This window comes from Aedes aegypti, chromosome 1 (assembly GCF_002204515.2).
Source record: "Aedes aegypti strain LVP_AGWG chromosome 1, AaegL5.0 Primary Assembly, whole genome shotgun sequence".
In the NCBI taxonomy this organism is placed as follows: Eukaryota; Metazoa; Arthropoda; class Insecta; order Diptera; family Culicidae; genus Aedes; species Aedes aegypti.
The window spans coordinates 15,858,739-15,980,059 of NC_035107.1; the positions used below are offsets into that span (position 1 = coordinate 15,858,739).

Genomic DNA, 121,321 nt, shown 5'->3' on the forward strand with positions numbered 1-121,321 from the left:
AGCACTTCCTATCGATTGTGAAAGGTGCTCGACCATCTCCATATCTATTCTCGAAGATATCATCCCCTGCACCATTCGATTGTTAAATGTCTCAAGGATACTCCTACGTTCGCATTGTTTTGCAGTAAATAAACTGCTACGCCTGGTTCTGCTCGTGATCATAAACACTTCAACATTGTGAGAATGCGTCATCACAACGTTGCATCAGTCAACACTTTGGTTTCTGTTGTATTGATGATTGAATCCAGCGTGTTCACTAGTACTCAATTCATACATATTACTGGAATTTGAGTTCTTCGAATCACACAACTCCTCTAGTTCAACCTGATCAGCATAAACACTATCTTCATATGTTACACGATACCCAGAGATATTCCAATGGAATCTTGTGTGGACCTCCAACGAGCCTATAGTAGAGGTTGCACCTATCGTCGATGGATGATTGGAACTCATACCGTCCGAAACGTTTGTTGATATTGGAATCCGCTGCGAAATTTCATCTACGATTAAGTCTACATCTAACTTGCTTTCATCCTTCAAGCTCTCCTCATCACTTTTGTTCTCCAGATTGGATATTTTATCGAACAGCTGTCTATGTTTTATTGTGATCACTAGCAGCTTCCAATCCCATTTCTTATCACATTCCTTATCTAATTGATGGACTTGAACCAGTTCATGATTCCGAAACGGTGCATCGGACGCACTACACTTTGGGCGCGATTGTCTCCGTTTGAAAGATCTAGAACGAGAGCGACTTGTTGATTTCGAGCCATAAGTATTTCATGAACGATCGGTAGTACTGCTACTGCTACTACGACTCTGATTCCTAACGAATTGTTCACCTGTTAACCAGTGATGCATGATTAACACTGTTTGAAATATAACCGAGCTCGACATCTGATAACCTTTGCTATTTTCATTTCCGAATATTACTTTGTTTACGAATGGTTTTGTCGATATGAAAACCACAATATAAATATTGTTATCGAATCCTCTCTTCAACGGCATTGTTTTGCTTTCGGAGAGCACTAGTTCAATCACAATCCCATCAGAGCTTATAGAGCACATTCGCCGATATCCGTACGAGACTGTTTGTTTTCCGAACGTACGCGTACTGGGTAGCACTCGCGAAAACGAGAGGACAATAGAAATCCAATTGAACGTTACTGATTCTGGAGCATCCGACAACGAAGGTGGCGGAGCTGGGTCTGGAACATCTGGTGCCACGAATGTTGGAGGGACGCATGATAACGTATCATCGCCGGAGTCAACTTTAACTCTCTTTGCTCGACTATCGTTTTCTTCAATTGGAATCAATTCGGGATACCATTTACGAACATCATTCGGCTTGGAAGAATATCTCGGAAAAGGTTCATCTTTCGAACGAGTATGATCCATCTGTTCATACGATGGTGATACTAGAGGTACGAAGCAAATTACTTTCGGAACCGTTTTGGGAAACGCACAAATTATCTGCTGCTGAGTCCAGTTCAGTTGCGATCGATCAATTATTGAATTTTGTTGCAACGACACATTTACTTGGTTCGGCAGTTCGTCAACCTCTATTTTGCCAGTAACCCTGAGGCATTTATTACTACCAGTTGGTGGTCCATCTCTTATGGTTTCACTAGATTTACTGTGTAGCAACTGCAACACTGCCGCTTCATTAATAGCGCACTTGTTAAGTTTGGTCCGATTTCGTCGTTGGACCAATTGCTCTTCGAGCAATCTATACTTTTCTTGCACAGCACTCTTCTCCTGTGCTATTGCCCTCATCTCCGCTTCATTTTCACGCTTTTGGATTGCGCGCTCTTCCTCGATTTGTCTTAATCGGAGAGCAATACGGGTAGAGCTATTATTCGATGCTGCAATACTCAGTGGTTTGCACTTTTCGGAAATATAGTGGAGATCGTCGTTCGAGTCGAGGCGCGAATACATAACGCTGTCTCTCGCTCGTATGTTCTGCGACTCCTGGAATTTGTCCTTCGATACCCAATCCATCATAGTCGATAAATCTTTTAGTGTTACGGGAGCAAAGAGGTGCCTCGGACCAAATTCTAATAAGCAGCTCGCAAACTCATCGTTTCAGGTGCGAAAAAGCTAAAAGCTGTAAATATTCATTTTATTAGGTTTTCCTGGTTACAATTCCAACTATTAACTTACATTTATCGGTATTCGGCATGTGAGCAATGTTAACTTAGTTTTAGCCTCTATGCTCTCCCCTTTTACAATCTGTGATATAATTATAGGTTAGGTTTAGTTCAAGTAGATTTAAGAAACAACTTACTGTGATACAATTAGTTTAGATTAAGTTCAATTTGTTCCAACTTTTCGACATTAACTTCAAATGCAAATATACTATAGATTTAAGTAGTAATTAATTATGTAGTTCTGATACGTGCGTGCCTAACGCACATTGCACGTTATTCTTCCACAAACAACAACTTGCATGTCTGTTTAACGTTTTCATTGACACTTGGCAATAGATATGGTGACAGCTCGGAGTCAACCGATTGAAGTGACACAACTGACCAGTGCTGGCAGCAACACAATCAATTATGAAACCATGATAAAACCTAAAATTTCAATAAAGTCCTAACTATGACGGGAATTGACACTTTTGCAAGAGTCATTCAAAGCTCAAACTGAAACGATTCAAGCCTAATGCCACAAGAGGAAGCTGCTTAAACTCCTGGGTGAAATTATAAGACGAATACATCAAAATTTAGGCTGTAGATACATAGAATTCTTGAAAAGCTTTAATTTTTTGTAGCAGTCCGCAAAATTGCAACCTGAAACTTCATGAACAACACTTCCAGAAAATTGTAGAAGCGATGGGATTTTAATGAAGACTAATAACTTTAGGGTCCCGTTCGGATTTCCAAGATTCCGACGAGGGAACTGCATAACTGTGAATGAAGCTTGCAGATTACAGAAACCTTTGAGATTTTAGACAAAAACAAATTTCTGTGAACTATCTCACTAATTAATTCAAAACATCTTGATAAATTCAAGAATGGGGTTCTAAAATGTTTAATGAAATCATGTTTTTATTCAATAACACGAAAGAACATGTTACTGCAACAACTTTAGCCATTTTTTCTCGCTCAAATAACGGATATATCATATCTAAACTTCACTTTAAAAATTGGGTCAATAAATGAACCTTGACACTTTTGATCATGTTTGACGTTCGTTTAATCGACAAAAACACCACAGGGATTTTAGTTTTAACACTGGGGTTGTTTCCATCTGACATTTCGAAAGGACACGGGAAACAAAATATACCCAAAATTTGAGTTTAAGCAAAAGAGTGTGATAAAATTTAAAGATATATGAAAAAATGTTTTTTGGACTTAAACCAACGGAAAACATGAAAAAAAATGAGTAAACATGTATTTTTGGCCTAAACTTAAGCGTTTATCACTAAAATTGGAACAGAGCTTTAGGACCCTATTCGCTGAAAACTTAACGATGTTAAACGATATTTGAGAATGTGATGATAAAAAAGGCGAAAATTGTTGAAGAAACTTCAAATTTGTTAGAGAAAACCCTAATTGCCCAGCTCGTAAATATGAGCTTCCTATAGAATCCCATAAAACTTAAAACAACTTTGGCTAAAATTCTCAAATTCTGACAAAGTTTATAATTTGTGCAAAAGATTCGATTGAGACAATATAAAATATAGTAAAAATTAAAGGATTTGGATAGAAAACATGAAAATTTCACTGAACTCCGTAAAGGTTGGATTAAGAGGAAAATAACCATCTACGTTTGACAAATTTTCAAAACCAGTTTTTTTGCTCAAATTCGAATCAATCTTCATGAAAATCTATCATAGCATTGCATTTGCTGTCTATAATTCAATGATGGATTCATGCGGATTTCTATGAATTTCAACAAACTAGTTTTTAGTTTTTTCATGATTGCTGATGATTGAATGATGGATTCATGAACCTTAAAGATTTTGATCGAAAATTCTGGCAGAAAATATGGTGTTGTATTTTCAGCCGGTTTGTTCTCTTCGTCATAGATGGTTTTCTAAAAGCTAATGGGCTCAAACAAATAGCCGAAAATACGTAAGCTCCCCTATATAATTACGTTTGAAATTTTTGTATTTCAGCAATTGGGTACTAAAGGCCTGTCCCGATTTTAGAACCAAACGCTTAAGTTTAGACCAGAAACAGATGTTTACTGAATTTTTAAATGTTTTTCGATGGTTTTACTTCAAAATACATGTTTTTACTATATTTTAGATTTTGCCCAAAAAACATTTATTCGGGTTTAAAGATTTTGTCACAATTTTAGTACCAAACGCTTATGTTTAGGAAACAAACAAATGTTTACTCAATTTTAAAATATTTTTCTTTGGTTCAAGTTCAGAATTTTTTTTTCGGTTTTTGAGGTTTTATTCTCATCCCTTGGTTCAAACTCAAGTTTTGGGTATATTCTGTTTTCCGTATCCCTTCCGAAATGTCAGATAGGAACAAACCCAGTGCTAAAAAGATAAGCCCCTGTCGCGTTTTTGTCGACAAAGTCAGAGTCGATGAATGAAGAATTGCGCGAAGAGTGAAACCAAATCTACCTATCGAACTGTCAAACCGTCTACCTATCGAGCAGACCAGTAAAACAGAAGACAAAAACGAACATTCATTCAAAGAAGTCTCTTCACGTAACTCTCTGTATATAGACTCTGGACAAAGTGTACTTCAAACATGATCAAAAGTATCAAAAGTATATTCGGACCCATTTAAAAAAATAATGGTCTAATATAATATAGTCGTTATTTGAGCTAAAAAAAAATAGCCAAGAGCATGTCGTGTTATTTAATAAAATCAAGATTTTATCAAAAGTTTTAGAACCCTATTGTAGAAGCGATAAGATTCCAACGATGGCTAAGAGCTTTAGGATCCCGATCTAATTTCCAAGTTTCTGACGAAGGAACTTTATTAATGCAAATTGCAAATAAAGCTTGCAGGTCACAACGAAACTTCGATATTTTCGACAAAAAACTGTCTGTAAAATATCTCACTATTTCAAGACATCTTAAGGAATTCAAGAATCGTCTCAAAACTTCACGATTTTAAATGATATTTGACCAAAAAGGCGTAGAATCATATATATAAAATCCCAGAGTTGTCTGTCTGTCAGTAACGCTTTGAAATGTTTCATCGAAAAGTTTCATTGAGCGCTACAATAGTAATTTAAGAGCACTACAAGTCAATTTGAATACTAGAGCATTACAACTGCTTATTTAGAGCACTACAATGGTTATATGATAGAATATTCTCAAACTTTCATCATTGTCGTTTTCGTCTTAATGAACTTGGTAGATAATCAAAACCTAAATAACACAAATGCAACTAAATTGTAATTTGGTCGGATTTAATTCGGGTTGTGGTTGGATATATGATTCATAACGATGTTTGCCCATTCCAACCTAGGTTCAAAGACGAATTCTACATAAGCAAAGGCCAGATTATGAGATGAATGTGCAACAAATATTCGAGTTGTTTTATTTACAGTAAAACCTACACTGCCCATAACTGAATTTTTGTGACATTCGACAAAAGTAGGCATTGTGTAGCAAGTAAAGTGTGCTTTTTATGGCAGTATGCGAGAAAACTAAAATTTCTTAAAATTATTGATAACTCAAAAGTGCTTATTTAGGGCTGAAGTTTTGTACAACTCACGGTGAATGGTCAGAAAACATTTCTGATACAAATTTCATTGCTACTTCATTACGAGGCTCATGTATAAGCTCAATGTGACTGTTATGCGATTAAAATTGCCAATGTAGCAAAACAACTAGGTATTTTTTCTGATTTTTTTAGAACAATCTCACAGATTGCAGTTAGTTGATCGAAAGTATTTATCTTTTGGTACTCTCCACGGTATTAACAAGAAATTGTCAAAAATGTCGAATGTGAAAAATATCCAGTTATGAGCTGAACATGAGTCGATGTTCCATAGCTCTATATCGACTCATAGAATCATACTAAAACCAAAATGTTATGGCTACAATGACTGTCCCTTACAACAGGTTTCCAATCATTCCTGTACCATGTATTGATATTTGAGGCGATGGTAATTCCTCCCTAATGGTCCCCTCCTTACTGTGATTTTGAAATATGACAATATATTACTGCAATATTCGAGAATTATCGATAGGAGTATTTTTTAATTCCTAGAATTTTCTGGAGCTTTTGAAATATTTCACAACAGGAGAAACACTACAACAGGATTTAAAGCTATAATTATTTTAGATTAGAACATTACAACAGCATTTAGACCACGTGGTCGATTGAGTATGGTCAGAGCATAAATTTAGGCGATTTTGAGATCATTAGTATCATGCACACAGATTGCTGTGTGCGTTTGAAATGCAAATATCAAATGCGGGAACACCAAATGCGGGAAGATTTTTCACAAGGAAGGCGATGTCATAGATAGATTTTAATTGCTAGGTTGGCGGTGATTTTTATCACGGTTGCCAAGAGTCCTTTGATTAGTTTGTGTTACCGCATTTGGAACGCATTTGAACAAGATTTGCACGTCAAATGCAAACAGCAATACATAACGTTTCGCTATACAATTTCGTTGGAACGTGGCTAGCCACGTTGGGTAAGCTAGTTTTTGAAGAAATTTCAAGATTTCCAGAGAAATCCTAAATTGCGCGTATAAATATGAGATTTGCATAGAATCCCGTAAAACTCAAAAACAATTTCGACTAAAACTCTTAAATTTTGGCAAAGGTTATAAATTGAGGAAAAGATTCGGTTGACACAATGTAGATTTTAGTAGAAATCGAAGAATTTCGACATAAAGTTTGAAAATTTCACTGGACTCCGTAAAGGTTGGACTGGGCTCCGCAAGAATTCAAGATTTTCATCGCAAATTTTGGCAGAAAATATTCCTCTAGTAATAGGGTCCTAAAGCCCTGTCCCAATTTCAGTATCAAATGCATAAGTTTAGACCAGAAACACATGTCATTGGTTTGAGTCCAAAAACAAATTTGTTTCCGGTTTTGAACAATGCTCTATCATGTTTTTGGATAAAAATAAGATTTCATCAACATTTTTACGACCCTATTATCGTGGAAAACTCTAACTTTATACAGATATAACGAAGACCCGTTTAAGCCTTCTATGATCGAATATCAACAATCTGTCTGACAAATCGGAATTCCGACTACAGATACATCGAGATTTTGTTCGCAAGATTTCCGGTCAGTTAGTTTCGTTCCATGAATCGGAGAAGAAAATTGTGGCCGGCAATGACAGTTGTCAATCCTTTTCACGTCGTACTTCCGATTGGAGAGCTGTGCTCCTTTCCAAATATATCTCTATCGTCTAAGTCCAAAAGACGTGCAGATTACCCAATGAATTTAAAGTTTTAGCAGAAAATAGCTAAAGACGTATAGTTGCTCTACTCAGAGAAATATCAGTAAGAAATCACATAATTTGTGAAAAAATCCAAACAAATTATTCATAAATTTGTTCTATTAAAGGCGCTTTGTCAAATGTACAAATATTGTGCTTGGTACGATTGAATCATCAGGTAAACATCAGCTTCAACTCATACAGAGTCTCTGTATCATTCCTAGCTAAATATTTGTCATCGTGTACTGATAGAGCTATAGTAATTCGAAGACTGGACTTACACCGCCATGCCTGCCGACAACCCTTCCGTCGACGATCGCCACAAAAGCAGAGCCTACTATGTTTATAACTACAAATTTTAATCTCCCCATCACGCAAAACGACGACGTGATCGCGACGAGGCCGTTATTGTTGCGGCATTTGCCACTCGAGGGGCTGTGTGCGTGTGATAGTTCCTAACGCCTTTACATATAGCGCACGTCGTCGTCGTCGGCCAATGGCATCGTTGTGTTAGTGAGCTCACCGCAGCAAGCGGTGATAATATAGCACAGCTGCAGCGCAGAAGCCCCATCTTCTTCCGCGCGCCTACTTGGACTGCATGCATACGTGCCACCCCGAATGAGGGTACAGTCAATTTTTCAATAACATTACGCCATCGCGAAGCTTCGGCAAAAAAAAAAACTATGATTTCGAAATGACCAAATTTTGGCGATCGAAATAATGCGTCGTGATGAAATGTATCCATTTTCCAGTAATACAACGCAATTATGCTGCAAACAATTGATTTTCAGATACTTAAGGGAAATTTCCATGAATGGAAATGTTATGACCTCAAAAGCATATTGCGCTTCATGAAAAGGTGAGATCGATTCCACAAAAATCTAAAAATAGAACATATTTTTCAAAACTTTAAGTAAACATCAATGATTCCATATTTCAAGTAAACACTTGATAAAAGTTCTATTAATAGAAAAACGAAAATCGTAATACGTAATTGAACGATGACTCAATACGCTTGTCATCTGAAATATTTGTAGAAAAACTCGGCAATTCGTGATAATTTCTCCATCTTTTGGGAAATTGCGCATCAGAAATTTGTACCCAAAGTCGATGAAGATTGCTGAAATCTAATCATAATAACATTTTTCCTCACCATCTTCTGCGCTTTTTTTCTTGTTCGCATCCAGAAAACGAAAACAACAAAACCGCTCTTCCATTATCCGATTCGGTACGTGCACATGGGCACACACTCACAGAAACGAGAGAAGTTAAGGTGTACTTACTTGGCTACCGTTCGAGGCCAGCGCTAGAGCTTCGGCTCCGGTTCGACACCGCCGTCGCCGCCGCCACCTGAGAGACTCTGAGGGGCTGATGGCTGCTGCTCTGTTGGAAGATGAGCCTCATTCACAACAGATCCGGTCTTGTTCGGTCGGTCGGTCGGTCGACATCGGACAGCGTATTACGTGCCAGCTGCGAGCATTACAAACACACGCGAGCTTCCATCGCACTACACAATCACCGAATGGCGATCTTTTTGTTGTTCTGTACTTTTTATATAGGCTTCGGTATATACGCAATAAGAAAAACGGAGCGAACGAGCTCACCAGCACGAATACGCACACGCACACTTCGATCGGCACGAGGTCGCGTGCAGAAAAAAGCATATGCTCACGCACACATCGAAGAGCGCGAGGGAATGGGATTGCTTCCTGGTATGAATGCGCCAAGTGGGGTCGTGGCAATGATGACACCACTACCGACGCGCGACGGAAAACTGACGATGCTGCGACAAAGGGAAAGCAAAACAGGGCTTGTTTTGGATGATTGTGAAATACAAGTTCTGAATTTTGTATGAATTTTACATTTTAAACGTTTGTAAACCGATTGTTTCATCATTTGACAGGGATTTTTATGTCGCATTCAGTTTCGTCCTTGATTTTCGTTGACAATATCAACGAATCAAAAACTAACTTCATCTCAAACCTAAGTCCAAGTTCATGACAAAAACTGCGCAATTCAACTGCAACAGAAAACTTCCAGAAGTTTCCATAGCTCCGAGGCACAACGATTGAACGATAAAATGTCAGTCTCGGAAAAACTATTTCTCAGTTTTTTTCATTCCACCCAACAGGTTATCGATTTGCCTTCCGTTGCACCAACAACAGCTGATGATCGGCGGTGGTTGTGGTGTGCGCAGTGAAAGGAAAACAACAACAAAACCACAAAAACCAAACAGTATGAGTATGAGGATTGCATTTATGGTTCGGGTAAATGGTATATACGGCGGGCGTCTTTGTGGTTGATTGAGCGATTTGATGGTGATCACTGTGTCTTGGGCCTTTGAAAATCGATGGATGACTTCCATTTGCCTAACATTTGAAGATTATTCAAATATTTAGTGCGAAAGTCTATAACTAGACTTTGTCCATAGTTTTTTTTCATTTAGATGCACTCAAAAGACGACCGTATTCAGTATGCAGACTTCCGAACATTTCCAAAAATGTTACGCTTGCACGCAATGTTGTATGATACTGTAACGCTACTTTTTTAGAGCTGCATCTGCTTGTTTATAGTCAACAAGTTGGTATTCCCAGGCGGTTTTGGCACAAAAAAAGTACTGGAAATTCTCAGCAGCTAATATGTCGCTTGAATGTCTCGGCTTGAGGATAGATGCTCTCCGATATTTAAAACAAATGTCATAAAATGAGCTCACCATTTCTCAATCTACACGGAGACGAAATTCAACTCAATTTTGGGTTGTTTCAACGCAATTCCGTAGTTGAGCCCAATAACTCAATTTTGGCTAAATTTCCAAAGTCCCTACTAGGTAGTTTGGCTTTAATTCCATTAGAAAAATATACTCAATTTTGGGTTGATTTAACGCAAAATTGAGTTCTTTCGACCCAAACATAAGAAAAGTTGCATTTACCCAAATTTGGCTTATTGGGCCAAAGTACCCCCATTGGGTAGATGCAGCTCTCTCTATTTTTGACAACATTCGTGTGGGAGAAAGAGAAAACCGAGAGATTTTGGGTTGAAACTATAATCGATATACTTAATTTTGTGTAAAGTAAACTCAAAAATTAGGTAAAAATATTTCTCCGTGTATATTCCTATTTTTTCAATGGTATTCGATTCAAAAAAATTTTCAAGGCTTAGAATAGATTTCATAACTATTTTCAAAACTTGCTTTCTTCTGATATGCGGCCGCTTTACCCTAATAAAGAGAGCGTGAGTTCGATAGAACCATGCAGACTTCCTGTCTAATAGTTTTAGTTTTATTAAGGTTTTATAGCGCCAAGGGTTATCGTGTCGAAAAGTTGATCACGAAGTTGACAGTTCCAACAGATAATCGAAGTGTTTGAACCTTGTTGCTCGAAGGTCAAGTTATTAGAACAAATCGTCGCATTGAAGTCGCCCATGTAGATCTTGATATCGCTTTTTGCAATTTTATCCACTTAAAATTTGAAGAAATTCCAGTGTACATTCGGGGAAATTCCCCGAAAAGATTTTCCCATGAAAATTTTTAAAATTTTTCCGTAGGAACTTTTTTGGAGAATTTTTCGTGGTAATTCTTAATAATTTCCGTGGGACTCCTGGACAATTGACCTATAAATTCCCCGAGGAAATCCTAAGGAATTTTTTGTGTCAATTCTGCGAAATTTTCCTTGAAAATTCTGAGATTTTCAATTCCTGTGGATATTCTGGATTCTAATGCACATTCCAGTGAACTTTCTTCTGGGGATTTTACTGTCAAAATTCTGGGAAATTTCCACGTAAAGTTCCGTGGAAGTACTTGGAAATCTCCTGTGAAAATTCTGCGAAGCTTTCCGTTTAAATTCAGGAGAATTTCCTATAGAAATTCTTGGGAATTCCTCTTGGAAATTCTGGGGAATTTCCCATAAAACTCCAGGGTACCTTCCCGTGAAAATTTTGTGAAATTTCACGTGGTAGTTCTAGGGAACCTCGCGAGAAAATTTTGGGAAATTTTCCTAGGAAAATCCAATGAATTTCCCGAGGAAAATCTGAAGAATTTTCACTTGGAAGTTTCCCGAGGAAATCCTGGGGAACTTACAGAGGAAATTCTGGAGGATTTCCGTACAAAATCTGGGGAATTTGGCGTGGAAGTTGTGGGGAATTTCGCGTGGAAGGTCTGGGGAATTTCCCGAGGAACTTCTGTGGAATTTTCAGAGGAAATTGTAAAGAATTTACAGTGGAAATTCGGGGAATCCTGTGGGAATTCTAGGGATTTTCGCGTGGTAATTCTGGGGATTTTTCCGTGAAAATTCTGACGAATTTCTCGTGGGAATTCTGGGGAATTTCCCGTCGAAATTCTGGGTAATATCCCGTGGAAATTGTGAGAAATATTCCATGGAAATTCTGGAAAATTGTAGAGAGTTCCCCGTGACAATTCTGAGGATTTTCCGTGAAAATTCAGGGGAATTTCCCGATGAAATTCAGGGAAATTCAACATCTAAATTTGAGGGAACTTCCCGTGGAAGTTCTGGGGAATTTTCCGAGGAAATTTTGGGGACTTTTCTTTTCATGACAATTTCCCGTGAAAATTCTGGGGGATTTTGCGTTGAAGTTCTGAGGAATTTCCCGAGGAAATTATGGAAAATTTCCTAAGGAAAATCTGAATAATTTTCCGAAGAGATTTTCCAGAGGAATTCCTGGGGAACTTCCAGAGCAAATTCTGTTGAATTTCTCGAGGAAATTTAGAGGACTTTCCCGAAGAAATTCAAGGGAATTATCCGAGGAAATTCAAGGACATTTCAAGAGAAAATTCTGGGGAATTTCCCGGGGAATTTTCGGGGAATTTTCGGGGAATTTTCAGGGAAAGAATTCAGGGGAGTTTCTCGAATAAATTAAGCAGAATTTTCTGTGAAAATTCTAGGGCATTTCAGGTGGAAGCTCAGCGTAAGTTCTGGGGAAATTTCCTATGAAAATTTAAAGAATTTCCCGAGGAAAATCTGAAACGAGGAAAATATAAAGGATTTCCTGAGGAAAGTCTGAAGAATTTCCGGAGAAAAATCTGAAGGGTTTCCCGTGGAAAATCTGAAGGATTTCCCAAGGAAAATCTGAAGGATTTCCCGAGGAAAATCTGAAGGATTACCCGAGGAAAATCTGAAGAATTTTCAGAAGGAATTCTGAGGAATTTCCCAAAGAAAATCTAGAGAATTTCCCGTGGAAATTTCCCGAGGAAATTCTTGAAAATTTCCAGAGGGAATTCTGGAAAATTTCCCGAGGAAATTCAGAAAAATTTCTCGAGGGAATTCTGAAGAATTTCTCGAGGGAATTCTGAATTATTTCCCAAGGAAATTCTGGAGAATTTCGCGAGGGAATTCTGAAAAATTTCCCGAGGGAAATCTGAATCATTTCCCACGGGAATTCTGGAGAATTTCGCGAGGGAATTCTGGAGAATTCCCCGAGGAAATTCTGGAGAATTTCCCGAGGGAATTCTGGAGAACTTTCCGAGGACATTCTGAAGAATTTCCCGAGGAAAATCTGAAAGATTTCCCGAGGAAAATCTGAAGGATTTGTCGAGGCAAATCAGAAGAATTTCCAGAGCAAAATCTGAAGAATTTCCCGAAGAAAATCTGAACAAATTCCCGAGGAAAACCTGAACAATTTCCGTGGAAATTTCCAGAGGGAATTCTGGAGAACTTTCCGAGAGAATTCTGGAGAACTTTCTGAGGAAATTCTGGAGAATTTTCCGAGGGAATTCTGGAGAATTTCCCGAGGAAATTCTGGAGAATTTCCCTAGGGAATTCTGGATAATTTTGCGAGGGAATTCTGAAAAATTTTCCGAGGACATTCTGAAGAATTTCCCGAGGAAAATCTGAAATATTTCCCGAGGAAAATCTGAAGGATTTGCCGAGGCAAATCAGAAGGATTTCCCGAGGAAAATCTGAAGAATTTCCCGAAGAAATCTGAACCAATTCCCGAGGAAAATCTGAATAATTTCCGTGGAAATTTTCCGAGCAAATCCTGGAAAATTTCCAGAGGGAGTTCTGGAGAATTTTCCGATGGAATTCTGGAGAATTTCTCGAGGAAATTCTGGAGAATTTCCAAAGGGAATTCTGGAGAATTTCCAGAGTGAATTCTGGAGAACTTTTTGAGGAAATTCTGGAGAATTTTCCGAGGGAATTGAAAGATTCCCCGAGGAAAATCTGAAGGATTTGCCGAGGCAAATCAGAAGGATTTCTCGAAGAAAATCTGAAGAATTTCCCGAAGAAAATCTGAAGAATTTCCCGAAGAAAATCTGAACCAATTCCCGAGGAAAATCTGAATAATTTCCGTAGACATTTCCCGAGGAAATCCTGGAAAATTTCCAGAGGGAATTCTGGAGAACTTTCCGAGGGAATTCTGGAGAACTTTCTGAGGGAGTTCTGGAGAATTTTCCGAGGGAATTCTGGAGAATTTCCCGAGGGAATTCTGGAGAATTTCCCTAGGAAATTCTGAAAAATTTTCCGAGGACATTCTGAAGAATTTCCCGAGGAAAATCTGAAAGATTTCCCGAGGAAAATCTGCAACGAGGGAAATCTGAAGGATTTGCCGAGGCAAATCAGAATTTCCCGAGGAAATTCTGAAGAATTTCCCGAAGAAAATCTAAACAAATTCCCGAGGAAATTCTGAAGAATTTCCAAAGGGAATTCTGGAGAATTTCCCGAGGGAATTCTGGAGAATTTCCCTAGGGAATTCTGAAAAATTTTCCGAGGACATTCTGAAGAATTTCCCGAGGAAAATCTGAAAGATTTCCCGAGGAAAATCTGCAACGAGGGAAATCTGAAGGATTTTCCGAGGCAAATCAGAATTTCCCGAGGAAAATCTGAAGAATTTCCCGAAGAAAATCTAAACAAATTCCCGAGGAAATTCTGAAGAATTTCCCAAGGGAATTTTGGAGAATTTCCCGAGGAAATTCTTGAGAATTTCCCGATGAAATTCTTGGGAATTTCCCGAGGATATTCTGACGAATTTCCCGTGAAAATTTTAGAGCATTTCCCGTGTGGAAATTATGAGGAATTTCCTGTGGAAATTCTGTGGATTTTGTCGTATTAATTATGACGATTTTACCGGGGAAATTCCAAGGGTTTTCCCGTTTAAATTCGAGTCATTTTCTTGTAAAAAATCTAGGTATTTTTCCATGCAAATTCTGGCAATTTTTCCGGGAAAATTGTGATGAATTTCCCGTAGATATTCTGGAAAATTTCCCGTGATATTCAAGGGAATTTTTCCGTGGAAATTCTGGGTAATATCCGGTTGAAATTCTGGAAAATATTCCGTGCAGGTTCTGGGGAATTTTTCTTGGAAATTGTGAAGAATTTCCCGTGGAAATTTTGAGGATTTCTCATGGAGAATTCTGGGGAATTCCCCATGGAAAGTGTCGGGAATTTTACGTGGAAGTTCTGGGAAATTTTACATGGAAATTCTGGGGAACGTCCTGAGGAAATTCTGGGTAATATTCCGTGGAAATTCTGGCGAAATTCCCTAGAAATTCTGGGTACATTCTTGTGTACATTCTGGGCTATTTCCCTTAAAATTCTGAGGAATATGCCGTCGAAATTCTGAGGAATTTCTCGTGGAAAGTTTGGGGTATATTCCGTCGAAATTATGGAAAATTTCCTGTGGAACCTGTAGTAAAAAATCCCATTGGAATTCTGGAAAATGTCCCGTTGGAATTTTGGGAAAATTTACTGGAAATTGTGAATAATTGGTCTTGGCAATTCAGGGAAATATCTTGTTAAAATTTTGAGGAAGTTTCCTTAGAAATCCTTAGGGATTTCCCGTGTATGTTCTAGGAAATTTTATGTGAATTTTTATGGAATAGTTCTGTGAGTTTTATATGAATTTTTTTTTCGGGAGCCTCTAGAAAATTCCCGAAGGAAATTTAGGAAAATTTCCCCAGCATTTTTTTATGAATTTTGCGAAAAGATGCAAGAGAATGAACAGAAGAAGTAAGTTTCCAGAGAAAACTGTGGGAAATTACTCAATGAAATTATAAAAACAAATCCCAACGAAATCATGTAAAAATTCCACCGAAAGAGAATGTTCCAATGAAATGTGAAAAATTTCTCGATCAAATCAGGAAAAATGGTTTTCTGTTCTCTGAGTAATTTTCTGTGAAAAATTTCAGAAAATCAGCAACTCTCTTTTCTTCACTACCTGGGTATATATTACAGTTTCCTTCTCTTACCTCTATCTTTCAATATGTTTACCTCCAGACACCTCCGCTGCAGGGTGTGTGATGTACCTGATCTCCAACAGGAAATTCTTTCTGTCGAAATTCTGGAGTTTTTTGCTTTGAAACTTTTGTGGCATCTTCCAGAAAATTTTGGGAAATTGTCCATGTTCTCTGAGGAGTTACCAGTTAGAAATTTTGGGGACGTTTCAGTTGTTTTTTTCTGGAAATTTTTAGGACTTCTGGTAATTTATTTGTACAAAACTATAAATCCTGAACCATAGGATTTGTAGGAGAAGCTTTGCATGATCTTCCCAAAACATGCAAAGCTGCTGAAGAATTTCCCGAGGAAAGATTCACCGAGGATTTCTTTTTTTTAGAATTTTGCAAGAAGATAAAAGAGATTTTACCGAAAAACAAGATGAGATTGATCGGAATGCATAACCCTCCTCGTGAAAAGTTCGAATCAACATTTTTCGTTAACATGTTTTTGATGCATGAAAGGTGTTTCTCTGTCTTATATTTATGTGCTTATAAAAAATAAGGTTTTTTCAAAGATTAGGCATATTTTTTCAACTTTTAGAAGCAATGTTTAGCATAATTATGAATGGCACTATCGATGATTCATGCCTCTCACATAAGTTCTGCAAATGGTATGAGCTGAAAATGGTTTTGTATCCATAAATATGTTCAATTCAGGAAAGTTAACAAATTACTATAAGGAATGAGGAATTTCCTCAGGAAATTGCCTATTTCCAGGCGTATTTTGCGGTTCAAGGTGTTTATAATTTTAAAGTAAATGTATAAAAAGTAAATGACTTGAAAGTATTTGGTCTTTATTTCGGATTCAGGGGCCATGATTTTAGTAAGTAACGGTATGTTCAACAATACCGGGCTTTGTTTACAAGGGTGATCAATGTTACCCCAAGCCAGCTAAGCCAAAAAATCCTCCAAACATTATTTTAAACTATCATCAAACAAAATACACTATATAGTCACGAGCCTGATCAATGTTACCCCGAATTACGGTACCAACGAACTTTTCGAAAAATTCTAAAAGAAATACTTATGAAGTTATGGGAAAACACCAAGAATATTTCGAGAAATATCCAGAGAATTTCTCGTGCAAACATAGGAGAATTGTTCGATGAAATTCTGCAAAATTTCTCGAAGTTCATAAAGTTGTTCGAGTTTAGTCGAGGATGAATTACCAACTAGTGAGCTCGTTTCATGCCTATGATAACTAATTTTTTATCATGGCAACATTACGTTAATGTCATTTTCAAACAAACTATGAATGATTCGTCATTACAAGAGTCGACTTCTGTTGCATATAAATTTAATATACACATAGTTCGTCATTACGAATGTCGACGTTCTCTTATCTTCTACCAATATCTTTCCACCAGAGAAAAAAATGTAAAACTAGTTTTAAGTAAGAGTCGTGTTTCTCCTCCTTATCCATAGATCGCATCTCCGACTAAAGGTGACTCCCAGATCTTTTTCCTCGATAGCTAATCAACACCCATCCCGTGGTGATCGTGGAGATGCAGAGGTATTCTCGTTCTCTATAAGCAACAATCACTACACACTAACAATCCTCCCCCATCCCAACTGACTGTGAGGACATGGCCTCTTTGCTTAGACGATCCACTGGACTGTAAATATAGATTGAAAGTGGAAGTTTTGGTGTTTCAATAGTAAGTCCGAACAAGTCAGGTAGGAAACTAGAGAATGGTGTGTGGCACAGACGAATGGATCACGAGTTCAATAAAAAAGAAGTGAAAATGTTAATCGTATAACATACGGCAGACTTCAGTTGAATGGACTGGTCACATAGTGCGAATGTAGGAAGAAATATCAGCAGGGTACCAGAAGAAGTTCAGCGACTTGTGGAAGGCAACAACGCTGGCTATACGCAGTGAAAAAGGATCTAAACTTTCTGGACAACTGTCCAAGACTGACGAAGTTGTAGCTCTGGAGCTCTATAATAGCCTGACAATGGCGTGATGCTACACTCCAGCCATCAAGGTAGGACCCATTCACAAATTTCATAACGCTGAGGGGGGGGGGGGGGGGGGGGGGGGTGTCCTGGTCGTGTTACAATATTTTCCGTTTCATGATCTTCGCTATAGCATCGATCAACCAACCCAGAATTAAATCTTTACCGGCATGTTCTCAGATTTTCCATTAAAAGAAGAACAAAATTTAGCATTAAAGATACAAATATACTTCAATAAGACTATCATTCACTGGGTACTGGTTCAAGACAATCGTTTAACATTTTCCAAAAGGAAACTTTTCTGTGATCCCGCGCTTTGGCATGTTTCATACAAACAATTGAACGCATCTTAATACTATAATTTAAGTGATTCCTTCAAGACCTCTTCTTTTTTTTAAGAATACAAGCACTTCCGTAGAGCACCAAAAAGAAAAACCATACTTACCACTTCCCATCGATCCTCGGTGACACTTCGCGATGTCTCCGTTACTAATTAACTACCCACTTGTATGTATTCTGTGCTGCGGTGAAGACGACGACAATGATTGCGGTGATGGAGGAGGTGGTGAACTCTGTTGCACGAGTGCCGAGACGGGATTTAAGACATGGCATAATTCATCAAGAATTTCTACACGGGAAGAGAGGAAGCAGAAGGAAACCGAAACTCATGTAAAAACGTATGCGATGATTTATCACCCATATATTTAATATAAAACTCTGGGCGCTGATGAAATATGGGATCAATTCGCGCGGAAAAGTGCATCTCACTTACCTTCACCGGGGGAAGCGAATTGGTGATGGTCAGTCCGATGCTTCGAAGGCCCACAATCGGCGGGAAATCGGTCGTGTACAGTCGCTGAAGACCGTGGGTCGTCAGAATTACGGGAACGTTGTGCCGGAGACGTTCCTGTTCGTATTTGACTAGTTGTGCGAGGTTGTTGAGGCCGAGGCCACTGTAGTTGGCGTCCGCCAGGACATCCGTCAGACACTGGACGTCTCCGAAGCCGAGGTTGACGCCTTGCCCGGCGAGGGGATGTACGCGATGGGCGGCGTCACTGCAGAAGAAGGTGATTCAGAACTTGGAAATCAAACGAAGAAAGTTTGAACTTACCCGATCAAGCAAACGCCGTGTCCAACGTAGGTGCTGGTGTGACCCAATCCGAGGGGGAATGCGGCGCGAGACTTTTCAACCACGGCTTCCACCAGTGGTGGCTGTTCCAAGCGTTGGCCCGTGGTGGAAGTGATGAACGAATTTACATTCTTTAGAACTTCTTCGATGACGTTGTTCCTTGGATAGGATTTGGTCTGAAAACAGATCATTGAATGAATTCTTGTCCCTAAGCACATTTTTACCAGGTGTTTAAACTCACCAAAGCTTCATTGAGTGCTGCCACGAACGAGTGATCATCCAGATGTAGCAATCGCTTTGCTTCCGAAATGCTAGTGGACCAGACCAAAGAACTCATTTCGTCATTAAGAGGCAACAAGGCTACTGGTCCCGTCGGAAGGAATCGTTGCCAGGCCGTGACGTTGTTGGCAGCTGCGCCGCCTAGCTTCAGGGTTGCCACCACTCCCATCTGGTCGTAGGCCAGTGTGAAGTTGTCCACTCCCATCGTTCGCCGGACCAGGGAATTGTATCCATCGGCACCGACCTGTAAGAGGTAAGGAGTGGAAACGAAGCACAATTGTAATCATTAGCACATTCTTGACAACAACAGAACTAGTTTAGAGCGTTTCACAAGCTTTTAAAACGATTCGAACCTAACAATGCATTTCTATAGATTAATCTTTGTTAGATCATGAATACAACCAAATATAGCGGAAATTTGAAGAAACTTCAATGGTGATGTGAAGAATTTTCCGAGGTAATGGCGGAGAACTAAACGATAGAACTAAATTTCAACACATAAATTCCAAAGAAATTCGGAAAAAATAACAGAAAATTTTCAAAAGAAATGCCGTCACACACCGTTTTCATGCACGTCGCCAAAGCGGTATTCAGGATAATGATCGCACGATAGTTTTCACATTCCAGTTTGTCGATCTTTTTGAAGATGGGGCATACGACCCCTTGCTTCCACTCCTCCGAAAGCTGTTCTATTTCCCAGATTCTGACAATCAGCTGGTGCATACAGGCGGCCAACCTCTCCGGGCCCATTTTGATGAATTCAGTTTCAATACCATTCTTAGTTTAAAGAGGGGCCCAGATAGCCGTAGCGATAAACGCGCAGCTATTCAGCATGACCATGCTGAGGGTTCGAATACCACTGGTCGAGGATCTTTTCGTAAAGGAAATTTTCTCGATTCCCAGGGCACAAAGTATCATCGTACCTGCCACACGATATACACATGCAAAAATGGTCAATCGACAAAGAAAGCTCTCAGTTAATAACTGTGGAAGTGCTCATAAGAACACTAATCTGAGAAGCAGGCTTTGTCCCAGTTGGGACGTAACGCCAGAAAGAAGACGAACCATTCTTATCTGTTGATGGCATCCTTAACTTCTCTCAATGTAGGAACAGGTTGGTTTCCTTCATCCGCCGTACTGACGTAGCCACTTCCTCCGCTGTCTTGACCCTATGCGTCTGTGATTTCCGTGCCATTCAGGTGTTTGTCGTAGTGCTGCTTCCACCATTCAATCACCTCACGTCCGGCCGTCAAGATGCTAGCGCCACACAGCTTTTTCGGAATGTGTCAAGCTTCTCGTAGAACTTTTGCGTTTCTTGTAAACGATGCAGCTGCTCCATTTTTTCACAGTCCTTCTGGTAGCCTTATCAGATAGGATTTCAACCACTAGATGGCGCTAATGAGGATGCAAATATGTTCTACGCTTATGGGATATCGTCATTTTGGGGGTGTTGTTGAATATATCGTATGCGTTTAGATATAACACAGTACTGTCTTCGGTGAAGTTTCAGTACTCAGTACAATCTACCTTCAATAGTTGAGGATTATCCTCTTAGTTGAGAACTTGACCAGTAGGGACGCTTTTTTTTCACTATGAACCTTGAAAGATGAATGTAACGTTTGTAACATATGATATCTCTAGATCTTAATGAATCAGAATGTCGATGTCTTCGGCAAAGTTGTTCAGTGACTCAAGGGCTGACATGCGGTGGTTTTTCAGATACGGAATTTTGCCACCAGGCTGCGTTGATGAGCATGAAGCTCTTGTTTAGCAGATATTTCAGAAGCCTGATCACTTAGAAAAATGGCGTATTCGGCAAAGTTGTTCAGGAGCCCGGATGCTATCTGCATTTGAGCCATGAGAGCCAAAATTCTGAATCAACTAGGTCGAACGATGATAGCCCTCGACCTACTGAATAATTTTCCCGAAGACGTCATCTTTCTTAGTTGTCAGGATCCTGGAAAAAGCTGACCAAGATCATAATTTGTTGTTCTAAGGTAATTATTGACGATCATAATCAGCTATTGGTTTGTTGGAGATAAGAGATAAAAGATCAAAAATAATGTCAAAAATTAATATGGAGAAGTATCGATCAATATCGTGTTAAGATATTATAAGAACAAAACAATATCTGGCAAGTTTATTGATTTAACAACAAATCAATATAAAAATATGATCTGACAGTTGGCGAAGAATAAAAATAATCAAAAAGTCGGCAACCAGGATCGAACCCTCGACCTTCAGATATATAACACAGAGATGCAAACCATTCGGCTATGCCTATCAGATAGAAGATCAAGGAAATAAGAGCATCATTTTCTTCGTTTTTTGAAACTAATTTTGCTTCTAGAGGTTGTTCTGACGTCACACTGTTCAGTCCGCCATTTTGCAGTTGAATGTGTTGAATGTCAAAGAACTAATTTTGATCTCGTTTACGTGTGTTTAGATGTTGAGCTATAGCGCTAAGATTTATAAAATTATCGAACATCTTTTCAGTATCAAATTGAGATATGCGATCGTAATCGTCTCGATATGTGATTTTGATTTTTCCGTCTGCCCGGGAAAAGTTTAATGCTCACTATTTGTCATTTGTCGATTTCACCACATTATTTAGGGCTATACTCTCAACAAAAACTGTTCTTAAGAAGATTCTTCAGGATTACACTTTGATTTAGTGTGAATTGATAGATTTGTTGCAAAATGCTAGCATACAAAGTACATCAACGTGGACAGTCCGAAGATTAAAAAAATGATTTTCGTGGAAATTCTGGAAGTATCTTTCATGAAAAAGTTGGACTGTATCATGAGAAATTTCTAAACAATGACAATTCCAAACAATGCTCGAGGTGATTCTTAACAATTTGTTATTAAGAACATCAAAAATCCGGAGAACATCTAAGGGGAATCAAGAATTTTCAGATGAAATTGCAGAAAATTTCCCTGAAAAGTTCTGGAAGAGTGTCACAGAAATTTTTAAGGATTTGCCGAGAATATCCCGGACAAATTCTTGATAATTATCCACGGAAATTTTGTACATATAATTTCCAGTGAAAATTCTGGACATCTGGACAAGCTCTACGGAATTTCTGGATAACTTCTCATGAATTTTTTTTAGTCAATTATGTGTTTTCATTCATTTTTTGAGAAATTTCCCTGAGAAAAATACGGCGAATTTTCCTGGAATATTCTAAAAAAAAAACTTTTTAAAGAAATTCCAAGCAAATCCTGAAGAATTTTCCGGGGGAAAAGTTATGATTTTTCCGTGAAAACTCTGGTGGATTTCCCGAGGAAATTCTGTAACACCGCGCAAAATTTTTTTTAACAGTTGCCCGAAGAAACTGGGGAATTTCCCAAGGAAGCTCAGGAGAATTTACCGATGAAATGTCTGTATAATTTTCCAAGTAAATAAAAAAAAAATTGTGAGGCAAATTTTGGAAAATTCTATAGATTTTTCCGAAGAATTTAGAAAAATCTCCCGAAGAAATGCCAGATAACTTTAAATGAAAATCAGTGGAATTTCATAAGGAAATGCCTGAGGTTTTTTAAAGAAAATACGAATAAATTTCCCAAGGAAGTTCTAAAAAAATTTCCGTGGAAATCCGGAGAAAATTGTTTCGTAAAAAATCCGGAGAATTTACAGCAGAAATTCTGAAGGATTTCCTGAAAAAAAACTACGAAGTTTTCCGAGGAAATTATACAAAATTTATTGAAAATATTCTGGAGAATCCCATGGAAAGTTTAAAGAAAAACAAACCATAATTTTCCAAAGAAAATACTGAAAATTTTCCAATCCTTATGTAAATTTTAATGAATTTCCAGGAAATTCCGACAAGATTCCACGAAAAAAAATCCCAAAAAAAAAACAAGAGAATTTTTCGAGAACATTCTGAACTATTTTCTGAGAGAGTTTTTAACTATTTCCTGAGAAAATTTTCGAGAGTTTCACTATGAAGTTAGTCATGAGGAAATTTTTCAATGGAATTTGGAAAAATTGCTGAGGAAATTGAAACAGATTTTCCATGGAAATTTTGATAAATTTCCGAAATCAAATTCAGTGGAATTTCCCGGCGAAATTAGGAGAAATTTCATAAAGAAGTAAGAATGATTTTCCGATAAACTTCCAAAAAAATTAACGACAAAATTCTTGAAATTTTTCCGGGAAATTTCTATAAATTTCCGAAGAAATTGAAATTATTTTAAGAATAAAAATCTCCATGAATTTACCAGGAAGTTTCTTTTGCATTCTCCTATGAATTGGACAATTTCCTAAGAAGATTTTTCAAGGAAGCGGTGTTCAATTTTCTCAGAGTGTTTCGTGGAATTTTACGAAGAAGTATCAATAATTTTAATGCGAAATTGTTCAAAATTTCCTATAAAATTATTCGGATTACGCCCAAAAAAAACCCCGTAATTACTTTAAGAAGATGCCAAGAATTTTTCTGGAAGACTCTCCAGAATAGCCAATATTAGTTTTCTTCAATTCCGCAGGTGAATGACCAGAACTTTTTTTTTTTAAGTTTATCCTAAAATGTTTAATCCAACTAAAAGTTTTTCAATTTTTTTTAAATGTTCCCTGTAAATTTAAACAAATTTATTTGTAAGCTTCCAGACGTATTCTGCGAAAATTTCTACACTTTCTAGAAGAAATTTTTATGAGATATTCATGATAATTTCTTAAACATTCCACTGGAAATATTATCCAAGCAAATTTCGTGGGATTTTTTTCTATATTAATTCCAAATAACTTTGCGTGGAAATTCCAAACAATTCTCCGTGGAAATTACCGAGAATTTTCCATGGAAATATGTACCAAAGAATTTGATGCATAAATTTTAGATTTTGGTGACTTTTCCGAGAAAATTATGTAAAATTACGCGAGGAAATTCTGAAAAATTATCCGAGGAAACTCTGGAAAATTTTCCGATGAAACTCTGAAGAGTTTGCAAGAAAAAATCCCGAGAATTTTCCAATTAAATGCCAGAGAACTTATCGAGGAAATGTCAAGAGAATTTTTCGTTGAAATTCCAGAGATTTTTCCATGGAAATTCCATTTATTTATTTATTCATTTTTTTTAGTAAAAGATTGTCCTGAAATTGAAAAAAATAAAGTTTCCTATCTGTATAAAATCCAAAGAACTTTCCGTGGAAATTTCGGTGGAAATTTCCGAGAATTACAGTTAATTTTTCGTGGAAATTCCATAGAAATTTTCCGAGGAGTTTCAAATGAGTTTTCCGTGGGAATATCAAAAACTTTCCGTTTAAATTCCGCAGAACTTTCCGTGAAAATTACCGATAATATGGCACTATGTACTAGAGAACTTAGCGTAGAAATTTAAAATAAGGTTTTCGTGGTTTAACGTGGAAATTTCAGAGAAGTTTTCGTGAAAATTTCAGAGATGTTTTCACGAGCACTTCAGAAAATTTTCCACGAAAACTACAGAGAATTTTCTGCGGAAATTCCACCAAATTTTACAGGAAAATTCGGGTGACTTTCCCGAGTAGGCTATAGCGCGAGCATATACTTAATAATTTCCCGAGAAAACTATGAGAAATTTCCAAGAAAAATTTCAGAGAATTTTGCAATTAAATACTAGAAAACTTCTAGAGGAAATGTTTCTTAAAAATTAAGTTTAAAATGCCTGAGATTTTTTAAAGAAAATACGAAGAAATTGCTCAAGGAAGTTCTAAAGAATTTTCCTTGGAGATCCGGAGAAAATCCTTTCGTAAAAAAAACCGGAGAGTTTACAGCAGAAATTCTGAAGGATTTCCTAAAGATAATACACGAAGTTTTCCGAGGAAATTGTACAAAATTTATTGAAAACTAGTGGTCCCGGCAAACTTTGTCTTGCCATCAAGTAGGCTGTTGGAAAATGTCAATGGAACCTCTCATACAAAATGACATATTAGTACTCTCCCGTTTAACCAAATTTTCCGAAAACTTTCCCAAACTTTTTCGTCACACGTCACACGTCGGAACCCGAAACAACCGTGGAAGAATTATGTAAATCGGTTGTCCCGTTCTCAAGCCATTTTGTGACATACAAACACCACTCCATTTTTATTTATATAGATAGATATTCTGGAGAATCCCATGGAAAATCTGTTTTCATACAATTTTCCAAAGAAAATTCAGAAAATTTTCCTTTTCTCATGTAAATTTTAATGAATTTCCAGTAAATTCCGCCATGATTCTATAAAAAACAATCCCAAAAAATATCGAGAGAATTTTTCGAACATTTTGAACTATTTCCCGAGAGAATTTTTAACTATTTCCAGAGACAATTTTTGAGAGTTTCACCACAAAATTACGAAATTTTTTCTAAAGAATACCGGACAGTTTTGTGAATGTCCTAAGGAAATTTTTTAATGTCATTTCTAATTAGTTCCACAAAGAAATTCAGTTTTTTTTTGTAGAAAATTAAAATTAAAAATTTGGATATATTACCAAGGAAGTTTAAAGGAATTTTCAGAGGAAATTTTGATAAACTTCTCAACGAAATTCAGTGAAATTTCCCGGCGAAATCAGGAGGAATTTCCCAAAGAAGTTCGAAGAATTTTCTGAGGAACTTCCAAAGAGCTTAACGACAAAATTCTTGAAAATTTTCCGAGAGACTTTCTTGAAATTTCCAAAGAAATTTCCGGTCTATTTGAGACTAAAAATCTCCATGAAATTTCCTATGACATTTTTTTTTTTAAGGAAGTGACGAATTTCGTGGAATTGCATGAAGAAATATCAATAACTTCAATGCGAAATTTTTCGTAATTTCTCATTAAATTCTCCTGATTTTGCCAAAAAATACCCCGTAATTACTTTGAGAATTGAGAACTTCTTTTCCCAGAAAACTCTCCAGAATATCAAAGTTTAGTTTTCTTTATTTCCGCTTTTTTTTCAAGCTCATCCTGAATTTCCGCTGGAGATTTCTTAGAATGTCTATTGCAAATTCTTAATAACTCTACAATGAAAATTAACCAGAACTTCTATATATATTCCGCGGAAATACACTTTTTAGGCGAAATTTTTATTTATATTTATGATAATTTCTTTAAACATTCCACTTGAAATATTTTCCAAGAAAATTTCGTGTGATTTATTTTTATACTGATTACAAAGAACTTTCCGTGGAAATTCCAAACTATTGTTCCCGGGAATTTTTCATGGAAATATGTACCATAGAATTTAACGTACAAATTTTAGATACTTTTCCGTTTTCCGCAATCACGTGGAAATTTCACAGCATTTTCCATATAATTTTCCGGGTGATTTTTCGAGAAAATTATGGGAAATTGCGTGATGAAATTCTGAACAATTTTCCGAGGAAACTCTGAAGAATTTCCCTAGGAAACTCTGGAAAATTTCCAAGAAAAAATTCAGAGAATTTCCCAATAAAATGCCAGAGAACTTCTCGAGGAAATGTCAGAGAAATTCACGTTGAAATTCCAGAGATTGTGATGAAATTTCCAAGAACATTCCGTGGGATTTTTATCTGTATGAATTCAAAAGAACTTTCTTGGAAATTCCAGAGAATCGAACGTCGAAATTCCGAATAATTTTCCAAGGAAATTCCAGAAAATTTTTTTTGGATGTTTCACATAATTTTCCGGGAAAATTCAGGTGAATGAAATTCTTGTGATTTTCCCGAGGAAACTATGGAAAACTTTCAAGAAAAATTACAGAAAATTTCGCAATAAAATACAAGATATCATCTCGAGGAAACATCAGAGAATTTGTCGTTGAAATTCCAGAGAGTTACCATGACAATTCTATATTTCTTTATTCTAAAAAAATCTGTTGAAATTTCTAGGAAAATTTCATGGGATTTCTTTTTGTATGAGTTCCAAAGAATTTCCACGTGAATTCCTGTAAATTATCCGGGGAAATTCCCGAAATTTTCCTTGAAAATATATACCAGAGAATTTAACGTGGAAATTTCGGATATTTTCCGTGGATATTCTGGAAAAAAAAATTCGTGGAAATTTCACAGAATTTTCCTTAAAATTCCATAGAACTTTCCGGGAAAATCATGGCAAATTTCACAAGGGAATTCTTGTGATTTTTCGGGAAAGTTATGGTAAATTACGCGAGGAAATTCTGAACAAGCCTGGGGATTTTTTTTTGGAAGCTGTGAAAAATTTCCAAGAAAAATTCCTTGAGGAAACATTAGAGAATTTCTCGTTGAAATTTCAAAGATTTTCCCATGGATTTTTTTTTTTCTAAATATTCGGTTGAATTTCCAAGAAAATACCGTGGGATTTCTTCCTGTATAAATTCCAAGCAACTTTCAGTGGAAATTCCAGAAAATTATGTACCAGATAATTTAACGTAAAAATTTCGTACAATTTTCCCGTGGAAATTCCAGAGAAATTTTCGTAAAAATTCTACAGAATCTTCCGGGAAAGTTCTGGTGAATTTTTCAAGGAAATTCAGATGACTTTCCCGAGAAAATTATGAAAAATCGCGCGCTGAAATTCTGGTGACTTTTCCGAGAAAATTATGAAAAATTGCGCAAGGAAGTTGTGAACAATTTCCCGAAACAATTTTGTAGAATTTTCCAAAGAAACCTCATGAGAATTTGCAAGAAATATCTCGTGGAAATTTCAGAGAATTTCTCGTTGAAATTCCTGAAAATTAAAAAAAAAACTGCTGTAATTTACCAGAAAATTACGTGGGATTTCAATATAATTTCCAAAGAACTTTCCGTGGAAATTCCAGATAGTTCTGCGTGGAAATTTCTAGAATTCTTCTTGGAAATATGTACCAGAGAATTTAACGTGAAAATTCCAAAGAAATTTTCGTGGAAAATTCACAACATTTTCTGTGTAAATTCCACAGTTTTTCGGGAAAATTCTGGTGAATTTTCCAAGTCAATTCTAGTGACTGTCACAAAAAAAAATCCCGCGAACAACTGAACAATTTTTCGAGGAAACTCTGGTAAATATCCAAGAAGAATTCCAGAGAATTTCGCATTGAAAAACCAGAGAACTCCTCGAGGAAATATCAGAAAATTTCTCGTTGAAATTCCATAAAAGTTCTATTTTTTTTTTCTAAAAAATGTTGTTGAAATTTTCAAGAAAGTTTCGTAGGATTTCTAGTAAAAGTTTTGCTATGTGTAGTTACCCAAAGAAGTTTTGCAAAGCATTCCGGAATTCAAAGATTTTGTAAAAAATCTGGAGATTTTTTACCAGAGTTTATGGACCATTTCCCCTGTATATGTGGGTGAACTTGTCGGGGAAGCTCTGAGGGAGGACTTCAACGGGATTCCTGCAGATATTCCTTTCAAGGATTCCCTCCAGATAACTTTCCAAGCTTATCCATGAAGGCTTGTTGATTTTTTTTTTTCCAGGATTCCTTGCGGAACCGTTTTTGGATTCCTTCTTGAATCCTATAAAAAAATCTTTCTAATATCTTTTTCAGGATTCTTTCAGTAATCTATTTCAGGGTTCTTCAAGGAATCTTTTTTAGTATTCATCATGGAAACCTTTTCAGGTTTCCTGCTGCAATCTATTTCAGCACTTTTTTCGGAATTAATAATAATTTTAATATTCCTCTTTGTGGGGCCCAGATAGCCGTAGCGGTAAACGCGCAGCTATTCAGCAAGACCAAGCTGAGGGTCGTGAGTTCGAATCCCACCGGTCGAGGATCTTTTCGGGTTGGAAATTTTCTCGACTTCCCAGGGCATAGAGTATCTTCGTACCTGCCACACGATACACGAATGCAAAAATGGTCATTGGCACAGTAAGCTCTCAGTTAATAACTGTGGAAGTGCTCATAAGAACACTAAGCTGAGAAGCAGGCTCTGTCCCAATGGGGACGTAATGCCAGAAAAAAGAAGAAGACAATTCCAAACAATGCTCGAGGTGATTCTTAACAATTTGTTATTAAGTACATCCAAAATCCGGAGAACATCTAAGGGGAAGCAAGAATTTTCAGATGAAATTGCAGAAAATTTCCCTGAAAAGTTCTGAAAGAGTGTCACAGAAATTTTTAAGAATTTCCCAAGGAATTTACCGATGAAACTATGTAATTCTGTATAATTTTCCAAGTAAATTAAAAAAAAATTGTGAGGCAAATTTTGGAAAATTCTATAGATTTTGCCGAAGAATTTAGAAAAATCTCCCGAAGAAATGCCAGATAACTTTAAATGAAAATCAGTGGAATTTCCTAAGGAAATGCCTGAGGATTTTTAAAGAAAATACGAATAAATTTCCCAAGGAAGTTCTAAAAAATTTGCCGTGGAAATCCGGAGAAAATTCTTTCGTAAAAAATCCGGAAAGTTTACAGCAGAAATTCTGAAGGATTTCCTGAAGAAAATCCACGAAGTTTTCCGAGGAAATTGTACAAAATTTATTGAAAATATTCTGGAGAATCCCATGGAAAGTTTAAAGAAAAACAAACCATGATTTTCCAAAGAAAATACTGAAAATTTTCCATTCCTTATGTAAACTTTAATGAATTTCCAGGAAATTCCGACAAGATTCCACAAAAAAAAAATCAAAAAAAAAACAAGAGAATTTTTTGAGAACATTCTGAACTATGAAGTTACGGAATATTCTTTAGTGGATACTTGAGAGTTTTATTGGATGTCCTGAGGAAATTTTTCAATGGAATTTGGAAAAATTGCTGAGGAAATTGAAACAGATTTTCCGAGGTAATTTTGATAAATTTCCCAATCAAATTCAGTGGAATTTCCCGGCGAAATTAGGAGGAATTTCATAAAGAAGTAAGAATGATTTTCCGAGAAACTTCCAAAAAATTTAACGACAAAATTCTTGAAATTTTTCCGGGAAATTTCTATTAATTTCCGAAGAAATTGAAATCATTTTAAGAATAAAAATCTCCATGAAATTACCAGGAAGTTTCTTTTGTATTCTCCTATGAATTGGACAATTTTTTAAGAAGATTTTTTCAAGGAAGCGGTGTTCAATTTTCTCAGAGCGTTTCGTGGAATTTTACGAAGAAGTATCAATAATATTAATGCGAAATTGTTCAAAATTTCTTTTAAAATTATTCGGATTTCGCCCAAAAATACCCCGTAATTACTTTAAGAAGATGCCAAGATTTTTTCCGGAAGACTCTCCAGAATAGCCAAGATTAGTTTTCTTCAATTCCGCAGGTGAATGACCAGAACTTTTTTTTAAGTTTATCCTAAAATGTTTAATCCAACTAAAAGTTTTTCAATTTTTTTAAAATGTTACCTGTAAATTTAACCAAATTTATTTGTAAGCTTCAAGACGTATTCTGCGAAAATTTCTACACTTTCTAGAAGAAATTTTTATGAGATATTCATGATAATTTCTTACACATTCCACTGGAAATATTATCCAAGCAAATTTCGTGGGATTTTTTTTCTATATTAATTCCAAATAACTTTGCGTGGAAATTCCCGAGAATTTTCCATGGAAATATGTACCAAAGAATTTGATGCATAAATTTTAGATTTTGGTAACTTTTCCGAGCAAATTATGTAAAATTACGCGAGGAAATTCTGAAAAATTATCCGAGGAAACTCTGGAAAAATTTCCGATGAAACTCTGAAGAATTTGCAAGAAAAAATCCCGAGAATTTTCCAATTAAATGTCAGAGAACTTATCGAGGAAATGTCAAGAAAATTTTTCGTTGAAATTCCAGAGATTTTTCCATGGAAATTCCATTTATTTATTTATTAATTTTTTTTAGTAAAAGATTGTCCTGAAATTGAAAAAAAATAAAGTTTCCTATCTGTATAAACTCCAAAGAACTTTCCGTGGAAATTCCAGGGAATTGTTGGTGGAAATTTCCGAGAATTACAGATAATTTTTCGTGGAAATTCCATAGAAATTTTCCGAGGAATTTCCAATGAGTTTTCCGTGGGAATATCAAAAACTTTCCGTTTAAATTCCGCAGAACTTTCCGTGAAAATTACCGATAATATGGCACTATGTACTAGAGAACTTAGCGTAGAAATTTAAAATAAGGTTTTCGTGGTTTAACGTGGAAATTTCAGAGAAGTTTTCGTGAAAATTTCAGAGATGTTTTCACGAGCACTTCAGAAAATTTTCCACGAAAACTACACAGAATTTCCTGCATACACTTTATAATTTTCCGAGAAAACTCAGGGAAATTTCCAAGAAAAATTTCAGAGAATTTTGCAATTAAATACTAGAGAACTTCTAGAGGAAATGTTTCTTAAAAATTAAATTTCCAAGAAAATTCCGTAGGATTTCTTTTTCTATAAACTCCAAAGGACTTGCCGTGGAAATGTCTGAGAATTGTCCGTGTAAATTCCCGAGAATTTTCCTTGGAAATATTTCCCAGAGAATTTAACGTGGGAATTTCGGATGATTTTCCTTAGAAAAATTCCAGAGAAGAAATTTCGTGGTAATTTCACAATTCTGATGACTTTACCGAGGAAATTATGGAAAATTGCGCGAAGAAACTCTGAAAAATTTTCAAGAAAAAATCCAGAGTATTTCGCAATGTAATACCAGAGAATTACTAGAGGAAATGCCAGAGAATTTGTCGTTTAAATACCAGTTTTCCTTTTGTCAAAAAATCTGTTGAAATCAAAATAACAAGAAAACTTCGATTTTTTCCCTGGAAACTTCAGAATCGTGGACATTTTACAGATTTTTTCGGGAAAACAGAATTTCCTTGGAAAATTCTAAACCCTCTTTCCCGTAAAAATAAGGAAAATTACGTGAGGTAGTTCAGAAGAAATTCGCAAGGAAACTCTGGAGAATTTCCCGAGTTAACTATGGAAAATTCCCAAGAAATTTGGCAATGAAATACCAGAGAACTTCTCGAGAAAATATCAGAGAATTTTCCAGAGAAAATCCTATTTTTTTTCTTAAAATTTCTGTTCGAATTCCACTGAATTTCTTTCTGTATAAATTCCAAAAAAACTTTCATTGGAAATTCCAGAGAAATTTCCTTAGAAATATGTACTAGAAAATTTAACGTGGAAATTTCGGATAATTTCCAGAAAAAAACTCGTGAAATTTTCAGAGAATTTTTCGTATAAATTCTACAGAATTTTCCGGAAAAAAACATGATGAACTTTCAAAGGAAGTTATGGTGAATTTCCCGAAAAAAATATGGAAAATTGGGCGAGGAAGCTATGTTTTAACGTTTCAACAAGAAATTCAATGATATTTCCTTGAGAAGTTCTCTTGTATTTCATGGTGAAATACTTTGGAATTTTTCTTTTTTGCGAAATTCTCGGGAAATTTTCAGACGAAACTCTGAAGAATTTCCCAAGAAAACCCTGGAAAATTTCCAACAAAAAATCCAGAGAATTTCGGTATGAAATACCAGAGGTCTTCTCAAGAAAAAAAATTGCAGAGAGTTTTGCATGGAAATTCTATTTTTTTTTTTTGTAGAAATTTTTGTTGAAATTTCCAAAAAAAATTCGTGGGCTTACTTTCTGTATGAATGGAAATATGTACCAGAGAATTCAACGTGGAAATTTTTAATAATTTTCCGCTGAAATTCCATAGAATTTTCAAAGAAATACAGGAAAATTTTCTAATGAAACTCTGGAATATTTCCAAGAAAAATTCCAGAAAATTTTGCAATAAAATACGGGAGAACTTCTGAAAGAAATATCATAGAATCTCTCGTAGTTTCCATTAAAATTTATATCTTTTATCTAAAAAATTCTGTTGAAATCTCCAAGAAAATTCTGTGGGATTTCTTTCTGCATGAATTCCAAAGAGCTTTCCGTGGATATTACAGAGAATTGTTCGGGGAAATTCCCGAGAATTTTCCTTGGAAATATGTACCGGAAAATATTTTCGTAGAAATTTCAGATAATTTTCCGTGAAAATTCCAGATAAATTTTCATGGAAATTTCACAGAACTTTGCATGGAAATTACACCGAGTTTTCGGGAAAACTCTGGTGAATTTTTCAAGTGATTTTCCCGAGAAAATTATGCAAAATTGCGCGAGGAAATTGTTAACAATTTCCTCGCGAAAACCCTGGAGAAATTCCCGACCAAACTCTCGAACGTTTCCAATAAAAGTTCCAGAGAATTTCGCAGGGAAATACCAGAGAACATCTCGAGGAAACATCAGAGAATTTATTTTTTTACCAAAAATAATCTGTTTGAATTTACAAGAAAATTTCGTGGGATTTATTCAAGAAGTTTTACGTAGTTGAAGTTACCCAATAAATTATCGTGACGCATTCCAGAATTCAGTGAAATATCGTGAGACTTTAACGATTTATTGACGAATTTTCTGAAAAAATCTTGTGATTTTTGTGAATTTTCCATTGAATTTCGGAAAAAAAAATTGTAAAAATTCTGGAGAATTTCTGGCGAATTTTTACTGACGTGTTTGGACCATTTCCCCTGAATATGTTAGTGAATTTGCCGTAGAAGTTTTGGTGGGGAGACTTCAACAGGATTCTTGCAGAAATCCTTTTAAAGATTCCCTCCAGATTACTTTACCGTCTTTTCAATGATGGGTCGTGGAATCCCTTTCGGATTCCTTTTAAGGAGTCATCCTAATTCTTTCAGGAATATTTTTAAGAATTCATCATGGAACGTTTTTCAGGTTTCCTGCTGGAATCTATTTCAGCACACCTCCATTATTCATTGTTCTCTTATCTTACGATTTCTTATCAAAATGTTGAATAAATTTCAACAAAAAGGTGGTCTAGAAAGGGTTTCATTTCCAGACCACCTTTTTGTTGAATTTTTTTCAACATTTTGATAAGAAATCGTTCATATTTTTTCTACAGAATAACTCTCCAGAAAAATCTTTAAAAAAAAATCACCGGTTTTTCCTCGAGAAAGTTTCGATATATTTTCCAGACAAGAAATTTGACAATTTCCGTTGGTAAACCCCCAGCATCCACCAAAGACTTCCCAGAATGCTTTGGAAATCTTCTGTGTTTTCCAATATAATTCATCCAGAACATCCACGGTAACCTTTCCAAAATTTGTGACGAATTTTCCAAAGAAATACTGGAGAATTACTTGAGAAAATTTTTGGAGGATTTTCCGTGAAAATTCCAGGGAGAATTTCGCCCAGGAAATTCTGGAACTCTATTTTCAACAGCACTCCGGAAGTTCTCCTGTAAGAATTTCGTCTGAACATTGAGGAAAGTATGCTGAGGTCATTAAAGAGATTTATTTCTGGAAATTGTAAAAATATTCAAACTGAATTCTTGAAAGTCTTTGGCGAAGTCTGTAGAACTTGCTAAGATTTTTTTTTTTGCAACTTTCTATAATATAATCATGTAGAATATTCTGGGAAAATTTTGTACTGTTTCCAATGCAAATTCTATGGAATACCCTGAGCAAATTCTGTACATTTTCTCGGAGAAATTCTGTGTAAATTCTGGAGATTTTTCGAGTAAATCCTGGAAAACTTAGCAAATCTAAAAAAAAAGTTCAACACTATTTTGTTAAATCCATCAAATTTGTACCACATATGGCTTGGGCATCCCTGGAAAGCTCGCGAGCAATAACGAAAACATTTGCTCAGTAGTGCCATTCAGCGTCATCAAGTAAGTAACTATATCGAGAAAACTAGTCCCAGATCAAACGCAATTCTAAGCTGCATCATAAGTACCTATCTTGCGTTTCGGACATCTATTATTTGGAATTTCAGACTCTCCACATCTATGTATCGAAGGAACCTTTGACAAAGGGAGCGATCAAGTAAGTAGAAATCAGTACAAACACGATTGAAGGGATCATCGAGGTAGCCATGAAATCAAATTCTTACTGTATAGTACTACCGTCCTACGCCTACTTGTCTCATGTTCTATGATAATTAGTATATTCATAATACAGTTATGCATGGACTGCCCTTCCAATAGACATAATATTGTTGTATCTCCATATCGAGATAAAGAATTACGCTGTGTGAAGAGTACATTGTACTCATCGACAAGGCGAGAAAGTTACTACAGTCAGCTACGCCTATAGATAGTCTAAGAAGCAGAGATATATTGATTTAGTGACTAGTCAAGTCGGCGTTCCAGATTTCGTAAGCAGATAAAAATCATGAGCCAAAAATGATGCTCGAGATGCTACAACTGAGAGCGCTACCTTCTTCCGATACCGATACCGAAACGCTGTTACCAATCGCACAGGTAAGCAACGCACACCATGCGTCTCCATCGACCCGAACTGGCAAACAAATTCGCGTGTTCCAAATCCCAAAAACAAATTATTCCTCTCTCCCATAATTGGCTCAAATTTTCTGGCGCCGTGAGAATCCATGCTCAGCAGGTAAGTGCCGACTCCGGGCTCCGCTCCGTCGCGGTTTTCCACACGCAAATTGTGCGAGCACGGATCAGTTTCCGAGCAAATTTCCACCGATCAACATCTCGAGCGCGATCGAGTTTTCCGCGAGGCGAATCTCTTTTTTTTCTAGTGAAGTGGAGAACCGAAGCAATAACCATAAACCAATTAACACCATTATCGTCCGGGGGAATTTCCCAAGCCGTGTCTCTTCCAGGGAGTGTTGTGTAGGTCCGCGATTGGTTAGTCGGGCAATTCAGAAGTGTCTGTTTGTGATCTCCAGCTGTTGGGATCACGTGACCCCCCTTTTTCGTAGTCCTTCTTCCCGCTTTGGCGGTTGAGGACAAGTGATCGTACGACGCATTCATCGAAGTGGTTCCGAATCCTATTGGGACAAGGGTGTGGCAGGTGTAGCATATTCCAGTCGTTGTTAGTCATCCTCCGAATTTGGTGCGTCGTCTAGAAGATCGCCTTCTTCTATTGCGGCGTCGTTGGTCGATCCAAGTGTGCCCTGAAGTGTGAGGAACGGTCTCTCTTGATCAGAGTAGGCGACGCGAGGAAGTGCTCATTGTTGTTTGTTTGAATTATTGAGAATAATGTTCTAATTTTCACCGCCGCGGTTCAATGGCGAGATGTGAGAATATCCAGTACACACGATCGTTGGTGGGTGGTTTGGTTACAGGTTAGCAGGCTGGCGTCGCCACGGTGATGTGCAGGTGTTGACGCACTAAAGAAGCGTCGAATCTCGAGTGGCCTACTGCTGCGAGGACATGAGCGGGATGGGCGAGCACACCGAAAGTGTGACCATGCGAAGAACGTAGAGAAGGAATTTCGGCGAACATGGGTTGCATCAGCGTTCGGAACATCGCCATCCGTCATCATCGCCGGGTTGCGGCATCGGAGCTGAAACGATACTTGGAGAGGCTGCGAAGGATTAGATCAGATCAAATACTGATCCACTGTGTATTGGCGTAGTTAGGATTGTTTTCTTGGAATGGGCTTGTGTGAAACCAGCGCGTTAAGAAAACAGTTATACAGAGGAATTTCTGACTAGATTTATTGTGTTAATTTAATTAGAAATGTTCAATGTATAGCGGTGAGCATCGCAGCAACACTTGTTAGTGATTTTTTTACCGGATAAATGGGAAAAAAATATAGGAGGAGCTATGTATGGCACAACTTCTATAGATTTTCATAGTTCTAAATTGGAGTCTTAAAGGAATCATAAAGTAGACTATCGGAAGATTTACTTGGTACATTTTTTGACTTAATCAATTCTTAAACTGTTCATTCAACACATAAGACGTTCAATGCCACGGAACATTTCTGAAGGGGCTTGTAGGATTCTGGAGCGGGGGCCTGACCCCCTGTTACTACGCCAATGTACTTGAATTGAATATGGCACTTCTAACAAAGTAACAACCCCAGAACCAGTCTAACATCGGAGCTGTTTCGCACAGTCCCCAGTTATGCTTTTCGTTTCCAGACACACGCTGAGCTGCAGTTAACCAGTCGCCCATATGACCATGCACGAAGTGCGAATGTTGTTTTTGGCGAAAATTCCTTGCATGCGCGTCTTCCAATTAGCAGAACCGCGGCCAACTTGGATTGCCGCACTTGTGCGGTTACACGGTTTCGTTGCTTCTTGTGTTTATAAATTCACGAACGGCAGCGCCTACTTTCTAGCTCTAGCTCTGCTGTGAAGGGATCGTGAGAAGATGATAGACGCTGATGAAAGCAAACAAAAACCGACGATCGTCAAATGCGTGGGAGGACGAATGAAAGCAGGGGGAAACACGCGTCCCATCATTCTAATGACTGACCGATTTAAGCGATTTAAGATGTTATAATGATCTTGATCGTGTTGTTCAGCTTTGTATCATAAACATCAAACACCGGATGTGGGGATTTTTTTTTTGGTGCTTGAGTTTTCGAGGAACCGCGCCGCCGACTACTGCAGTCGACAAGAAGCCAACTCAGGGGATTGACATGACATGAAGGTCACACGTTACAATGGCACTGGACTAGGAGTGACTTGGAAGACACGGTGTGAAATTTAGCAGATGCCGCAGTTGGAGCTCTTGATTCAGAATATCTGCTTGAAAAATGCGAAAGTAGTGCAGTTTTTGAACAAAATTTTTGTATGTGGAGCTGCCTGATCGTAGATTTTATAATCTACAATCCACAGATTTTACCTGTTTTTTTTTTTCAGGATTGCTCTAAGACTCCATTCTAAAATAGGGTCCTAAAGCCTTGTCCCAATTTTAGTGCCAAACGCTTAAGTTTAGGCCAAAAACACATGTTTACTCAATTTTTTAATGTTTTTCGTTGGTTTAAGTCTAAAAAACATTTTTTCATGTTATTTTAGATTTTGTCACACCCCTTGGCTTAAACTCAAAATTTGGGTGTATTTTGTTTTCCGTGTCCCTTCCGAAATGTCAGTTAGGAACAACCCCAGTGTTAAAACTAAAACCCCTATGGTCTTTTTGTCGACTAAGCGAACGTCAAACATGATCAAAAGTGTCAAGGTTCATTTATGGACCCAATTTTTAAATTAAAGTTTAAACATGATATAGCCGTTATTTGAACGGGAAAAATTGCTAAAGTAGTTACAGTAACATGCTCTTTCGTGTTGGTAAATAAAAACAAGATTCCATTAAAAATTTTAGGACCCAATTGATCCAGACAACTTTTCTATTATTCCTTTTTGAATCGTTTCCAGTATTGCGAATGACATCTTTGCAAGGATCGCTTTTAGAATTCTTTCAGGACTACACATAAAATCTTATTTCAAATTCGTTCAAATAATCTATTGGAATCCTTTCAAGGATTGTTCTCGAACTCTGTTCCAAGATTGTGCCTAGGGTATCATATTAGCTAATCAATGGTATTCTTTCTAAGCTTGCCTCAGAATTCTTTCAAGGATTACCTCAGGACCCAGTTCCAAAATTGTTCGTGCAATTCTGTCCAAGATTCATACAGGAATGCTTCCATGGATTACTTCTGAAATCCTTTGCTGGATTAAGCCTGAAATCTTGTCCAGGATTGCTGTGGAATCCTTTACAAGATTGCTTCTAGAATCCTTTCAAGGAATGCTTCAGGACTCAATTCAAAGATTATTGCTGTAATTCCGCCCAGGATTGCTTCTGAAATCTTGACCTGGATTGCTCATGGTGTTCTTTCCAGGATTGTTCTTAGAATCCTCTCAAAGGCTGCTCCTAAAATCCTTTCAAAGAATGCTTCAGAGCTCTGTTCGGAGATTGTTCATGTAATCCTGTCGAGGATTCCTTCTGGGGTCGTTATGGAATCTTTTCCTGGATTGCACCTGAAATATTTTCCACGATTGCTCCTGGAATCCTTTCCAGGATTGATCCTGGAATCCTTTTCAGGATTGTTCGTGAATCCTTTCCAAGATTGCTCTTGGAATTCTGTTAGGACTGCTCCTGGAAGTCTTTCCACGATTGCTCCTGGAATCCTCTACAAGATTGTTTCTGGAATGCTTTACGGGATTGCTACTTAAATTCTTTCAAGGAAGGCTTTAGGACTCAATTCCAAGATCGTTGCTGTAATCCCGCACAGGATTGCTTCTGAAAACTTGTCCTGGATTGCTCATGGAATTCTTTCCAGGATTGCTTATAGAATTCTTTCTACGATTACTACTGGAATCCTCTCAAAGATTGCTCCTAAAAACCTTTCGAGGATTACTTCAAAACTCTGTTCCAAGATTGTTCATGTAAGCCTGTCTAGGATTCCTTATGGGATCTTTCCTGGATTCGTCATGAAACCTTTTCCTGAATGCACCGGACATATTTTTCACGATTTCTCCTGAGATCCTTCCTAAGATGGCTCCTGGAAATATTTTCCAAGAATGTTCCTAGAATCTTCTTCAGGCTTGCTCTTGGTGTTCTTTCCAGGACTACTCCTGGAATTCTTTCCAGATTGCTACTAGAATACTGGAATATACCAAAATTGCTACTGGAACACTTTTCCAGTATTGCTACTGGAATACTTTCCAGTATTGCTACTGGAATACTTTCCAGTATTGCTACTGGAATAGAACATTGCTCCTGGAATCTGTAGTGTCCGGAAGGAGGAACCGGCACATTCAAAACTAATGGCTCAATCAGCCGAATTGCAACAGGAGCAATTCCATCGCAACTTCATCGCTCGAAACACTTTACAAGACTGACGTGTCATTCGCCTTTTCCCGTTTGCTTAGGTTTTCATTGTTACTGGAACTATATGCCCTTCTGCTTATTTGATATCTTCTATAGTACCCCTCTCAATCCCTACATTCTCCTCCTTATCTACTCTTATAATTGTAAGATTGCTTCATCTATTATCTTTCAATGAAGAAATAAATTCATATTATCTTTCATTCATTTCATGTTGTCCTTGAGTTCTTTCATATTAAAGATAACATACATATATTCCCAAAAATGTGATAAAATTTTGTAACTACGACTTCATCATCATCACTTTTCATTCCTCACTCTTCATTCCTCATTTATCATTCCTCACTCTTCATTTCTTACTCATCACTCTTTATTCTTCACTCCAAACTCACCATTCCTAATTCCTCACTCCTAACTGCTTAGTCCTCATTTCTCTCTCCTCACTTCTTAATCCTCATTCATCATTTCTTACTACTAAGGAGTGATATTTTTCACACTTCATTCATTCGTCACTTCTCACCACTCATATCTCAATTCTAATTCTTCACTCCTCAATTCTTACTCCTCATTTCTCATTGCTCAATCCTCACTTTTCACTTCTCAATCCTTATTCCTCACACACAGGAGTGATATTTTTCACACTTTATTCATTCGTCACTTCTCACCCCTCCTATCTCAATTCTAATTCTTCACTTCTCAATTTTTATTCCTCATTTCTCATTCCTCAATCCTCACTTTTCACTTCTCACTCCTTATTCCTCAATTCTCGCGTCTCATTCCTTTGCTTGACTACTCATTCCCTATTCCTCACTCTTCATTTCACACTTCTCACTATTCACATCTGAGTCCTAATTCTTCATTCCTCACTCCTCTTTCCTTATTCCTTACAAATCATTCATCATTCCTCATCCCTTCCTCTTCTTTTCGCTTTTCTGATTTTCTCATTCCTCACTCTTCACTTCTCATTCCTCACTCCTCATCCCTCAATCCTCATTCTTCACTTCTCACTCCTCATTCCTCACTCCTCATTCCTCGTTCCTCATTCCTCACTCCTCATAACTCATTCCTTACCCATCATTCCTTATTGCTAACTCCTCACTCCTTATACCTCATTCGTTATCCCTCATTCCTCACTTCTCACTCTTCACATATGATTCCTGATTCTTCATTCCTCACACCACATTACTCACTCCTCATTCCTCATTCCTCACTCGTCACTCCTTATTCCTCACTTCTCACTTTTCACACCTCACCCCTCATTCCTCACTCATCATTCCTTACTCCTCATTTCTCACATCTCTCTCTTCAAACTTCATTCCTCAAACCTCATTCCTCAATCCTCATTCCGCATTCCTCAATCCTCACTCCTAATTCTCTATCTCACATTTCTCAATCCTTATTTCTTACTCCTCATTCACTTCTTATTGTTCATTCTTACTCCTCATTTCTCATGTCTCATTCCTTACTCCTTAATCCTAATATCTAATTCCTCACGTTTCACTCCTCATTCTTCATTCCTCATTTCTCATTCCTCATCTCTAACTCCTCATTATGTACTTCTCATTCCTCAATCCTCACTCCCAACTCTTCATACCTCACTCCTCGTTCCTCATTCCTCACGCTTCATTCATTATTTTTTATTCATCACTCATCACTGTTCACACCTCACTCCTCATTCTTCATTACTCACACCTCATTTCTCATTCCTCACTTCTCATTCCTCATGCTTTACTACTTATTCCTCGCTCTTCATTCCTCCACATTCTTCGTTTCTCGCTCTTCACACTCACTCCTCAATCCTCAATCTTCACTGCTTATTCCTCATTCCTCACTCTTCACAATTCACTCCTCATTCCTTATTTCTCATTCCTCACTCCTCATTCATAACTTGTCACTCTCATTCCTTATTCATCACTCCTCAATCCTTTTTCTTCACCCTCGGCTTATTTCTCACTCTTCACATCTCACTTCTCATTCCTTATTCCTCACTCATTTCTTATTCCTCATTCTTCACGCCTCACTCATCATTCCTCACTTTTTACTCCTTATTGCTCATTCCTCACTCTTTATTCCTAACTCCTCATTCATTACACCTCATTCCTCTCGGAGAATTGATTTACCATTTCAGGGGAATTCATTTACTTTCTCAGAGGAATTACTTTACCCTCTCAGGGGAATCACTTTACCCTCTCGGGGGAATTACTTTACCCTCTCGGGGGAATTGATTTACCCTCTCGGGGGAATTGATTTATCCTCTCAGGGGAATTACTTTACCCTCTCGGAGGAATTACTTTACCCTCCCGGGGGAATTGATTTACCCTCTCGGAGGAATTGCTTTATCCTCTCGGGGGAATTACTTTACCCTTTCGGAGGAATTGCTTTATCCTCTCGGGGGAATTACTTTACCCTCTCGGGGGAATTGCTTTACCCTCTCAGGGAAATTACTTTACCCTCTTGGAGAAATTGCTTTACCCTCTCAGGGGAATTGATTTACCCTTTCAGATGAGTTTATGCATTGTCTTGATGTATTTGACCTTATAACAAATTATTAAGCATAACAAAATAAAGTCGGGCTTATTTGAAGGATTCGCGCGATATAACTTTCCAATTGTGTTCCAACTTAATTATTTACATTACACTGAATAATACCGGGTCATTCATAAATATAAAATAACATTATTTCTTATCCAACATTTAAATTCATTACAAGCAACAAGAAAAACAAATATTAAAAACACATGAATCGCGACCTCTGAATTTCATCAAAGCAATCCAGCATATAAATCAACAAAATAAATTACCACCAAAATATGACGTCACTATTGTGCTTATTCTGCTTGCAATGCTAACACATATGACTCCAATATCAACCTCTACGGAATAATTCATCGTCTTGGTTTACATCAAACGGCAATGCCAAACAAAACTGAAAACATTCAAAGTTTGTACCACTTTTGTACCAGTAAATTTAAGGCCGTGACTTTGAATATTTGGGAGCGCACAATATATTTATCAACTGTGCCATTGTAGTGTCCGGAAGGAGGAACCGGCACATTCAAAACTAATGACTCAATCAGCCGAATTGCAACAGGAGCAATTCCATCGCAACTTCATCGCTCGAAACAATTTACAAGACTGACGTGTCATTCGCCTTTTCCCGTTTGCTTAGGTTTTCATTGTTACTGGAACTATATGCCCTTCTGCTTATTTGATATCTTCTATAGTACCCCTCTCAATCTCTACAGAATCCTTTACGAGATTGCTACTAGAATCCTTCCAAGAAATGCTTCAGGACTCAATTCCAAGATTATTGCTGTAATTCTGAAATCTTGTCCTGGATTGCTTATGGAATTCTTTCCAGGGTTGCTCCCGGAATCCTGTAAAATGTTGCTCCTAAAATCCTTTCAAGGGTTGCTTCAGAACTCTGTTACAAGATTGTTCATGTTATCCTGTCCAGGATTCTTTCTGGGATCTTTGCTGGGTTCGTTATGGAATCTTTTCCTGGATTGCACCTGCAATATTTTCCACGATTGCTCCTGGAATCCTTTACGAGATTGCTATTGAAATCTTTTCATGTAATGATTCAAGACTCAATTCCAAGACTATTGCTGTAATTCTGAAATCCTGTCCAGGATTGCTCATGGAATTCTTTCTAAGGTTGCTCCCGGAATCCTGTCAAATGTAGCTCCTAAAATCCTTTCAAGGATTACTTCAAAACTCTGTTCCAAGATTGTATATGTCATCCTGTCCAGGATTCTTTCTGGGATCTTCCCTGGGTTCGTTACGGAACCTTTTTCCTGGAATGCACCAGAAATATTTTTCACGATTGCCCCTGGAATCCTTTTCAAGATGGCTTCTGGAATCTTTTCAAGAATTGTTCTCGAACTCTGTTCCAAGATTTTTCCTAGCATACCAGATTATCTGATGGAATCCTTTCTAAGCTTGCACCTAGAATTCTTTCAAGGATTGCCTCAGGACCCAGTTCCAAAATTGTTCGTGTAATCCTGTCCAAGTTTCATTTAGGAATTATTCCCTAATTTTCTTCTAAAACCCTTTCCTGGATTGAGCCTGAAATCTTTTCCAGAATTGCTTTTGAAATTCTTTCCAGGATTGATCCTGGATTACTCATGGAATCCTTTCCAGGATTGCTCTTGGACTCCTTTCCAGAATTGCTCCTAGAATTCTTTCCAGGATTGTTCCTGAATCTTTTTCAGGATTGCTCATGGTACCCTTTAAGAGATTGCTCCTGGAATCCTTTCCATTCCATTCCAGGATTACTCCTGGAATCCTTTTTAGGATTGCTGCTGGAATCCTTTCCACGATTGCTCCTGGAATATTTTCCAGAATTGATTCAGGAATCCTTTCCAGGATTGTTCCTGGAATCCTTTCCAGGATTGTTCCTGGAATCCTTTACAAGATTGCTACTAAAATCCTTTCAAGGCTTCAGGACTCTGTTTCAAGATTGTTCATTTAATCCTATCCAGGATTCCTTCTGGGATCTTTCCTGGGTTCGTTATGGAACATTTTCGTGGATCGCACCTTGAATATATTTCACGATTTCTCCTGTAATCCTTTCCAAGATTGCTCCTGGAATCCTTTCCAAGATTGCTTCTGTAATCCTTTCCAGGATTGTTCCTCAATGCTCTACAGGATTTCTCCTGGAATACTTTCCAGCATTGATATTGGAATCCTTTCCAGGATTGTTCCTGAGTCCTTACCAGGATTACTTCTGGCATCCTTTCCAACATACCTCTTGGAATCCATTACAAGTAATTCCCCATTAGCAATATCCCTCGGTAAATCTATTAGATTTTACCTGGGGAAATCCTTCAGACTTACTCTCGGGAAATTCTCCAGCAGGGAACTCTTCTATTTTTTTCCATTTGGGGAAACTTCTTGATTTTTAATTCATGACATCTTTCAAACTCCCCTAAACATTCAAGGAGTTGTTCAAAATTTTTACAAAATGAATTTCCAAAATTTCCATGACAAATTTTACCAAATTTCTACGGAAATTTATCCTAAATTTCAAGACTATTTGTCTAAATTTCCATTGGTGTTTTTATAACTTGCTGCGAGATTTTTTTCCAATTTTTGAAGTGAAAATTTTACTAATTTTTCAAACGTATTTTTTTCAATTTCTAATTGCTGTTCACCTGAATTTCTACTGGAAATTTTTCTATGTTTTGCAGACAAATTTTCTTAAATATTCCTGAATTTCCAAAAGATATGTTTCTGAATTTTCAAGAAATATTTTTCCTTGGAAGCTTAGGAGAACTATAGCAAACATAGAAAAAAAAAAACTTTGGAAATGTTTCTGTGTGAATTTTCTTCTTTTTCTTATACCTTTAGAAAAGTTTCCAGAGGATATTTAAGCACCATTTTTTCACAAGGTCTCAAAAAACTGTAGTTTAAGAATCTGTGTAGTTATTGATGATTGCTCATCTGGATCACCTACACGTAAATAACTCAGAATGTTTACCTTGTTCGGATATTTGCTCTTCGAAATAATACATTGATGAGAGCCTGTTGTGAAAAAATGAAGTAATTTAGCGAAGCCGTTTTTGAGTACTGAGCATTTATGTTTCTGGATCCAAGCTGGTCAAATAAACATCGTGAGAACTTCAAAAAACGTCACATCGTAATTTTCAGAATTCTCTAGGAATACGAGTTGTATGATCACGAAATTCTCTACAAAGAGCTCTATTTGAAATTACACTTCTCGCGTTCAGTATCATAAGGGCGTAACTGCAGTGATCGATTTCTCTTCATCGATTTTCTCTTTAGCTTATTGCATGACCAGACGACTGTTTTTGACTGCTATTTTTAACTCAGCAGAAAGTACTCATCATCCTTCATCGTACTGCATCGTAAAATGTTTCGAAAAGCGATCGAATTTTCTGTAATAACGCAAAGAGAAAATCGACGAAGAGAAATCGATCATTGCAGATACGCCTGTATGATACTCAACGCGAGATTTCTTTTCAACTGTGTACTGCGAACAAAGATATTCCGATTTTTTAAATAATTTCTGGCAATAAATTTCCCACGTAACGAGATAGGCGATTCCTTTACTTTTCTGGTGCATAGTATGAAATCATGTCCAGGATTTACTCTTCCAGGATTTTTCTGAAATCTTTTTTCCTTTTAGAATTTTTTCAAGGGTTTCTAGAAAAATTACCCTGGAAACTCTTTCAAAAAGTCGTCTGATTGTTTATCCGAAAAATGCTGCAGCTACTTTTTTTTATTTTTAGGAATTCTTCAGACATTCCTTAGGGGAGGCTCATCGAGTTTCTTGAGGGATTTTTCTAGGATTTTTGCCGCTTATTTTCGTAACGAATTGGAAAAGAGTTCAGGTATCCTCCGGAAATTAATCCATTTTTTCAGGAATTTCTAAACATATTACAAGAATTTCTTAACGGATTTTTGTTGGAGCTGCTGTATAAATCGGGGGTTAAATTCCTTGCGCAGTCTCAGAACATTTTTTAGCAATTCACTGAGGCATCCCCTGAGAAGCAGGCTCTGTCCCCAGTTTGGGATGTAATGCTAGAAAGAAGAATAATTTTCCTATACTTCCCTGAATTTCCATGATATTAGGAAAAAAATATTTGAAATCACACGAGAAATTTTCCTAATTTTCCAATGGATTTTTTTTACAAAATGTCTTTATGATGATTTCTGCGGGCAATTCTACACAATATGCACGGAAAACTCTCTAGATTTATCACAGCAGATCCTCTAATAATTCAATTTTGGATTCATCATAATTGTCCCATTTTTTTCCCCTAATTTCACGGGAATTATTTCACTATTTTCTCTTGAGAAAAACAAAATTTCGTAATTTTCTTCAAACAGGTCTCCGCAGGACATTTTCACAAATTTTCTCAGGAAGTTTTCATAAAAATTCTCCATAAAATTTCAAAATTTCGTCAGAAAATTTTCCTAAATATTCCTCAGGATTGTTTTTCCCTAATTTCATCATAAGATTTTTTTCACAGTAATTTTTCTAGGTTTTCACAGGAAATTATCCTTAATAATCAATCCTTAAAATTCTTCTTTATTTTTACAGAAATTTTTTTTAAAATTCCACGAATTACAACGAAAATTTTCATAACATTTTTATTCAACTTCAAAGGTAAATTTTCCTAAAGAATTTCTCGAGACATTTCTTGGTGAACTTTTCCAGGAATTCTTGCCGAGATTTCTCCAAAATCTTAGCCAGTGTATGTATCTTCCACAGACTTCCTTACGTTTTCATAGATGATTTTATTTAAGAAGTATCCTGCAGGATTTTTAAGAATATCTCCTGGACTGAAAACGCAATAAAAGAATTTCTGAAGGAGAGAAAGAAATTCTTATGGCAATCTTGGAAGAACTGTTAGATGAATCTACAGAGCAAATTCTGGAGGGATCGGTGGAAAAGTCCCTTGATGTTTTCCTGATAGAATAACTAGAATATTTCAGGAGCTCATTCTATGAAACTATTCTTGAAAAATCTGTAGAGGAGTCACGTAGAAATCTCTAGTGCCAAGGATTTATGGAGGACTACTTCAATAATACTAGTAGAATTACTCAGAGATTTTTCCAAAATTTTTTTATGGAGTTCTTCTAGAACTTGTCCAAGAGTCCACGCAGCAATTCATCTTATGACAGTTGTTGAAAATTTTTATAGAAAAAATAAAATTTATTCTATATAGGGTGTAGAGCTACTTGGGCACTTCCATGATTCTCTTTGACATGTGGGGTTTTGCTGGGCCAAATTGTCTGAAACTTTGCAAAAAGAAGCACCTCAGCGCGATGCATAGTGTGGTCGGTCAAATATGAGCTCAGTTGCTTTCAAAAAAACACACTGCCGAAGAGGATCAAAAGTGCCAAGAAAAGAATCCGGCTCTACCAAGTCTACCTAAAATTATTCTACAAAATTTCGACCAGATGCTTCGCGAGTTCAGCTTATAACATCTGCAGGAATTACTTCAAAAATGTTGTCAGAAATTCATCTAAGAACTAAGTATCTAAGAATATCTTCCAGAAATTTTCATACAAGTTTCCTGGAAGTTCATTTACAATAAAACCAGGAGGAATCTTTCGAAAAACAGCGTAGAGAAAGGAAGAACCACTAAAGATGTTCTTTGAGAATTCTTCGGATAACGAAAAATTCGCGCGAGAGGGATTGGAAAATAACCATATGGAGTGCCGGTACCAATGGTTGTAATGTACCAGTAGATTGGACTATGGAATAAAACAAACATTTTTCGATAAAAACGACATGTGCTATTTTTGGTGGATAGATAGTCTCTAGTTTAGTCCATTTGCCAAACTTCAGCTTTTTATCTTATCAAAAAGTCATATAAATAATTAAGTTTATGCAAAAAATTTGCTCCCTTGCACCAATAGTGGCCGTCGTGTTCCAGTAGTGAATCAACGGATGGAAGCAGTTTTTAAAATGGATGTATAAAAATGAAGAAAAGCCCTAGAGATGATCTTTATGCTTCATTCGAAAGATATTAATCGCTGTTCCGAGGGAAAAATTTTAAACCTATGTAAAAAATTACCATTTTGTTTAAAATTCCTGGTATCATTCCCGAACGTCTACTACTGGAGCACTAGCGCAACTACTGGAACACGTGTACCAATAGTGGCTCAAGCGATTTTATATTAAAAAATTAGTTTTATCACTCTTTTTATATTTTTCCCATATAGTAGAGGTTGAAATCTTTCTGTTGACGCCAAAAGATCTCGGTTAAGGCTTTTCGTTATTTTGTTATGATTTTTTATAGCTTAGGTAGTCCACTAATGGCACCGGCACCCTAACCAAACTGGTATGATTTTTTCAAAGGAGCTCCATATTATCTGACATTGTATAGCCTGCATTTTATTGTTCAGACAAATTGACGTAAAACAAAATGGTTACCCACGAAATTTTATATGGAGAATGTCGGTGCCCCAAGAAACATCGGAATATCTTCAAAACCAGATGACCAATGATCAATTTTGACTCAGATTCTAAAACTAGAAAAGTTTTTTGATAACTTATTAAAAAAAGTGCAAAATTATCGAGAAACATGAAAGTTATAGCGATTTGATTTTTTTTTTTTGTGGTAAAAAAATAAAGCTACCGGTAGAGAGGTTAATGGAAGCATTCCTCTACAAATCTTTTGAGAATCTGACTTTTTCTCATTCCTCACTAATTCGTCATATGATTCTGTCACTTTCGAATTTTGTCGCTATCGGATTCCTCCCACAATCTTTTCCAGAATGTTTCCTGTAATCCTTTTGCAATTCTCTTCAGGATTCATCGTTCTTCTTCATGATTCTGCCAGGAATCTGGTTTAGGATTCAGAATCTGAATCAGGATAGCGCTCGGAGTTGTCCTGAGGATTTGCATAGTATCATTTCGCCAATCGACACTACAGATTCACTTTTACAAAGAATGTGGATCGAGCGTGTGGATTATTTTCAGTGCATGCAATGTACGGGACCGACGAGTAGAATTCATATGTGAAAAAAGTTAATTTACAAATATTCGTTAAACATTACTTCGACCGTGTGCTAGAATTAGGGCGAATGTAACATGAGCGATTTCTCTTCATCGATCGTCTCTTCTGTGAATGAAGGTGAGATCAAGATGCGGGTTTGTTGGTGTGTTTCCATATCAGGATGCAAGATTGCTTCGCTGATCAGCGTCCCAAAATGAAGAAAACTGCTAAAAAATTTGCAATTTGGTACTTACGCCCTTATTGTAGCACACGCTTGACTTTTCTGAAGAAACTGTCAGCGATTTGGCGTTTACTCTAATACCAGGTACCCACTGCGGGCGCTTGGTTTCGCAAAAACAAAGGAACATGTCTTAAAACATGTCCCACGAATGGCTGGAAAGCGAGTCCTTGGCAGGATGGGCAAACTGGTTCTTCTAGCGATGGATGGATAACGCAATTGTAAAACGTGTTGAAATCCTGTGTGACAGACTTTGCGATCGAACCAAAGTCAATCGTGAACAGAAATAATGGGTTTACACGCTACTTTGTATTTGAATTTCGCCAATCGACACTACAGATTCACTTTTCCAAAGAATGTGGATCGAGCGTGTGGATTATTTTCAGTGCATGTAATGTACGGGACCGACGAGTAGAATTCATATGTGAAAAAAGTTAATTTACAAATATTCGTTAAAAATTGCTTAGACCGTGTGCTAGAATTAGGGCGAATGTAAAATGAGCGATTTCTCTTCATCGATTGTCTCTTCTGCAGAAGGATGGCGTCCTATTTTTTCACTATGGAATTTGACAGTTTGAGCTGTGCCTCCTTATCGGGAGCATAATTTATACTCCAGAGTCAAATTCCACTCACACACCTATACTTTCGGATGTTTATCTTTTCCTACGAGAGAAAAGAGTACAAAACGCACGAAGCACAGCGAAATCTGCTAAAGTTGTTGATGGTAATGAGCTGCAGAAAAGCAAATGTTTCTTCGGAAAATCAAACCATACATAACAGACAAACAAAAGGAAGTGTGAATCGATTTCTTCAGAATGAAACACAAGTAATGCGTTGAATTTGTGTGCCGTGGTTCATTTCCCCACATTCGCACCAGCTACTTTGTTGATGTGCACATTCGTATGGGTGAGCTCTGCTATCGTTTGATAAGAGGCAACAGAAAAAGATACTCTTAGCAATCCCTTGCTCTTCTGTGAATGAAGGTGACATCAAGATGCGGGTTTGTTGGTGTGTTTCCATATCAGGATGCAAGATTGCTTCGCTGATCAGCGTCCCAAAATGAAGAAAACTGCTAAAAAACTTGCAATTTGGTACTCACGCCCTTATTGTAGCACACGCTTGACTTTTCTGAAGAAATTGTCAGCGATTTGCCAGCATTCTTCCTTCTAATCTCTTAAAAAGTCCTTCTGAATTCGTATCTGGATTCATGGTGAAACACTTTTTTGATTGCTACAATAATTTTACATACGATTCCTAAATTAGCTCCAAAATTTGTCCTGAACTCCGATCCAGAACTTGTCCTAGAATCCCATAAAATTTTACTCCTGACATCTGCTCTGGTATTTATCGTAAAATACGTTATAGGGTTTCTACTGTACTTTTTTCTCGGAATCCTGTCAAGGGTTGTTAGTGAAATCCTTTTCAGAATCGCTGCTGAAATCGTCTCCAATAATACCACTGCATCTTGTCCAGGATTGCTCCTGGAATCCTTTATAGAATCGCTACTAAAAATCCTTCCTAGGATTGCTGTTGGCATACTTTCCATGATTACTAATAATATCCATACCAGGATTGCTGGAATGTTTTCCATGATTGCTACTGGAAACGTAAGCTCTCCATTGGTTCCAAAAGCTTTTCCAGGATATCATCGGAAATCCTTTTCATGATTTCTCCTGAAATTGTTTCCAGTATTTCTCTTGCAGTCATTTCCCCAATTCCCTCTGAAATAGTACATCTCCCGAAATGTTTTACAGAATTAACCCTGTCATGAAATCCTTCCAAGGATTTCCCCTGACATCCGTTCCAGGATTTCGCCATGAAATCCTTTCCAGTAGCTCTCCAGAAATTCTTTACCAGGAATGAAAGGATCCCCTCGAATCTGCTCAGGAACTTCCCCTGAAATCCTTTCCAGGTTTCCCATAACATTCATTCCAGGATTTCTCCTGAAATTACTTTCAGAATTTCATTGTTCCCTTGGATTTTCTTGAAATTCCTTGATTCTTTTCTGGAATTCTTTCCAGGATTCTAACGGAAATTTTGAAAAATATGTTTACATTTTTTTAAATGCAGTATGTGGGATGTTTAAATTTATATGTAGGATATTTTTCTTAATATAAAAGAGGACTCTATATATAAAATTTCGTAAAATTTGTGTAGAATTTTTCAAGTAAATCCTGATTTGATTAGTTTTTTGGGGTATGCTATTGAGAATTTACAGGAAATTCTGGAAAATTTACAATCCGGGATTTTTATTCTCCAGGATTTCTCTTGACATCCGTTCCACGATTTTTCCTGAAATCCGTCCCTCTTAAAATCCTTCCCAAGATTTACTCTGAAATCCTATCCAGGAATTAACTAAGTATTCTGTTCCGCTCAAGTAAAGTGAAGAAATTTGTTGACCAAATGGATCAAGAAATTTTCTACAGAGAGTTTAGGTCCCCATTACTATGAAATCTTGTCCAGGATTATTCTTCCTTGAATACCTTCCAGGATTTTCTCCTGTAATTACTTTCAGAGTTTCCCTGAGGGTTTCTAAACTTCTCTGGAAACTCTTACGGAAAGTCTTCCAAGCGTTTATTCAAAAAATGTTTTTTTAGAATTTTTCAGAAATTTCTTTGGAGCCTCCTTGAGTTTCTTGAGGAATTCTTCTAGGATTTAGATATCCTTGCGGGATGACATCCATATTTTTTTCAACAGTTTTCATACATATTACAAGAATTCCCTAATGGATTTTTGCTGGAGGTACTGGAAAAATTGGCTGATAAATTAGTAACCCTTGAGAAGCAGGTTCTGTCCCAGTTTGGGACGTAAGGCCAGAAAAAAAGAAGAAGAGTTTTTATATATTTCCATGGTATTAAGAAAAATTTCCACAAATTTTCCAAGGGAAATTTTTACAAAAAAAATTCATGATTTCTGCGGGCAATTCTACACAATATACACGGAAAACTCTCCAATTTGCTCACGGCAGATCCTCTAGAAGAATTCAATTCAATTTCAATTTTATTCATAATAACTGTCACAATTTTTATTCTTACTTTCACAATTTTCTCAGGAGGAAAAAAAAATCAAACAGAAAATTTATCTACGTTTCTTCAGAAAATTATCGTAATTATCTTCAGAACATTTTCATTAGTCTTAGCAGGATATTTCCATGAATTTTCTCAGGAAATTTTCAAAAAAATTTCAAGAAAATTTCAAAGTTTCGTCAGGAAATTTTACTAAATATACCTAAATATAAGATTTTTTTTTTTCAAAATTCATCAGAAGATTTTTTTTTAATTTTTTTCAATTACAACGACGGTTTTCGTAAAATTTAACCAAATTTCCAAAATACATCTCGAGAAATTTATTGGTAAACTTTTCCCGGAATTCTTCCACTGTGTCTTTCAGGGGAAATTCGACTGAATTCACAAAGAAAATTGAACGGTATTTCCAGGGAAAAATTCGACTGAATTTCTAGGGGAAATTCGACTTAATTCCCAGGGGAAATTTGACTGAAATTCCATGGGAAATTAAACTTAATTCCCACGGGAAATTCGACTGAATTCCAGGGGAATTCCGACTGAATATCCGAGGATAATTCGTCTGAATTTCGGAGGAAAATTTGTCTGAATTATGAGAAAAATTCGTCCGAATTTCCGAGGCAAATTCGTCTGAATTTCCGTTGGAAATTTTTCTGAATTTGCGAGGGAAATTCTTTTGAATTTCAGAGAGAAATTCGTCTGAATTTCCAAGGGAAATTCGTTTGAATTACCAAGTAAAATTCGTCTGAATTTACAGAGGGAAACTCGTCTGAATTGCCAAGGGAATCTTTGGCTAAATTTTTAGCAAAAAAACGACTAAATTTCCAGGGGAAATTCGACTGAATTTCCAGGAGAAGTTCGACTGAATTTGAAGGGGAAATTCGACTGAATTTCCAGGGGAAATTCGACTGAGTTTCCAAGGAAAGTTCGACTGAATTCCCAGGGAAAACTTGACTTAATTTGTAGGGAAAATTCACTGAATTTCCAGGGATAATTCGATTGAGTTTCTAGGAGAAATTCGACTGAATTTCCAGAGGACATTCGACTGAGTTTCCAAGGGAAGTTCGACTGAATTCCCAGCAGAAATTTGACTGAAATTCCAAGCAAGATTCGACTAAATTTCCCGGGGAAATTCGACACAATTTCCGAGGATAATTCGTCTGAATTTCTGATGAAAGTTCGTCTGAATTTCAGAGGAAAATTCGTCTGAATTTCGAATGAAAAATCGTGTGAATTTTCGAGGAAAATTGTAACTAAATTTATAGAGAGATTTTGAGAATTCTAAAAACATCGACTAGGGTCTGCATTGTGAGCTCAGCTGATAATATCTGTCAAGAACTTCCGAAAACTTCCATTCAGAAGTGTTTTCCAAAATATCTTCCAGATATTTTCATACGACTTTCTAGTCTAGTTCCTCGATGTTTTTTTTTTCACAACAAAAGCAAGAGGAATTCTTTGAGGATTCCGTAAGAACAATTCTAATTGGAAAACACTATTCTTCTTCTTCTTTCTGGCGTTATTGCCCAAATGGGACAGAGTTTTCAGTTTTCCCATGTTTACTTTTACAGCTATCTCATGGGACCATTATTTGTGAATTGACCATATTCGCATGTGGCAATTACGAAGCTACAAGCTTGTTGAGGCATAGTCGAGAAAATTTCCAAGCCAAAAAGATTCTCAACTGGCGGGATTCGAACCCACGACCCTCAGCATGGTCTTACAGGTATCAATAGGCATGTAATATTAGAAGGGAAAAAATATGCAAAAGAAATTCTTAACAGTTAAAGTTGAGTTAAATTGGGAAAGGACCCCACAAAAGGCTAAAGATAGTGTTGTACATTATCAACTTAAAATGTAATTATACAGTAATACTAGTTCTATATACACTATTTATTTCCATAAATTGCAACTTGAACATGGTTACTTGGACAGTAGATGATTCCTTGGATGGTACTGAAAATTCGAGACGGGTATCTAATTGTAAGCCAAATGTGACTCAAAGAGGATTTTGGAATCAACTCAATTATATCTGAAAAGTAAATCGATGAAGTGTACTAGTTGGAATCCCGGGAAAAATCTGTAAATATTTTGAAAATCGAACATCGTATGATTCATTCCAAACGTAAATTCCCAATAAACATCTGCGTAACGGTAATTCGAAACCTTCGAACAAGGCCGCCCGATGACGGAATTTCAACTACAAATGCCAATCTTCGATTATTGAAAAAACCTGAAATGTCCGTAATTGATACTGATTGTTTGTTTACGCCAAAACATCAGACTGCCGATCGTCGTCATCATCATCATCATTTTCCTATGAGGCGCTCTTTCCACTTTGTGTAACTGATACCACTCCACTTCGAATCTCATCAGCTATCTCTCTCTCAGACCGAAATCGAATCTATAAATATTTTCCGACAGAAAACATACTTCCCGAATATGTAAGTATGCCACCCGCACGACGAAGATCAACAACCAGGATCGAGTGCATCGATGCCTGAGTAGGGTGGTACAAATTAAAAAAAAAAGTACGAAAAGTCCAACTCCCATGTCTTTCTAACAATCTTTATGATGAAAATAGAATTCTGACAAATTTTCAGCCATTTCAGTAGGAATTTCTAAACTCGATGGTACTCTTAAGTAAATACAACCATATAATCTCCAAGTCTAAACCTATTCTTCTAACTTAAAGAAGTAAGTTGCTGAAGAGAGTAAAAAGATAGATACACGGATAAGAGAAGAGATATTCTTAAAATTTAATACTATTTTTAAATGTCATAATCTGTCCATGTTCACATAGTGGACGTTAATGCCATTGTTCAATCATATCTCCCTTACTCGATATTCTGTATCTTGATAATAATTGATGATAATCTGGCTTACTTTGATCCCTCTGTAAGTCTGTACCATTCTAACTCGATGCTATATGCTTTAGTTTCCCATGCAAGTTGACTTTTCTAACTCGATATTTTTTACCTCTCTAACTCGATGTGAAAAGTTTCAATTAACCTTCAAATGAAAATTAATTTCATGAATGTGAATACAGTCAACTCTCCATAGGTCGATATTGAAGGAACCATCGAGTTAGGGAGGTATCGAGTCATAGAACACAAACCAGTGCAAATGTTATCTACGGGACCATCGAGGTAGCCATGAGATTTATAAGATTTATAATCCATTTTTGCAGACTGTTCAAGAAGCGTCACATTGGTAAATGTGTGAGTTCTGCGTGAAATCTATAACATCGAACATTCCATCACATTGAAAACGCAGATTCTTTTTTTCACCATACAGATTGTATCGAACATATGGGAGATGGGATTTTCAAACTTTTATTAGGTTATTCGGACCACCCTAAGTCCTGAGGAGAAGACATCACTGAGAAAAGAATCGCGCCGAGAAGAGCCAACCAACCAGACCTGCATGTAGCAGATATGTCAGCGATCAACGTTTTTCACTTTCCGCTCCATATGTTGTTGCTTGACCTATGCATGGAGTCGGATGCGATCGCGATGGGAACCTTGAACCTCTGTGCAAAACTCAATAGCGATCAAGCTCAACACAATTCATCAGTCGGATGGGATCGCAAGGATCAACCAGAGTATCCAAGAAGACAAAACCGCGTGAAACGTCATCGGTGGAAATATTTTGCCTATTTGTAGAGGCGCCAGAAAAGCGTTCCACATGCCCAGTGGTGTCTCATTACAGCTCGTATAGAATCATGTGCGGATCTAATTGATTTTAGGAGATCATGGACGGCGTTGAAGTGCTAACCAAGTGCATTTTACCATAACGACCGTTGACAGGTAGGAGGTAGATTGGCCCTAGTACTATGCTGTGAACGATGATACCGCATGGGCAGTAGTAAATTGGGACGCAACCTTCATGGACATACTATATTAATCGAGAGGATTGGAATGACTCGAACAGAGTCATTGTGGACCAAAAGATGTTGTCGCTCAATGTGACTGAATTTCTATGGTATTCGACGAGCGAACTTTGAAACATGTATGTTAACTTTTTTAGACAGTGACTACAGACAAGCCACAAAAAATTATCAGAGATTTAATCTCCTCGTTTATAAAGTATACCCCTAAGACATCACGATACTAATTTAGGTCTATTCACAGACTACACTTGGAAGAATTCAGTGATTTCTTACTGTGCGTCAACCTCCTGGTCATCATGCTCATTAGTAAGGGTAATCAGAATCGTGGCCTTCTGTAATTATGTACTTTATGCTGTTCAGTTGTTCAACAGAGTACTGCTTCTACCTTTTATCCATCCATCATTGTTTATCACTGCACATTCGACTCGCGACACGACTGGGAGATGCATAAATCTTCTTATAGTTTCGCGTTTCTCCGATTGTTCAAGGTGGCGCAATTTCTCTCGATGGCTTAGCCATTTCTGCTTCTATTTTTCGTTTTGTACTCCATATAAGATCTATAGTACTTTGAGGACGGTTCCACGTATCCACGGGGATCTCGGTTGCTTTGATTATCCATCTTTGATTATGATCGCCAAAGAGATCGTCTCATCCGTTAACGCTTCTGCTACATTGTGATACTTTAGTCGCGCTAGGGCATTCCGAAGCGTGCGTCGGTACCGAGCATTGTTAATGAAGAATAGTTTTGGGCGCAGTTGTAGGGGAAGGGGTGGTAAATGAACACCTTAAGGAAACCATCTTGTTTCTGATAGAAAAACCAGGAATTTGTATAGTTCTATCGCACAGCATCAAAAATAGGGATATAATCTATAGCAGCAACATAGATTCAGACTAAAATGTTAAATTTTGACATATTTTCATCGCTATCAAAAAGCGATGCATATGTTCATTTTACCTGCACTATGCGGGTAAAATGAACAGCGGTTGGTGGTAAAATGAACACCACGCAAAACACGTAAGCAAAACAAATATTTCTGAAAATTTTCATTGCTCCACCGAAAATACATAGATTAACGATTTTAACCCATTCAAAAAGAATTCAAAACTTATCAGATTTGACATCATATCATAACGATATTCACCTCACTCAAGTCTTCCGAGCTTGAAGTTACGTCAGTTCTAATTTTCAAACGTGATTTTCTAAAATCGTTTTCGTTGATATTTTTACTTCAATTGACCTCCGTATCAACTCGAACACTCAGATTTATGCTCTAAATCGTCCATGTGTGGTAAAAAATCATCGACATTTGTCTTTTCTCGGTGAAAGGAACAGTGTTCATTTTACCACCCCTGTTCATTTTACCACCACTTTCCCTATGTGGTTTACGCCTTGTTCAGACTATGGACCTATCCATGAGTTCATTATCTGACGTTTTAGCGGTGTCGTGTTATTTATGTGACCATAGAAACCAGTGAATTCGGCACCGCTCAAACGTCAAATTAGTGAACTCGTGCATGGATCAATAGAGCTTAGTGACATTTGAACACACGTAGACTAACATACGCTCGTCATACACAGTTTGTTTTTGTTTTCCTCAAAGAAACTTGCACACACTTTCCAGACTCATCAAAATGCATATGGAAATATTACCCAATTTGAAAAATTTACACCCGGTTTCTGGGTGTTTTTCTAGACTGAGTGCATATTGTTTTCCTCTAAGGTTCACAACTACATCTACACTAGGGCACCCATACCATTGGGCGTGATAACCACTATGGACCAATGCACGAGTTCATTAATTTGACGTTTGAGCGGTGCCGAATTCACTCGTTGCCATGGTCACGTAAATAACACGGCACCGCTCAAACGTCAAATAGTGAACTCGTGCATCGATCCATTGTTCAATCTGGATACTTCGATGATGTAAGTCCATGCACGAGTTCACTATTTGATGTTTGAGCGGTGCCGTGTTATTTACGTGACCATGGCAACGAATGAATTCGGCACCGCTCAAACGTCAAATAAGTGAACTCGTGCATTGGTCCATTATGCGATAGCTTTTTTCTGTTCATCATTTCTCTTATTGCTCCTTTATTTGTTTATTTAACGCCTGTTTCATCGGTATTTAACTTGTTTACCAGCATTTCAAAGGAATTATTTATTATATCCTGGTGTTTTTGCAAAACGTGATTATAACACGACAGTATCAGTTTTTTTTTAAGATGCAATATCACCTATGAATATACGCCGCTTGTTACTAATGGAGCAGCCCCCTGATAATCCGCGACCAAGAAAACACTTGAATAACCAGTTCTGCGAGACTCAAAAAAAAAATCATCCGGATTGCTAAGATTTTTGACAGGGGTTGTTAAGAGTTGCTCTAGAATATGCAAACATTTAAGTGATATCCTTTTAGGAATTCTAGGGAGATTATTAAAAATTACTGAATACAAAACATGGAAAAATACCCAATCGAATTTTTAAACCTTCAGAATAATCCTCATAAAAATTGGTGGAACCCTCACAGTAATCTCAAGAGTAATACTAGGAGGAATATCAGAAGGAATTCCTAATTCCCAATAAATTCTTGGAGTTGTCCTTGGCAGAAATCCAGAAGCATTTTTCACAAAAAATCCAAGACGATGTTATGGAGGAATCCCCATAACACTACGGAACACGGTTTTGTCTCAAGCACCAAAATACCGCTATTTACTTTATTAAGGATTGCTGAATCCATTGTCATTTTCAGAAATATCATAGCACGTCTAGTTTTTGAGATATTAGCTGTTGAAAATGCTAAATTTGACTATTCCATCCAACTTGCATGCAAGTTTGCCAGCTTGTATGGCAATTTAATTGCCTAATTTGCCTCAGAACTCAAACTTTATGTGTATAACAATACTTATAAAGAAAGTTCATACTACTTACGATGCTCAAAAGTTATTTTCTATTGGTTTTAAAAAGTATTGTATTTTGTCATATAAGAGAAACGAAGAATTTTGTATGGAGGCTGCAAGCATGTTGAAAACATCGATTATATCTAAATTTAACCGTACAATTTCAACCAAATTATATCTGTAATGAAAGTTAAAGTCCTATTTTGCATGCTTGGTGGATTAGATCCCAATTTTTTTTTTGATAAATCATTGTTTAATTTTTATATAAACATCAATAAAACCAGTGTTTTATGCAACTTTGGCGACCTGTAGCTAAAAATTGTGACGTGCTGGAACATTTCTGAGTACGGCATCCGATTCAGCAGCCCTAAATCTACTAGAGACACATAATTTGATTCTTGAGACACGCAAAAATGTCATTTTTGTTACGTTGTGTAATGATCCGGGAGAACTTCCAGAAGAATTTCCTAAAGAAAGTCCCAATGAAATTTCCATAGATATTACAGTAGAAAGACCTGGTAAAACCTACGAAGGAATCGGTGGAAGAATGTTCCTCGGGAATTACTGAAACATTACCCAGGATACACCACGGATTCTCCATAGATATTTCCGAAAAAAAATCAAGAGAATACTTGCTGGTGCAATCCGTGCAACATTATTTATTCCTTTATTTGGTTCTACATCAGGCCTGCCCAACGTACGGCCCGCGGGCCGCATTAGGGTGGGGCTTATTTTCAAAAATCTTCCGTAGTCAGAATTTACACAGTGGAAAATGATCATCGATCCCAAAATAACATCCTATGAAAAATTGAGAATTTTTGGTGAAGGTTTAGAGGTGGCGCAAAGGGCGTATGTGCAGTTTTCCCATTTTAGTGAACTCTGAAAAATTTTGGTGTGCTTTTCAGCTTGTTTTGGTGATTTTAAGACCCTTAAGGGCAAAAAATCACCTCAAAATTGCGATATCTCCACTCCTTTAGATGATATTTGACGAAATATATATTATGCATGCGATTTTTGGCCCTTGAATAGGTTACAATGACTGATTACTATGAACCCGAATAAGAATAGCTGGGTAGGATTCCTATGCTTGTTAAATGGAACAAAGAGCAAAGAAGAATGATAGAAAGAACAAAGAACACAGAAGAATGTAAGGTGGGGTGGGTTAAAAAGGTGGGAGGGTGTAACTGATGATATTATATTAGAATCAACTACGGAGCCGTGAAAATATCTTGGTTAAATGTATGAGATGTGATTATATGCAAGTTTAACACTCATTTAGTATTTTAGAATGTCCGTTTGATATAACTCCAGCAATTGCTTTTATAATCTGAAAGAAATTACAGAGGGGCCCAAATCCATACAGGCTCAAAATCCGTACACTTCATACAAATAGAAGGAGTTTTATATGAAGTGGAAGGGTTTAGATTCTTTTCTTAGGTGTTTTGATTTTGATCCCACACGATATATCCTTATTAGGTGAATCCATAAACGATTTTTGCTTACCAGCAATAACACTTCTTGTTAGAATTTCCACAGGAATTTCTGGATTATGATGCCATTTCAGCAATTAATTGCGTTTGGGCTTCCAATACTTCACTTTCGCCACAACACCTTCAATATAACTTCGAACAAACGAAAATGCAGATGACGTTCAATACATCGTTCTACACCTGTATTTGAAATCGATGTATATAAACAACAGCAGAAGGAAAAAGAAATCGGTAGTCAAAATTCAAATTAGTGCACGAGCTTCTATAGGGTGCAAGAGATAAAGCACTTCAAGTTGAAAACCTCTCAAATAAAACCAAAATTAAGTCGTCACAGTTCTGAAACATATTTTTGAGGACAGAGCTACATGAAAGAATTTTCACAGGTACATACATTAGTTATGAATTTAATAGATACTGCGTGAGGCTGAATTTCCAGGATGTAAATTTTGGAACGGTCCCTTTCGATAAATTGCTATCATCATTCAGAAAAAAACAACCAAACGATTATTGAACTAAACTAAACTTCGCATGAAATTAAGGATATTTTAGCCGGTACTGCAATTTTACCATAAAGAGTAATCCAAAATCGTATACATGGGTCGAAACCTAAAGATGGTTAAAAAACTGGTGCTCTTCCCCTACTTGAAGAAAAATTGCTCGAAATATTTCTGGAGTAGGTAATATTAAATAGAAGTCAAGGGGTCGAACCTGGTGTAGTGGTTAGAACACACACCTCTCACGCTGAGGATCTGGGATCGAATCCCATCCCCGAGATAGTCACTAAAAATTTCAGTGGCGACATCCTTCGGAAGGGTAGTAAACCCGTTGGTCTCGAGATGAACTACACACCAAAAAAATCTTAGATTTACACGTAACGTTATTTTAGTTTCAATCATGTAAAGCCATCTCTCATGTATTATTCAATGATAAAACCTATAAACACATCTATTATATACAACATTGTTACCAAATTCCTTAATATTGAACGCGAAACGCCTTCTCTCAAAGAATGTTGCTTGCAAAACGGCTCGATTTACATGATTTTCCCGCTGAAAATTCAATCATAAATAATGCACATGGAATGACACGCCGTCGATCCATCCATGTGCATTATTTTTGGCAGAATATTCAACGTGGAATCATGTAAACTGAGCGATCTTGTTTTCAATTTCACTTTCAAGATGCAAGAAATCATGCAACATTGGTGAATGTTGGATGCAAGATCATGAAATGTTTCAGTTTCACTCAAGTTTGCAAGCATTCCTGAATGCAATGAGGCAGTTTACATTATTTATCGTTTAATGTCAAATGATAATTCGATTCACATGGCAATCATGAAAGTTTACGTGACATGTAAATTTAAGATTTTTTTGCTGTGTAGCCCACAGCTAAAGAGCTAAAAATCTCGTTAATAAAGATTGAAAAAACAAATGAAGTCAATAAATATAATCATCGTTTTCTAGATTCCTCAGTTACGCTCAAGACATCACTAGTTTCACCCTCCCACCTGTTTAACCCACCCCACCTAACATTCTTCTGTGTTCTTTGTTCTTTCTATCATTCTTCTTTGCTCTTTGTTCCATTTTTGCTTATTCTGGTTCATAGTAATCAGTCAGCGTAACCTATGCAAGGGCCAAAAATCGCATGCATAATATATATTTCGTCAAATATCATCTAAAGGAGTGGAGATATCGCAATTTTGAGGTGATTTTTTTGCCCTTAAGGGTCTTAAAATCACCAAAACAAGCTGAAAAGCATACTAAAATTTTTCAGAGTTCACTAAAATGGGAAAACTGCACTTACGCCCTTTGCGCCACCTCTAAACCTTCACCAACAATTATCATTTTTTCACAGGATGTTATTTTGGGACCGATGATCATTTTCCAATTTGTAAATCCTGACTACGGATGATTTTTGGAAATAAGCCCCACCCTAGGGCCGCATCCGGCCCGCCAGTTCATTTTGTGCGGCCCGCGAGGAGCTTGAAGACCTTTCTCATATCTGGCCCTTTTGCTGCTTTAGAAACTTCATGTTTGAACATTCCAAGGTTAATTATTAAAAGATAAAATTATTATATTTTGAGCTATTTTATTTTGAAGAGTAATATTTTTTTATCTTTCAATATTTGTTTGATTTCTTGTATAATTGATAATATTCCATTAAAAAAATGCTTAATTTTATACAGATCTCGCCAATAACTTTCTTCTCTATCAAGTGGACAACATTTGTATCGGGTTCGGAAAGCACAATGAATTTATATCAAGTTCGTACAAATGTTGTTAGCAACAAGATAAAGGCCAGACACAACCTCACGGAATTGTGCATTCCTGAGCATGAATATTATACACGAGAAAGATTATCACAAACATTAACTTATTAACTCAAGAGCGGTCGCGCTTTCAACCATTGCCGACACCACCTCAGGGTGCGTGTACTCAGTACACGCATGCGACCGATCTTGGGTTAAATTTAATACAGGAATCTCAAAGAAATTTCAACAAATTAGACAGGATTCTCACAAAATGTTGAACAAGATTGTCACTAAATCATATTAGGATTCACAGACTGCTAGCCATGACTATTGCCAAATCCGGTAATTCTGCGGAAGGTCCTTACACAATCGTTAATGAATTTCTTACAGAATAGTGAGTAGCACAGACTTCTCCAGATTACAACACAGGTTTATTTAATAAATTAAGAATTGGGTTCTGACAAAATTGACGGACAATTTTCATAGATTCCTACGCTGGAATAATGCAAATTTGGTACATGATTCTAACAGAACTTTGAACAGGATTTTTAAACAGTACCGTAAGGCTGATACAAATATTAAATTTCTTTTATGTCCGAGACCACTTGGAAGGTACGAGGGGGGGGGGGATAAAAATAAATAGGGAACAAACAAATAAAAATGAAAAAAAAGTTATTTTTTCGAATTTTTTATTTTTAATGATAGTTGTTAAATTGTTTTTAATCGTCCTCTGGATCATTTTTTTACTTGTTTTTTACTTGTAAATTGAAAAAACCTAACTGATGTCAAAAAAATGATGAATCTTTTTTTTTCTCCCCTTCAAAATTTTCGGATTTTCGAAGGGGGGGTGACATAAAAGAAAATTAATATTTGTATCAGCCTAATTTCGGGTGAAATTGATCATTTTTCACGATTTGTCTAGTATGTTTTCTATAATGTTAACAATGCCAAACAACTAAATGCAGGAAAACAAGTACGAAGGTGAATCTCATTGACTCATGTACCGATATTTTCTAACATATGTCATTTTAGTGTTAACAAATACCTCTAAAATAAAAAATCAGAGGATCTCATTTCGGGGTGAAATTGCTCACTTGTCAATGCCATTATTGTTAGTTTCCAAAACAACTCTATATGAGCTCCCTGAGTCCGAATATGCTTGTAAAATTCTTAACAATGCAATATTTATATAAATAATGAATAGTTAAATTTCAAAAATTACGCGGAAAACGCCTAAATGTATGCAATTTCCTAAGGAATTCAATGATATCTAACAGAAATTCAGTTATTTAAACCATATGAGCTAATTAGTACAAGTTTTGGTGATGAAATCTGGTTTGGGGATATATCTCAAGCATCCTCACAAACTTTCAGGTTTATACCATTTTCAAATCCTTGCTTATAAATAGAAGTTCATAGGTGTTTGTCAATACTGTACCGTGCATGATTTTGAAATTTTACGTTATTTTCATACTAATAAACATTCTTTAACGCAAAAAACTTCACAACACACAATTCGACAATAGTTACGACAAGCAACGTTCATTTACTGCAGCTTACATTGATATTTGTGCTCCATTACGAATAAATAAAATCGTGTGATACGATGATCAATTTCACCCTTCTGATCTGTTACACCCGATTTTACGGTACTAGATGAGATTCCAACAGAAATTTCTGAGAAAATTTTTATGAAATCGTGGACCTTTTGAGAGGTTTGAGGCTGAATTTAAAAATAAATCTTGTTCTTGTTCTTGTTCATGCACGGCTTTTGCAGAATCTTCGGTAAGATTATTACAGAAGCAAATATCAGTTTCGATGCTCCCCATAAGAAATTTGTTTAACTTTTATATTTATATTAAAAAAAAATGAAATTGCAGCATAAAGAAAAGTTTGGCCCGCCGCACAATATTATTTCTGAGATTTGGCCCGCGATTCAAAAAGGTTGGGCAGGCCTGTTCTACATCAATCAACTGGGAGGGAATCCTGGGTTCAGAGAATGATTCCAAATAGAATCCTGAGAAAAGTTCCAAATGGAATCCTGAGACGGATTATACTAAAGGCACTCTAAGAAGGATTCTACAGGCATCCTGAGTAGGAATCCAAACGGTATCCTGAGAAGGGTTCTCAAAAACATAATAAAAAAGAATCTTGGGAAAGATTCTAAAAAGTATTCTAAGAAGGATTCCAAAAAGCATCCAGAGGATGGGAATCCTGAAAAGGATTGCAAAGGGAATCCGGAAACAGATTCCAAAGACGAAATTCAAAAAAACATTCTGAGAAGGATGCCAAAGATAATCTTGAGAGAGAGAGAGAGAGAGAGAGAGAGAGAGAGAGAGAGAGAGAGAGAGAGAGAGAGAGAGAGAGAGAGAGAGAGAGAGAGTTTTTAAAGCAAATCCTGAATCCTGAGAATGATTCCAAAGGGAGCCCGAGACAGATTCTACAAAAGGCATTCTAAGATAAGGAAATCAAACGGCATCCTGAGGATTCTAAAAAAGAATGCTGAGAAGGATTCTAAAAAGAATCCTGATAAGGATTCGTAAAAAATCATTAGAACGATTCTAAAACGAATCTAAAAGAAATCCAAAAAAGCATCCTCAGAAGAAATCCAAAAAAGCATCCTGAGAAGGATTGCAAAGGGAATCTTGAGAAAGATTCCAAAGACGTCCTGAGAAGGAATCCAAAAACCATCCTGAGAAGGATGACAAAGAGAATTCAGAGAATGATTTCAAAGGGAGTCCCGAGGCGGATTCTACTAAAGGCATTCTAGAAAGGAATTCAAACGGCATCCTGAGAAGGATTAAAAAAAAATAATGGAAAAGAATACTGAGAAGGATTCAAAAAAAAAACAATCCAGAGAAGGATTGGAATCCTGAGAAGGGTTGGAATCCTGAGAAGGATTGCAAAGGGAATCCGAAGAAACATTCCAAAGATATTCTGAGAAGCAATCCAAGAATTATTCTGAGAAGGATGCCCAAGAAAATCCTGAGAGAGATTAAAAATGGGAGAATGATTCCAAATAGAATCCAGAGAATGGTTTCAAATGCAACCCAGAGAATAATTCCAAAGGGAGTCGTAAGAATGATTCCGAGGGGAATCCTGAGACCGATTTTAATAAAGGTATTCTAAGAAAGATTCTGAAGGCATCCTGAGAAGGAATCCGAACAACATCTTTAAAAGGATTTTAGTAAAAAAGAATCCTGAGATTATAAATAGAATCCTGAAAATGATTCCAGAGAAGGAATCCAAGAAGCTTCCAGAAAAGGATTGGCATCCTGAGAAGAATTGCAAAGGGAATCCGGAGAAAGATTCCAAAGAGATCCTGAGAAGGAATTCAAAAACCATCCTGAGAAGGATGTCAAAGAGGATCCTGAGAGAAAGAGGTTTTAAAGAGAATCCAGAGTCCTGAGAATGATTTCAAAGAGAATCCAGAGAATGATTCCAGAGGGAATCTGTATTCTACTAAAGGCATTTCAAAAAGGATTCCGAAGGCATCCTGACAAATAACTCAAACGGCATCCTGAGAAGGGTTCTTAAAAGAATCCTGAAAAAAAATCTAAAATGAATCCTGAGAAGGATTCTAAAAAGAAACCTGAGAAGGATACCTTGATAAGGAAGCAAAGGGAATCCTGAAAAAGATTTCAAAGACAGCCTGAGAAGGAATCCAAATACCATCTTGAGAAATGGTTAGAACACACGCCTCTCACGCCGAGGACCTGGGATCGAATCCCATCCCCAAGATAGTCACTAAAAAATTTAGTGACGACTTCCTTCGGAAGGGAAGTAAAGCCGTTGGTCCCGAGATGAACTAGCCCAGGGCTAAAAATCTCGTTAATAAAGATAGATTGATTGATTGATCTTGAGAAGGATGCCAAAGAGAACCTGAGAGAAATTTTAAAACGAATCTTGAGTCCTAAGAATGACATCTTAAGAAGGATCCTTTAAAAAATCCTGAGAGAGATTCTAAAGAGAACCCTAAGAAGGATTCTAAAAGTATCATGAGAAAAGTTCCAAAGACATCCTCAGAAGGAATCCAAAAAGCTTCCAGAGAAGGATTGTAAAAGGAATCCTGAGAAGTAACCCAAAAAGCATCCTGAGAAGGATTCTGAATGGAAACCTTAGAAGGATTCTGAACGGAATCCTGAGGATGATTCCAAGCGGAGCCCAGAGATAGACTGCAAAGGGAATCCTAATAAACAATCAAAAAAGAATCCCTGAAAAATCATGGAGTAATTCCGAGAAGAGTTTGGAATGAATCCTGAGAAGGATACCAGAAAAAATCTTGAGTATTATTATCCCGAAGCAACTCTCAAAGCTCAAATCTTAAGTAACTTTCAGATGGAGATATAAGCAGGATTTCAGGACGATACCGGAGAAGAAATTTGGAGAAAGGTGCCGGGAAGAATCTTGAGAAGGAATCGAGAATGGAAAGCGGAGCAACTATCAGGAATGCAAAAGTAATTCTTAGAAAGATTCAGAAGGAACACTGTATACCAAAAGGATTACAAGCAAAATCTAGAGAAATTCCAGAAGGCATCCTGAGAATGATTCCAAAAGGGATATAGAGAAGAATTTCAGAAGAAATGCTGAAAAGGGTTAACAAAGAAATCCTTAAAAGTGTTCCTAAAGTAAGTCTTGAGAAGGAGTTCTGAATAATATTGAGATGAAACCTTTAGAAAGATTCAGGGGAAATTTCTAAGAAATCCTGTAAAGCATTCCGGAACGAATCATTACAAAATTACCAAAGCAAGCCTGAGAGCGTAGATATAAGAGTTAATTTATAATACATATTTGCTTCTCGAAGCGACAACAACAAAATCCTGAAAGGATTTGTAGAAATTCGAAAGCTTTGAATACAATTCTATAAACATGGATAGATGCTAATAAATTTTAATTAATGCTCGAAAGATTTTGGCAATTTTCAGAACAAACGCATGGAATAAGAACTAATTGTGTATGAAATTTATCAAATTGAGTCTGAAATGTCGTAGTTTTGTATTGACATACGATTATTTTCGTCTGATTTAGCCAATATTCGTGAACTTCTATCAAAATGCAGTGAATTTCAGTTGAAATTCGGAAAATTGTCACTGAAAGTCAGTCAACTTCGTCGTGAAGTTCGACTGAATTTCAGTGGAGCTCAAAAAAAAATTCAGAGCCCTTTATCTCAAATCCAGTACAGTAGTAACTTCACTGAAATTACATCGGACAATCCACGAAAATATATGAAAACTGATAATTTCATTTTAAAATATACATAATAATAATAATAATATAAATTCGTCCCCTTAATGCTACAACTAGATAACTCGAAAATCAAAATTTTGAGATGTGCAACTTTGAAAGTATGACCGTTTAACAAGGTGATGGCTAATCGCAGTGATTATGATTTAAAAATAATCTTTAACTTGTGTATTTTGAATCACACGCTTAAGACCCGTGGATATTTTGCAGATCTAATTAAGAAAAATGTTTTGACATATTGAAGTCAAAAGTTTCAAATTTCGAGTTATCTAGTTGTAGCATCAAGGGGACGAATTGGCCCACTGTTCTCTAGTGCACAAGTGTTTTCCGGCTCACATAGAAATTGACTTTCTATGTTTAATTACCGGTATAAAAATAAGATGCATTAGATACCGCTTTGTAGATTTTCGCGTGTGTAAGAGTGAGAAACAGTGAAAATAAACGACTTTTCCTCATACAAAAATCTGGTGTGACGGTAAATAAAAGATATAAAACGATTAAAGAACACGGCCATCATGCATGATGATAGTGACAGCAAGAATATGCTTGGATGGTAAGTTGCATGCAACATTTTGTCAAAACTTGGATGATATGACATCTGTGAAACTTGCATCACATCAGTGCTGCAAGTTTCGCTGGAAAATTGTAAGCTTAAAATACAAGTAAAAAAAATGTTATTTTTTAAAAAACAGTAAACCATAAAATATATTAAACTTATTATTCATTTATTTATTTATTAACATTATTGTTTTATTTAACTTGACATTGTTTTTTTATTTTTTTATTTTTTTTGTGGATAATGAACGTCTTGATTAGTTTTAAAAGTTGTGTCACAGGTGACATGGTTGGTCACAATTTCTCAAGAGTATTACGTCATAAAGGTTGCCTAAGACACACAACAATAAAACATTTTCTGTGACATAAATAATCACAAATATGAAGTTCATCAAATTCCTGCAGGTGAACCTCCATCATGCAAAAGGTGCATCTTCTGTTTTGAGTCGGAGGTTCAGAAAGGAGGGATTGGACGTGGCACTAATACAAGAGCCATGGTATAATAAAGGAAAAATACTTGGAATTGAAACCAATAAGTGTAACTTATTTTATGATGGTAATCAGAGGTCACCCAGAACTGCTGTACTCATTAATAACACTTTGAAATGCTACCCTTTAACTGAATTTATACAACGTGACATTGTTGCGGTCATGGTTGAGGTACCGACCACTAGAGGAATTACAGAGGTTGTAATAGCCTCAGCTTATTTCCCTGGTGACGCTTTAGAGGTTCCTCCTCCTGAGATCGTTTCATTCGTCAATCATTGCAGAAAAATCAATAAGTCGTTCATTATTGTCTGTGATGCTAATGCACATCATACCGTATGGGGTAGTACGGATATTAATAGCCATGGTGAATGTCTTCTGGACTACCTGTGTTCTAGTAACATAGATATATGTAATAAGGGTAATGAACCTACCTTTTCAAATGCAATCAGACAGGAGGTTTTGGATTTGACATTGTGTAATGCTGCAATTTATGATAAAATTTCAAACGGGCACGTGTCAGAAGAAACTTCCCTGTCCGATCATAAAGGATGAAAACATTGATTCTATTCAAAAACTAGAGTCGTTTTCTCAAGAAGTAAAGGGGAAAATTATTCATTCGTTTCATACTAATTGTCCTATGAAGCAACCTTCTTCTAGTAGAGAGTGTTTTGGAAAGCCCAAGCAAGACGCTTCGTTTTCGGGACACCGGGAGTTCGGTTCGTGGGTTTTGCTGGGCAGTATTTTGGAAAGCCCAAGCAAAACGCTCCGTTTTCGGGACGCCGGGAGTTCGGTTTTCGGTTCGCGTGTTGTGTTGGGCAGTGTTTTGGAAAGCCCAAGCAAGACGCTTCGTTTTCGGAACGTCGGAAGTTCGGTTTTCGGTTCGTGGGTTTTGCTGGGCAGTGTTTTGGAAAGCCCAAACAAGACGCTCCGTTTTCGGGACGCCGGGAGCTTGGTTTTCGTTACGCGGGTTTTGCTGGGAAGTGTTTTGGAAAGCCCAAGCAAGACGCTTTGTTTTCGGGACGCCGGGAGTTTGGTTTTCGGTTCGCGTATTTTGGAAAGCCCAAGCAAGACGGTTCGTTTTCGAGGCGCCGAGAAGTTTTACTGTTCGCGCTGTGTGAGTGCGAAAAGATATTCGTGTTCAGTCGAGAATGGATTACCAACTGGTGAGCTCGTTTCATGCTTATGATAACACATTTTTTCATGCAAACGTTACTTTTTTGTAATATTCAATCAAACTTTGTATGGTTCGTCACTACAAGTCTCGGCATTATTCCTGTTTCATATAATTTGATGTATACGCATAAATATTTCTCTTTTCGCCATTAATAAAATCTTCGTTTGAATGGTTCGACATTACAGATGTTGACGTTTATTTCAAATCTTCTAAAAAAACTTTTTGAGACAAAACTAAAAACTAGCTTTAAGTATATACCGTATTTTTTCTCCTTATCCATGGATCGCATCACCGGCCAAAGGTGACTCCCAGATCTTTTCCTTCTCTACTAATAAACACCCTTCCCGTGGTGATTGTGGAGATGCAGAGGTATTCTCGGTCTCTAGAAGCAACAATCATTACACCGTAACTCCTTCCCTATCCCAACTGACTGTAAGGACTTGGCCGGCGCCGTTATTGATCAATAATATTAGATCTGCTAAAATTGCACTCCGAGAGTAAGCGGAAACTCCCATCCTTTACTCATTTGGATCGCAGTGCAATTATTACCAGTTCCGATCAATCACGGAGTAGCAACCATTGACATGTACAGTCAGTCTATGCTATGCTATGCTATGCTATGCTATGAAGCAACCTTCTTCTAGTAGAGACGTGCCTTGGTGGAACACTAAACTTGAAAGGTTACGAAAACTCTCTCGTAAACTTTTTAATAAAGCGAAACAAACTTCAGACTGGGCTCAATACAGGAGAGCTTTGACTGAATACAACAGGGAAATAAGAAAATCTAAGAGAAGATCTTGGATTCAAACATGTGAAAATATAAGTGCTACTCCTGTAGTCGCAAGACTACAGAAAGCGCTGGCCAAAGATCACACGTTCAAGCTAGGGTCGTTGAAACGAGAGGACGGAGTTTCTACGAAAACTCCGGATGAAACCTTAAATTTGATTATGAAAACTCATTTTCCTGGGTCAATTTCTTGTGTGGATTCAAACAGCTCTGAACCAATCGAGTATGAAAGGTGTTCTGTCGAAGCTTTGTCATCTGATAGAACAGTAATCTCTGAACCAGATCTTGCAGACGAAATATTTACAAATGCAAGAGTGAAACACGCTATAAAATCTTTTCAACCTTACAAATCTGCATGAGTGGACGGAATATTCCCAGCACTGATTCAAAACGGAGAATCAGTGCTGATTTCGCCTCTAATTGAGATGTTTAAGGCGAGCTTAAGATTAAACTATGTTCCATCTGATTGGAGAGCAGTGAAGGTTATCTTTATTCCTAAAATAGGAAAACGAGATAAAATGCATCCAAAGTCATATAGACCTATTAGTCTCTCATCAATTTTGTTAAAGACTATGGAAAAAGTGTTGTATGTCTACATCAATTCAACATACATGCTCAAGTGTCCATTATCTGACTCGCAGTTTGCTTATCAATCTGGTAAGTCAACAGTTACGGCACTTCATACATTGGCAGTGCCGTAGCGTGCGGTTGGTTAGGTTGGCAGCCGCCAAGGGCGCCAGGCCTCAGGGGGCGCCAAAAAGCGTGACGCACCTTAGAATTTTTTGAAGATATTTAGTAAGGGCGTTTCTGGAGTCACAGTATCTAGAAAAACAATCATAGACATACACAAATAGCAATAAAGGGCTAATGTTGCGTCACAAACACTGTTCCATTATTCCTCTTTTATAAATAATTAGCTCTTTTCATAAACATAGTAGATTTAAATGATTTCAATAAAATATTTTGGAAGCATCTCAAAAGTGATTCGTCCATAGAAAATTCCTGAGATACGGACTCCTAACAACTCCTAATAATAACCAATATCAAAAAATAATACTAGGTGGGTTTTATACAGAATTTTAAGCAGGATTATTTGGTATTAGTTAATGGTGTTCTCACAGAATCTCAAGCCAGGTTTGCATAGGTAGAATCTTAAACAAAAAATTGATTCAATTATGAGCAAAACTATCATAGAATCCCGAAAAGGATTAGGGTCGATGTACCAATAGCCGCATAGCTAAGAACAAATATTCGTATAAAATCGAAAAATAACGCTAGCGTCATTATTTTTACATCATCTGAAAGCTTTTTATCTTAGTTTAGTGGAAGCAATATGAAAACTCATACATTTGTATTTATTATCGCTTGTGCCACTATAGGACTATTTCTAACTTCTGTTCCTATAGTAGCACTAGCATCACGGCGTTGGCAAAATACTAGTCAAAACCGTATTTTTACAAAGCTTTTATATTTTTCCTACAAAGTGTGGATCAAAAGCTTTCGATTGGTGTAAGAATAGTTCTTAATTCATCAATAATTTCGTATAATAAAAAAATAGTTTCTCTCAGTAGTGCTACTATAGGAACAATAGGTTAACTATAGGCGCAAGGGAGCTCAAATTTTAAGCAAAACTTATTAATTCGATCATTTTTTGAACAAAAACAAGCTGTGTATCAATGATACTTAGTTAAATAGCTCCTGACCTTCATGTCAAAAAATATTTTGAAAAGATTTATAGCAAAACGGCCGTAAAAAAACCACTAGAGCGACTATAGGGGACTGTCCACTAAGGGAACACCGACCCTATCAGATAATTATATAACATTGAAATAAGAACATGAGTGAAGAATGGGGAGTGGGCCATTTGGCACTATTATGCCAAATGATCGTCATGCCAACTGTCTTTTATGCCAAATGTCCTTCATGCCGAATGGCGTTATGCCAAATGACCTTTTGCTAAATGGCTTTATGCCAAATGCCCAGACTCGTGGAAAACAATGGAATTGGGTAGTTTTGTAATACCAGATTTTTGTTTCTCCTAAAGACTGCTCCGATATGACTGGTAAATGTTTGAATACGCACAGAACTTTTCGTGACATCCATTTCAATAATTCTCTTTTGCTATTTTTAGTTAAATTTTGGTAAGATTTCCTTAAACTTTCTTCTGAGGGGAAGTAAGGACTCGGGACCAACGCCGAGATGAACAAGCCCATGGCTAAGACTCTCGTTAATAAAGATAAAACAAACTTTGAACTACTACATAAAAAATCATAGTAGCACAGTTGATGAAAAATCTTTTAAATTATTCTCGTATGATGTTTGTATGATAGCAAAAATGTTCGACAAATTCTTGATTATTAAAGCACTTGATCAAGCACTATTATACTACATGATCAAGCACTAATATATTCAACAATTCACTCTCGTTTTTAAGTGATTTTTAAGACTAATAAATAGCATTACCAAACCTTATTGAACGTTTCTTTTGAAATATTGGACAAATTTATTTAAAAACTTATGGAGAAATAAATTTATAAACAATGTCCTTTTCAGTACCGTCATTTCGGGTGAAATTGATCACTTTTCACGGTTTCTCTAGTCTGCTTTCTATAATGTTGACAATGACAACCAACTGAATGCAGGAAAACAAGTATGAAGGTGAGCCTCATTGACTCAAGTATCGAAATTTTCTAACAAATGTAATTTTAGTGCTAAAAAATATGTCTAAAATAAAAAATCGGGAGATCTCATTTCGGGGTGAAATTGATCGCTTATCAATACCATTATTGTTAGTTCTCAAAACAACTTTACTTAATAAATTGAAGCTTCCTGAATCCGAATATGCTTGCCAAATTCTTAACAATACAATATTTATAGAAATAATGAATGTTTAAATTTCAAGAATAACGCAGACAACGCCTAAATGTATGCAATTTCCTAAGGAATTTCCTGATATATACCAGAAACTCAATTATTTCAACCAAATCAACGAATTGGTACGAGGTTTGGTTATGAAATCTAGTTTGGGGATATATCTTAAGTATCCTCACAAACTTTCAGGATTATACTATGTCCAAATCCTTGTCTAGAACTAGAAGCTTGTTGATGTTTGTCAATACTGCACCGTACAAGATTTTGAAATTTTACATTATTTTAATAGAAATGATCATTTCTAACGCAAAAAAACTTCACAACACACAATTTGGACATACTTACGACAAACAACGTTCATTCACTGCAGGTTACATTGATATTTGTGCTCCAATAGGAAGAAATAAAATCGAGTGACACAGTGATCAATTTCACCCGAATTTACGGTACTATGCATTTTATCGAAACTTTAATATAGGCACCTAAATGACAAGGCGCCAACTTCTGAGCAGTGAATCCAGTAGTTTCTTTCGTGTCTGGTCATATAAACAATAATTTAAGTAAAAGTTCTTCAAACATCTTCAAAAACCTCTGGATATCTAGACAATTTAAAAGAGATATGACAAATTTAGTATGACTTTTTGCACAAGCTTTACCAAAGTAAGCTAATGTTTAAGCATTATATGAGCTTTATCTTGTTATTTTTAAAGAATTTTAATAAACAATATTTTCAGGAAACGCTCTAAAATTTGAAAAAAAAAATCTTCAGAATTCGCTGAAATTTTACGTAAACCTTCTAAAATAAGCTTCTTGTTTCAAGGAATTAAAATGTCTAAAGCGATGGAGCCTGTTCACAGTTAAAAAAAAAACGACTTTGAATCTTATAAGCAGAAGCAATAATTTAATACACTAGGGTACCGATGCATGATCAAAATCGGTATCATTCAACCAGCCCAGTGGCCGAACCTGATTGAGGGGCGCGCTTTTGTGAGTTTAATGGTGACAAACTGTTTTCTCTAAAAGGTATAAATAGCGGTATCTTTTACTAAAAAGGCTCTATGCAAATGGTAAAGAATGATAATTGTATAAAAAACGACTACTTCATTATGTCTCGATAGTAATGAAATAGATCGACATGCACTAAACAAAGGACACGGGTATACCACAAAAGGTCACAGAAAACTGGTCGCAGTGGTTCATCCCGAACAGAAACAGAAACCTGCGAAAAAAAAAAGAACTTTGAACAAAGGGCGGTCAAATCGGGGTTCGCCAAGGGCGCCATGAGGCCACGCTACGGCTCTGTACATTGGTAACAAAAGTGGAAAAAACTCTTTCAGTGAAAGAAATAGCACTTTGCTCATTCTTGGACATTCAAGGAGCCTTCGACAACGCTTCCTATTCTTCAATGACTCGTGCAATGAAGAAAAGGAATTTCAACAAGAATATCATTAACTGGATCAATAATATGCTTGCAAAAAGAGAAATCACTTCCGAGCTGGGAAGTTCGTCTATAACAGTAAGGGCTACAAAAGGTTGTCCACAAGGAGGAGTCCTCTTAGCCGTGTAGTTCCGGCGTCCAGAATAGAACTACGGACAACCCGTTCCGGTGGTAAGAGTCCATCAAACGGGGTAACCCCAATTCAAGGTGTGATGCGAAAAACCGTGCTGAGGAATGAATGGTCGAAGGGGTGAAAAAGATGTTCGGCCATTAACGGAGCCTGTGGGGCACCTGGGCACCCCTCACAGTATTTTGTCCCTTACCACGTTAATGCAGGGCTCTGGCGTGGTGGACCTCTTTTTCCGTGCTACTCGTGGGATTCAAAAATGAGTACAATATCTAATCAAAACAATAGTAGTAGTGCAGGTAGTAGCAGTAGTAGGGAAGCGAACCCCTTCGCAAGAAGTGGGCTAGCTAGATCTCCGTTGAGGAGAGTAGAAGCAGGAGGAGGCAGCAGTGCACGTAGTGCCAGTGCTGGAACCCATATTTCATCCCCGGCTAACGCATCGGGTGAAGTTATGGATGGAGCGTGGTTGATGAGGGCCATCCAGTCTTCAAAATTGCCTTTGCATTTCGTTGCTTTGATTCATAAATCAAGGAGAAAGAGAATGTTCGATCCTTATTTTCCAATCCAACAAGGCTTTGATTTGCTCCAATTATTTCGGAAGAAATACTGCATCATTTTTCTGAATCATTTGTGGCTCCTTGGACTTAGCGCACTACACTGCAGAAGGGTAACAAACCTTGTTGGTAGGCTTAGCAACCAACAATGTTTTCTTTTCATTGCAAGGTCATAAAGTGCGTGTCAGTAGCTATCTTGTGTGAACAAAGGGATTCACCTGAAGCTGTTGTTTAGTATCAATTAATTTGCTGATTTGCAAAAGTCTTAAGAAGGTGTTAATGTAATCTTTTTTTATTATAGCCACAATCAGATTCAAATCTCTTTCTCGAAGAAAATTATGCGATGCTTCATCATACATATATGCATTCTTACTACATTGGCGTCATTTACGAACAAGAGCATCAACTCTGTAGTGCTGTTGGCGGTATGATTATCGTTACAAATCTGCATGTGATTTATGGAATGGACCCTGATCTTCGGCACATTGTAATTCAACATTAACAATATGTTATCGCATGATTAATGACAATAAAAATGTCTTTGTATTGCCTGGGAGAGTTCTACCATAACGAAAAAAGAAGTTTTAACATGCTACACACGCCTCTATTCTAACATTATTTGCATTGGTTTGGCATTCAGTCTTATAAAATCAGAAAAAAAACAGCGATTTACTATTTTGCGGCGTTTCGGCGCAATGTAATTTTTCTAATTTCATAAGACTGAGTGCCAAACCAAAGCAATTAAAATTATTGATAGTCTTAAAATTAAGTTCCATTCTTACTCTAAATTAAACAAGCAAATTGAAATTATTCCTATTTAAGTCCATTGTATCCGTTAAGCAAATTCTGTTACGCCCGGATGGTTAGGTCTTACCTGCAACGTTTTTAAACATATAAATTGTCTCTTGTCAATAGGAAATATGTTTCTGAGTTATGTGATAATAAGCTAATACTGCTGTACCAGCAGAATACTGGCGAAATAAATGACCTCAACTAACGAGAATATGACTGACCTTTTACACTAAACTGGTTTTTCGTAGAAATAGCTAATTTTTAAACGAATGATATTACTCACATATACCTATTATAAGCTTACACCCATGGTAAGTACATTTAACTACAACACTTTTATTTATTTACGATACTGTTTACATAGCCCTTAAGATAGGTTTTTCGAAAGGTGAACCTAGAAGTTCCAAATAGAAGCTCGTTGAAAACCGCTATTTTGCAAGGGGTTGTTTTTATGCTTACCAAGGCTGGCAATCCGCGGTCTAGAGTATGCAGTTAGCGTTGAAAATGATTTGAATCAATGATGCATTATTTTTGATCAAGTAAGCACAGGAACAATTGAATTGAAAAGGCGCGAATCCTACGCGAAGCATTGATATTTTCAAAGCATGCTTTTCAAAATATCTGTGCTGCAATGATGATCTTTGAAGACTGGGGCCATCAATAAAAGTAGAGATGGGCTCTCTGCGATGGAAGTGGCTGCACAGCAGCTCGACTCCATAATTGACTTTGCGTCCTCGAAGTCTAACATCAGCAAGGACCTCAAGCAGGCCTTGCTTAGACTTCGTAAGTCAATGTTGGCGGCCAAGCAGAACCATGCTGAACCCATGGTGACTGTGGCTGCGGCAGAACCCGTGGAACTGAAGGTGCCGAAGTCTACCCAGACGGAACCCTTCGTTTTCGCGGGCAGCCCCAAAAGCGTGGAAGCGAATGCTTACAGCAAGCAATCGCAGAAGCGCGCGAGGCAGCCGTCAGGGGAGGGACGAACTGGTAGCGGTGCTTACGCGTGCATGCGATGCGACCATGCCTAGAAAAGTCCACCCTAGGAATGGGAGACCACCGACATACTGGTGGACTCAAGCTATTGCGAACCTGCGCCGTGCCTGCCTACGGGCCAGGAGACGGATGCAGCGAGCACGTACCGAGCAGGAGCGTGAAGAACGACGGGCGGTGTTCACCGCTGCCAAAGTCGCGCTGAAGTCTGAGATAAGGGCAAGCAAAAAGGCCTGCTTCGAGGGACTCTGTCAGAGTGCCAACGCGAACCCGTGGGGTGATGCCTACAGGATCGTAATGGCGAAGACAAGAGGTGCAATTGCTCCTACGGAGCAGTCTCCACAGATGCTGGAGGGGATCATCGAGGGGCTCTTCCCGCGCCACAACCCTAGCCCATGGCCTCCTTTTGTAGGACAGCCGGGGATTGGGGCTGGTGATGAGGATAGAGTAACTGATGAGGAACTTGTAGGGATTGCAAAATCCATAAGCATGGGGAAGGCACCAGGTCTGGACGGAGTTCCAAACCTGGCCCTCAAAGTCGCAATCTTGGAGGCTCCCGGTATGTTCAGATCTGCTATGCAGATATGCCTGGACGAGGGAGTATTTCCAGATGCGTGGAAGAGGCAGAGCCTGGTACTATTGCCAAAGGCGGGGAAACCACCCGGTGACCCGTCGGCGTATAGACCAATATGCTTGATTGACACGGTGGGGAAAGTGCTCGAGAAGATCATCCTCAACAGACTGTCGAGGTACACCGAGGGTGTAAATGGTCTCTCAGGCAACCAGTTCGGCTTCCGGAAAGGGAGGTCCACTGTAGACGCTATTCTGACGGTTAAGAAAACCGCTGAGATAGCACTCCAGCGTAAGAGGAGGGGTATTCGCTACTGCGCAGTAGTGACTCTGGATGTAAGGAATGCATTTAATAGTGCCAGCTGGGCGGCTATTGCTGATGCGCTCCTGCGTCTGGGGATACCCGAGTACCTGTACAAGATTCTCGGAAGTTACTTCCAGAATCGGGTATTAGTCTATGACACAGAGGTGGGTCGGAAGTGCTTTCACATAACCTCAGGAGTCCCGCAAGGTTCCATCCTGGGTCCGGTGTTATGGAATGTCATGTACGACGAGGTGTTGAGTTTAAAATTCCCGGCGGGTGTGGTCATCGTTGGCTTTGCCGACGATATTACGCTGGAGGTCTACGGTGAATCGATCGAAGAAGTGGAATTGACTGCAGCCCACTCGATCGCAATTGTGGAGGAGTGGATGAGCTCCAGGAAACTGGAATTGGCTCACCACAAAACGGAGGCTGTTGTTGTCAACAACCGAAAGTCGGTGCAGCAAGCGGTGATCAGTGTAGGCGACTGCACGATCACTTCGAAGCGCTCCGTCAAACACTTGGGGGTGATGATCGACGATAAGCTTACCTTTGGTAGCTACGTCGATTATGCCTGCAAGAGAGCCTCCACAGCTATTGTGGCACTGTCCCGGATGATGTCCAATAGCTCTGCGGTGTACGCCAGTAAGCGTAAGCTTCTGGCCAGTGTCGCCTCATCCATACTGAGGTATGGTGGCCCGGCTTGGGGCACGGCTTTGAGTACCGATGTACCTGAGGGTTGCGAGCGCGTACCGTACCGTGTCACACGATGCACTCTGCGTCATCACCGGTATGGTGCCTATTGGTATCCTTATCATGGAAGACATAGAGTGCTTCGAAAGGCGCGGCACAAGAGGCATACGTAGGACTGCCAGACTGGCCTCTATGGTCAAATGGCAGCGTGCGTGGGACAGTTCCACCATGGGAGTGTGGACTCACAGGTTGATTTCGAAGTTAGATATCTGGGTCAATAGGCGCCATGGGGAACTAACATTCCACCTGACACAGGTCCTTTCGGGCCATGGTTGCTTTAGACAGTATCTACACCGTTTCGGTCATGCGGGTTCTCCCGAATGTCCAGTTTGTGCAGGTTTAGAGGAAACGGCGGAACACGTTTTGTTCGTGTGCCCGCGTTTCCGCACAATGCGTGACCGCATGTTTACCACATGCGGTCGGGACACGACTCCGGACAATTTGGTCCAGAGGATGTGTGCAGACGAGTTTGGCTGGAATGCCGTTTCATCGGCTATCACCCACATCGTCTCGGAACTCCAAAGGAGGTGGCGTGTGGACTCGAGGAGTGACTAGTGCAGATGCTAATCAACAGGTGGTCCAAGGGTTCGCAGTCGGCTACGTAGGTCATACCGGTGCCCTACGGTCGAAATCGACCCTTACAGCGATTAAGTGGCCGCGGGGAGAACATCCTGGTAGCGCTGCTGTCGTGGCGCCGGCCTACTGGGTGGATACGAGCCTCTGGTTGTTCGGGGCAGGTGGAGGCCCCTTCGTCAGCAATCCCAGCTGGTGCTAGCTGATAGGGCCTGAGCCTTCAGTAGGTCAAATTGCGAAGCCCGCAGTATCAGTTCTTGATATCTGCGGTGCAGCTGGGCGCGGGCTTAGTGGTCGACCCTGCCCGCCTTCAGCGGATAACGGGAGGTGAGGACCACCCGGGAAGCTGGCAATGCGCCAGCATGCTACCTTGGTGGACCCCCATAAGCGTGTCATCGATGTTCGTTGCTGCATGGCTACGCAGCTAACCTGGAGGATGCGATGTGCAATAGCCCCTCTCCGAAGCAATGCCTTCTTGATGGTCCCGGAGAGACGAAGGGTTTGGCGGCAATGGAAATGGTTTAGTGGGTCGGGGGTGTAGTCCTGTTTACTGCTTGTACGTAGTAAATGGTCCCTAACCCCACACTCCCGGACCTCGGTCCGGAGTCTGTTGAGCAGATTATCCCCCCATTGCTTAGAAGGAAAAAAAAAAAAAAAGGAGGAGTCCTCTCGCCTCTATTGTGGTCTTTAGTAGTTGACGATCTTCTTAAAAGCTTGGAAGAAAAAGGTTTCGAAGTTGTAGGATTTGCAGATGATATAGTCATTATTGTGAGAGGAAAGTTTGACAATATCATTTCAGAACGAATGCAACTGGTCCTAAACTTAACCAATTCTTGGTGTATTCAGGAGGGCCTTAACATAAATCCTTCAAAAGTAGTAATTGTCCCTTTTACTAAGAAAAGGAAGTTCATCCTAAAAGCTTCGAAGCTTGGAGGAGTACAAATGCACCTTAGTGAACAAGTCAAATACTTAGGAGTAATTTTGGATTCTAAACTGAATTGGAATTCTCATATTGAATATGTGACTAATAAAGCTACAAGTTCATTTTGGGCATGCTCCAAAACTTTTGGCAGAAGACGGGGCTTGAAACCAAAAATGATAATGTGGATTTATTTGGCCATAATTCGTCCAAAAGTAACATATGCTTCGCTAGTGTGGTGGCCAAAAACAAAAGAGGCCACAACACAAGCAAAACTATCAAAAGTACAACGTCTTGTGTCCATCGCTATAACGGGAGCGATGCAAAGCACTCCGTCAAAAGCATTAGATGCTATTCTTCATCTGCTACCGTTGTACGAATTTGTACAATTAGAAGCGGAGAAGTTTTCTAAGGCTTAATAGATTAAATAAGTTCAAATCAGGTGATCTTGTTGGGCACTTGAATATTGAACAACACATCCATTGTGAGCCTGGATGAAACTGTGGACAATTCTGATATCCCTTACATTGTATGCGATACGACGCGTTCGGATTGGGATGTTGGAGGGCCCAATGTTCGTCAAGGCTCCATAAAATTCTTCACAGATGGCTCAAAAATTGGGACATAAACTGGAGCAGGAATCTACGGCCCTGGGACAAACGTCTCCGTGGCGATGGGATGCTATCCAACAGTATTCCAAGCGGAGATTTTTGCCATACTAGAATGCGCTAATATTTGTCTTAAGAGAAAATACAGACATGCAAATATCTGTATTATTTCTGATAGTCAAGCTGCGTTGAAGGCATTGGGCGCATATAAATGCTCATCAAGACTTGTCTGGGAATGCATTCTCTCATTGCGAAAGGTGTGCCAAGAGAACTCTGTATGTTTGTATTGGGTTCCGGGACACAATGGCATTGTAGGAAATGAAAATGCAGACGAGCTTGCTAAACAGGGTTCAAATACACTGTTCATTGGACCGGAGCCATTCTGTGGTATATCGTACTGTGCACTAAATATGGAATTAAAAAGCTGGGAACGACAAAGGGTGATGACCAATTGGATGGTCACCACAAGGTGTAATCAATCTAAAAGATTTTTAGTTCCAAATGAAACTATCACGAAAAGACTCTTAGAGCTCAACAAGAGAGTTCTTTGTATATACACTGGCCTATTAACTGGACACTGTCCGAGTAGATATCATTTAAAGAATATTGGTCAGATTCAGAATGATATCTGTCGTTTCTGTAATATAGAACGCGAAACCTCGGAACACCTGCTCTGCAGTTGTAGTGCATTATAAAAGCGTAGATCCAAATTTCTAAACGGGGGTTATTTACCACCAAGTGAAATTTGGACTGGAAATCCCAGTAAGGTTGTGGGTTTTCTTAACTCTATTTTGCCTGACTGGGAAAAGACGCGTCAAAGTGCTTAAGCTGTTCACTTGATTCATGGTGGACAGCTTTAGTTCCTTCAATGATGCGAATAGTAAAAAGGGACTGCCACAAAAGTTCAATCCAATGGCTTAACCCTCCCAAAAAAAAAATAATAATAATAATATAAAGGTAGTTTGAACTAATTGAAATCAGCTTATATACAGTATATGTTAGCGTAGGTAATTCTCAAATGTAGCTAAACAGTAGCACTCAACAAAACCTGCAATTTTGAAAGCAAATGTTGAAAATTTATGCCGTTATCTCCGAGTATTTTTTTTTTTTTCTTAGTTTCAAATGATTAAAATGCTTTGAATATCAACTGAAATTGAGTGATATTCATCAGGACATCAGTGACACCCGAACGAAATTCAACTGGAATTGACTGAATGCCGATAAAAGTTCAGTGAACTTATGTAGAGCATTTTTTATCTGACATTTCAGTGTTTCTGTTAAAACTTTATGATTATCGTTTTATCAAATAAGTTTCAACTGTAATCCATTGAAGTTCAATCAAAAAGACATCAATCGAAATTGCTACAGATATCAGTTGAATTTCGTCCCAATGAGTTCATAGAATTGCAACAGTCCGATCGATGGCCAGATTTTTCCTCGACCAACCACTTCACACGTCAGCGACTATTCGCGGAGTACACTTTGCAACCGCCGGCGGCGGTCACCATCTCCGCCGACCGGCTGAAATTGAAAATCAAGATCGATTGTCACATGAGTCGGCGAGCGGATGATCATCTTTTCCACGGCGCGACAAACACTCACCTCGTCCACTTCACACCGAACCGAAATTGCAATCGACAGTTTTCATGACTCAGCACTTCTCCCTCGCTCTGAATTTCCCCCTCCTTCTTCGGAAAATATTCACCCGGCATCATCAGATTTACGATCGTCACGTTCGACGATCCGCAGTGAAGATCACTTGCTTTCGCACACGCAAAAATCGGGATCGGAAGCCCGTGTCAAACTGCGGAGTGGCGGAGCGGTGCCTCATTCACTTCTTGTTCTGAAAACACGCGATCATCTACGCGATCACCGATCTGCGAGCGAAGTGTTCACAAGAGTTTGTTTACTTATCTTCCCGCGCGTCGGTCGGATGGATGCTGCGCCGACATCACCCATCTGCCAAACGACGATCCCCTTTATGTCTCTGCTGGTGAATGCGTCTAAAAACGATCATGTCATGAGTTTGGGGAGGCGGGGGAGTGATCGCGATAATTGGCTCTGGTTATGGTTTTTTGCTTTCGCTCGCTCAAACATTTTCCTCCTTCGTCGACGACACGCACTGCGTAGGAACGACGGATGTCATGAGCGAATCGTAGAGGACTGTAGATGTTCCTTTTTCCGCAGTTATGGAGGCAGTTCGATTTTCGATCATTGTGAGTCGCGATCGTGGGGCCTTCGGCATAAGCTCTTAACTCTGCTGAATTCGCTTTCAGGAAAAGGAAATGAAGTGGGAAGACGAGTACCGGATGTACTGCCAGGACGATGAGGCGGATGAGGAGACGGGTCCGCTGGACGATCGCTACCGGATGAGTATATCGAGCGAGAGTGACGTGGCCGGAGTGGAGATCAGTTCACCGAATCAACCGAACGATATGTGCAGTAGTAGTCGCGAGGGTCAGGACGAGATCTGGGCTTACTCGGAGTTGGAGAGCGCGCTGAAGGAGCTACCGGACGCTGAGAAGATTGGCGAACTGCTGGAACGACTGCTTCCGGTGGATGATCTCCCAGTGGACTGCGGCTACGATCTGGACAGTATGCTACTGTTGGCCGTTTGGGCGAGTAAGCTGGCTCTGGTGAAGCAGTTAGTTGCGCTGGACGGGGTGAACGTCAATGCGAGTGATCTATGGGGACGGACGGCTTTACACCTGGCGTGCTATATAGGGGACTACCGGGCCGTGGAATTGCTGCTTCAGCACGGAGCGAAGCCACAGGTCTGGGACAAGGAGAGGAAAGCGACGCCGCTGCACTGTGCCGCGAGGTAAGTTGGTCGATCGCTGTTAAATCCTGATTAACCATCGCTTCTAATTTCAGCTGCGGAAGTATCGAGAGCATCGCCCTCCTCCTGGCCAAAGGCGTCGACATCAACGCCGGTATCGAGAAACATTCCGCCCTGCACTACGCGGTTCAGCGAAACAGCAAACAGTGCGTCGAGTTCCTGCTGAAGAACGGTGCCAACCCCAATACTCCACAGGTGTATACGCAAACTCCGCTACACGTCGCAGCGGCCAATGGCTTCGTAGAATGCATGGATCTGCTTCTAAACTACGGAGCCGACGCACGATCGCAGTACGGTCAGAAGAAGATCACCTCCCTGCATCTGGCGGCTTCGGAGAACTACTTGGACTGCGTCAAGCTACTCATCGCAGCCGGGGCGGACATCGACGCCCGCAACCGCGATCAGCAAACTCCTCTGCACCTGGCCTGTCTCTCCCAATGTCACGAAACCGTGACCTACCTGATCAGCCAGAACGCGGACGTCCACGCCATCTACCGCGACGGTCGAACAGCTCTGCACGCGTCGATCGTCAAGGAGTCCCGCTTCTGGGACTGCACGCTCAGTCTCCTGAAGGCCCGGGTGGACGTCAACCGGGCAGACAACTTCGGCTACACTCCGCTGCATATCGCCGCTCTGAACGAATTCAGCAGCTGCGCGTTCCTCCTCATAGAATACGGCGCGGACATCACCGCGCGAACCAACGGCGGAGTCTCGGCCCTGTCCTTCATCATCCGACGCACCCCGGAGATCATCCCCAAGTACATCGACAAGCTGGACACGGCTATCAGCGTCAACAGCATCCACGAGATCGGCGACGTGGACTGCGAAATCCGGCTGGACTTCCGACCCCTCGTTCCGAACAACGACCGAGGCGAAACGGAGCTTCTGCTGGCGTTCATCGAGGTCGGGCAGCGCCGTATCCTGAAGCACCCGCTGTGCGAAACCTTCCTGCTGCTCAAGTGGCGTCGAATACGGAAGTTCTTCCTGTTCAGCCTGTTCTACCACGGGCTGTTCGTGCTGCTGTTCACCGCGTACGTGCTCGGCGTGTACGTCAAGGACTGCCGGGTGCGCGTTTGCCGAATGGCTCCGTACGTTCCCATCGTCGGCTACATCGTGATCTTCCTCAACGTCATCCTGATGACGAAGGAGATCTTTCAGATGATGCACGGGTTTCTCGGGTACATCCGCTACTGGGAGAACTGGCTGCAGTGGAGCATCGTCATCGGGATATTTCTGTGCACGGTGAGTTGACGTACCGATAGACTCCGCAATTCGCTAACCTTGACGCCTCTTTCCAGCAAAACCCGTCCGGCGAGATCAGCGACGTGCCGACCTGGCAACACCACGTAGCGGCGATCGTCATCTTCCTGGCCTGGTTGGAGCTGATGATGCTCGTCGGCCGGTTTCCGGTCTTCGGACTGTACGTGCAGATGTTCACCACGGTGGCCGTCAACTTCTCCAAGTTCCTGATGGCCTACTGCTGCCTGCTGGTGGCGTTCGGGTTGAGCTTCTGCGTGCTCTTCCCGAACTACATCTCATTCAAGCGGATCCTCCGGGGGCTGCTGAAGACCATCGTGATGATGGCCGGCGAGCTGGAGTTCGAGGACATCTTCTACGGGGAGAACATCAAGATCCTGTACCCGGGAACGGCCCACGGGATGTTTCTGGCGTTCGTGCTGCTGGTGACGGTGATCTTGACCAATCTGCTGGTCGGTTTGGCCGTCAGCGACATCCAGGGGTTGCAGCAGTCGGCCGGGTTGGACCGGTTGTCTCGCCAGGCGGAACTGATCTCCCGCCTGGAGGGGCTGATGTTCTCCCGGATTCTGCGCAAGGCTCCGATTCGGTTGTGGGCCATTTTCCAGAAGATTGCCCTGCTGAAGACGTCTCGACTTCGGTTGCACTTCCGGGTCAAGCCAAACGACCCCCGGGAGAAGCGAGTGAGTGTTCTTTTCACGCAATACACTTTATAAGACTAACGTTTCATTCTTCTTTTACCTCGTAGATTCCGAAGGAACTCATCACTTCCATCTACAAGCTGGTGGCGGAGCGCCGCGAGCGCAATCAATCGATAAAACGTAAGCAAACCTACCGGAACCTGCGCGCGTTCCAGGAGCTGGTGGACGAAGACGCCCAGGTCACCCTGCGGAGGCAACGCTTCAGGAACTGCAAAACCCGGACCGTGTCGGAAAACCCGTACCTAACGACGGCCGCCAATCGGGTCAGCGAGTTCAATGGACCAAGGACCTCTGGCCTCCACTGGAAGACCATTGAAGACACCCAGAAGCAGATACTGAAGAAGTTGGACGAGATGTCCAAGGAACTTGATGTTCTGAACTCTCGGATTAAAAAATCATAGGAAATAAAGTATCAATTACACGGTGGCCACAGAGAATGAATACTGAAATTCCCGCATTTTTTCTTTACCTTTCCCCGCACGTCTGCCGCGTTTTCCCGCCATTTAAAACAACGCTCTACATTTTGTATTTTTCTTTATACAACGTATGTAAGGACTGAATGTGTAACAATAGAAGTTTAGAGACAAGCTGTTTTAAAATAGAGACCGAATAGGACTATAAAATACTCTGTTTCGATTCCTTGAGACATAACGCCAGGTATTATTCTAAGTTCAAACACATTTTATTCAAAGATTCAATTAAGTATTACTTTGATGATTTCCTCAGGGATTCATTCAATGCTTTTTTCATCGATTTTCACCAAAATTTCAACCAAAATTCCAATGAAAAAGATTCTTCCAGCAATTTTTGTGGAAGTCCTCTATATCCATCGATTTTCCAGGGTTTTCCTCTGAAATATTTTTTTTCTGCAATTTCTAAGAATTTTGCATAAGTTTTTTTTTTGGAATAGAGTCCTAAAGCCCTATCCCAATTTAAGTACCAAATGCATAAGTTTAGGCCAAACACATGTTTATTCAATTTTTTGAATGTTTTTCGTTGGTTGAAGTCAAAAAAAAAATTTTCTCCGATTTTTGAGATTTTGTCACACTTCTTGTTTAAGCTCAAATTTTGGGTGTATTTTGTTTTCCGTGTCTCTTCCGAAATGTCAGATAGCAACAACCCCATTGTAAAAAAGTAAACCCCTGTGGCATTTTTGTTTAACGGCTATAGCATATAGGCATAGCATATAAGCATATAGGCTAACTTTAATTTAAAAAATGGGTCGTTCACTTGATTGACAAGAACACCACTTGGGTGTTACTTTTTAACACTGAATCTAAAAAAAAGGAAATAAAGTATTTTTTGGACTAAAACATCTGAAAATTGAGTAAAAATGATTTTCTGACCGTTTCTGAGCGTTTAGCACTAAAATTGGGACAGGGCTTTAGGTCCCTATTGGTGACATAATGATAGGAGAGTGATTCCAAGCAACAGCACCAAAATTTGGTAAATTTTTTAATTCATTTTTTTCTATTGAGCTGAAACTTTGCACAGTTTTCCAGTTCCATCTAAATCGTCATTTTCCGATATCAAATCTTCAAGTTGAGTCACGACTAACTTTTCAAAAGGGTGTATGTGAAAATGGTTCAAAAATATTCAAAAAGCTGCACAGCAAAAACGGTTCGTTCGATTGTTAGACAACTAAAGAAACAAAGTTAGACAACTAAATAAAGATTCCAAAAAAAATACACACGGTAAAAAAAAAAATTTTTTTTTGTGTTAAAAACATAATTTTTGACACAAAAACTCAAATATCTCAAAACCCTATCGGAATACCAACGTAATTTTTTGAGGGAAAACGGTCTATTATTTTAGCTATCTACCATAAAAATTTGGTGATGGTAAACCAATAAACAAAAAAGTTATGACATTTCAAACATGTCACAATTTTCACATTTAGTAGAAAAAAAAAATTTTTTTTTCGGTGTAAATTATTACGGGAACCGCAGTTCGTTGCTGATTTTATTGTTAAGGGTCTTGCGTGAATTAAACAAGTCGTTTTCATGTATTCATTAGTATTATGTATATTATATGTATAAATATTATGTATATGTATAAATATTATATGTATATGTATATATGTATAAATTAAAATGAATTAACAGATTACACGAAAATAATTTTTTTTTTACCAGGATATTTTTTTTAGAGTATGATTGATGAGTTTCTAAATGTTATATATAAACTTTAAAAGTTTTGGATTTGGGTATGCGTTATTGTTATTCAATTTTTTTACAATATCGAACACTTTTGCATCATTATCAGTACAGTTCGAGTATAGTTTTGCTTTAATTTTATTTTCTGACAATGGAATGAAACAGTGAAATTTTTGGGTTCCTTGGATCGTTTTCGCGTTATTATATTGCTCGCTGAGCTCTGATGCCGTTAATTCGTACTCTTCAGTAGTAGTAAAACAAAATGATAATTTTGTTAAATCTTCTTCTTTTCTGCGATTCGCCCAATCAAATAGTTCTTTTGCAGTTTTAATTGGATGCTCACGTTCTTTGGCTAAACTTGCTCTTGTGGCCATGCGCTTTATGGTTTCTCCAATAGCATCACAAGGACCTTTGCCATGTGACGTAGCAAAGAAATGCCATTCTGCATCAATTCCGTACTTTGATTTAAATTGACATAGCCTCGAAAAATTCTTACGGTTTTTGTACTGCGATGCTGCTCCATCAGACATGAAATATATCTATCTGATTTCTTTATCCTTATCAACGCGTAAAAAGTTAATCATTTTGGCAATGAACAAATTTACAGATACTAAGTCGTGTCTTAAATCTTCGGAAATTACAATAAAACTAAAATGTTCAATTTGCGTACTTCCATTGAAATAAATAGCGAATGGATAAATTGTAGCTTGTTGTACGTTCCAGTGATGGGACTGCACTTCATCTTGCAATACAAAGCTATAGTTTTCAGAAAAATCACAAATGACTAAAAATTCACCATCTTGTAATGTATTTTTCGTATTTTTTAAAAAGCGGGATTGCTCTGTTTTAATAAAGTCGTGAGGAATTAAACTTTCTAATTTCAAGCAAAAAAATGACACAAACTCATCTACAGGTTTTACAATAGTTTCTAGGTCACACCTATCCGTGGTCACCCATTGCTCAAATGATAACTGATCAATATAATTTTCTTCAAACTCAGCGAATAAAGTATTTTCCAATGATGAAGAATCTGGACAATCCGAACAAGATCGTAGATAGCAATTTGATGTTGTATTTTCACACAAAAGACTACCAGTTAACATTTTAATATCCTTTGATAAATTGATTCTTTTCAAACTATGTAAGATTAGGTTAATATTTTCGTGTGTTGTGCACACACAAACATTATGTATTCCTGAATTGGATAGAAGCTTGCATTGCCTTGGACGAAGGCTTGCAAATGAGGAAAAACCTACCTTAATATTTTCGTTAATTTCCTTGAAGCGTGTACACGCTTCTTTCAAAGTAGTCATCATTAATCTTTTTGGATTGCTTGACGCTTTCCATCTTTTTTTACAAATACATAATCGTTTTGGCCAGGCATAGCTCTACTTACTTCTTTGGCCAGGCATAGCTCTACTTCTACTTCTTTACTATTTTTTCTTTTGTCTCATCTGTTAATGATGTACTCGACCTAGCATTTTTGGTTGCAAGACAGTTATTTTTGAATTGTTTTGCCTCTTTTGCTGTATTTCTATTGGTTTTGAACTCATCAATGGCGTCTTGAATAGACCACGAGCTTGGCAGCATCGACAAAATCAATAATTTTTCTTTCCTTGTCGTGGCTAGATTCGAGAACCTTTCCTTCATATTCATAATTACCTCATCGTAGTCTGTATTTTCCACATCCTCAGGTCCTAATTTGAAGAGGTTTCTTCGTACAGCTTCGTTGATTTCACGGTATTTTTTCTCGGGATAATTGACGTAACCCATCTTCGTCCATTTAATCGGAGTCACTTTTATTCCAGCTATCCCTTCGTTGAAGCGTTCGATGTTGACCTTCTGGATGCACTCATCTTCTGATTGATTTGTTGAAACAGATGTCGCTGATGGTACCGTGGCAAGACTATCTGCACTTGGTACTTCTGGTAACTCCTCAGTTGTTGTCGGTGCATCTAGTAATTCCTCAGTTGTTGTTGTTTTCGAACTTCCTGCAACCTGATCCACCGATGATGTACAGATTGCCCGTTTGTCAACGTTTAAACGGCAGGACGTACAAATGCGTAAATTTGTATTCAATGTAGACATTGGAGCATAACAAGCCGCTTTCAGTTTATCTATGGTGCTTTCGGTGAGATTTCGTAGCTCTTTCGAACACTTTTTTTCTGCAAACGGCCTGCAACAGTTGAGAAAGCGACTACTCATGTTGCTCGTTAGATTTTAATAAACAAAATCACTTTTAAGTTTTTACTGACTAGTTTGGTGTCGTTTGCATGACTGAAGAAAAATTTTACAATTAAATCTTTTATAACCATAGTGGTAGTATATTTTTAGCTTTTTCGTGAGTATGTTCATTGTATGTACCTATCATGTTTTTGATGTTGTTGAAGTTACTCGCTTTCTCCCAAATATGATTAACAAAGTCTATTCTCTACCAAGGCGGGTCTATACCCAGGTGTAATCAGATTTTAACTTTGTGGAGAAAACCAGCGCCGAGAAAACCGACCTGCTTTACGTATACTAGATCACCTGGGTATAGACCCACCTTGTTCTCTACGAGGTAAACTTTTTGCAGGTAAACTAGTCGTATACCTGTATAGAAAACTTTTTTTGTAGCTTTTGTCTTCAATATTAGATTTCTTATAGGTTTCTTTTATCAAAAGGTTTCAACACTATTGAGAGAATTTTTCTTCAGTTACGTAATAGTTATGAATAATTAAATAAAATATCATGAAAACAACTTGTTAACCTCATGTGGTACCCTTAACAAAAAATTCAGCAACAAACTGCGGTCCTAAAAAAAATAACAATGAAAAAAAAAATTCACTAAGTGTCAAATTTGTGAAATATTTGAAATGTCATAACTTTTTTGTTTATTGGCTTACCATCACCAAATTTTTATGGTAGATAGCTAATATAATGGACCGTTTTCCCTCAAAAAATTACGTTGGTATTCCGATAGGGTTTTGAGATATTTGAGTTTTTGTGACAAAAATGATGTTTTTTAATGCAAAAAAAAATTTTTTTTTACTGTGTGTATTTTTTTTTGGAATCTTTATTTAGTTGTCTCAGAGTTTATGAATGGAGAGTTGCGCGAAGAGTGATACCAAATCTACCTATCGAACTGTCAAACCGTCTACCTATCGAGCAGACCAGCAAAACAGATAGGGGCTGTTTTCGAAGACGAAGAAGAACAACCATTCAAAGAAGTCTCTTCGCGCAACTCTCCATTCATAGACTCTGAGTTGTCTAACTTTGTTTCTTTAGTTGTCTAACAATCGAACGAACCGTTTTTGCTGTGCAGCTTTTTGAATATTTTTGAACCATTTTCACATACACCCTTTTGAAAAGTTAGTCGTGACTCAACTTGAAGATTTGATATCGGAAAATGACGATTTAGATGGAACTGAAAAACTGTGCAAAGTTTCAGATATTTTTGAAATGGTCGATCAGAATCGACTTGCATGCCTCCGTGGAATCCCTCAGGAATAAATCATCAATCGAAACTCTAGAATTTCTCGAACATTCGTAGAAGAATCCCTAGTGATTTTTTACGATAAAAATCGGAGGAATTAATGGAGCAATTGTCGTAGCAATTCCAGATAAAATTACTCGAGAAAGCTTTGGAATAGTCTGCTGAAATAACCCAACATATTATGAGGAATCATTGAACGAATTCAAAGAAGTATGCTGGAAGAATATCTGTAGCAATAAGAATAAGAAAATGTAGAAATATTGTTTAACAAATCCTCGATAGTATCCTTTTATAATCCAACAATACCATGTTGAGCCACAATTGAATATGAGTTTTGGATTTCTTAAAGAAGTCGAAATATCATCCCCAGAAATTGAAACAGCATCAATTGCCAGTCGAGAGATGCGAACCAACCAATTGTTTTTTGAAAAGAAGAAACTGGTAATTCCGGAGTTTGCAGTATTTAGCCTTTTTTGCCGGTAACAGTCTTCGGATTCAACATCAGCAACTTATCATTGTCTTGTACGTAATTAGAAGACTTGGAGCTTAGCTAAGGCTAAACATGACACAGGTGTTAAAAATTGACTAGAGAGCTCTGAATGTACTAACTCTTCAAAGATTGGCCATTGCCGGTATTCAAGGAACATGCGAGGATTCTTATTACTGAACGAACCTCCTTGTTTGAAATACTCTTGTGGCTAATAATAAGGCACAGGTAAATCAGGTGTTCACCCAAAGTTTTCTTCACATATTATTCCGAAGATTTTGTTCACGCTCTTCATTTAGTGATTTTTTACGGATTTTCTAAGGAATACCTCCAAGATATCTTTAACGATTCAACCTGGATTTGTCTAAGGATAACCCCAGAAGAAATTATTCTCGAGAATCCACTAGGAATTTCTACAAAAATGTCCTAGAAAATGTCTCAAAAAACCCCTCTAGGAATTTATCAAGTGATTCTTTTATCAGTTCCCCTAGAATTTCCTCCAAGATTTTTGTTTAGGACATCTGCAGTAATTTCTCTAGATATGCCTACAGGGATTTCTTAGAATAACCTCCAGGATTATCTCTAAGAATACGTTCATAAAATGTTCCGTAGATTAATCCTAAGATTCCTTGGTCACTACTAGCACTGGCCAGGCAAAAGTTTGTCGTCTCGACTCGTTACACACTGATTCAGTCAATCCGAAGAAAGAATAAGGGTGAGGCGAATGACTCCCTCATTACAAGTAACACCCCCATTCAACGGAACAACATTGAAGATGTCATCAAACGTTATCATGCCGATAAAAGGATGGCATTAGATAATCGACTGAAATCATTGAAACGGTCAAAGTTAGAAAGCCTCGAAAGCTATTGCAGCAGGGTTAGAGACTTAGTAACCCTGATTAATTAAGCGATTTAGATGAATACGCAGTGTACAATGATATTGATGAGATTATACAACCAGATTACTTAAGACACGTTTATCCGAGGTTTAGAGGAACCACTATCCCGTTTTTGAAGAAAAATGAGGCCTTCCAGTTTAGCCCAAGCGCATAGTTATTGTGTAGACTATTTGAACCTCGATGATGGTCTATATACTTCAGAAGAGATTCTAGGGAAACTTGAAGAGGTTTATAATCGATTTTTAAGTCGCGCTGGACTTCTACGATCTTGAATTACGATTCATACAGAACAAGAAATGTGGACTACACTTTCATCCCACGTCGTACCCGAATCTATTGTTGACATCTGACAGCAGAACGTGTTTACTCTACCACACTATAATCATATCGTATTCAAGAAGAAATTAGCCCTGCCGCAGTACTTTGAAACCTTATACTAACAGTTATAGAAAAATACAAAAATAGATTTCATTTTGTAGCGGTCAGGAATTTTGTGAATATTTTGTAAATATATTCCGTTATAAAATTTGTGAATATTGTCCAAATGCGAATATGAATTAAGAAGCAAACATATTAAATGTACAGTAGATTAAGTAAATTCAAATTATCAGGAATCCCTTAGCGTAGACAATTGCCAGTTCCGAACATTTAGCTGAATCTCTCCTTTTTGCGGGCTTATCGGTCTGTTTGAAAGGTTGGAATGGGACAGCAGCAACGCAACAATTGTTACATTGAAAAATGAACAAAACGTTAAATTATACAAAACCAATGTAAAAACATCAATGTTAAATAATTACAGTTTACCAACAATAGTATGACAAACCATCGAAATCCATAATGTGAGCGAAGATCCGGTAGCCATAGCCAAACGAGGAGAAGCAATGATTATAGAAGGATACCAGACATTTTTACATGCCGTCAACATAACTGCCATAACGCGGGTAGATCACCTTTTCGTGGTGCGTTATGGGGTAAAGATCTACCAATGAACCCTAGTCCTGACTGCTTCAAACAAAGAGAACAGGATGCTATAGTAATCAAAGGAACACTATTAGTCCTTGTTACATTTTAACCCTTGTTAAAAGTGACAAGTCTCGGTTTTCCAGTAGCTGAGAATGACCTTGAGACAAGGATAAAAATGAGTCGAAATCAACAAATTGTTTTCTAATCTTTTATTTATTGTTCTCTAGTTTGAAGAAGTAAGGACTAGGATTCTGATGCATGGACAATATCGGTGTCACTTCCCGACTTTATCAAGGGATCCGATTTTGACTGATAAAGGGGCGCGCCTGCGGAGAGTGTACCCACCACACCCTTCGAAGGGTTTAAAAAGCGGAACCTTTCAATTAGAATCCTTTCCTGTGATCAAGTTAGGAATGACAACTGTAAAAAAACCGAATACTTTATCACTTCTCGATAGTGACAAAGTAACACGACATGCACTACACAAAGGACACGGGATATACTACAATAGATCAAATATTGGTCGCAGTGGTTTATGTTCCGAACAGAAAAAAAAAAACATAACTGCCATAGAACATACACTACTGTAAGGACACAATTCACCGCTCATTTAACAGCATTTCAGCATGTTAAATTCAGCCAAAAATCAGTCGTTTGATATTTTTTATAACTTTTTGCGTCAGACGCAAGATAAACCATTTGTTTTTGTAAGAAAAAAGTTGAAATGTGAAAAATGTTTAATGGTACCAAATGACATGTATGCCAATGATCATTAGCTGGTTGTTATCTTTGTACTGTAGTACGACAACATATTTTACATTAGCAGCTAAGAAGCATTTTTTGATCTGCCATAGTAAAATCATTGTTGAACTCATATTAATTGCCTTAAACAGCCTAATTTTTTTTTTTTTTTTTGAAAAAAAGTTTTAGCTAAAATCATATAAATTTCATTCTAATACAACCCTTCGTGGTATACCAATACATGCTAATAACTTTTATAGCGAAAATTTATTCAGATTTTTCAAAATAACTCGATGAGCGGTGAATGGCGTCCTTACGGTATATGAAGATCGTCTATCAGCAATTGGCATCTGTAACCCCGCCATAATCAAATTACTACAGCAAAAGACAGATGACCTCAAGAATAATTTGAAACAACTGAAACCTGGAAGATAACAACGATGAGACGCACTTGGACGTGCATGGAAATGGATGTCTGGTTCACCGGGTGAATATTATTACAAAAGAGTTTACTGAAATAGTAGACAATAGGGGATTTTTTTTATTACCGTACGGGTTTGGGCCGAAGGGTCTCAGATTTTCATGAAACTTTTTTCCAAAGGCAGGGCTCATGGATATATGAATAAAAAAAATTGAGAAAAATTCAGGGTCGCCTATTTTTCCGGAAAACTCAGGTGGAAATTTTTTGTTTTCCCTTGACACTACTTACTTTGAAAAATCATAACTCAAGAACGAAGCATCATAGAAACAAAGTTTTTATATGAAAATTTAAGCAAATTTTCTCAAAAATCCAAAAAAAATATGAACTGGAAAAAGTTTTCCACAAAGTTTTCCACCGTTGGGAAAATTCGTAAAGAAAAGCCGGAAAAACTATGCCCGAACTCGTGGAAAATTTTCAAAAAAATATTTTCGAGAAGCTAATTTTATAAGCTTTAATCACTGAAATTTTTTGAATACACTTTTTTTTCGTTTTTGAGTTATGGCCAATTTTGTGAAAAATGTCCAGATGTACCATATACAGTATTGGACAAAACATTTGCAACTTTTTCAATTTTCCATACAAAATGACCAACTTTGGTAAGCTAGATCTCAGTTATTTATGGACCGATTTGAATGAAACTTTCACAGAACATCAGATATAACTTGAATTTTAACAAATATTTTTGAATAATTTTTCCAATCACGAGTTTATAAGTAATAACGGTTTGACCAAAGTGTAATTTTCGACGAAAAATTCAAAACATTTTATCTCAAAATCTGATAGCCATACACAAAAACTGTCTTCAGCAAACTTATTCATCTCGTCAAAATCTACAACTTTGCTGAAGATACCATGAAGCTATTCCTTCAATATGTTTAGTTATGTCAATTATAAAAAATCGTCAAAAAATTCACTTTAGTCAAACCGTTACTGCATTTCAACTTGTGATTGGAAAAATCACTCAAAAATATATGTTAAAATTCAAGTTATATCTGATATTCTGTGAAAATTTCATTCAAATCGGTCCATTAATAACTGAGATATAGTTTATCAAAGTTGGTCATTTTGTATGGAAAATCGAAAAAGTTGCAAATGTTTTGTCCAATAGTGTAAGACTTTTCTTTGAAAAATCATAACTCAAGAACGAAACATTGTAGAAACAAAGTTTTTATATGAAAATTTAAGCAAATTTTCTCAGAAATCCAAAAAAAATATGAACTGGAAAAAGTTTTCCACAAAATTTTCCACCGTTGGGGAAATTCATAAAGAAAAGCTGGAAAATCTATGCCCGAACTCGCGGAAATTTTTTAATAAAATATTTTTAAGAAAGAAACTTTATAAACTTCAATTCTGGTAACTTTTAGGATGTACTTTTCTTTAGTTCCTGAGTTATGGTCAATTTTGTAAAGTGTCAAGGGAAAACAAAAAATTTCCACCTGAGTTTTCCGGAAAAATAGGCGACCCTGAATTTTTCTCAATTTTTTTTATTCATATATCCATGAGCCCTGCCTGTACAAAAAGTTTCATGAAAATCTGAGACCCTTCGGCCCAAACCCGTACGGTAATAAAAAAAATCCCCAAAAGTGAGTTAGTGCCCGGAGCAAGAACATGAAAAGGCCACACATTTCTATTTATTCAATGTTTTTCAAGTAGGGAATTAAAAATCTTCTCCCACGGTTCAAAAGTTAAGTGTAAGCTTGGTGATTTATACACATGATCATGCTTTTGTGGTGTCCGTAATATGAATCAAAACGGTACTCCAGAGATTTCTCCTAAGATTTCTTCAGGAATTATTCCAGAAAACCTTTGAGCAAATCCCCAAGAATGCCTTCAAAGTTTTTTTTTTCCGAAATGTCTCCAGGACAATGTCAAGGTTTTTTATTCAAAAGCTATTGGTGATCCAACGCAAAGCTAAAATGCGTAGATGGCGCTCTTCTAGAATAGGGGTTAGTGCATCTTAATCAATGATTTTATCATGATCATATGACAAAATTTTTGCAATTTAAGGCCCAGCAAACCGTGAAAGTTCCTTTCCTTTTGAAAAACTTTCGAAACCTAACCTCACTTTTCATCGCCAATTGGAGAGATTTTTTAAAAATCTGGGAGATATTTTAGGAGGAAATCATAAAGTAACATCTGACAAGATTTTCTGAAATAACTCCTGGACTCTTGAGGAATTACTAAGAAAACAAAAATAAAATGGATCAAGTCTATGCAAGACATCCTGCATGAATTCCTTGAAAATAATCGAACAAAAATCCCTGTAAATATGCGTTAGAATAATCGAAGGAATCACTGGAATAATTACTGTAGTATTAGTTGGTGTGAAGCCTTAAATGAATGTATGTAAGAGGTGTTTTGTTTTTTTTTTTTGGAAAAATACCGAAGAAATTGTTTTAAAGAAGTACAAGAGTAATTTTGAATGAAATGTTGGAGAAGTTACTTGAGAAATGGGTAGAGTGTCTTCATAAAAATTCCCACCTCAAAATTATTAAGAAATTCTAGCGCACTAAACATATTTACTTAAATAATCCATGAAACAAATACCGCGAACTCATTTTGTGCGGCCCGCGAAGGGCTCGAAGATTGTTCTCATATTTGGTCATATTGCCTACTAACCCAAAGTTAGAACATACCAAAACTATTTGAGTTTTACTTTTATTTTCAACCTTATATTTTTTCAAATTGTTTCGTTTCCTTTAAATCTTGATACTTAATTGTATGAATGATTCAAATTCGAAATCTCAAATTCTGTGTATTTCAACAATGTTTATATCATGACTTCCTTCGGCATTCAATACATGCAGCCTGAACAAAACTATGGACAAGAGGCTAATTTTTCATACATAATTTCACTGAATCATAGGCTAATATTCTCACAGAATCCTGGAAATAAATTACAGCAATACCTGGGCGTTATTCACGCAGACTCTGTAACCCGCCAGCCCGTCGCGCTTCCCGTTCGTAAGTGGATGGCTTTAGCGCCACTCCTAAAAGGAGACCACCCAGCAGTTTGTAGGTTTGCCCGGCCTGAGACCCTTCAAGGGAGGGGTTAATTTTAAAGAACTTGGGAAGAAAGCTGACTGGCTGCGTTAAATTAGCCGTTGTACTTCTCGGTAGAGGCTAAAGGCCATCAATACCACTGAAGTTCCAAATACAAATTCCTAGAATTCTACGAAACCTTAATCACTGGAGCGGGGTGTTCTCATCACTGGCCCAGTATGAACGTCACTCCATTCCAAACTGTTTCCAATTTGAAAATGGTTAAAGGTCGATTTCGGGCCGACTTACCCAGTAAAACAAACTACAAGAAAAGCGAAACGAAAACGAACTACATGAAAATCCCTCACAAGACACTAATTTCTTCAACTGACTACATCAAACAATTTAGATTGGGAACCACTGACAACATTTATTGCACACAAAACTTAGCTATAAAAGCTCAGCGCAAAGCTGTAACGAATAACGCATATGGTTTACTATAATTATATTTACAAAACGCTCTCCCTCTACATGTTTGCCTAGGCCTTCTGTTCCCTTTCCTCTACTCTAACGTGCATTTACTCTCTCCTACTTCATTCCTTCTCTTCGACGGCGCTTGCCGTGCACGGACTCTTCTCCTGCGTGTGTGTTTGGTGGCTACGGGTGTGGGTTTCGGTGTATTGGGTCGATAATGTGCTCAATGAATCATTAACAATTGAGACGGCTACGGGCTATCGAATGTGCCGTACTGTCTCATGCGCATGGACGACACAACGAACAAACATGCATGCTTGGTACTTACTCTACCATGGATTTACGAGTGGGTGGTCTTACGGATGGTGGGGGGGGGGACTAGCGGTGGACACGGAGCTGTGCTGGCATCTGCTCCGGCCTGTACACGATCGCGGATGCGATCAACGGTCCATTCCGTTGGTCCTTACTGGATCCGCGGACTTACGCGCAAACGCGGCACGTGCGTTCGTTCGTCTCCCTCCTTCTTGGCGATTGGGTTGATGTCACGGATGAACTTGCTGACGCTGACGATACTGGTACGGTAATGGCGGCCTGCCTATCTAGGGCGCGCAGAATGGCGCGGCGCAACCCTCTTCCGGTCACGTGTGTCCCGGGAATCCTCCGAAATCGAACGGTGGGGTCAAGAGCGGGCTTCTGGTGGATGGTGGTGTGCCGGCAATGGCCTCTGCTGCCACGAATCCTACACCCAAAAGAGCCACAACGCACATGTTCACTACATGCCCAAATTTAGCACCAAATCATCTTCTTACCCTTATTTTTGATAACTACACACGCACTATTCACAAACGAGAAACTCCTACTAGTCTTGAGCAATCGAACTAGCACTACTGGAAAGGGAACTAATATTAGTAATCCTACTAAGAACTCTCATGTAGTTAAACTTCACCTAATTAAGCACACCACGACGCGGAACAAGTACTTTAACCACTCTTGCCTCTTCCACAGTTCGAAACGAAGTGGACGATCAAGGCTGGGAATTGTCCTCAGATACCCGCTAAATTGTGACCTTCGGCTTCGAGGTCGCGAAATGGGACGAAGTCCAATTTCGCGAGTGCAAAAATTCTCAAAATTTGGACCCGAAACTTCAATGGCATTGCGACCTCTCTTTCCAACGGCCGCATTAGCACGTTAAGGCAAATTCTCTCCCCAAGTTCGGTAGGAGTGTGCCAAGCCGAACGGGAAAGGTCATTGGATCCTGAAAGGATTTTTGGCAGGTCGATGTCCGCCGAGAGACATCGCAAATATGCGCGCGTTGACAATTTGGGCTGGCTTGGGTTCTTTTCTTAGGCGCGTGTAACTGCTGTAGGGAACTCATTTATGCAAGCGTATGCCAATGGTAACTCTACAGAAGGGACGATCTAATGCGGTGAATTTATTTCTATTTATTGAGAAAAAACGAACGGACATGCAGAGCTATTAAATTTGGAAACATTTAATCAATATATTACAGGGATAAATCTTAAATTAGAAAGCGTACTTGTTACAACTCATTGACAAGATTATAAAAAGACACGATTTTTACAAAATCTTGGACAGAATTTTTTTTTAAGCCGTGTCAAGAATGGCTTTCACGGATAACATTGACAAGATTCTCACAGAATTTTCACCAGGATTCCATAGACTTCTAGCCAGGATTTACAACGAAATCAAACATAATTTTCTGAAATCCTGGGCAAGATTGAAATATACCACTGTATAACATTTTGCTATAACCTTAAGGGAATTAATAACATTTTGAGCAGCTTACTTTTGAACTACTCTTAAACATTCTCAATGATTTCAAAATTGCATTTCGAAATTTTTTTTGAGAGTGATTCTGAAGGAATCCTAGGTACTATTCTTGTAAAATCCTGGGCAATCTTACCAAGATTTTCGTAAAAGCTTGATCACGTCGGGTACTGACAGAATTAGGAGTATGAATTCTATAAAATCCTGGGCATTATTCACACAGAGTCCAAAATTGTTGGAATCGATTCTTCAAAATGTTCTGCTCTAGATTATTATATAGTTTTGAAAGAACCTCTTACAATATCCAGCAGAATGGTTAGCATCAATTAAGCTTTGATTACACAGTGCGTGCAATGCACGAACATTTGTGCAAGTTGCACGAATGTTTGCGCGAAGTGTGTAGGGGAAGTGGTGGTAAAATGAACAGGGGTGGTAAAATGAACACCGTGCCTTTTATCGAGAAAAAACAAATTTCGATGAATTTTTATCACGCACGGACGATTTAGAGCATAAATCTGAGTGTTCGATTTGATACATAGGTCAATTGAAGTGAAAATATCAACGAAAACTAAGATTTCCGAAAACCACGTTTGAAAATTTGAACTGACGTAACTTTTAGCTCGGAAGACTTGAGGTTTTTCAGTGAGGTGAATATCGTTATGATATGATGTCAAATCTGATACCTTAAGAATTCTTTTTGAATGGGTTACAGTCATTAATAGATGTATTTTCGGTGGGTCAATAAAAAATTTCAGAAATATTTGTTTTGCTTACGTTTTTTGCATGGTGTTCGTTTTACCACCAACCGCTGTTCATTTTACCCACATAGTGCAGGTAAAATGAACATTTGCAACGCTTTTTGATAGCGATGAAAATATGTGAAAATTTAGCTATTTTAGTCTGAATCCATGTTGCTGCTATAGATAACATCCCTATTTTTGATGTTGTGCGATAGAACTATAGAAATTTCTCGTTTTTCTATCAGAAACAAGATGATTTCCTTAAGGTGTTCATTTTACCACCCCTTCCCCTAATATGTGCACGTACTACTAGCGAACATTTTGTAGGAATATATTCGTGCATTCAAACATGTTGGTTCGTCGAACTTGCGTTGCATAGAAACGGTAGAAAGTTGTGTAGTAGGAAAGGAAATCAAAATATTCATTCGTCCTGGTCAGATTGAGAATGAAAACATTGGTGTTGGTAGAAAATTTCCCCAAGGCTCTTCCAGAGATTTGTCCAATTTTTTTTTTTTTTTGGAATTCATGGATTTTACCACAAAATTATTCTAGATAATCTCTACAGTGATCCATACAACAATTTTGACAGAGTTTCCATCACGCAGAAGTTTTGATCGCAACCAGATTTTTAAGTACCGGATCAGACAGGGCTCCAGGAGCACCTTCAGCAGTTCCTCCAGAAATTCTGCCTGGAGTTCTTCCAGAAATTCTGCCTGGAGTTCCTGCAGGGATACTTTCAGGGTTTTCTCCAAGGAGTTTTCCAGGGATTCCTCAAGAAAAATCTCTACAGTGATTCCTCTAGAAATTTCGCAACGAGTTCCTCAAGAGTAGTAACATGAATTAAATTTTTAATAATATTCTTCAAGGATTATCTCCAAGAATTCCTCCATGATTTTTTTCAAGGATTGATCCAGGGATTTTTCCAGGTATTTTTCAAGTGATTCCTCATGATGTTCCTTCAGATATTTTTCCAGAAATTCTTCCAGAGACTTCTCCAAGCATTCTTCCAGAATGCTTCTACTGGAATTCTTGCAGAGATATCTTCAGGGATTCCTCCAGGGGTTACACTAGGACAATTTCTTTTAGGATAACTCCAGATATTTCTCCAGAAATTCCTCAGAGGATGCATTCAGTGTATTCTACATGTAGTCCTCTCAAAATTCTTCCAGGAATTTTTCTGGAGATTTTTTCGTGGATTCTCAACGGATTGCTTCAATGATTCTATCTGGAATTCCTGTGGGGATTCCACAAGAAATTTCTCCTAGGATTCTACAAGTAATTACTTCACAAATTTCTAAAGTGATCCTCAAGAATTTTTTCCAGAAATTCTCCAAGAGATAGTTTTAGCAAAATCGCTAAAGAAAAGATTTTTAGGATTTTTATAATCACACAACTTCTTTAACAAATCTTCCAGGGATTTAACTTAAAGTTAATTTTAGACAATTGATTAAGGCCTCAAAAAATACCTTCGGGGATCTTTCCATGAACTTCTCCAGAAATTTTTCCAAAAATGAATTCCATCATGAATTCCTCCAGAAATTTCATCAGAAATAATCCCAAGAATCCTTTTAAGGATTCTTTCAAGAATGTTCACAGAAGCTCCTTCCATGAAGATTTTTTTAGAAATCCGTAAATAAATTCCTAGAGAAATACTTGGAAGGCTTCCAAGAGCAATTTTACAGAAACAATATTAAGAATTCCCTGTAGAATTTACGGAGGAATCCCTAAAGGAACTTCTGGGAGAAATCCTGGAGGAATCTCTGGTTAAATCTCTGACGAAATCCCTGAAGAAATACTTGTTGGAGTTTTTGTAGGAATACCCGGGAAAATCTCTGGAGGAATTCCTGGGATAATCTCTGGAGGGATTTCTGAAAAAAATCCCTAGGACAACTCTTGGAGGAACAATAAAATGGGTTTTCTGGAGTAATCTCTGGGGAAAATCCTGAACCAAAAGCTGGAAAAATCTCAGAAGGGTCTGGGTAAATTGCTGAAGGAATCCTTGTACACATCTTTGGAGAAATCCCTTGAGAAAATTCCTGGAGTATCCTTGGAAAAAAAAATCTGGAAGAAGAGCTGTAGAGATTTCGCTGAAGAAATCTATGTCTATATTTTTCTGTAAAAATACCTGGAACAATCCTTGGACAAATTGCTAAATTTATGGAGAATTACCTGGAAAAGTCTGGAGAAATCACCAGTGAAGTCTCTGGTAGAACTCTGTGGAGAAATCCCTGGAGTAATGAATTAGAGCTTTATCGGAACTGGTATAGGCAATACGGTTGTGATTGAAGTTCATCTCAAGGGAATACCTAGAGATATGTTTTGGATAAATTTCTTGCAAAATTATTTGAAGAATCTCCGGAGAAATAGACACATTAGAGATTTGGAGAAAATTATGAATAATAAAACGACCTCCTGGGTGGCAATACAACGTTAGCCTGGTCAACTAGTTGAAAATGAAATCCCGTGAAGTTTTGTTTTGTTAAAGTCCTCAATAAATGTCTGGAGAGCCATTGGAATGGATCTGAAACTGTTCCTGTAAAAATCCCTGCAGGAATTATTCCTTCCTAAAGCATTAAGAAAAAAATACACATTTATATTAAGCTTTATATGAAAGATAGGGATTCCTATATTAGAACTCTGGACAGTTTTTTTAGGTATGGCCATTCTGAGCACAATGGCACAAGGACAGCTGGAACTGGAAAGTAGTTTATACGTATGTGTGGTACGACGGTTCGGTTCCAGTACGGTATGGTGTGAACATTTTCGACAGCACAAAATCAATGATTTTTCATCCAGATCTTAAAAGACCGTTGCCAAAAGTCAAACATAAAATTCTCCTTCTTGTTTCTAGCGTTATGTCCCAACCGGGAAAGAGCCTACTTCTCAGCTTATTGTCCTTGTGAGAACTTCTACAGTTATGTACTGACTCTTCCAGAGATGTCACTAGGAATTCATTTGGAGATTCCTCCAGAGATTTTACCAGAAATCTCTCCCTTAATCTCTATAGGGATTTCTCGAGTGATTCTACCAGGGCTTTTGCAAGAGATTTCACCATGAGACATTTTAGAATATTTCTGATAGGGCTCCAGGTTTACCTTCAACAGTTCCTGCAGGTATGTCTCCAATAATTCCTTTATTGATCCCTCCAGTAAAATCTTTACTGGTATTCTTCCAGGAATTTCTTCAAGGATTCCTCCAGGATTTTCAGGAGTACTCCGTAATTTTTATCCTTGTATTCTTTCAGAGATTTCTCTAAAAATCTTTCAGAGACTTCTCCAAGGATTCCTCTTGGAAAATCTCTACAGAGATATCTTCAAGGCATTTTCCAGGAATTGTTCCAGGAATTACACTAGAATAATCTCTTGCAGAATAACTCAAGATATTACTTACTCCATGACCTACTCCAAGGATCTCTCCGGATAATCCTACAAGGATTCCCCTGGAATTTCTCGAGAGATTCGTTCTGGCTTCCAAACAAATATCCAGGGATTCCTCTAAGAGTTCCTCTTGGAGTTCTTCCAGATATTCTCCCATGAGTTCCTGCAGGAATTTCATACAAAAAATATCCTAACAATTGCTTCAGGAATAAGATTAAGAAAACGCATACTAAAATTTCTTCAGTAAATTTCTACATCAATTCCTTTTGGAAAATCTCTTCATGGATTCGAAGTATTCACCTGATATTTCTCCAAAAAAAAAAATCAATGGATTCCTCTAAGGATAATTCCAGGGTGTTCTTCAGAAAAATCTGTACATGGTGTTTTCCCGGGATTTAAATAGGGATTCCATCAGCAAAATTTCAACAGTGATGCTATCTAGGATACCTCCAAGGATTCTCGAGGGATTCCTTCAAAGATATATCCAAATGTCTTTCATTAATTAACTTAGAAAATCCTTTTTATAGGCGTTTCTCCAGAGATTCTTCCAAATGGATCTAGCAAAATCTCTCAAGGGGATCTCTTTAGAGATTTCAGAGATTTTCTACAGTTTTTTTTTCATGAATTCCTCCTAGGCTTCATGAAATCTTTAATGGTATACTCTATAAATTGATCCAGGGATGATCTGGTAGAGAATCAACTGTATATTGTAATGAAATATACTTTTCGTCTACGCAGACTTTATTATAAAAGAAAAAAAAACGTTGGAAAAATAAAGTATGTGTGTTTATATTCCAAGGATTTCTTCAAGAATTTCTCCATAGATTTCCTTGGGAATCACTCCATAGGCATTTGCAAGAGTTCCTCCAGGATTCTTAAATTTCACCGATGATTCCTCTAGACTTTACTCTAGATTTTTTCAAGTGATTCTTTCAGGGATTGCTCCAGGAATCCCTCCAGGAACTTATCCAGGGATTCCTCAAAAACTTTCTTCAGAAAAGGAGTTCCAGAAAGAATCTCTTAAAAAAATCGGAGTTGAAACCTGGAGGACTTATTCTATTTTGATGAAATTCTTGAAGGAATTCATAGGTGAATCTCTGTAGGAATTTAAAGAGGAAGTTTCAGAGGAATCCCCTGAGGATTTTTTGGAGATCCAGGTTGAATCTCTGGAGAAATTTCAAAGGAATTTCTGATTACCTGAAAAAAAATCATAAGAATAATTTATGTAGTAAGTTTCTTTGGAGAATTCCTGAAGGAATCTCTTGACGAATCACTATTGGAATTTATGAAATTCTTTCTTGAAGAATCCTCAGATGAATTTTCGGTGGAAACTCCGGAAGAATTCTTGGAGCGATCTATGAAGAAAATGTAGGAAATAATTCCTAGAAAAATGTCGAGAGGACTACTTGAGGAATTTCTTTTGAAAAACTGTCGAAGTGAAACCTTGAGAAAGCCTTGAGAACATCTCAGCAAAAATCCCCATAGCGATGTTCCTGGAGGAATTCTTATTTGTTTTTGGAATAATTATTAGAGGAGTATAAGCAGAAATCGCTTGAGGAATCTTCGGAATAATCTCTGAAGGAGTAACAATTGGAATGGTTTCCTAAATAATCCTTTGGTTTGCTGAAGGCATTTCGACAGAAACTTCTGGCAAAATCGTTATAAGATTCCTTGTAGAAATACATATTCTTACAAAAATTCCTAGAATAATCCTTGGAGGAATCCCGAAAGGAACTCCTGACAAAATTCCTGAACGAGTAGCTGGAGGTATTTCTGGAGCCCTATCGAGACCGGTCTAGAAAATCTGGTACCGAACAAAAGTTCTTGCTGGAGGTATCTAATGGGTTTCGGAAGGAATCGATGAAACATTCAATAAACGATATCCGGGGGGAATTCAAAAAATAATGCAGTTCTTGAGTTTCCGACGAAATTTTCAAACGATTTCCTCGGTATTTTTACTGGGTCATTCCTTTAGACAATTCTTAACAATCTTGCACTGATGTTTGCAAGGGTTTTTTGAAGAAATTCATTGGGGAATTGCAAAATTATATCTGGAAGTAAAGAATGATTAGTTGAGGGAAATCGTTTGTTAATAATATACTTTGATAACAACAACAGCACCAGTGAAATTTTGACGAACGATGAATAAACACACATTGGTTGCTACGACCAACAGTCATGGAACCAAAGACGTGTTTGTTCGAACTGTGTAATACAAGATTGATTGAAGGGAGGTTCAGTGATCTAAGTAGTCAGTGGGTGCGAAGTGAGGTCAGCTACAGGGGAGGTGATAGTGACAGCTGGCGAGCTGGCTAGCTGGCGAGTATGTTTCCATGTATCGTTTCTATGGGAATGTTAGGGATTGTTTACCACAGAAAACAAATACTACCGGTAAGTGAAAATTTTCTCCCGCATTTCTGAGTAACGTTTACTTTCTTCGTGTATTTTAGAGGATGTAAAATGCAAGTGTTTTATTGATCCAAGTGACGAAAAGCTACCAGGATGCTACATTTCTTCTATGACTAGTGAAATTGAAAGCCGAACGAAACGAGATGGCGTGTGGCTGTGAAAAATGTTTGGAGGTACGTCTTGAGTTAGCACCTTCAAACCAAAACAAACTCGCCAGCTGTCACCTGGTATTTCAAAATGGCGAATTCAACATTCTGACACATTGAAGTACCTCCCTTCTAGATACCTTGGTGTAATACATGGGCGAACAATTTGTACTTACAGAAGCTCGAACAGTTCGCGCGAATATTGAGCGAATATTTTTGAACGAACGTTCGTGCATTGCGCGCGTAGTGTAATCAAGGCTTTACACTGCAGAACACGGTTTTGTCTCAAGCACAAAATACCACTATTAACTTAATTAAGGATTGCTGAATCTATTGTCATTTTCCGAAATATCATAGCACGTCTAGTTTTTGAGATATTGGCTGTTGAAAATGTTAAATTTGACTATTTCAGCCAACTTGCATGCAAGTTTGTCAGCTTGTATGGAAATTAATTTGCCTAATTTGCCCCAAAACTGAACATTAATGTGTATAACAATACTTATAAACAAAGTTAATAATATTTCCGATGTTCAAAAGTTATTTTTTGTTAGTTTAGAAAAGTATTGTTCTTTGCCATATAAGAGAAACAGAGAATTTTGTATGAAGTTGCAAGCATGGTGAAAAAATCGATTTTATCTAAATTTTATCGTGCAATTTCGATCAAATTATATCTGAAATGAAAGTTAAAGTCCTATTTTGCAGCTTTGGAGACCTGCTAAAAATTGTAAAGTGCTGGAACATTTCTAAGAATGGCATCAGATTCAGCAACCCCAAATTTACTAGAGACACATAATTTCATCCTTGAGACACGCAAAAATGTCATTTTTGTTACGCTGTGTTATCTGTTTCTCAATTTCTTCAAATTAAGTTTTCATCATTCACTGATTTTGTCAGATTTTATGAACTTCATTTATTTACTTTAGTCAGACTTCATGCGAATATTTGACCTTTTTTTTAATGTGGCCCGCGACACAAAATTGTTTCTCTGATTTGGCCCGCGGTTTAAAAAGGTTGGGCAGGCCTGCTCTAAACGAATTATTGAAAAACTCTAATGATTTGTTGTGTACTTTCTATGAAGAACTCCTGTAGGAATCTTTGGAAGATTTCCTATAGTAACAACTGGAGAAAACAGTGAAAGAACAAGTCAAACATATTTGGAGAGAATCCTGAGAGAAATCTGTTGGAAAACTTTCCTTGTGAAAATTACAGGAGGTAGGAATTCCTCTAAGCATCCTTCGAAGAATTTCTGGAAGACTTGATGGTGGGTTCACTACATGGATTTCTGGAGGAGTTCCTCATAATATTCCAGAAGAAATATCAGTACAAATGAACAATTCTTGAAGCTTTTACTCTATGAATCTGTGAGGAAATTCCTGAAAAACATGTAAGTAGTCGTGTATAATAGCCCCTGAAGGTTTCTTTGAATCAAATAGAAATTGCTACATCAGTAGTAATCTGGATGTTAATATTTCTTTGCAAACAAAACATGATATTAACTAAGCTCTCCAAAACTTTAACTAATTTTATTGTTGAAGAAAGGGACATTGCAATACCAAAATGTGAAGTAAAATTTGAATCCGTGATTAAAGACGACGATCTTAAACTCTTGATCCGTCTCAAAAACGTGAGGAGAAGGCAATTTCAACGCACTCGCGATCCTGCTATGAAAATTATATGGCAGGATTTGCTAAAAGAAAAGAAAAAACTTTTACTCAATTAAGAAACAAAAACTTTTAAAATAACATTTCTCAATTGGACCCAGACACTAAGCCCTTTTGGATATTATGTGATTTTTGGCTGGGAGACTGATTTGGATGAAGTGAAAAATTCAAAAATATGAAAGCCCCTGGCGACGATGGATTTTTTTACAACCTTATCAAGAAACTTCCAGAAAGTAGCTTATCATTCTTAGTTGATATAATTAACAAATGTTTTCAGTTGGCATATTTTCCTGACAATGGAAAAATGCTGGTGAAGTCCTTGAAAGTATTCCAAAAGATATCCCTTAAGAAATCATTCGAAAAAAGAATTCTGAAACTTTTCCTCTAAGAATCTGAGAAGGGATTCTGCAAGAACCTGTGGAATGTTCAGAAGCAGATACTTAGGAAGCTGGGCGAAATGTCCAAGGAAATTGATATTCTAAACTCACACATCGAGAAACTTTGAAAAGTACAATTCCAATCACCTTAAAAAACTCGTATTTCTACTTACCAGCAGCTCACACTGCAACTGCTCCCCGTTGCTGAGCCGAACCGTGCTCATCTCCGCCCCGTCCCTTATCAAGCCACACCCCTCCATCCTCGCACCGTACCGGATGTCCACATTCTTCACGCCCTCCAGCTGCCGATAGACGCTCGCCAGCAGCACATCGTTCTCCACAATCCACGAAATGTTATCCGCCAAATCGTCGTAATTGAACGTGATCAGCGCATCGGAACACGCGTCCCAAACCTGCATCTTCAGAACCGGCTTGACCCGGGTGGCCTCGATCTGTTCCCACGCCCCGATGGCCTTCATGAGACGGTGCGTTCCCTTGCTGATGGCCGACACCCGATTGCTGTAGGTCTCGGTCGAAGGCTGCTTGAAACCGGTGGCCGCCTCCAGCAGCAGGATTCGGCGATCCGCCAGGCGGGGATTTTTACCTACAAATGCATCACTAATTTAGAATCCACACTAAAACCATTCTTTCTACGAAACTCACCCAATGAACAGGCCAGCGTTGTTCCGACCATTCCTCCGCCGGCGATGATTATGTCGTAGAATTCGGCCGGCTTTTCGCTACTGCTGGAAGTGGCGTGTGGAGTTGCGCCACTGGCCAGACGCCACTGAAGAACGGTACACCGAACTCGAGGGAGCAAGCTTCGCGATACACCACTGAGAATTGAGGACATTTTTGATCGTTTTACACTGCACTGTTTAAATAATCTTAAAGTGAGATAGTTCGATCCGAATTTCGTAATTTTGTTTCTGGCGCTGCCGCAGGAACACAGCTGTGTTGATAAATAAACATTGAGCAAACAAAAAACATAAACTATCAGCTGAGAGGTGCTACACGGCTAATGTCGTTTTTCTTTATTTGCACCGCCTGCACCGTTTTCCCACCGGTGTAGCAAAACTTGCACCCAAACCGTTCTTTTATTCCGCAGGTAGTACACCGTTTCTGCACTCGATCGTAAACGGTGCAGTAAATTCTACACCCTGATCGAGTTGGGTGTAGCAGGTACTGCACTCTTTTTACCAATACATGCATGATGCTTAGCTGTCAGTGATATTTGTGTTTTGATCGCTTTGGTAGGTTTTGTTGTTTTCGCTGTCGAGCAAGTGATATCGTTTTCAGTTTTCGGTCATTATTGAGTGCGTGGATAAAATGGATTTGATCAGGAATTTGATTGAATCATCTGATTCAGAAGGAGACGAGGAAATGTTCCTTGCATTTTTTCAAATAAACGGTACCACAAGAAATGAAAAATCGCGCGCTGAAAATTTTATGAGTACGATTGATCGATACAATGATGAAGAGGTATGTTTTATTGGTATGCTTTTTAGCTTACATAACAAAAGCTTTGTTTTTTTAGTTTCGCAACAATTTCCGATTAACGAGGAGTACAGCAGAACTTCTTATTTGTAAATTTGAAAATTCTGTATTTTACAAAGAAGCAGAAGGACGGGGCAGAAGTAGTCTATGTGCAAAAAAACAAATGCTTTCTTTTTTATGGTGAGTTTAATTAATTTATGTTTAATTATCAAACATAAAACTAATAACACATTGTTGTTTAGGTTCTGTGCAAATAAAAACTCCTATAGAGAGATTTGTAATTTGTTCGACATGTCGGAGTCAACATTTTTTCGACACACGGAATCTATCCTAGATTTCTTCCATGATATATCTAGGGAATACATAAAAATGCCCATGACTGATGCAGAAAAAGCGAACGTCGCGAACGAATTCGAAAAGGTATACGGATTTTTTATACAATAATGTTGTTGTTATTTATAAACAGTTATTAATTTTATTTTGGATAATGCATGAATGATGCCATTAAACCATCTTATTAACTCTTACAGCTCGCCGGATTTAAAAACGTTATCGGTTGCATCGATGGAAGTTATATTAATGTTCGAAAACCAGCAAACAAAATTCGCTCCACATATATCAATAGGCATGAATTGGTATCTCTAACACTGCAGGGTATATGTGATGCCGATAAAAGGTTCCTTGACGTCTTTTTGGGCCCACCTAGCAAAATTCATGATTCGAGAATTTTTAGCATGTCCCCGATAAGCCAAAAATTGCCAACGATATGCCAACAAAGTTATCATATCCTAGGAGACGCAGCTTATCCTATTCGTGAGCATCTATTAACTCCTTTTAGGGATTATGGTAACCTGTCAAATAGGCAAAAAAAGTATAACAAACGTCATTGTCAAACACGAGTTAAAATAGAAAATTGTTTTCAATTATTGAAACAACGTTTTAGACAACTTATGCGTCTAGATTTTTTTACTGTTAAAAAAATGTGTAAATTTATAATGGCATGTTGTGTTCTACATAACATATGCATCGATCAAAACGACTTATTTTTAACAACCAACGAAGAAAACAATGAAGACGTAGATAATTCTCAAGACAATGTAAGAATAAATAATTATCAAGAATGTAATACAAGAGACAATATTTTAAAAAGGCTAGGAGAGATGAAAAGAAACACTATTGTAAACACTTTTACATAAATGACGAAAATAAAAAGCTAAATAGTTGAATAAGAGAAAATTGATTGTGTATTTTAAAATCTAGGCATCAAAGCATATTTGTCAGTTAAACATTAACATTATTCATTTATCTGCTATACGTTGCAACAGTTGAGTTATTGTATCCAACTTTTCCATGCGCTCCCTATGCCTCTCCTGTTTCTCCTCTTGGGCTTTAGCGAAAGCCTCCAGCATTTTTTCCTGCAATAGGTGACTTCTGCTTCCTCCTTTATTTTTCGTTGGCTTAGGCGAGGGTGATTGTGATGGAGTCACAGATCCTGACGATGGCGTACTTTTTGAATCGTTTGATTTCGAAGACGTAATTTTAGTTTTCATCGAAGTGGTATCCATTTGCAATTCAGGTTCAATAGAGTCATCGATAGCCACGATTTCTTCGAATTCCGCATCGAACGGAGTGCTCGCAAAAGTGCTTCCTGAGGTCCGATTATTAGCTTTTGCAATTTGGCGTCTTCTCGAAACAGTTTTATAGCGATTCTCAACTTGTTTTGAACTGAACGACACACCACACTGCTCGAAAAGCTGGTCACGAATAAACTCCCACATCTTTTTCTTATTTTTGAAATCCTTTAGAGGACCAACATTATCTAAATTCTCCTTGTAAAGAGTTAGCATCATCTTCGTTTGCCCGTCTGACCACTCATGAGCTGTAGCCGATGGGGTGCTTTCAGGAGTGGTTTCTTGGAAATCTGTTGAACCGGGTGTGCTTGGAGTTTTTGCAGCTATTTCAAGCGGGAAACCATAAAACTCCGCTACCAGACAATATCTAACTTTCACTGTTTCGTCCACTAAAATAAACATAAATGTGTAACTTTAATACGAAAAATATTTCAATATACGCACCATATTTGTTTCTCAAAAAAATATATTCCTCTTCGTACAGAAGACAATTATTTTCATCAACCATTGGAGCATAGTCCTCGAGAGATATGTCTTTTGCCATTGCACAAACCTACTACAAAAACTATTCGAAACACAAATGAGTCTAAAATTTCCAAACATCAAAAGCAGACCAACTACAAAAGCAACGGTCGTTTTGTTTATTCTTGATGAATGACATTTGTTTTGGTTGTCGCCTTCACTAACACCATCATACGCTGTCAAAATATTGCACCGAAACCGTTCTATTTTCCGGTGTCAATTGTTACACTCGCGCGGTGCACCGTCGGGAATAATCGAAAACGACATAAGATAAGATCGGACACCTGGCTTCTTTTAGTTGTTATTCTTTTCATCCATGAGCCCAGTTGTGAATTTTCCACCCTTGCGTGTTACGTAAAAACAGTGTTGCCATTTGTATGGAAGACGGTACACTATTTCACAAAAATATATTCCTAATTGTTATTTATTTTTTAATTGTATTGATTAGGTGAATTATAGTGTATTCTTCTTCTTGGCATTACGTCTTCACTGGGACAGAGCCTGCTTCTCAGCTTAGTGTTCAATGAGCACTTCCACAGTTATTAACTGAGAGCCTTTATTGCCAAAGTGGCCATTTTCGCATACGTATATCGTGTGGCAGGTGCGATAATACTTTATGCCCAGGGACTTGACTTCCCTGAGCAAAGAGTATCATCTTATCTGCCACACTATATACGAATGCGAAAATGGCAACTTTGGCATAGATAGCTCATAACTACCCAACTAACATTCACTCATTTAACAAACACCATTATGGCAGTTTTATCCAGCATCATGTTTTATAGCATTTTAATAATTTCCATGGCCAACCTTTGTTAAAGCATTGTTCACACAAATTTGGAGAAACTTTAAAGCATGTCGTTGAATACCAACTTTATTTTTCAGCTTTTAAAACGTTTTACAAGCATTTAGTTCAGCTTTTATACGGCTGGTCTAAAAATAATTGAAGACTAATAAAAACAAAAAAAATATTTTTCTATGCACTTTATAAATGTAGTGTAACTATTATTATGATAGTATTACATTCTTATTTAAAAATCGCCTGTAACCTGGATTCGAACTCGAGACCTTCCAATCGTCAGCGGTATGCCTTGCCATCTGCGCCATCCTAGATTTGATGATTGTACCGTCCAGTGCAAAATATAAACTTCTCATAGCTGAATATTGACCATGTTCGAGCTTCTATTCGACAACGTCTAATCAACACATGGTACGCTAATCTACAACTGAACAAGCATATTATTCAGCTGCTGTTTAGTGCTGATCCAAGCTGAGTTCAGTCGGCTATTTTTAGCGCACAGTGAGAAAATTTATATCGATGTTGGTCAAAATAATGTTTATTTACACAAAGTAAAAACAGTCTGAAATAATTATTCTTATTTCATAATAAGTTTTAGTTTGTTCAAAACTGATTAATTAACTTAAATAATTTTATAAATTATAGTTTGATTATTTTTTTATTTGTATTGTTCATAAACCTATTACATATGCATTGAAGTAACAGTTCTCTGTATGAATATATTTGAATCATTTGAAGGGTTAGTCCTCAGAACCCACCTGAATAGAAAAATATTCGAATATCTTGATGCGATTTTTATTTTCGGAAATGGCCAAGTAAATCATTTTTCTTAGAGCGCAGTATTTATTTAGTTGTGAAGAAATGTCATTTCAAATGTAGCTGGCTATAGAAATTTATTTAATCAATTCTGTCAAAGAAATTTCCATATTTCTTGTACGGAAAAACATCCCGAGCAGGCGAAAAAAGCTTAGCAATAGCTGATTATAATATGGATAGCAGAAAGTGATAATAACTTGATAGATAAATGATATAAAATATCTGGAAATGATATCTAAAATAAACTACTAGAACAAAATTGGCATGTCATATTTAGATTCTGCAAGATTTTACCAATAGCTGCGAGCTATTCATTAGATCTGCGTACATCAAATTTTTCATAGGTTTAGAAGTGCCAGGAACAAAATTTTGATATTGTCTTCAGATATTTTATCTCTTATGTCAATCAAGTCAATATCACGCTTTGTTTGTCAGTACTTTGCTCCTACTCGGAATACTTAGCTTAAATGTTTATTTTTGTTTTTCACAATAATTCTGCATTTCTGGAGACTGACCATGTTTATTTTCTAAACAGCTATTTCAAAAGTTTTAAGAAAGCATAATTTATTTAGCTTTGAAATGCATTCGGAACTCAACACGAATTTCGGATATTTTGTCCATTTAATGAAATTTAGCTATAGTGTGATCGCTTTTACAAGGCTCATTTGATGCTGAACAATGTGTTTGTCAATCGTCATTTTGGCCTCTATTGGATCAACTGTTCTTATAATATACTGAAGCTGAATTAAGATTTTATAAGATACTTATTCAGCTCTTATTCATGCTTATGTTAAACATGTGGGAATAGCTGAAGTGCGACGCAAGTAAAACGTTAGTTCGTCTTCTGAATATCCTTTTATACATATACATTTGTTTAGTGTAATAGTGGCTTTTTAATTGGGGGAAACATGTTTTGTTCAGCTCATTTGTAGAACAATCTTGACTAGTCGAATGAGAATCTTTGGAAACGTTTAATAAGTGGCGATTCAACTTTTGTTCATTCTAATGCATAACGTTGAACATTGATCTAAGTTTGTGTTAAAAAAGCACCTTCTCAGCTCTTTATAGAGCAATTTTTTTATTCAGCTGCCATTACCATTATTGAACAATAATTAAACATGCATGCTTGTTTGTGGCTCTGAATTGTTAGTTGGGTAATAATCGTGGAAGTGTTCACTGAACACTAAGCTGAGAAGTAGGCTCTGTCCTAGTGAGGACGTAATGCCAAAAAGAAGAAGAAAAAAAGGCATTTCAATCAAAGGCAAAAGTTCTGTCACTTCGCCTTGTGCCGTCTTCTCCTTGAAATGTTGCTATTAATTGTAGTTTTGCAACATACAGTTTCAAATTTTTTGTTCATTCCGATCTGATTTCGTTTCACTTTTTTGTTAGGTTTACATCAGTCGGCTACGAACTTTTATGCATAACCGCAAAAAAAACGACCAAATATAGTAGTCTGGCAACACGGGCAAAACCAAAACAGACGCATCCGATGGTAAGTTTTCACACGCAGCTACACACCCGCAGACATCAAATTCAACCAATCAGCGACTGGATCACAAACTGGATTCAATTTTATTCCCAGTTGTCCTATCTTTATCTTAGCTACACGGAAACGAATACTCAACGAACCACGCTAATCCGATACTACTCAGCAAAGTTGTAAAACTCAAAGGTGACAGGAGACTTGCACGGAGAAATCAGAATACCCTAAAAATAAGTTCTTTTTACTCAAATTTGGATAAACTGCATTTAGTTTTTACCCACGGTTGGGTTGTTTTGCTTCTCTCGCAACAGCAATGTTATCAAAAACAGAGAGAGACGCACCGACCCAGCATCGAAGTTCGATGAATAAGCCAAATTTGGGTTCTTTCGAGTTTACCTAACGTTAAGTTGTTTTAACCCATCACGGAGACTTCTAAAGCTAACACTGGGTAGATTTTTTTTTTGCTCTGAGTTGTTTGTTTTGCCGCAGTCAAATGGAAACAACCTAATCTGGGATGGAGGCACAGATACTACACACGAAATATAGAACAACGTTTGTTTGAACTGCAAGATAACTCCAGCTTGCCAACAAACAACAATCAAAGCAGGCTTGGGGAAAATCGCTAGTTTTCTTTTGTTGTGTACTTTCGATCTTTCCTGACAAACATGGAAAAAGAGCCGCATGCACCAATGAGAATATATACCGAGGTGAGGAAGAAGACATTTAGTTTTTTTCTCTTTACTAATACATAGCCATTGCTTCTTCTTCCACACCTTAGTATATATTCTCATTGCGCATGCACTAAATATTCATTTTCATTGGAAAAAGTAAAACAATGCGTTTTTCAATGCTTTATATTCAATCAGATTGAAAGGTGTTCACGTGACCGTCACGGTGGTTTGCGAATACCCTTTAATGGCTAAAAAAAATACCCATTATCGAATAGCAATCATTTCAGTCTTAAAATGGTGGAATTTCGCAATCATGACAAGGGTAAAAAATTACGCATTCTTTCAACTCGCATACAATGTAAAAAAGGGTAAAATTTTACTCATTAAAGCTAAGTATGCTGTTCCGCTCAAGAAAAGTAAAAATTTCTGCCCAAGAAATGGTCAAGAAATTTCGTACAGTGAGCTCCATTTGAATTGACATTTCTTTTCAACTGCGTACTGCGATCAAAGAAAAATGCTTTTCTTGAGCATTTCATGCAAGAAATTTCCCGTGTTGCTCGCATCGAGATAGGCGATTACTTTACTGTTGAAGTGCATACTTCGCTTAAAGGGTGAAAAAATAGTTGGCAGATATTGCCTCACACTTAATTTATTTCGCCGAGGCCGGCAAAACTTTTTGCCAAGAACCCAACAGCTGAGATCTCGGCGAAAATCTCGGTAAAAGTTCAAAATGCCGAACAGACTGCAAAACGGAACACTTACCCAGCTGTCAAAATTTGCTGAGCAGATCGGCAATGCTTTGCCGGAAATTTAGGTATATTTTTACCGAAATTCAGTAATGTTTATTGTTTTTTTTTTTTTTATTTCACTGAATCAGATAAAAATAGCAGAAGAAAACAAGATTTAAACATTTAAAATTAGGAAAATTTATTTGAGTTTTTTGCAAAATAAAACAATATTTAATTGATGTTGAGGCGACGCAGCTCACATCCAGTTTGGTTGTTCTCCCAACTAACATTCACTCATTTAACAAACACCATTATGGCTGTTTTATCCAGCATCATGTTTTATAACATTTTAATAATTTCCATGGCCAACCTTTGTTAAAGCATTGTTCACACAAATTTGGAGAAACTTTAAAGCACGTCGTTGAATACCAACTTTATTTTTCAGCTTTAAAAATGTTTTACAAGCATTTAGTTCAGCTTTTATACGGCTGGTCTAAAAATAATTAAAGACTAATAAAAACAAAAAAATATTTTTCTAGGCACTTTATAAATGTAGTGTGTACTATTATCACAGACAAACAGACGTCACACTCTCACCATTGTCCATCGACCACCTTTTTAACGGTCGATACAAAAATATAGTAGGTGGCCAATCCGCCACCAGCAGCGCTCGCGTCGTTTTTGTTCGCGTTTGACGTTTACACACTACCGCCATCTATTGGCCCGTCGGCCCAACACACTAATTTTAGCATTGGGCGTACATGTCCTCGTGACTATGATTTTGATCGAGATTTGTTCTAAGTGTTACGTCTGTTTGTCTGTGCTATTATTATGATAGTATAACAATCTTAATTAAAAATCGCCTGTATACTGGATTCGAACTCGAGACCTTCCAATCGTCAGCGGTATGCCTTGCCATCTGCGCCATCCTAGAATTGATGATTATACCACAGACAAACAGACTGCACTGAACACGCACAGATCTTTAACCACATCGATTAGGTTTTGATAGCGTTCTTCCAGCGCGTTGGCTTCTTCGGAATTTTCAGACACCCGGAACAAAAGATCCTGCAGCACTGCACGCAGGGTGACAATCAGCGCAGCCTGGTGGGGATCCATTTCAAAGTTCATCCAATTATCGATGCGAACCATGTTGTCGACCCATTCCACCTTCTTGCTACCGAACAGCTGGATATGGATCGGGAAAACCATGGGCATCTGCTTACAGGACACGGCTCTGGTACGAATCTTTTCCCCGAACACGAACATCGGATACGGTAAAGTCACCTGCAGGTTGCTGCAGTTGACCGAAGTCTTGTGGATCAGGGCGGCCTTCGATTCCGTGGTCAGCACCTTACGTTTCTCCTTGTGAACGCACACGTTCCGATACAGACCAACGCAAAGCAGCGATAGGGCCATATCTAGGCGAGGATCGTCATCGTTTTGATCGAAGCCCATCTCAACCATGGTCTCTTCGGGGAACCCAGCCTGCGATAGCAGTTCCAACAGTTGGCGCTTGGCTTCCGACATGACTCGGAACGTCTATAGCTGCAGTCCCTTCCATTCGCAGTATTGGATTTCCGCTTCCTCGCCCCACATCCGGTAAGCAGTCAACATGGCAACGTAGTCGGAATTCCTCTTTCCGCTTAGCGCCTTCTGGTGGGTCATCAAACGGCGTTGTCCAACGTCCAGTTGGACGTTCCCGACGGAATCCCTGAAGGAAATCCACGGAGGGATTCCTGGCGAAAATCCTAAAAGGAATTTTTTTGGGGGAAATCCTTAGAATTCCTGGTGCAAATCGACGGAGGAATTTGGAAGAAATTCACGAAGAAATTTCTAAGGAAAGTACATACCCGAAGGGATTCCTGGAGCAAATCCCTGGCGTGATTCTTGCACCAAATCCTGGAAGAAAACCCCAGAGGAGATTGTTTTTCGGTGTTCCTTTTCTAATCACTTTTTTTTCACTTCGTAGCCTTCAGACTATTCGCGACGACGAAGAAAAAAGATATTCCACAATGCACACGCACCAACGGAAAACCTCGTAAGGAGCTGTCATCGTGTGCGTGAAAAAAAAAGCAAAAATATCTCTCTCCTTGTTTTTATGTGTCAAATCAGATTTGGAACAGCTCAAATCTTGTTCCAAATCCGACCAAAAATGGACCAGGCAGTTAGCCTGTTCCAAAAAAATAGACCAGAAAACTGGTATAAAATAGAATTGGAACATAATTTGCAACACCGGTGCAAGCTCCAATTTTGACATGGTCCAAAAATTTGGAACCAACCGGTGATTTGGACCACCGGTGAAGTTGCCCTAACACTTAGAACAAATGTCGATCAAAATCATAGTCACGAGGACATGTACGCCCAATGTTAAAATTGGTGTGTTTGGCCGATAGGCCAACAGATGGCGGTAGTGTGCAAACGTCAAACACGAACAAAAACGATGCGAGCGCTGCGGGTGGTGGATCGGCCACCTACCATATATTTGAACCGACCGTTAAAAAGGTTGTCGATGGCCAATGATGAGAGTGTGACGTCTGTTTGTCTGTGATTATACCGTCCAGTGCAAAATATAAACTTCTCATAGCTGAATACTGACCATGTTCGAGCTTCTATTCGACAACGTCTAATCAACACATGGTACGCTAATCTACAACTGAACAAGCATATTATTCAGCTGCTGTTTAGTGCTGATCCAAGCTGAGTTCAGTCGGCTATTTTTAGCGCACCGTGAGAAAATTTATGTCGATATTGGTCAAAATAATGTTTATTTACACAAAGTAAAAACAGTCTGAAATGATTAATCTTATTTCATAATAAGTTTTAGTTTATTCAAAACTGATTAATTAACTTAAATAATTTTATAAATTATAGTTTGATTATTTTTTTATTTGTATTTTTCATAAACCTATTACATATGCATTGAAGTAAAAGTTCTCTGTAAGAATATATTTGAATCATTTGAAGGGTTTGTCCTCAGAACCCTCCTGAATAGAAAAATATTCGAATATCTTGATGCGATTTTTATTTTCGGAAATGGCCAAGTAAATCATTTTTCTTAGAGCGCAGTATTTATTCAGTTGTGAAGAAATGTCATTTCAAATGTAGCTGGCTATAGAAATTTATTTAATCAATAGACCATTTCCGTGAAAATTTTGTAATTGCTCATGAACTTTCTTTTAATTTACTGAACAAACTTTCCCAAGGAACCCATATGTTTTCAAGCCTCTAACTATTGAAAAACAACGAAAAACTGGCGGCACACTAGTTCACCCCACGGTTCCCTACAATTTATATCTCTCCAAAGGTTTTGGGAACCCCTTTTTCTCCTATAAATTTATCTCCACGTTGTGGTGAATATTGATCAGCTGTTCCTCCGCCGTCTCCACTTTGTTGCCTGGTGACGGAGAATTTGCTATCTCTGTTGCTCTCTCATCATATTCAATTGACGGTCCTGCTCTTTGACATTTCGTGCAGGAATTGTTTTCATTTTGACGTAGAAGTACGTCTTTCTTCTCTATACAGGAGTGAAATTGGAATTTCAAAACCAAGAGCGTTACGCTGGCATGAAATATTTTAAACGTTTATAACTTCTCGCTGGCTTAACGAAATTTCTTGATTAGCACCTCAATCGAAAGATAAGACATCAAAGGGTCATGTCGTTTACTTACTGAATCCCAAATACCTGTCCAAATAGTTTAATAACTGTTTTAAAATAGAACGTTGATTTCAAGCAAATCTATAAATAGGGGTGGCTAGAGAAAATTTGACGTCATTTGCTTTTCACTCTCCGATTGGCTCGCATCACAGCAGGCGACAGATCGGCTTG

General features: G+C 37.9%; 4 protein-coding genes across 5 annotated transcripts; 2 read left to right on the top strand and 2 right to left on the bottom strand.

The window, feature by feature from the left end:
• Positions 1-17,771: 17,771 nt before the first annotated feature.
• Positions 17,772-110,527, bottom strand: LOC5564252 (ubiquinone biosynthesis monooxygenase COQ6, mitochondrial). The gene is made up of 7 exons (XM_021839017.1): positions 110,436-110,527; positions 110,009-110,297; positions 109,519-109,949; positions 18,937-19,218; positions 18,678-18,871; positions 18,339-18,621; positions 17,772-18,194 (listed from the first exon to the last, which is right to left on the bottom strand). The coding sequence occupies exons 2-7, from the start codon at positions 110,196-110,198 to the stop codon at positions 18,165-18,167; spliced, it is 1,410 nt and encodes a 469-aa protein (XP_021694709.1). The 5' UTR covers positions 110,199-110,297; positions 110,436-110,527; the 3' UTR covers positions 17,772-18,164.
• On the top strand, positions 35,011-86,636 carry LOC5564219 (transient receptor potential channel pyrexia). 2 transcript variants are annotated; one of them, XM_001648557.2, is made up of 6 exons: positions 35,011-35,450; positions 83,524-83,609; positions 83,670-84,214; positions 84,268-85,474; positions 85,531-86,169; positions 86,235-86,636. In XM_001648557.2, exons 2-6 carry the CDS (start codon positions 83,583-83,585, stop codon positions 86,586-86,588), a joined length of 2,772 nt encoding a protein of 923 aa, XP_001648607.1. In that variant the 5' UTR covers positions 35,011-35,450; positions 83,524-83,582; the 3' UTR covers positions 86,589-86,636. The 2 variants fall into 2 exon arrangements, with proteins under 2 accessions (XP_001648607.1, XP_021694708.1); XM_021839016.1 differs by having other exon boundaries at positions 35,011-35,435.
• LOC110674755 (putative nuclease HARBI1) lies at positions 110,239-112,938 on the top strand. Its single transcript, XM_021839018.1, has 5 exons — positions 110,239-110,453; positions 110,603-110,827; positions 110,883-111,022; positions 111,085-111,262; positions 111,373-112,938. The coding sequence occupies exons 2-5, from the start codon at positions 110,675-110,677 to the stop codon at positions 112,036-112,038; spliced, it is 1,137 nt and encodes a 378-aa protein (XP_021694710.1). The 5' UTR covers positions 110,239-110,453; positions 110,603-110,674; the 3' UTR covers positions 112,039-112,938.
• Positions 112,939-118,434: 5,496 nt separating this feature from the next.
• On the bottom strand, positions 118,435-119,382 carry LOC110681184 (dosage compensation regulator-like). Its single transcript, XM_021856963.1, has 2 exons — positions 119,346-119,382; positions 118,435-119,243 (listed from the first exon to the last, which is right to left on the bottom strand). Exon 2 carries the CDS (start codon positions 119,020-119,022, stop codon positions 118,435-118,437), a length of 588 nt encoding a protein of 195 aa, XP_021712655.1. The 5' UTR covers positions 119,023-119,243; positions 119,346-119,382.
• Positions 119,383-121,321: the final 1,939 nt, after the last annotated feature.

What these genes read in the sequence shown, in the direction of transcription:
- LOC5564219 (XM_001648557.2), top strand. Translation starts at nt 83,583, where the DNA reads ATGGAGGCAGTTCGATTTTCGATCATT. An exon ending in TCGGGATATTTCTGTGCACG is followed by an intron (nt 85,475 to 85,530) that starts GTGAGTTGACGT and finishes GCCTCTTTCCAG; the next exon opens with CAAAACCCGTCCGGCGAGAT. An exon ending in ACGACCCCCGGGAGAAGCGA is followed by an intron (nt 86,170 to 86,234) that starts GTGAGTGTTCTT and finishes TTTACCTCGTAG; the next exon opens with ATTCCGAAGGAACTCATCAC.
- LOC5564252 (XM_021839017.1), bottom strand. Translation starts at nt 110,198, where the DNA reads ATGTCCTCAATTCTCAGTGGTGTATCGCGAAGCTTGCTCCCTCGAGTT. An exon ending in AGTTGCAGTGTGAGCTGCTG is followed by an intron (nt 19,219 to 109,518) that starts GTAAGTAGAAAT and finishes TACCTCTTACAG; the next exon opens with GTCGGTGCCGATGGATACAA. An exon ending in ATTCGCTTCCCCCGGTGAAG is followed by an intron (nt 18,195 to 18,338) that starts GTAAGTGAGATG and finishes CTTCCCGTGTAG; the next exon opens with AAATTCTTGATGAATTATGC.
- LOC110674755 (XM_021839018.1), top strand. Translation starts at nt 110,675, where the DNA reads ATGGATTTGATCAGGAATTTGATTGAATCATCTGATTCAGAAGGAGAC. An exon ending in CAAATGCTTTCTTTTTTATG is followed by an intron (nt 111,023 to 111,084) that starts GTGAGTTTAATT and finishes ATTGTTGTTTAG; the next exon opens with GTTCTGTGCAAATAAAAACT. An exon ending in TCGCGAACGAATTCGAAAAG is followed by an intron (nt 111,263 to 111,372) that starts GTATACGGATTT and finishes TAACTCTTACAG; the next exon opens with CTCGCCGGATTTAAAAACGT.
- LOC110681184 (XM_021856963.1), bottom strand. Translation starts at nt 119,022, where the DNA reads ATGTCGGAAGCCAAGCGCCAACTGTTGGAACTGCTATCGCAGGCTGGG.